Source organism: Electrona antarctica, assembly GCF_951216825.1.
Source record: "Electrona antarctica genome assembly, chromosome: 14".
NCBI classification, from domain to species: domain Eukaryota; kingdom Metazoa; phylum Chordata; class Actinopteri; order Myctophiformes; family Myctophidae; genus Electrona; species Electrona antarctica.
The window spans coordinates 29,182,144-29,326,322 of record NC_136795.1 but is presented as its reverse complement, the minus strand read 5'-3'; the positions used below and the strand labels follow the sequence as shown (position 1 = coordinate 29,326,322).

The window sequence follows — 144,179 nt, the reverse complement described above, 5'->3', positions numbered from 1 at the left end:
AAGCAAACACAGCATATCGCCTACGCTTCCGCCCGGCCTCCAGATAACCCAGAAGCCACTGATAGTGCTGTGCAGTGGGCAGACACAGCTGTGCCTCTGAGGATGCCACATCTGGGCGGCTGGACTTGAATGGTTTATTGCGCGATTTTTTTTGCAGAGATCTTTAACTTTGATGATTAGTTTATTTACTCGCACACCGATAGCAGATCTGCGAGTGAACTTGTAGATTGGCTATTTTTGGTGCATGCCGGCGTGCAATCAGGCATTATAGCACCTATTACATAGGCCTACTTCAGATCTTTCTCGTTTTTTGGTCAGCCTAAATGTTGACACCACAGACACACACTAACGTGTTAAGTGTATAGGCTGTATGCAGAGATACAGTGTCTGGTTATATGGAATCAGCTGTTGTCATGATCTCATCCTTGTTATCCACAAACAAAGTCCCTGCTGGCTAGGTCTGATGCCTGAACGCCTGAGAGGGGGAGAGAGAGACAGAGAGAGAGAGAGAGAGAGAGAAAGGCCCTGAGGTCAAGAACGTCAACCTCCTCCTCCATGAACAGCTCAGTGCAGGCTGACATCAGTTCACATGTTGTTTCACAGAGCAGAAGGTAGAACTCCTCACCCTCATCTCCTTTGCACACGCTTAGAGAAGAGGGCGCTTCATTTTGGGTGCTAATTAGAGTTAATTGAACTTGCAATGCTCATAATACTGACCATGTTACTGACATGATGCTGACATGATACCGACTATGATACTGACCATGGTACTGACATGATACTGACTATGATACTGACCATGGTACTGACATGATACTGACATGATGCTGACATGATACTGAACATGATACTGATCATGATGCCTATTTTCATTTTTTTTTCTCGACACAGTTATGGAACAAGGTATAGAATAACGCCCAAAAAAACAATTCATCGAAGAGAGTCGTAATGGCTAAGAAAACGAATAGTTGCACAACCCTCATTTCAGCCACAGCCTGCCTGGCCTGCTCGCACAGAGGAGGGATGCGTCCTTTCTATTTCACGTCCACATGCGCTCCATCATAGCACGCGCACGCACGCACGTACGCACGCGTGCACACGCACCTCTCCCCCAAAGTGTTCTGGTCCAATGGCTGATGGGCCCAGCTGCTTCTGGGCTATAATTCAACCATTAGTGCTTCGTTGGCAAGGGTCCCACATCGCCGGCTGTGCCGTCAGCCCAGCCAACTATCTGATGGCTGTGGAATACTGATGCTCAGCTGTGGGGCTCTCTCTCTACCCCTCAGCTGTGTGGGGCTCTCTCGCCCACAGAGAGAAGTCCTTTCCTTCCCTTCCAAAGATCTTTAAAAAAAAACACACACAGAGAAAAAAATAAAAAATAAGCTCTACTATTAAAATTGTTTATACCAATCCCATTCATTGTTTTCATGTTTCGTTTCCTCTTTTTGATGTTTTTTTGGAAAAGGAGGCTTTGGGGAAAATAATCAATAAATTAGAGCAGAATGGGTCTGGGCAGGGAAATTGTGCAGACTAGTCAAAGGCTTTGTTCAAAAGCTGGATTCTGAACCGCATCGTTACGCCCGATTTGTACTCCGTCAGCAGAAAATAGCAGATCTACAGGCTCACAACACGTTGCGGATGTGCCGTGTTGTGAGCCTGTAGATCTGGTATCTTTGGCGCGAGACACCGCGTGCGACGGAGCATAAGTTACTGTAGGCTTCGTGGCCAGGGCTGATGAAGACGCAGAGTTGAACCACGGGAGATTGGCCACGGGAACTGGCAGCGACAGGCCTATTAGTCTGCAGGAAAACCGTCACTGACGTCTGTATTCAAAGATAAATGTTGAATGGGAATATTCACAAAAAATCTAACTGATTAGAGGTGTATTTCCAACAAATATGAGCTAGACAATATGTCATGCCTGTTGGCCTACACTCAAGCAGTACAAAGGAAAATAATTTTTTGGGGATTTCACTGATGTGACCGAACCGCTTGTGAAATCTCATCTCAGGAAATTCATTCTTGCACAGTGGTGTAAAGTAACAAAGTACAGTTACTCAAGTACTGTACCTAGGTACAATTTTGGGGTATTTTTACTGGAGTATTTCCAAATTCCAGTACTTTCTACTTTCTACTCCAATACATGATCTCATAGAAAAATATTGTACTCTCTCCACCCCCCCCCCCCCCCCCCCTAGTTACTTTGTAGATTTGGATTATTATTACACAAACATAAATCAACCACTTCAGCACTATTTAAACTTTGCCTACCAGAATTTGAAATTAGCAGATCTACTGTTGCCTGTAGATCTGCTAATTTCAAAAGATTATTATATATTTTTTTCATTTGAGACCTGTGAAATGGGACCTTCTGCATAATGAGTATTTTTACTTTTGGTACTTCAAGTACAATTTGATGCCTATACTTTTGTAGTTTTATTCAAGTACAGTACATTTTGATTACCGGACTTTTACTACGTTTCTATACATTGCAGTATTGATATTTTTACTTGAGTACAATATTTGAGTATTTTTTCCACCACTGGCCTACACTCCGCAGTACAAAGGAAGATCATTTTGGATTTCACTGATTTCCGTCTGTATACCGAACTCTCATAGGACATTCATTCTTGCATAATGTATCCTTGTAACACACAAGGCCACATTCACGGTCTTCTCAGAACTGCAGAATATTATGTGAGCAGACAGTGGCCCCATCAGGCCAGTGACTGCTATATAAATATTATTTGGGACTTAGGTCAGATTTGGGTAAATCATGGGCCCCTGGGCTGCGCTCATCGCAGAGGGCATCTCAACCCCTCCCACATGCAACGTTTTTTAACCACTATACTGTAAGCCCTATATTTCATAGATTCTCTGTTGAATCTTTTAAAGCCAGGCTCAAAAGTCTGTTCTGCTCACAAGCATTTGAATCCCCCTGATATGTTAAGTGTGTACAGTCTCTACAGTGGTCTGCACATTTCTAACGTTACAATTGAATTACTTTTAAGACCTTTTAATACCAAATTGGCCAAATTGTCAAATATGTTGTTAATATATATATATATATGACGTTGCTTGCTGTTTCTACATTAACGTATAGTAATGACATTGCTCATGTTTTCTTCTTATAAGAACAGCATCAAGTATAAATATCGGTAGCATGCTTGCTGCAATCGCGAGAGACAATTGGACTGCCACTGATTCTGTAGACTGATAGCAAAATAATGATCATGGCATGGTAGCATTAGCCTTCAGTTTTGTGAGAGTTGAGACAGATGGAGAGTAATACTCAGTTTATTAACATTGTGTCCGAACTCCGGGACCACCAAGGGCAAAATGGACCCTCACAGATCATCCATTTGGTTCCGTTTGATAAACACTGATGCTTTTACATTTTAAATATGTTCTGTGAGGTTTGTTGTAAATAACCCTGTACATGATTTAAGACCGATTTAAGACCAAAACAAACTATTCATAATATTATTCATAATATGCATAGGGGCTAAATGGAAACAAGACTGCAAGAGCTTTTTTTGGTGTTATCCCTTTTGGACTAAATGTTTGACTGTACTCTGTTGCTGTTATTTACATTTCTGTAAAAGTAGGCCTATTCAATCAATCAGTCAATCAATTCATATTCATATTCAGTGTAGATTGGAGTACCAGAGATGAAAACAACAACAAATAATTAAATCAAACAATGGTCCGTGGCCTAATGCAAATCGGGGCCCTTGGAATTGAAAAGGTTGAGAATCCCTGGTATTAGTTAGTGACCCAGAGGAATACACAGTAAGAGGTGTTACCACCCAGTTAGTTAGTTAGTTAGTTAGTGACCTAGAGGAATACACACAGTAAGAGGTGTTACCACCCAGTCAATCATCCCTGGTATTAGTTAGTGACCCAGAGGAATACACACAGTAAGAGGTGTTACCACCCAGTCAATCATCCCTGGTATTAGTTAGTGACCCAGAGGAATACACACAGTAAGAGGTGTTACCACCCAGTCAATCATCCCTGGTATTAGTTAGTGACCCAGAGGAATACACAGGTGTTACCACCCAGTCAATCATGTGAACCAATACAACAGCCATCATGTCACAACCAAAACCCTTCATCATGCAGCCACAACTCACAAGACATACAGTGGATTCACATCACCCTTCAATTCCATAGCCAGAAACACTCACTGGATATGATTCAATGCCACCCAGCCTTTGGGCCGCAATACAACAACAATAGAGCAACTAGCCTGAAGAAAATTACTTTATACGACATACTGTAGCACAGCAGAAAATATGAAAATGGCATTTGACTGTACGTTATTGTAGCCGTCTTCTGTAAGGTAACGTCATTGATCAGGTCTGTAAAATTCACTTTCCACAGTAAGTTACTCTTCATTTCATTTTGTTTTCTACCAGACTTAGAGGCCCTTAAGACAAGGCTCCAGACTTCCCAAAACAAACTGGTCAGGTTACTACTTGGCCTCACTCCTCGAACCCACCTCACCCCTGCCCATTTTTACAGACTGGAATGGCTTAGGGTACAGCATAAATCACCAAGATACCCATGTACCTGTCTAAATACTTCCTAAATGTCAACGAAGTCCATCCACACCCATAACACCAGAGGGAGCTCAACAAACCATGTGCAACCCAGATTCGGCACAAACAAGGGACTAAATTATTTTCGCTCCTATGCCACCAAAATGTGGAACGCTCTACTTTGTATTGAGTTGTGCTTGAAATGTACTGTAATTCTTATTGTAAAACTTTGTTTGGCTTCCTTACAGACAATGCAGCAGCATATAGATAGCATGACATTCAAACAACAAAACACAGCAAACTAGAAAAAGTGCCCTTCTGGGCACAAGTCTCCACCAGGAGGATAGGAGTGTGTGTGTGATGCTTGGCCTGTTGTAGCGCCACCATGAGGCTGATTTGAAAACTGTCAAGTCGCATTTCTTCCAAAGCCTAGTGGGAATATGCATGCACAGTTTCACCACAATCGGACGCTGCGGTGAGTAGTTGTGGCAATTTGTACAAAACGGGTACAAAGCGGGCTACTCCTGAAAAGTTTAGAAGCCAATCGTAGCCAATGAGGGTGGATTATGAGAAATCAAACAAACCAGTATTGATCTCATGACTATGGAGAGCATGTGTACCGATTTGCGTGAAATTTGGATAAAATCTGAAGGAGTAATATTAGAAAATGTGTTTTACATATGTCGGCCTCCTGGTGGCGCTATAAAGAGCAGATGTGAAAAATTCCAGGCAAAGGTTTTTCCTTGGCCTCAAGGGAGTTGGCATACAAAGTTATCGACAGATCGTGCAGTTGGAGGTAAAAACACTTTTCGGCCAGTTATAGTGCCACCATGAGGCTGAGTTGAAAATGTTCATGTGGCATTTCTTCCTCGGCCTAGTGGGAATGTGCGTGCACAATTTCACGGAAATCACACGATGTGTTCATGATTTGCAGTATTTTGTTTGAAACTGAGCACTCCTGCGAACTTTGGAAGCCAATCTTAGCCAATCAGGATGGAGTCTGAGAAATCTGAAAGACCCGTTTCGTTGAATGGCTCTAGAGAGACTGTGTACCAATTTGCGTGATGTTTGGACAATATCTGTAGGTGTACTTTCCAAAAACTTGGTTTGCACAAAGCGGCCTCCTGGTGGCGCTATAACAGGCCGTTCTGGAAGTTTTGGGGCAGAGGTTCATCGTTGGCATCCAGGGAGTGTGTGTGCAAAATTTCGACCGGGGTTTTGAGGGATGTGAAATTATAGGATTTGGGATCACTCATTTTAGGTATAATCTCTCCGTATGCCACGCACGCACGCACGCACGCACGCACGCACATATTGCTATTTTAATGGAATTAGGTGCATGTAGCCTATGGGGGAGCGTATAGGCTCTAATATTCACTACACAGTATAATTCTATAACTATCTTTGAAAAAATAGAGGTACAGGTAGATATGGCAATTGTAATGGAATTAGAGACGGGGAGGCGGGGGGTGCACTGCCCGGGATGATGTAGAAACGAGTGCTTCGCCACAAAAAGCCCCGACAGGCTTCTTTGCATTGTGGTCCTTTGCATTCAATTCAGCAAGACGCATACAATTCATTGCATATCAGCAACAACACTAAAAGCAAGATCTAGATATATTTACAGAAAAAGATGGGGTGGGGCGCGGTGCAGAGGATGACACTCCCATGGGGCTCCTTCTGTGGAGCTTGCTGCATTGTTTGACTCTCTGGGGGCAAGAAGATAGTTGGGAATGCCCGGATAAGATTAACTAAGTCCAATTATAATTTGAGGACAACCATGTTTTTAGGTCTGTTTTAAAAGTGGATGGTGAATCTTGGGGGAATTGTTGGTAAGGCATTCCATTGGTGGTAGAGTGCATTTTCCCCATGTTTGAGTCAAATGTAGGGGGAACTAGGTCAGAGAAGCTCCCTCTGGTGTTGTGCCCATGGGTGTCTCACACTAGAGAGAAGTAGTTTGACAGGTACAGTACATGGGTACTGCATGCTCCTCTGACTATTGAACACATTTTTTGCCTTGGACGTGTATACACGTCTTTTATATCAAAACCAAGGAGTGTTAAGGACGTGTATAGGCATCTTTAGGTCTTTTTTATTGATTGGAACTCTCCATGGTTTTGAACAGATGGGCAATGTTCTGTCGTCATTTCTGACTTCAGCGTGCCTCTCTTTGGAATATTAACGTTTCTAACTTTCTAGAGAGACTTTAGCGTGACCAGCGTGAGGTAAGAATGGAAGATTATGCCTCCCGGTTTTTGGGGGGAACGGAAAGGCGGGGCTTTTCAGAGTAAAATCTGCCATATCTGCTGGCACTCTAGCGCCTATATTTTAAAAGATGCTGGCGGCTACAGAAGTGTTAAAAGACCAGGCCCATTGCAGGCCGTTGCTGTACACTGTCCTCTACATGGAGACATCCCAGCCTAGCAAAGTGCGCTGGAATTAGGTGACTCCTGGATTTGAGGTTTAGTAGCAGCCTTATGCGTTTGGAGGACTGTCGTTTATATTTTACTGACTTGGGGGTGTTGGGAGAACCATGAGGTGCATGCATTGTCAAAATGACACTGGATGAGGGCTCCAGCTAGCTAGATCCCTCGCAAAAAATTGTTTTTGGTTGACCTTGATGATCACCTTCATGACCTTCATGCTGTCGCACAAAATTAACGCTGTGATTTCAACATTTCTATGTTCTCATTCGGCTGCAACTGCACAAATAAGCGCATGGACTGTCTTATATTACAAAGCAATTTAGTCAGAATCGAATTACAAAATGTTGTGACCGTTAAGATAAAAAAAAAACAAGAAACATTTATGAGCATTCGACCAGCATCCATTTGACTCAGCCCGCTCATTAATAACATCTAATTACATGTGACCTTCCTGTTATCGCTCTGAGCAAAAGCAGCTAAATATCATGTAATTCAAGATACCCTGCAATTAGTCTGTATTGTTGGTACAGGCCTTATATATACAGTTTGGAAATCCATCATACAGGGCATTACAAGGTAGAGTAAATATGCTATTTTTCAAAGCCAAAGGTACTTCTCGAGCATATTTATAAATGGCCTGATTCAGACATTTCATACAGTTCATTATAAACTGAAAAATCTCGAGACCCAGACTCCCCAAAAAACTTTTTTTTTTTTTTTTTGGACCGCAATCCTTGATTTGCCTGGAAATATCGCCGCTGTCGACAAAAGAAAAATATACATGTTTCATTTTGGGAATCAGAGACAGAACATACGTGGTCTGCCAGCGAGCAGGCAGTAATAACCAAATGATTGCCTCTGGCAGGAAATGACACGCATGTCGTGGCTGGGCATCACGGGGTAGTGCTGACTTGCCCAAAACAGGCCCTGCCAGTAACAACAGCTTTGCACACAAATCTCTTTAGAGTGGGCGGAGTGTAACCGAGTACATCTACTCAAGTACTGGCTGTCCTTGGGCACATTGTTTGAGATACTTGATTACTTTACTTGAGTATATGGCGAGTATTTCCAATTTTTCCAATACTTTGTACTTACACTACACTACATCTCAGAGGCAAATATAGTGCTATTAGTACAATTATTTGAAAACTATTTACACATTACTTGTAGATTTATTATTACAAAACGTAATTAAGGCATATTTTATATTTTACGACTATTTGAAACTAGCTGATCTACAAAAACCTTTGAAATAGGACATTCTGCACAATGCCAACGTTTACTTCCGGTACTTTAAGTATATTCTGATGCCAATACTTTTGCATCTTTTACTCGAGTAAAAATGTTGAATGCAGGCCTCTTACTTTTCCTACTTTTACTTAAGTATACAAAAAGAGGAGTACTTCTCCCACCACTTGCCCAAAAACCAGCCCCTGCCAGTAACAACAGTTTTGCACACAAATCTCTTTATGCGTGTTACAGGTTAAAGAAGCAGGGGCTGGCGGCCGCTCCTTCCCCTCATTATTTCCTAGCTACAGTACTTCCCCTTGCTAGAAAATCCTCAATAATTCTCCGATGCCATCTCTAATAGCCAAGGCAACCAACAAATCACTGGCTGATCCTCAATAAGGGGCTCTGGGCTTACACAGGATACCGGTAGGTAGGCCAGCCCAGAGCCCAAATGAGACGGATGATGATGTAAGGACATCCATGCGGGAGGGAGTGCCACAGTTTGAGAGGTATAAAGAGCCACCGGTAATGGGACACTCGTACACTGTGCTGTACGTATAGTGATGATCCAAGTTAAATATGACTCCTTGTGTACGGCGGAGATTGGATTCGCCTCTCATCATAACAAAATATCGCTGATGTCGGGTGGAAACCTTGTATGTATAAAACCGTTACTTTTCAGGAAATGGGGGAAAAGAATCCGCTGATCCAATCCAGTGTAGTTAATAGTTATTATTTATAGTTCCAAGCTCTTGATAATACAGTTCATCGGTTAATGCTTTGAAAACCCACAGACAGAAATTCAACCTGCAGCGTCCCTACTTTGGGCATCATGTATAGAGAAGCAAAGATTTTCAAAGTTTGAAGATCGGCTATTTTTGCTACTTTTGCATTGCAAAGTATAAAGCCAAACCCCACCAATGCAACTCCTTGCAACATGCAACTACATGCAACTACTCGCAACCATTATCCCTAATGGCAGTTGCAAGGAGTTGCATTGGTGTAACATGACTTAAAACTGTCTAGCTTAAAATAGGACAATAATTTAAAATCATACTGAAAAGATGAAATAATGTTTTCTGTACACTACAATACATTGTAGTGGGCTATAGCACTACAGTGGGCTATAGCTGCTGGTCAATTAGACCATAAATATTTGGCAGAGTGTCAAGTCACCAGTTCAAACCAAGGGGGCAGGCAGACTTTCCAACGTTGAAGCTCTGGGTCCTAGTGGTAGGAGGAGGGACTACAGGCGGACCCGTGGATTCATGACCGGGAAACCCCGTGCAGCTGGGCTTTAACGTTGAGCGCTCGGTTGCCCTACGTCACTCAGGACCTCAAAGTTGAGGTCCTGGGAGGGACTTCCGGCAGTCTTCCGGGTGCTTCAAAACGCCACTGAGCAACTTCCACTGACATGAATAGCTGGGGGGGCGGCGCTTCGCGCCAGTTCAGTCTCTATTATATATATACTCTATGGTTCAAACTAATACAAAGGTTATGACCTTTAGCCCTACATGCTAGCAGTCAATGTTAATAGGATGTACACTTGGAGGACCAGGGGCAGATAGTCTACAGATCATGGCACTTTCGTGTGATCCCTTCCACACCCTAATAATGCCCTCTCCTCAGCTTACCCAGGAGCAGCACAGTGTGATCCCTTCCACACCCTAATAAAGCCATCTCCTCAGCTTACCCAGGAGCAGCACAGTGTGATCCCTTCCACACCCTAATAATGCCCTCTCCTCAGCTTACCCAGGAGCAGCACAGTGTGATCCCTTCCACACCCTAATAAAGCCCTCTCCTCAGCTTACCCAGGAGCAGCACAGTGTGATCCCTTCCACACCCTAATAATGCCCTCTCCTCAGCTTACCCAGGAGCAGCACAGTGTGATCCCTTCCACACCCTAATAAAGCCATCTCCTCAGCTTACCCAGGAGCAGCACAGTGTGATCCCTTCCACACCCTAATAATGCCCTCTCCTCAGCTTACCCAGGAGCAGCACAGTCACAGTGTGATCCCTTCCACACCCTAATAAAGCCCTCTCCTCAGCTTACCCAGGAGCAGCACAGTGTGATCCCTTCCACACCCTAATAATGCCCTCTCCTCAGCTTACCCAGGAGCTGCACAGTGTGATCCCTTCCACACCCTAATAATGCCCTCTCCTCAGCTTACCCAGGAGCAGCACAGTGTGATCCCTTCCACACCCTAATAATGCCCTCTCCTCAGCTTACCCAGGAGCAGCACAGGTTTTCCTGCTGCAGTGAAATGAAAAGTGGTGAAAGCTTGTTTTCCCAGCAGCGTGGATTGGAACTCAATTGAGATTCTTTTCTACACCCCCATCCAAACCCTTCAGACCAGTCTCTACACCCCCACACACCCCCATCCAAACCCTTCAGACCAGTCTCTACACCCCCACACACCCCCATCCAAACCCTTCAGACCAGTCTCTACACCCCCACACACCCCCATCCAAACCCTTCAGACCAGTACACCCCCACACACCCCCATCCAAACCCTTCAGACCAGTCTCTACACCCCCACACACCCCCATCCAAACCCTTCAGACCAACACCCCCACACACCCCCATCCAAACCCTTCAGACCAGTCTCTACACCCCCACACACCCCCATCCAAACCCTTCAGACCAGTCTCTACACCCCCACACACCCCCATCCAAACCCTTCAGACCAGTCTCTACACCCCCACACACCCCCATCCAAACCCTTCAGACCAGTCTCTACACCCCCACACACCCCCATCCAAACCCTTCAGACCAGTCTCTACACCCCCACACACCCCCATCCAAACCCTTCAGACCAGTCTCTACACCCCCACACACCCCCATCCAAACCCTTCAGACCAGTCTCTACACCCCCACAGACCCCCATCCAAACCCTTCAGACCAGTCTCTACACCCCCACACACCCCCATCCAAACCCTTCAGACCAGTCTCTACACCCCCATCCAAACCCTTCAGACCAGTCTCTACACCCCCACACACCCCCATCCAAACCCTTCAGACCAGTCTCTACACCCCCACACACCCCCATCCAAACCCTTCAGACCAGTCTCTACACCCCCACACACCCCCATCCAAACCCTTCAGACCAGTCTCTACACCCCCACACACCCCCATCCAAACCCTTCAGACCAGTCTCTACACCCCCACACACCCCCATCCAAACCCTTCAGACCAGTCTCTACACCCCCATCCAAACCCTTCAGACCAGTCATCTGCACACAAAACCGACAATCTGACAGCGTTGTTTCCGCACCGGCTATTATTCATTGTTATTATGGTTGAATCTGAGGTGAGGGGCTCTCTCCATTCAGAGATGAGGTGAGGGGCTCTCTCCATTCAGAGAGCAGCAGAGCCAGGGGAGCCTTTTACCAAGGTCTAGCGGCTGGAACGCCCCACCATCCCTCATACCTGCGGACGTGTGTTTGACCGATTTATGGCTTCACGGTTTATGGCATTGTGTTGGGGCTGAAGTCATTAATACACTTATCTCTGACACCGGCTTGGTTATTGAGGTGAACACAGTCATGGGCTTACTTGGCTCAGGCTCGCGCTTATAGGAGCCGGGCTTAATTTATTTGAACTGCGACCACCGCACATGCAACACCTTTTAGTGTGTATTTGAGCTCGGTTTCCCATTTCACAGTCACAACAAAACATGCACTCCACGGCAAGGACAAATATACAGCCCAGTGTTCCTACATTGCATCGGAGATCTTAATGGCTACGTTGCTTATTTTAACCCCACATGCTGGAGAGTGTAGCTCGTCAATTGTCCAGGGACTACGCAAAGGAGACCCCTGACTGAGATGTGTGCTCAGTCAGGGCGGGGGGCTCTCTCAAGGCCGTTCCACTTTGCCCTCCCCTCTGCCACTGTACTCTACTCAGGAATCCATATCTGTGGAATTATAATTGAGGATAAATATTATGGGATGCAATCGGAGAGGGCGTTGTGTATTTGTGCTGGGGCCAAGGAGAGAGGTGCTGCTGTGAAATTGAACACCGGCCCGGGCCGTGACCACGGCGGAGCTAAACGAGAGGGACCATCTCCTACCATCAACCTCCTCTGGTATCAGCCATGCAAAAGGTCAAGGTAAATATACTGACGTCATTCCGGCACCTCAAATGCGGGCCACCACAGTCAGTGTGCTAGTTGGTTCTCAACTCCAACCTCCCAGCGGTTCCAGGGAGTCCCCAGACTGGACCCGTGCAGGTCTGTAAGGTCCATGGCTTAAACTTAACGGACTACTTCACCCAATGTTCAACCTATCTTCATATATATGTTTGGTCCTCACTAATGCTCATTATAAGATTGAAGACATTTTTGTCTACTCACTGACTCTGTGTTTCAGAGGAGGGCTGCGGACACTTCAGAAACCCGCCTACCAGTGACGACATCAATGATGAATGAAAATAAAAATACACACACACACACACACACACACACACACACACACACACACACACACACACACACACACACACACACACACACACACACACACACACACACACACACACACACACACACACACACACACACACACACACACACACACACACACACACACACACAGACGTTCATCCTTTTCTTCCAAATTAGTCTCTCATCACCCAGGTAAAAGGGAAAACACAGCCCCATAATCCAAGCTCTCTAATCTCTAACAGGGATGGCTGTCAGCACCTCCATACACTGTGTCTGACCGCCTGACTCCTCTGGTCTTGTTGCAGCGCTGGCACCAGCAGTAATCACCACCCATAATCCTCTGCTATCCACGGTAAACACTACTTTCTCGCGCAGTCATCGTCTATTCATACGCCCGTCAGATAACAAAGGATATGTCAGGGACATTATGGGAATGGGTGGAGAAAGAAAGGAGACTGCAGTGGCAATTCTGAGGTAGAAAAACTAGACGCCAAGACAAAAGGTGGAGAGTATTATTTTTCAGAAACTGAAAAAAAAAGACGGCAACACACTTTATTTGGGCGTAGCTGCATTGGGAACTGGCCGGCCGGCCAGTCCTCCCTTAAAAAACTATTTGAATAGGATAGCAGATCGCATACAAGCTCGCAGCGTGGTATACGAAATGACGCAAGCCAACATCTAAATGGATAAAGTGGTTAAAAATATTGTGATACTATATGTTAACTACCCCATGGATGATGGACCCCCCCCCCCCCAAAACAAACCCTGGGGGTCCCCACTTTGAGAAGCAATGATCAATTCACAGCCAGTAGGCCTGTCACATGACATAAGATATCAGGAACATGGCAATGGATGGAGAAAGAAAGAAAGAAAGAAAGAAAGAAAGAAAGAAAGAAAGAAAGAAAGAAGGAAGACTTAATGGCAAATCAGAGATAGAAAATTACAGATGGAAATTACAAAGGCGGAGAGAAAAGCAGAGCAGACTTTTATTGTATTATATAACTCTTCTCTGCGTGCCAGCATCTGTGTTTCTTTATTTAATGGAGAGTTTTCTCTTGTGAAAGTGCCAGTCGTGTGCACCACGCAGATTTTTTCCCCCCCTCTGATGAAAACTGATACTAATATTTCTCTATAGTTTGATTTATGTGACAAGGTCATTATAAAAATAAAAATAACTGGAAACTCTGTGCTGCGTTAAATTTGAGAAGTCGTGAATGGTGATTCAGCGACATTTTATGACAAAACGTGGTCTAAAAACATAATTTCCTTACTGATGACTGACTGGCTATTTCAGTTCTGGTCCAAGAAGAAATATACAGTGTCAGGGCTTAGAAGGCAGTCGCATTCACACGGCACCAATGTAACGCCTGGGAAAGCCAACATCTAAACCACTAGCCTAATGGGGGAATTCCCCCTTGGTCCGGACAAGATAATAGGCCTTTGGGCATCAGGCAGAGGCTCCAAGACACTAGTGCTACACGATAAGCCATGCCTCATAGAAACAGGAGATGGGTTCCATGGAGTCCTGCCCTATGGTCAACATGGCTTAGGAACCCTTTGGTTCCCAAGGAGGCTACTTAAAGTCTCAGAGCACTTATTGCACCGTCGGTACAGGTCATGTTCTACTTGCCCAAAGGTCATGTTCTACTTGCCCAAAGGTCATGCCCACTTGCCCGAAAAGTAAAGTGTCATGAATAAGACAAACATAAAAAGTCCATAGACTTGGCTGCCACGTGATGTCACACATGAAAGCCAGACTTTGGATAGATACAGTAGGTGGATAGATACAGTAGGTCTTTGGATAGATACAGTAGGTGGATAGATACAGTAGGTCTTTGGATAGATACAGTAGGTGTTTGTGTGTCTTTGGATAGATATAGTAGGTGTTTGTGTGTCTTTGGATAGATACAGTAGGTGGATAGATACAGTAGGTCTTTGGATAGATACAGTAGGTGTTTGTGTGTCTTTGGATAGATACAGTAGGTGTTTGTGTGTCTTTGGATAGATACAGTAGGTGGATAGATACAGTAGGTCTTTGGATAGATACAGTAGGTGGATAGATACAGTAGGTCTTTGGATAGATACAGTAGGTGGATAGATACAGTAGGTCTTTGGATAGATACAGTAGGTGGATAGATACAGTAGGTCTTTGGATAGATACAGTAGGTGGATAGATACAGTAGGTCTTTGGATAGATACAGTAGGTGGATAGATACAGTAGGTCTTTGGATAGATACAGTAGGTGGATAGATACAGTAGGTCTTTGGATAGATACAGTAGGTGTTTGTGTGTCTTTGGATAGATACAGTAGGTGTTTGTGTGTCTTTGGATAGATACAGTAGGTGTTTGTGTGTGTGTGAGAGAGGGAGAGAAAGTGCTCTGGCCACTTGCCCGCTGGGCAACCTGAAAGCAAACTCCACCTGCCCAAACGTTTTATTTACTTGCCATGGGCATTCAGGCAACGTATCAAGAGATAAATGCCATTTCCCATAGAAATTAGGTGCTGCCATTTTTCCTTTTGTACATAGGCCTACTACATAATGGTGTTTTGTATTAGCTGATGACATGTATTGTGTTATTTTTTATGTTGACGAATTGAATACATAATAGGACCACAATGGAAACAAGTCCCCAGGACTTTTCTGTCATTATTTTAGCCTTAATGTCTGACAGTGGCGACTGTGGCTCAGGATGTAGAGCAGGTCGTCCAATGATCCATGGGTCGGCGGTTTGAATCCTTGGGCAAGACACTGAACCCCAAATTGCTCCCGATGTGCTGGTTGGTACCTTGCATGGCTTCCGCCACAATCGGTGTATGAATGTGTGTGTGAATGGGTGAATGTAATGCACAATCTATGTAAAGCGCCTTGGATAAAGGCGCTATATAAATGCACCATTTACCATTTACCATTTTACATTGTGCCGTTTACATTTCTGACTAAAAAAGTATTCAATCAATCAAATGTCTCCTCGCTCCTCTTCAGCCGACGACAGCGTCCAAGTTCACAAAATGTAGACCTGCTTTAAAAACAATGTTGGTGGTGGTGGCTCTGAGCAGTCTGACTCCGTTTTAACCCGTTCCCCCATCTCTCTCTCTCTCTCTGCTCTGCTCTGTGTGGCCTCCCTGTGCTTACAGAGACTCATTCACAGAGTCCAGAAGAACCAAAGTGCTAATCCCTCACACCGGAAAACTCCTGGGAAAAGTGGGAACAGCTGAGGATCTGCTGGAGAGCGGTGTGCAGGGGAATGAAGAGCAGCTGCTCTTGGGGCCAGCGCTGAACACCCACACCGTGGGGGGTAGCAGGGATCTCCAGATGGGATCTAGAAGAGGCAGTGGTTCCCCAACCTGGGAGACGGTCGCCATATTCATTTTGAGGGATCCACAGATGATTAGCTTAATGTGCAACATTGATTTCTCACTCAACAGTAAACAAACCAACATACAGTATAAGTGTATGCATGGTATCTGCACAATTTCCCCACCCATCTGACCACTTTAACACGGCAGCCAAAATAGTGGTCAGATATGGGTGGGCCGCGAACACTTTCAAGATTTTCAAGTGGCTCCTGATCCAGAAAAGGTTGAAAAACATTGATGTGGAGGCAGGAGCACATGCAGAGAGGGCTTGAGGAACAGAATACAGAGCCGTGGGTAGAGGGTGGATATCAAAAGAAGAACAGAATACAGAGCCATGGGTAGAGGGTGGATATCAAAAGCACATACAGTTCCTTAAGGAACAGAATACAGAGCCATGGGTATAGGGTGGATATCAAAAGCACAGAATACAGAGCCGTGGGTAGAGGGTGGATATCAAAAGCACATACAGTTCCTTAAGGAACAAGGATAGTGATTAATATACTGTATTGTTGACCGGGGTCCCCCAGGGGTCTATACTTGCTCCCCTCCTTTTTTCCCCTCTACACCAAATATCTTTGCCGAAAATAGCGGATCTACAGTCTTGTAGATTAGGGATGCTAGGTTTCATGTGGTTAAAGTTAGCGGAAAGAGATGCTAGAATAGATAACTATAATTAGGGACCAAGAAGTCACGCAGTGACTTTGGTCACTTATTGTTTTTGTGTTTATTTTTCTTCTTCTCCTTCTCCTTCCGACAAAAATAGCTGTTCTGACTGAATGGTGCAGTCGGTTTTCGCGAAACGCGGTAATCTGGTAGAGCGCCATGCCAAATGGTGAATATGCGAAGCCCAAGACGATTGGCCAAATGGTGGCGCTATAGCGCTCAATTGAAAATGCTAACTTTGAACGTGCATAGCTCATGAACCGTTTGACCGTTGGCAATGACACTTTGATACCCATATGCGTCTCCTCATGCTGAACAACTTTCGTGTTCTGACTTTTGACCTCTGACCTTAGATCACCCGCCATTTTTAATTATATGATCAGTACTTATTCTCCTTCCGCCAAAAATAGCTGTTCTGACTGAACCGTGCAGTCGGTTTTCGCAAAACTTGTCAACATGATAGAGGACCATGCCAAACGGTGACTATGCGAAGCCCATCATGATTGGCCAAATGGTGGCGCTATAGCACTCAATTGATGCAAAACTTGCAAACTTGCAAACTTTGAACGTGCATATCTCATGAACCGTTTGACCGTTGGCAATGACACTTTGATATACATATGTGTCTCCTCATGCCGAACAACTTTCGTGTTCTGACTTTTGACCTCTGACCTTTAGATCACCCGCCATTTTGAATTATATGAAAAACAGTTCAAATGTATCTGCTCCCAGGATCTTTGATCAAAATGCACGAAAACTTGTACACGTGAACTTTGGACCTATACGGACAAATAATCGTAGCACATTTTTGTTAAGTGAAAAAATGACGTTTTTATGAGCCAATGCAAATTGCTGGTTTGTGAAAATTATTCTTCTGCCTCTAATACACACATGCTTATGTAACTTTACAGTATAGTAGAGGGTCATGCCAAATAGCACTGAAAGCGTACAAAGAGGCACACACACACACATTGTACTGTTTACAATATAGTCACTGATTGTCTCTGTGTAGGTCAGTCAGTAGAGCTCCCGCCTTCGGTCCACAAGGTTGTGAGTTCAAATCCCGGTACCGACAACTCAGCTCGTCAGTCTCATTTGTGCATGTTGTTCTTATTGCGCATTGTTCTTCTTCTATCTTGGTCCCGCTTTATCGCTGCTTGCAGCTATATTTTGAATTTGAAATAGAATAGAATACTTGTCTCTGTCGAGGCGAAACCTCATTCTGTCCAAAACTGTTACTTTTCAGGATTCAATTTAAAACATAGTAGATCTAGATCTCTAAGTTCGAACTTTCAGATCAGCTACTTTTGATACTTTTGCGTGACGCTGCAGTATGATCAAGTAGGGCGTTCATTTACGAATAAAACACAAACCGTTTAAATATGGAGACGAGAGGTTTCTGCCCGACAGCAGCGATGAGCAAAATGCTAATGATTTGTGGCCTGTGTTGCCATTAAAGCTATCATCCCAGTCATGGACCATATCAAGTTGCAGAGCTCTGTTACCCGGCCATCAGAGCACAGCAAGAAGGCATTTCTGTTTCAGCACCTTATAAAAATACGTATCCCTCGCTGGCCTTGAGACGCGCTGTTCCAAACTGTTTCCCTTCAAGCAAAATACAATCCTGACAAACGTGCAATGAGGGGGTAAGATTCTTGGCCCCAATAATTGTATCCAGTGTCTACAGTTTTTCTTTTTCTGTTATTTTTTTTTTCCCAAAACAAAGAGTCGGCGAGAGCGGCAGGGGCTTCTCACTTTGTAAATGTAACACGGCACCTGACACCGCAACCCCGTCCTGCCCCGCTTCTTGTTGTTATTTGGGAAATGCTAGACATATTTCTGGGCTTCTCAAACACCATCTCGTCTTACCATAACAATCCAATTCAATATGCGGTTATTATCGCAGTGTAGTGGAGTTGCAAGGGCAAAAAAGCGGCCTGCCTTGTTGCAGAGCTTTTTTTTTTCCTTTGGTACTGAAATTCAAGCTGTCATAATGAAACTGGTAAAGCCAGGTTAAGATTTCTTTGGGCCCAGGCTGAGGCTTGAGTGGCTCCACCTGGACTGTTAAGTATTAAGCAAAAAAATAGCCATTTTAGATTGAATGGAGGAAAGTCCCTAGTGTTCAGTGTGTTCTTTAATCCAGTGCTTTTCAACCTGTGTGAGGAGATTGCAAGTGGGCCACCCAAGTAATTATTAAAGACACTAAAGTTGTAATGATAACATATATTATAAAAAAAAAGAAAGAAAAAAAAAACTTATTTCATTGTGATACTAATAAATAGGAACTTAAAAGTATACTATGTCAGTTCCATTGATCCAAGACAGATTAGCCTCTGTGTCATTTTAGGTTTTAGCATTGGCTATTCAAAAATAGCACAAGCTTGCAGCACAGCACAATGTGACTCACCTTTTGGTACTTAAAATAAACATGATCTAAAAATGCAATCGGCCCACCCATCTGACCACACATAACACGGGAAAATGTGTTCCACCACTGCTGGGGGAGACTGGAGATGCATGCCTGCTGTGTGGTATCCTCCTCACTTGATCACTTCATCTTCCAGCCACTGGCCTAAATGTGGGTTGCCCAAAACACTGCTGCAACACGACCTTTAGAGAGCTGCACAGCTCATCGTGGACCAATGGAGGTCGAAGGTAGCGTTCATGCAGGTTACAGTACATTGTGTCATTATTTCTTCTTTTTAGTATTTGTTTTAGCCTTTGTTTTTTATCCACACCGTCAGGAGTAAACGTGTACTGTTTGTGGCAAAAGCACTCAAACTCTTTTTTTTCCTGCCTTGATCTCCCCCCTCCCCCCTTTTCTTCCCTTTCTTTGTTTTCTTGTACAAATGACATGATGGGAGGAACTAACTAGGCACAAAAACAAATTTGACCCACTTTTTTTACTTTTACTGTTATGTGACAATAAAGCTGTTTCTTATTCTGATACCTCTGTCTGGAGGTCCATCGATATGCGTAGCACTCTCCCCTCCAGTGCAATATTATGAATATATTCAGTGGATAATTGATCATGCACTTTTTCCCTTCCTAGAAATATAGTGGAGTCAAAAGTACATTTGTAAAAAAAACAAAAAGTACAGATACTCAAAAAACCCTACTTGTACAGTACTCAAGTAAATGTACTTTGTTACTGTTCACCACTGATGGTGACCTCCATTTCCATGTTTGTTTTGTGGTAGCTAGGCCTACCCCTTATATCTGTTCATCATTAGGCCTTTCTTTTGGAGATAGCCTGGCTCCTGCACTCCAATAAAAACATAGTTCAAGTTCACATTTTGAATTGTCACCGTTCCCTCTTCTGTAGCGAGGAGGATTCCACTTAACCCTTTGAAAACAACCTCAGATATTCATCAGGTTTGCACCTTGGGGGATCCAATATCATTCGCCACGTCTGACGCCGGCCAGACGCTCCCAGCCAAAAGGCAGCTAAGATTTTAATGATTGTGGTATGAAATCAGTACCTCGGAACACCCCAGAGACCTCAGGAAACACATCAACACAGGCTACTGTATTTTCTATGGGGAATTACATGCGCTTTACTGGCAGTCTGGGTAAATGTTTTCTTTAAATTAGCCCTTCAGGGGTGCTGCTGTTATTGCATTATTATCAAATTAGTGTATTTTAATTACTACGTCATCGGAAATGTATGTGCCAATAGGTCAGGGCGGGGTGAGGCAGAGACTTTGTCCAGATTCTCAGGTTGCCCTGGTCGGTCCACCTCGCTTTGGGCAAGGAGAGAGCAAAGCTCCAACCACGAGAACGCAGCACATCTGTGAATTATATTAGCTAATTGTGTGCACTTCTCCGTGCACTCAACACTTGGGTTGCCCTCCAAGCACAAGGAAGAAATTAAGAAGCGCGGCTGCCATGTTGTTCTATTAGATATGTGAAGAGAAAATACAATTACTTGTTAAGTGGGAACATACCACATGGGATTAAGTGGAGGCATGGCATTTTTAGGTTTTCAGAGTCAGTTATTTCTTTTCTCTCTTTTTTTTTTACCAGGGAGGAAAAAAACATGATGAAGTGTTGGTATTGGCTGGAAGAGTGTTATTAATTTTTCTTTGTAATTTCACTCGCTTTCAGATTAGATTTTCTGACAGAGGAAGTCCACCTTTTCCTTGAATAATTAACGACTGTATGAAAACTCATACATGTTTTTATCCATAGGCTACATGTGCTTTAACACACACACACACACACACACACACACCATGTGATTTAACACACACACACACACACACACACACACACACACACACACACACACACACACACACACACACACACACACACACACACACACACACACACACACACACACACATGCACGCAGGCACGCACGCACATGTGCTTTTTAAAGTAGAAGTAGGCCAATTTAACCCATTCAAACAGGGAAAGCATCTGTGTCCGTTTTTTCATAAATTAAAGCCCTACTTCATCATAAAACTTAAGTTAAAAGACTCACAAAAAAGTTGTGAAAATAGCAGATCTACAATCATGTGTGCTACAAGCATGTGTGCTTGTAGATCTGCATAGTTTTTAAAATAGTAATTAAAAGGAACGGTTTTGGACATACAGTACTGTACAATGTTTCCACCCGATAGCAATGATTAATTATATATAGAGTAGCAACATGATTTAAAAAATAATAATAATTTTAAGTTTCTCAGAAAACATTAGGTGTTTTGTCTTATGGGTGAAAGGACGACTTCACCCATTGTCAAGACAACCCATCTTCATATAATTATTAGTCCTAGTAATGCTCATTATAATATGGTGCCATTTTTGTCTACTCACTCTGTGTCTCAGAGGAGGGCTGGGGACAGTTCAGAAACCTGCCTACCAGTGACAATAGAAACTACAGGCTTTCTATTCCTGGAAAGTTAGCATGCTATAATGGACTCCATTGTTCTTGCGTTAATACAAATCTAAATGAAAAATGTGAAATCTTGTTTCTTGACACTTTTATGTGACGCTTATGTAGGTAAGGGGTAAGAGGTTTACTGCCATTGGATTTTTTTGAATTTTCGTTTTTTCATGTCATGTGAAAGCAGGGAATCATAGCTTCAAATTGACATATTGGTTGTTCAGTTTGACCCTCCAGTTTTGGAGATATGGCTTATAGAGTAATGTCTTGCAGAAAACAGGCTTGAAAGGATCACTTCTGTGGACTCTAACATTACACCTAGCTACATGTTTAAGCATCTATTTCATATTTACATGTCGATTTCAGCTCTGACACTTATTTCAGACATGCTCTAGTATGTGAAGAGTCTGCCTGTGCTATAAACTCATTTTGAAAAAAAAGGGGAAAAAAAGTTTGTCTCCTCTGGTGAAAAGCTGGAATTTGCACGATGGCAGTCTCTCAGTCAAATCTGGTCACATATTGTTACAAGCATAAGTCCTGCAGCCCTCCTTCCGGCTACCATGCAGAGGAGTGGAACATGTGGCACATCCCTCTCTCAAGCATTCCAGGCTGAGGGAGGTTCCCAGTGCGCCTCAGGGATGTTCCCACGTTATTGTTCTTATTATTGTGCTTATTGTTTCGTTATTATGTGTGAGGGAATGTGTTTATTGGGGTCATTGTGTTTATGTGCACCGTGTTTTTTATGTTGTGTGTAGTTTGGCACTTGGGTTGGGTGTTTTGTGAGCTGTAATTGCAGTAGTAATCATTATGCAGAATGTCAGCTGTTTTTTAATAGACAAAGTATGAATGATTGTATGTTAAATGTATGTTTTATAATAATAATCTAAATCTTAAATGGAACTAAAGCCATCAAATAATTGTACTAGTGTGGATTAAAGTGCAATATTTGTCTCTTCAGGAAAGGAGTAACCTGACTCCGCCAGCTGGTGGCAGCAGTGAGTTCCTCCTCCAGAAGGAGGGAACTTGTGAACTCAATACTGCCGCAATCTGGCGGAGTCAGGTTAGGAAAGGAGTAGAAATTTTCTTGAGTAAATGTACTTCACAACAAAATAAAAGAGTATTCCTATAAAAAGTTGTGGTCATGGTTATTCCTGCGATTAACTGTGATTTTACGTTTTCAAAAGTTAATGCTATGTTAATACTATGCCACAGTCACATAATTAACACTTAAAGGCTGGAAATAAAAAATAATTACACTCGCTCATCCCACTGCCAGATATCCATATCCTTTCCACGAAGCTAGCTTTGCATTCTCACATCCAATTTCTGCTCATCAAGATGACCACACATTGCCACACAATCAGAACACTAATATAATTTGGCCTCTTGGTAATCTTTGTGTCGTCCAATTAATCACATTCCCACTCAACACCTCGGCGATAGGTGAAGAACACCACACACACACACACACGCACGCGCGTTAATCTTTTCCCTCCTGCTCTTGCTCTCTGTCCACTCTGTTCTCACGGAAACTACAAAATGAAGGAGCAAGCATGTGAAAAAATACTTCTTTACTCCACTTATTTTACTCCCGTAAACCTGTGATATGACAATTCAGTTGATTCTGATTGTGACGTACGTGTAATACAGTTCTCAACCTTTCCAGGCCACGACCGACCAAAATAATCATATTTTAACTGTGGACCCCCTACCATTTGGAATGTAGGAGTTGAGGCATTACATTTAGTTTGACTCGGTTCCACTGATAAATATTGTGAAATATAAGTAAGCTCACAACGCCTTGCACTGTGAGGTGTTGTGAGCTTGTAGTTCAGCTATTTGGTCTTAAATGTCCTTAAATTATAACTTTAGAAATTGTATGTTGGTTTGTTTCCTGTTGTGTGAGAAAACAAGGTTCCCACATCACATTAAGCTAATTGTCTGTGGAACCAGCAAAAACTAATTGGGGACACCCCTGGGTCCCGACTCACAGGTTGAGAACCACTGACATAATGCACTGGCCTCCAAGTGGTAAATAAATGGTAAATGGTGCATTTATATAGCGCCTTTATCCAAGGCGCTTTACATAGATTGTGCATTACATTCACACATTCATACACCGATTGCGGCGGAAGCCATGCAAGGTACCAACCAGCACATCGGGAGCAATTTGGGGTTCAGTGTCTTGCCCAAGGACACTTCGACATGTAGACAGGAGGAGCCGGGATTCGAACCGCCGACCCATGGATCATTGGACGACCTGCTCTACCTCTTGAGCCACAGTCGCCCCGCTATGATGCTATGATAATGGGTAGATTGGTTCTCTGACAACAGGTACAAGGGTAACCGAGGGGCCCGTTTTCCCAATGGACATCGCCCCGTTTCTTTTTTTATCAAAGAAAAACAAAAAACGTCGCCAGATATCTTCCAAAACACGTTTATGTATAACAATTTTACGTTATCTTTTCCACTGCCATGGGGACATTTCCCTAAGCCACATACCAATTTGTGGTTCATGAACAACAAGCAATTATACGCTCTGTGCGCACGATACACGTCTATGAATTTGATCTCTTTGTGTAAGACAGGGGGGTTGCAGGCCCAGAATCCAAGATTTAGGGTCAAGAGGTACATTCTTGGATAAAATCTGATCTACTGTATCATATTAAATACATCTGTTCTTTCCAAAACAACTTTACCTTTGCGCAATCCCAAATACTACTACATAATCCTGTTACTATGTAACAATGTTCCATTTGAATCGTCACCTTCACTGGATGTTATCATTGAACCCATGCCATCTAACGGAGGTCAGGCGTTATGCACATCCAAAATGTACAGTACAGTATATCTGGGGGGGTTTAGTTCCCCCTTCATCCTTATGCCAGCACTATATACTCTCCGTACAAACAAAAGTGAAAGAAGCAGATCTATAAGCTTCTGCTTGTAGTGGATGTAAGCAGGTTATGATGTTTGTGCAAAAGGTTGAAAATGTACTACTTCCCAACAGACAACTTACAAATCCCCTTATGAGGGTGCGTGCGTGCGTGCGTGCGTGCGTGCGTGCGTGCGTGCGTGTGTGTGTGTGTGTTACCAGTGAGTAATTTAAACAAATCTAGGACAGTGGTTCTCAAAGTGGGGTCCAGGCAGGGACCGTCTGGATTCCAGTTCCAAATGGATCCTTGAGTGTACAAATGGAACCAAATGGACCCTAACAGATCTGTAACTTTGAGTGTGTACAAATGAAACCAAATGCACCTCACAGGTTGATTTGGTTCCATTTGTACACTCAGAGTTATGGGGGTCCTTGAAATTGAACGGTTTGAGAACCACTAATCTAGGAATAAATTTAAAAAAATCCATTAAATTAATCATTGTTAATGCAGCTAGCTAGTTAGTAAAATAATAATGTAAATAGTACAGTATCATTATAAAACGTCATGTGGTAAATTACCAGAATCGGAATGGCATAGATTAGAGACTGACATATACGATAACGATACCAGCATTTTAGGCAGCTTTCCTGATACTGCGGTATCGGTATCGGAACAACTCTACTCATTGCTCGTCTCCCTCCTCCAAAGATACTGTACTACTATTATGTCCTCATCTACAGCAGCGATTCTCAACCTGTGGGCTGTGAGGAATAGGCCTACATAGACATAGGTTTTGCAGCCAGCCATAAACCACCAATACAGCCGCTATCTTGTCATAACTCACAACATTCAACAGCACTACAGCAGCCACAACACAACAGACACTCTGTAGATCCACGTCAGTCTTAAAATTCCAAATGAACGTTTGGAATTGATGCATGGCTGGTTACGGCAAAGCTCAAAAACCTCTACCATGAACTTAAAAGCAAATTCATGCAGTACACAGTGACTGAACATGTTTAATTGGGTCCCAAAACGAGAGCAATAGTACAACAGCAAAATCACATTAGTATAGGCACAGCAGGCACAGGCACAGGCACACACACACACACACACACACACACACACACACACACACACACACACACACACACACACACACACACACACACACACACACACACACACACACACACACACACACACAGTATACAACACAAGCAGCAGCAGCAGCAGCAAAAGAGGAGAAGAAAAAGGTTCCTACTTCCTACCTTGAGCCGTCTTCTACTTGACTTTGGAACCCATGGAGCTTCATCCATCCATCTTCAACCGCTTATCCGTAGTCGGGTCGCGGGGGCAACAGCTCCACCAGAGAGCTCCAGACTTCCCTCTCCAGAGCAACATTAGTGACTTCCTCCTGGGGGATCCTGAGACGTTCCAAGGCCAGTGAGTCGATGTAATCCCTCCATCTGCACCTTGGTTTCTCCCTGGGGAGCTTGCCAGTTCTTTCCTCTCCTGCTGTCAATGGCACCAAGGCCAGCCTCATTCTCCCAGACTGCCATCTTCTCACTCATCCTCAGTTGGTACTGGTAGCCCCCCATACAGATGCTTGTTGGATAACATGTTCATCATCCAGGCTGGATCCACAGCTGGATAGGAGAACAGACTCTACAGTGTTGGTTCTAAAAGTGTGGTCCAGGGACCCCCAGGGCTCCTTGGGGGGGTTCCAGGGGTCCCCAGCAAAAGTTGTTAATTTAGCATTGCAATCATTTTAACCACTTTTATGCATTTATATTTTGGGTTAGCTGTTGTGTGGCAGGTGCTGTGAGCGAGCTTGTAGATCTGCTATATTTTGAAAAGCAAAAATAATAATAAATGATTTCCCCCCCCCCCCTCCCAATTCTCTTCGCAGACGAGTAAGCTTGGGACCGAGGCTACCTCCCAACACAAATATTCTGGGGCCCTGGGGGTCCCATAACATAATTTTAGATGGGGGTCTGCGCAGGCTCAGCCAGATACATATCAATGTGGGGGTCCTTGACACAAAAACATTTAAGAACCAGTGCAGAACAGGACGAGGTTTGACCTGTACAGAATAGATTTAACCACAACTATACATATATGTGCTTCAGGCTATTAGCCTAGCTATATGCCTGCATGTTAATTGAACACTGAAACACTCGACATATTCACCTCGGTTAGCCTCAGTACCCAGGCTTTTATTTTCGACTTCAGAGTAGGCTAGAGACATGAGACAGACAGTGCTACATAACTAGTTTTTGTAGCCCCCTAGGCCTATTACTCCTACAAAGTAAAATAATAAAAGTGACACGTGTGGCATCTCCTGGCTGGAGAACATTAGAATTTTGGACAGAAGCAGCGCAGTTTGTCCCGTGTCAACTGTCACGTCTTTTTAGTAGTGCTGTTCACTCCCTGACAACTACACGGACAACTCTCAACATCCATGAGGTGTAACGTTACATTATAAGTGGTTTATTATTTAATATGTTTTACTTTATGGAGGAGGAGGATGTAAACAGTCTTTCTCAGCTGTCTCGCGCAGGTGGAAACCGCCCGGACGATTTAAGGAGCCCGCCTGGGTCAGTGTTGCCATGTTTGCTTATTGTAAGCGTCTTTGGGCTTGTTTTTCTGTTGTTTGAAAATAATAAGTAGTTGCGCAAAGCGGGTTGTTGGGCTTGTATGTAGGCGGCAGGCCTATGTATATATCTGTCTGCGGTCCCCTATCCGAATATATTTTATGCCAGGGACCCCCATACAACATAAAAAAATGTTTCACATTAAAAATAGCAATGTATTTTGTGCTTGTTTTCATAGACCTGGGTGTTTATTTCTCTCGCAAAACCTGGCAACACTGCCTGCTGAAGCAAGAGTATATCACTAGCGATTATGTTACAGTCTGGTTACCGTTACAGTATAAGAAAGCTGTAACAAGATGTGCTGTGTTCCATAATAATTTGTTATCAATTAATTATTAAGCTTCTTCCAGGGAAAAATGATATCCATGGTATGACCAGACTTCAACCTCTGGTTGTGGCAGCGGTGACCGAACGGATCGCGGAGCGGTCTTGATACCGGAAGGTCGCCAGTTCGAATCAGCGGTCCGACACGTTACAATTACCACCACTGAAGTGCCCTTGAACAAGGCATTGAACCACTACGATGAAATGTGTTCTATGAGCAGGGCCTGGCTGGAAACAAGTTCTTGAGCTTAGCCCAGATACCCTGGGTAAATATAGTAATCATTTCATTTAATTTAATTTCATCATAGTCATAACAAGGCAAAGCAAAGAGAAAGTAGACTGACTCTGCTATACATGATCCTCCAAAAATATATAATACAAATAATACAATAATCCTAGTGGAGACAGGTAGGCCTGACACTAGTAAAGTGTAATGCATTGTTTTAAATGATTCTCAAACATGTCTTTTTTTATTATACATTTGTTTCAATTTGAGGACTGAATCTTTACACTCATTGACCGTTTATTTATGAACTAAAATAAGCAATTCTGGGTCATTCACTTGTTTAATCCAGTCTTCATTTTTCAATCAAAGGACCCCCTAGCTGAGTGATGAAGCAGGGACCCCCATAAACATATTATGTAGTATTGCAGATTAAGCTCTTCCATAGATTTCATAGGCTTCTGATGGCACTATCATGTGTGTTGTTTTGTTATCCACAATACTTAGTAAACTTGACCTTTCACTTACTTGGTCTGCTCATTTTGTCAGTCTACACCAAACCTATTTTGCCGAAAATAGCCGATCTACAAACTTCACACCGCGTTTCGGGCTATCTGCTACCTTTGATACTTTTGTGTGACGCTCTATGATCATGTGGGGCATTAGTATTTTGCAACACTACAGGCCACTGGTGGCCGACAACAAAGCCAGGGGGTGGTCAGGCAGTCACTGCACTGGCTTGGTTTTACTTCTGAAGAGCCTGAGCCTGTGTGTGTGTGTGTGTGTGTGTGTGTGTGTGTGTGTGTGTGTGTGTGTGTGTGTGTGTGTGTGTGTGTGTGTGTGTGTGTGTGTGTGTGTGCGTGCGTGCGTGTGCACCCATTTGACATTGTTATGCTAAACACTGCTTTGGTAAGAGAGGAAATTGAATCAAGGAAGCTGTCCCATGCAGCAGCTCGGCGGCTCCATGTTCTTATCATGTCCATCAGCCACTGATCAGAAACACATTGAGCTCCCACCGACAGAGAGGGTCACAGAGTCACCCGACCTGAGGCAGACAGGCATTTCCTGAGCCTTCCATCATGGATGCGTCTTCCCTTCCCTGGCCTGCAGGCAGGCAGGCAGTCGGTCGGTGGAGGTGATGTGATGTAACAAGCTGTTGAAGAAGAGGAATTCCAACTGACCCAGAAGCTGCCGTTGCTGACAGACTGTGAAACGTGTATTTATTATGCTTCACATTAGGGGCTGGGCGACGTGACCTATGATCATTAGACACGTTGTGAGCTTGTAGATAGGGTATTTTTGAAAAAAACATTTTGTATGCCACTATTGTACAACAGTATAATGAAGCTAATCAGACCCATCAATCAATTTAGTTGATAATACACATTTAAATGTCAAGTGAATCCCCATAAAATATGCTTTGGTAGCCAGGTTTATGAACTGCCCACCAATGAGCTGCAAAGTGAATAGACGGATGGTTCAATTTTCTAATTAGCATTAGTGAAGACCAATTACTGTATATCAGATTATCAGATAAAGTTGAAAATGGATAGTTTTGGTTGAAGCCCAGCCCTGCATCACTGGTATGTTTTGTCCATAATTAGTTTAAAATGCACAGCTTGAATCAATAAGACAAACTGAATAAATAATTGTGGGATATACTACAATTGCAGTGGTTTAATGATCATAAAGGTAATGGATACAGAAAAAGAAAACATTTGGTCCAATCAGGAATGTGGAAAAAAAGCAGCTTTACAGTTGATCGAACTGTTCAATACTTATTGATTGCCAAATGGTTCATTTGATTTGACCTTTAGTTCCCAGAGTTATGACCCCACCTGTGGAGTTGTGCACCTGAGTCAAAGAACAAAATTGTCTAAATGTGGATGGCAGATACATTTACATTCAGGTAGAGAAAGCAAAAAAAGTCCTTCAGCATTCAGGCAAACAGTGAGCAGTGTTAACTGCCTTGGAAAATACAAAATGTCTAACTACAACAGAACATACATCCGTTCAGCTCAATACAGAGAAGATACACCGTTAAGTAGGAGTCAAAATTCACTTTGGTCGTTCTAAATGTGTATTGCACTTGTGCAAATGAGCTGGCGGCGCTCTCAAACTTGCAGCCACTGCTCTTTAAAAAGGCACATTCATTAATACGTGTGAAAACGTGTGACATCTGTTTTCATTTATTGATACGAATGTAAACATTAGCTGTGGCGTTTTGATACGAAGTAAAAAGGGCCACAAAAACGTCAGCTTCACTGACTTGCATTAACTAATGCTTGATACATATTCCGTCGTAGGCCGTCGCGTGTCCCGAAATAACGGTCACGGCGTGTCGCATCACAACACGTTGTGAGCACGTGCACATCAATTACCGTCTCTGTTGGGAGGAATACCTATTGGTAAACTGTTACTCCAAAATATCAAAAGTAGCAGATCTACAAGCTTAGTTGAAACGTGGCGCAAAGCGACGCGTTTTGAACTTGAAGATCTGCTACCTTGATACTACTTTTGACGCTGTACTAGTCTATGATCATGTGTAGGGCATTAGTTCCAATGTAGGAGAAAAGGAGGTTTCTGCCCGACAGCAACGATATGTTTGGGACGCGAAACCGGCATACAGCGGAGCATAAATCAGGCTTCACAGGTCATCGTCGCACTCATCTGTGGGTGCGTTCCAGTTCCAAAGCCACAGTAGACCTGCACGCTTCACAGGTCATACAGTAGGCTCACTCATCTCTGGGTGCGTTCCAGTTCCAAAGCCACAGTAGACCTGCACGCTTCACAGGTCATACAGTAGGCTCACTCATCTCTGGGTGCGTTCCAGTTTGAAAGCCACCGTAAACCTCCACGCTTCGACGGACTGCGACAAGCAGATCGGCTCTGGGAAGAACTCCTCCACGTCGGGCGGGACGTCCAGGTCTTTGCGCTCCATGTAGGACACCAGCGTGTCTTTCAGGCTGTTCAACACAAATACATCACACACACAGTCAGTCAGCAATGTTAGCGTGGTCTAAAAAACAACAATAGCTTATATTATAAAAAAAAAAAATTACATTTAAAATAGATTCTTTTTTTCTTTTGCATTCCAGCCAACAATTTGATGACCGGGTAGAGTCTCCTACCGGAGACATTAGCATCTTTCCGGCGCCAATTAAACTATTGGCTTAGGAATGCGACAAAAACAAAGAAATCTCCATGAATTCAAGGCTTCGCGGGGTGTGTAATTGATATAAAATAGGTCCTTTTCTGGGTGAACTATTACTCTAATGTCATTGTTCAGAGAAGAAGATCAGTGTGGACGCTCGCATAATTATCGTTATTGTGCTTGGCGCAAACAGGCCCTAAATCCCATATACTTCACACTGTAAACCCTATATTACCCACTAGGGGGCAGCCCGGACACCAGGTTGGGAAATGCTGCTAGTAGGTTTCTGATCCATTGTCTTACCCCCAGTTGGGCCTGTAGGTATCCGGGGCGCGGGGGTTCTTGAGCACCAGCAGGAGGAACTCGTGCATCTCCAGAAGGAAGGCGTCCGCACTGCTCTTGGCAAAGAAGGCCATCAGCAGCCTGCGCTCTTCCTCACCCAGGGGCTGCCGATACTCCTCAGAGATCCCTACGAACGGGTCCTGAGGGCCACAGTCAACAGGAGGTAGAAAAACAGGGCTTAAAGTTGAAAAGAAATCTCACAACCGAAAACATTAGTTAGGTCGATCCCAGTCCGATATATATTTACACTTGGATTTAATTAATTCACGGGGAGTACGTTCACTCCGTTCCACAAATCACACTTATCTGTGACCATTTTGTATTTATTGATATGCTCAACCAGGGGACTCCAGGGAGCACCAAGGGGTTCCAAAATTGAATCTTTACAGATCTGAAACTTGAGTGTGTCCAAGAGTGTACAAATAGAACCAAATGGACCCATATGGGGGGCCATTTGGTTCTATTTGTACACCCTTGACAAACAATATGGGTACAGTCATACAGAGTAAAATTAACACTGAGGATTTTAAAGTGATACTTATTCTTGTTTCAAATTAGATCTGCTCGTCACATTGTGACGCATTGCATTGTGAGCTTGTAGATGAGCTATTTACGAATAGCTGATGTATTAAAGCAGGGGTCCACAAAAAAAAAGTTTACATAGTACACATAGCGCATGCATAAACTTTCCTTAATGATTATATCTGGCGCATGCATAAACTTTCCATAATGATTATATCTGGTTTCAGTATGTATGTATGATGTATTTTCGCTATTACAGTAATTGTAATGTATTTTCGCTATTACAGTAATTGTAGCGGTCAATTTGTATTGGGTGTGGGGAGGGGGGTGGTGAGGGGGCAGGGGTCATGGCCAAAGCATTTCCGCCAAAAACGTTGAGAACCCCTGAATTAAAGAACCCTTCAAGGGCCCCTGGGGGTCCCTGGACCCCACCTTGAGGAAGCATTGTTCCAGCATGTTGTCTTACCCTCTTGAGGCGAAGCATCTTCTCTGATTTGAGCGATGTCAGGAGTTGCCACAGCGCCACACAGTGGTTCAAACTGCACATGCTCAATGCCTGTGTGCATATACAGCAAAACAATACAACAGTTTACCAAGTTGTGTCACATGCAGTCAAAGACCAACTTGTTGTTCATTTTGAACTAAGCTAATTACAGAGAGTAAATGCAACACCCATCGTTGCGGTCAGGCAGAAAAACCTTGCATCTTCAGATTTCAACTTTGTTTCTTTTTCATAAATTAATGCCGTACTTTTTCATACAAGGGTGTCGCACAAAAGTAGAAAAATAGCCAATATACAGATACAAGTGTATCAAGACAAAAGAAGCAAAATAGCCAATCTACAAGCCCAAAATAAATTGTGTTCTTGTAGATAAGCTATTTTATGAATATTGAACCTATGCAAAGTATTAACAAAGAGCGTGTGACTGGCCCAGGCGGTGGCGTAACCGTCTGGGCACCCGACTGGTAATCCAGTCGCAGTGTGCCGCGGGTTCGACTCCCGAGCCCGACACGGCCTTTACTGCATGTCTTCCCCCATCTCTCTCCCGTTTCCTGTCAGCCTACTGTCTGTCCCTTCAAAAAACCAATAAAAGGCGTAAGCCGCAAAAAAATATCTTAAAAAAAGAAAAAAAAAGAGCGTGTGACTAAATCACAACATTTGTCCTTTCCATTTGTCCTTTCCTCCCCCCACATTTCCTGGAAAGTAACAATTTTGGCCATACAAGGTTTTTACGCAACAACGATAAGCAGTATGGGAGGATTCGGGTGAAGAAAACGTCTTGACGACAGACAAACAGTGGCCCTAAATCGAGAGGTTGAGTGCACAAGGCTGAGATAAAGCCTGGCGTCTCGTCTGGCTCTCAGACCTTGAGGATGTGCGGAGGTGTCTGGTCTCCCATCTGCAGCACCTCCTCCAGGTAGCTGGACAGCTGCATGCAGGGCTCTCCGCCGGTCATGGCCAAGAAGCCCAGGGCCACCTCCACCGTAGACAGGGCCTCGCACGCCTCGCTGTACGACTGCAGCTCCCCACACAGGGCGGACAAGGTCAGGGTTGCCAGTGGCTCCTGTTTTTGGGGGGGGGATGCCAGACAGACACACACGTTGACATATCTTGCTCACTTGTTTTTTGTTTTATTTCTTTCGATTTGTTTTTCAGAGACCACAAATGTTTAGATAGCATGTCATTTAGATGCCAGGTTCACTGATTTCCTCGTGTCCTAGTCTCATTGAGGCACTATACGGTTCTCACTGCCCTCTATTAGTTTTCCAAAAAACACATCCAGTCTGCAAGGACCTTTACTCCGCTTATTCTGATCTCACACTATGGATAACAGCGTGTGCACATTCCTAAATTGCACGGACCAATGGTCAAAAATGGGGACAATACCACTTCACCGCACAATGGTGTCGCGTGTTGACAAGCACATATCTATTTTGGGCAAGCAACATAGTTGTACTCCAGAGTATAAATGAGGCTTAACACAAAGGTAAGAGGAAATAGAACAAACGTACTTGTTTAACTTTGTCTTTCACGTCCTTCAGGATAGTCTCATAGTTGCGGTCGTGTCTGTTGACCAGCGTTGGAATGCCCTGCCGTGGAGAAAAAGGGGGGACATGACATGACAGACTCATCAACATGAGCGCAACTATGGCAAGGCAGTACTCAAATAAGCCTCATTTCAAAAATCGCTAAAAGAGCTGTAAAGGTTATAAGGCATCGCAATGCAACACATTGTGACCTTGTAGTTTATTTATAACTGGTACTTTTTTTCTTCAGAAAACTGAACAAAAACGCATTTACTGGCGACCGATAAAAACTGGGCCCTGACCCATTGTTTGGAATGCCCTGATCTTATAAATGGTTATCCAATAAGCACTCACGTTGAGGGAGATGAGAGGTTTGCCCTGCAGGAAGCGTGTGAGGATCTGTCTCTGGATCTTGGGCAGGTCGTACTCGTGTACCGTCTCCTGGCCTCGCTCCATGCTGTACTGGCTGTTGGACAGGACCAGCGGCAGCAGGTCTCTCTCTTGCTCGTAGCGGATCACGTGCAGCTCCGTCAGGTCCGCGGGGCTCACCGTGTAGCTGGGGACGGGTGCAGGAGGACACAGCAATCAGTCACATGGATTAAAAGCAAAATAAAATCTCGGTTTGACCAGACCACTACAAATGCTTAAAATAATAACCGAACTGTCGTTGAACAAACACTATATCGATGGTCAATGAATATTACAGCTTTGGCTTTTTAACAATAAACTCTTCTTTTTCATCAAAAGCCCATCATTTACAGCAACTTTTAGTTACCTCTGAGAGTGTAACCAAATACTCTTACATTTGACCTCTCAAACGATGGATAAAATAACACCAAAGACATTACTTTGCATACTACAGGACGTAATCCTGTGGCATAATTTGATTATTTCATCCCAACCTAAGAATACTAAACAAAGGTTCATTACAAGTGCGGCTACTGCACATGCCATGCAATGCAGTGAGTGAGTGAGTAGTAAGCATGCATGAGGCAACAGCACCCTCACCTGGTGGTCTCTCCGGTGTGTTTGTCCACACAGTAGACCAGCTCGTTGTGCACAGAGATGAGGTAGCTGACCAGAGCTGTGGAGCACAGGCCGGGGCCCTGACGCCGAGGTAACAGCACCCTGAAGTCACTGCCGACGTCCAGGTCCCTCTGGCAGAACTCCTCTGGAAGCTTGATCTCACCTGAAAGAAAGAAGGCATCACATGGGCATCAAAGTAAAGGACGAGGAGATTAGTATTTAAAACAGCTTATGATACCATACACTTCTACACATCAACTTAGACATTGCTCACAGATTTACTTTAATATACCCACATCAGTTGGCAAAAAATCATTCATGTTCAAAGCTCCTTGTGACTGGAACAATCTACCTGTCCATATACGTTCAATAACATCTTTTAATTTGTTTAAAACTATGCTGTCCTCTCATCTTGAGACTACCTGTTCATGTTTTCACTAATCATCACTGTAACAGATCCATGATGCAATGATCCATGTGTTATGTCTACGTTATGTCCATGTTATGTGAAATTTTTTGTTTTTGTTTTTCCTGTTTGTTTTTTGTTTATCTATGAATTGTATTGTTTTGTCTTGTCTTGTCTTTGTCTGGTTGAAGTTTCTGTAAAAAGTGTCTTTATGTATGAAGTGTACTTTGTGAATCGCGGACCCCCTTGAAAACGAGATGGTTCATCTCAAGGGATTGTTCCTAATAAAGAAATTTCAGACAATTAGCACGGCTTGTGGGGATTATCATATTGTCATACCGTTTTAAATGGTTGCTTAAAACTCTTTTATAGATCAACTTTGAATGCTCATTCCTCCAAATGTATTTTTGCTTGCCATGTAAAGCACTTTGTAACACAGTTCTGAAAGGTGCAATACAAATAAAGTTTCTTGTTGGTATTATTATTAGTAATATTAATTAAGATATTTACCGTTGTTGGCCAAGGACACCCTGAGCTGGTTCCAGGTGGTCAGGAAGATGTTGATGCGTTTCTCGTACCAGGCTTTCAGTGACGCTGGGTGCAGATGGAGACGAAACATTGCATTAAAACAAACGGTACATGATAATTCATAGGTCTTCGCTTTAGAACCCTAAAAGCGTGAACCCTGAGGAAGGCCTTTGGCTGAAACGTGTGTGTGTGTGTGTGTGTGTGTGTGTGTGATGATCTGCTGCTGGGGCTACACAATAAATAAGAGATCCTAATAAAAAAGGACCACAGGAGTGCTGGTGATCATATCAAACATATACCATGAGTATGACCTGCCCAGATTAGGGATGCTAGGGTTCATGTGGTTAAATATGTTGCTAAAGTGAAAGGGTTGAGAAGCACTGGTGAAAGTTTAGAGCAGTATGGGTCTCACACTATTCTTTTTTATTTCAAGGACCGCATAATTCTGTGTCATTGTATTTGTACAATCTCAAAGAGTTTCTAAATGACCATTTAAGGATTTTTAAGACCTTTTTAATACCTCTAAAATAAAATAAAATGGTTAAACATTGGCCAATTTGTCATAGATTGTGAAAATGTACAAACTTACCACGGCTCGCAACACAAGGCGTTGTGCACATGTAGACGTGCAATTTTCGCAATGGAACCAAGTCAAACGTAATGCCTCAACTTCTACAATTCAATTCAATACAAAGTGCTTGTCAGGTTGGGGAGGTCCCAAGTTCAAATCTATTTTTTTGTTGGGTCACAGCCTGAAAAGGCTGAGAACCACTGGTGCAGAGCAGACTGTGGCTCCACTACCTGCTCTGTGACTGTCGAGGAAGTCGGCCATGGAGCCATGGGTCACGTCAGTGACGTTCTGGAACTACCTGATCTGTGACTGTCGAGGAAGTCTGCCATGGAGCCATGGGTCACGTCAGTGACGTTCTACCTGATCTGTGACTGTCGAGGAAGTCTGCCATGGAGCCATGGGTCACTACCTGATCTGTGACTGTCGAGGAAGTCGGGCCATGGAGCCATGGGTCACTACCTGATCTGTGACTGTCGAGGAAGTCGGCCATGGAGCCATGGGTCACGTCAGTGACGTTCTGGAACTACCTGATCTGTGACTGTCGAGGAAGTCGGCCATGGAGCCATGGGTCACTACCTGATCTGTGACTGTCGAGGAAGTCGGCCATGGAGCCATGGGTCACGTCAGTGACGTTCTGGAACTACCTGATCTGTGACTGTCGAGGAAGTCGGCCATGGAGCCATGGGTCACGTCAGTGACGTTCTGGAACTACCTGATCTGTGACTGTCGAGGAAGTCGGCCATGGAGCCATGGGTCACTACCTGATCTGTGACTGTCGAGGAAGTCGGCCATGGAGCCATGGGTCACGTCAGTGACGTTCTGGAACTACCTGATCTGTGACTGTCGAGGAAGTCGGCCATGGAGCCATGGGTCACGTCAGTGACGTTCTGGAACTTCTTCACCAAGTCTTTCTGCAGCGTGAGGATGTCAGGAAGGAACTTCACCAAGCGCAGCTCCGCTTCCTGCATGGTACAAAATGACAACAACCAGTACTGGGATTGGTCATAACGTTTCGAGCCTGGGCTTGAAGTGGGTTCTTATTTTTCACGCTATTGTAATAACTGTCTTTGTGACAGAACCTATACTCTCTTTAATGTGGTGGAAAGTAACTAAGTAAATTTACTTAAGTATAATTTTGAGGTATTTGTACTTTACTGTTATTTCCAATACTTTTACTTCTACTAACTACATCTCAGAGGCAAATATTGTACTTTTACTCCACTACATTTATTTGAAAACCTTAGTTACTAGTTACTTTGATTATAATTACGAAAACATACATTCTTCAGCCATTTGAAAATAGCCGATCCACAAGCTCTCAATGCGTCGCGATACCATGCATTGTGAGTATACATTTAAAAACTTGAAATGGCACATTCTGCATAACGAGTACTTTTACTTTTGGTACTTTAAGTACATTTTGATGCCAATAACTTTGTACTTTTACTCAAGCACTGTTTGAATTCCGGACTTTTACTTGTAACAGAGTAGTTCTAAAGTGCAGTATCGATACTTTTACTTGAGCAAAACATACGAGTACTTTTTCTTACCCTCTGCAGGAACCTCCAGAGGACGGGCAGGGTGTCCCTGCCGTCGTTCTGCTCCACCATGTGGGCGAGGCTCAGCAGGGACACCTTCTCCCTGCAGCTCCACACGGCCGTGCCGTGGATCAGAGAGTCGGCGGGCAGGGAGGCCAGGAAGAGCCGGGGATCCCCGAACATCAGCTTGACCACCGGGTTGGCAGAGACACGGGTGTCTGCTCGCACAAACGCGTTCACTTCCCTCAGCCGTCGGTCCAAGTGCTGGGAAGGAGAGAAGAGGGAAATACGTTCACGTTTCACCTTACGAGGGAGAAAAACACGTTTTTTCCCCCTTAGATGAGCAGTTATCAAGTCCAAGTACAACGGTGTCCGTGTAAGGCGTATATTACAGTACACACAGTACAACGGTGTCCGTGTGTAAGGCGTATATTACAGTATACACACAGTACAACGGTGTCCGTGTGTAAGGCGTATATTACAGTACACACAGTAAAACGGTGTCCGTGTGTAAGGCGTATATTACAGTACACACAGTAAAACGGTGTCCGTGTGTAAGGCGTATATTACAGTACACACAGTAAAACGGTGTCCGTGTGTAAGGCGTATATTACAGTATACACAGTAAAACGGTGTCCGTGTGTAAGGCGTATATTACAGTATACACAGTAAAACGGTGTCCGTGTGTAAGGCGTATATTACAGTACACACAGTAAAACGGTGTCCGTGTGTAAGGCGTATATTACAGTACACACAGTAAAACGGTGTCCGTGTGTAAGGCGTATATTACAGTACACACAGTAAAACGGTGTCCGTGTGTAAGGCGTATATTACAGTACACACAGTAAAACGGTGTCCGTGTGTAAGGCGTATATTACAGTATACACAGTAAAACGGTGTCCGTGTGTAAGGCGTATATTACAGTATACACAGTAAAACGGTGTCCGTGTGTAAGGCGTATATTACAGTATACACAGTAAAACGGTGTCCGTGTAAGGCGTATATTACAGTACACACAGTAAAACGGTGTCCGTGTAAGGCGTATATTACAGTACACACAGTAAAACGGTGTCCATGTGTAAGGCGTATATTACAGTACAGTGAGTACACACAGTAAAACGGTGTCCGTGTGTAAGGCGTATATTACAGTATACACAGTAAAACGGTGTCCGTGTGTAAGGCGTATATTACAGTATACACAGTAAAACGGTGTCCGTGTAAGGCGTATATTACAGTATACACAGTAAAACGGTGTCCATGTGTAAGGCGTATATTACAGTACAGTGAGTACACACAGTAAAACGGTGTCCGTGTGTAAGGCGTATATTACAGTACACACAGTAAAACGGTGTCCGTGTGTAAGGCGTATATTACAGTATACACAGTAAAATCCTTGTGTTCATTTAACTCAGCAATTGCACTCTAGGCATGTCGCGGTGCTAGAATTTCCCCACCCTTTCGACCATGCTTCTCACCACTAGGTGTCCTCATAGACCTGCCTGGCAATGATCCAGAAACAGAAAAAAAATACAACTAGAAGATAAACAATTCAGCAGAACTTTAACATTTTATTTTCCTCACCGAGACCAACGGACGTGTTTCAGCTCAAATAGCCTTCATCAGCGCTGATCAAGACGCTAACAGGAAATCATTATTCCTTACAAGATGAATTGAGAGCGCATCGTACCGTATATCCAGCTAAGACCTGTCACCAAACTAAAGCGAAAGTGAAATCTGACACCATGTTGCGTGTGTGCTCAGCTCCGCTCTGGCTGATGCCTGCCTGCAGCCCCGTTGAATTGCAGCACTCACTTCTCTTCATAATAATAATAATAGTACCACCTGTTATCTGACTAAAGTATTGATAACTTGCTTATAAGCACATGGGTGCTAGACTAAAATGAACTGAAGTGGTTTAATAAGGTACACAAGAAAATAAATAGTCTAGTATTAAAAATAATAATAAAACTACCAATGCTATCGGTGTGCAAGTAATGTACTCTGTGGTGTGGCCGCCCACCGGTAACAACGGACACCGTGACAATTGCACTCTGAGTTACAATATGGATATATGTAGTATATGAGATATACTACATAGTAGGAAATGAGTAGGAAATGAGATATTCATTTTTACCTTGAGCTGGGGTGTGATGACGGAGTTGCTTACACTGATCTCCCAGCCATTTCTGAACTCTTTGGTGGAGAGCAGGTTGTCATACGGAACAGGCCCTAAGAGACATGAAAAGACAATATTTCAATAAAACTCTAGAATAAATTGTCCATTTTACTTTTATGACATGCAGGGTTGGCCCTTGTGTACTGTATGTAGGGTGAGTGTTTGAGACCGTCTAAAGAGCAATGAAAAGATTGATCAAGCAAAAGATTGAATGATTGCGAACTATTTGTGCGTTTTCTTTTCAATGATTTGCGGAGATAAGCAAGACCTTGTCTACCAACACCAAGGCTTCCCTGTTATGTGCCAGCTGCATTGTACATGTTTAGCGTGTGCAGGTTGTGCACTAATGTGGCAACGTGAGCTTAGTGGTGTGAGTTGAGTGACAACGTGAGCTTAGTGGCGTGAGTTGATCAGTCATCAGAGTAGCAGCATCAGCAAAATGAGTCACTTTGTGTATTTTTGGAACCCAGTTCTTAAACACGTCTATGGGAATTCAGAATGGGCAAACAAAGCCACGCATGCCAGGTTGGAGTCGTAAATCACGTCAGACTTCGGTACTCTTACTCTACTGTTTCTTACATTGGGTGGTCTGGATGGGTTCCAGGAGGCTGCTGATGAGCAGGTGGACAGCGATGACCATGTCGTCGGTCCCCTTGCCCAGGGATCTGCTCAGATGCTCCATGTCCTTCTGCAGGTGACCCAGGAGGAAGGCTCCTGGGTCAGGGACAGGAGGCCTGATGATGGCAGAGATGGCCTAGAAACACAGGACGCATGAGTAGGTGGATATACCAAGAAATCAACGGCATGAAGTGACGTGCTATGAGCTTGTAGATCCATTCGTGTAAATCTTTGAATATAAATTATATACATTTTTAAACATTTGTAACTCAAATCTTTGCTTCTAGACTAGAGTTCCCTGGCACAAAACATTTTCAGGTGTGGGGGGGTCTGGACTCCACAGGCAAATATTTGGCAGTCCTTAGCAGGACAAAGTTTGAAAACTAGTGCTGTAGTCAGTGAACCCTACCTGTGTGTCTGTCATGGCACCCAGCAGCATGGCCATGTGGGTCAGCAAGCGGATCAGGTTGAAGGGCACAGGGGACATGTCTTTGGTGTCCAACATGTCTGGATTGTCCCTGCGTCTGGGCTCACCTAAGATGTGGCCTGGCTGGGTGCGGTCACCTCTGTGTGTTAGAAAATGTATTAATTAAATTAGCCTGTTAGTAATTAGTTCATTTAAACTAGTTGTACATGTAGTGATGCACGGGTTGATCTGGTTTGGGCTGATGGTGATAAATGGTCAATTAATGATTGCCTAAATATTTGACAATCAATATTTAACTTTGCAGGTAACACAGGACAAGATGCACAGTATTGCAATTCTGTAACAGATTTTACTCTACTTACTGAAACTGAACAGGACGGAATCCTTCGACAGGTCTGTGGTCAATTCCTCCGATTTCTGCACCACAGTCCATGCAACGACCTCTCTCCATGGGCTGGCCACACTATACACAACATCAACATTATAACATGTTTAAAAAGAATAAATACTGTCAAAGACAATACACTATTACAAATAGAACCCCCAAATTAAGATAAATACTAGATAAATGTACATACCTCGCCAATGGTACACGGGTGACCATTTGGACATGCTGTGGAAAGTAAAAAAAGTAATAGTGCTTTAAAAAGAAGCTTGATTATTTAATTAAGTATTTGGCAGCATCTAACACTTGGAAAAACTAACCTGGAAGTCCAGGTTGCAAATTGGAGTAATTGGAAGACCAAAAGACTTATGTGGAAGATAAAAATTACCGGTAAGCGGATATCTTTGGTCTGTGTAGCTAGAAAACCCTTCCATTCAGAAACTATTACCATGTGGAGCTAAACCAGGCAGTTAAAGTTGTTGATTGGCTTAAAAATAACGATTGGCATAACTAGGCTTCTTTAGGCTTCAGCAGATACTAGACCAGAAGAATATATTAGACATTTAATACCCACAGCTGCTTAATAATGTTTATGCGTTACTGCTCCAAACCATAACAACCTACAGCTACTAAAAAATAAAATGTCAATTACAAGACAGATCTTTGCTGTCAGGTGAAACCTGACTAATGAAAGCTCATGAAATGTAGACAACCTAGTCATAGTAACCACCTAGTCATATGCCTAGTCCTGATTGGCTGCCACACACGCTGCCTAAGCCAATGGGAGTGTAGAATGATTGCCTGCCTCCTAAACTATGCCACACGCAGGCATAGGGCCGATTTCCGCACCACAGCGAGCCAGCTTTAACACCGCAGCCTCGAAGCGACAACAGCTGTTAATGTTATGAGCTGGACAGCAGGAAAGCCACAACAAAACACAGTCATTGAACCACGCACCGAATGTCGGAAACGGACGCAAACAGCGGCCGCAAGGCGCGAGGTTGTGACACACAAACATACACGTTACTAAGGTCATATTCACACTAATACTGCGATTAAAACAAATCCTGCTGCACATTGTCGGAAAGTGTGTTTCTTTTGGCAGGTGTGAAGCCTCATTCGAATCCTAATGCGCATCAAAGATCCACATTCTACTTTGCCAAAAAAACGTTTCGCTTCGCTTCCAATCGCACCTGACTTCGATTCACTGCAGGTGTGAATGCAATCGCATCAAATAAAGGAAATGAAGCAAACAATGTGGCGGATGAATGAAGAGTAAACACAGTTGGAGACGGAGAGGGCATAATTTACGCAGCGCAAATTATGTCCTGTTACGTGGATAGACGTAAGTACTCAATTGCTTAAAGGGATAGTTCAGATTTTTTGAACTTAAGTTGTATGAAATACTTGCCATTAATATAGTGGTTGCAACTGTATTAATTGATTGCCCGAGTCCTGTGGTGGGAGTTCTGCTCTGATTTTGGAGAAATATCAAGTAGTTCCGGTCATTTTGTGGGGGGCACTGGGGGCCACGCAGTAAAAGTAAATGAATCCACAAAACGAACGTCATTTGTATTGTTGACCTATTTCTAAAATATTAGTGCAACTTCCGTTCTTTTTTTACCCCTCTATCACACAGAACTATGTTTTTTGTGTCCATATCACTACGCCCAAAAAATAGTTCCATGTGATAGAGGGGTCAAAGTTGAACGAAAGTCGCGCTAATATTTTAGAAATGGGTCAACAATACAAATTACGTTCGTTTTGTGGATTCATTTACTTTTACTGCGTGGCCCCAGTGCCCCCCACAAAATGACCGGAACTACTTAATATTGACCAAAACCAGAGCAGAACTCCCACCATGGGACTCGGGCAATCAATTAATACAGTTGCAACCACTATATTAATGGCAAGTATTTCATACAACTTAAGTTCAAAAAATCTGAACTATCCCTTTAAGGAAACACATAAAAACACTGCAGTTTACAGAATATGGAGTGCTGTCACTGTGTGGGGAGTGTCTGTCTGTAAACATGGAGTGCTGTCACTGCTGTCACTGTGTGGGGAGTGCAGCCTTTCTTCATCTCGATAAACTTGTAAACGTCTGAGGTCGGATTATTTTGTGTTGCTCGCCGTCTGCGCTCAGTGCGCTGTGCCTCCACGTGCCCAAAAGAGAGCGCGCACACACACACTCGAAGTATAATTTTAACTGTGTAGTTTAAACACATTCCAATTTCTGCGGATGACAGGCAAACGCAGCAAATTAAATATGCAGGAATGATGAAACTTCTCCGCCCATTCACATCGAGTCTACCGAATTAGAGGTGAGAATGCGACCTAAAATAATAATCATACTAATATGGGGGGGGGGGGGGGGGGGGAGAACACAATGGAGACAAGAACACAACGGAGACAGCGCTTCTTTCACCTGACAAATATCACTATGTGATCATTTCTTGTTTTAAGCCAGTTATTTTAGATGAGATTTAACATGTTTAAAAATACTGCACCCCAACACCCGTCGGCAAGTTGTTCCACATCCCATGCAGCAGCTGAACTGAACTTTGTGTGGACTACTGACATTTACCACAACAGTGACCTCTAGTGGAGGCTCTAAATAGCTTGGCATGAACATGAATCTTTGAAGTTCATCTTTCTGATACTCACAGTACCACAGTAAGTTACCCATGGCTTGGTGAGCCACTGCCAACATGTCCTCAGGCATGGTGGGCAAGAAGGCCCTCTGTAAAATAATAATATATATTTTTTAAAACACAAATATATTCAGTCCTCTTAACACAGATAAATATATTCAGTCCTCTTAAAAACAGACTGTGGGGGGCTGTTGGCATCGTACAGTCAAAGGCAGAGCACGTTACCTGCATGTTGGTTGGTGACAGAGCCAGCTGTTGAAGGGGAACCAGGACGCCCTGGTTCCAACAGAGCAGGACGGCTGCCAGGTGAACGGTCAGCTCCACCAGCACACAGTTGGGATGAGCGCTCAGCGGCCCCAGCTGGTTGCTCACCAGGGCCTGGGCAAAGGCCTTGACCTGGAGGCTGGCCAGGACAGGAGAGTCCTGGACGTACGCCAGCAGGATTTGGCATTGCTGTGGGTACGGGAAAAAGAAAAGAAAAACAATATAAAAATGGGTCTTGAAAGACAATTAGATGTTATCGAAATATCCTTATGTTGCGTTTTACCTCAGGTTTGGGGTGTGAGATTGCATGGGTGTCTCTATACAGAGAAGTGACTTCTCTGTACAGGGCTAAAAGCAGGTAAACGGCCTTCCGCTGTGGTGAGCATTTACACCCCTACAGGAATAGAACCATAATTGAGTCAGACTCATTATGCAGATGGAAAACAGGCATCTCTCTCTAGTAGCATCGCTCCCCTGTCTCTCTCTGCACTCACTCTCTCTATCACCATAATGAAATTGATTTGCATTAAATGTAATTAACGCATCTAGTACAAGACTACAGTACCTGGCAGATCTTGTCCAGTTTGTCTGCTTTTCCTTTGATCACCACCTGGGCAACAGCATCTCTGATTGTCTTGTAGTCCTCTCCACACACCAGGAACTGGTCTATGGCTGTGTCTTCTTGATTCTAGGAAGTTAAGTGATGAACATCCAATACGACCATATATATCAGCAGCCTGTTCGTCAAACTGCTCGACAGGAGCAATAATGTAGAACGGGGGTCTTTAACAGGGGGTCCGGGATCCGTACGGGATCCCCAGAGTTACTACAAGGGGGCCACCAAATATTTGTGTGACACAGGATTTTTTTTTATATTAACCATTTGAACCCTAGCATTCCTATTCTGAGGAGAACGTTAGCCAAAAGTAGCAGATCTACAAGCTCACAATGCCGTTGTGAGCTTGTAGATCGGCTATTTTTGGCCAAGTACAGAACCAAAGGTCAAGTTTACTAAGTATTGACGGTTCAATGGTTAAATCTCTGAAAATACACATGAATCCACATACGTATGACAGTGCGGTCAAACAAGTCCGACGCCATCTATGAAAAGGTTTAATCTGCAACGCAATTTTATACAATATGTAACAGAGGGGTCCCTGCTTCATCTCTCTCAGCTAAGGGGGTCCTTGGCTTAAAGAATGTTGAAGACCCCTGATGTAGAACATACCTGCTGCAGGACTTCATCAGGGAACAGCCAGTGCACATGGTCCACTTTGAGGAGTTTCTGCACAAACTCCACTCCGCGCTGGCTGCAGATCTTTCGGATCAGGTAGATTCGGTACCAGTCGTTCCCGCTACGCGTGCACAGGTCCACCACACTGGACAGGAAGCTCGTCTCTGCATCCTGACGCTCCTCCTGGACTCCTGTTGGAGGACAAGAACAAGAACCATTATTCTATTACCTTTTCCATTAATTGAATAATCGAGTAGCGTGTTTTGAAATATTTTTTAATATATCAACGAATCGATGAACCACTTAGGCCGTATTTTATACTTTGTTGCACAACAATTTTGTAGTGCACAAATGGTGAAATAAGATTATCTAAAAGATCACATTGCATAGGTTTGACATTTTTATTAAGTTTTAACATATAATGACATGTCCAATTTAGGGATCGTTTACAATTACAATTACATTATTAACTTTTCAATTAAATTGATTAACTCTGTTAACTATTGCAGCGATACAATAGTGAGATGACAGAGGTTTCTAGCCGACAGACGATTTGCAGAACCAGGTTTAAACAAAAATTGTATCGGGTTTTTACACACCTATAGCGGTTAGTTTGGGCACGAGCAGGCTGGCAGCCATGTCCAGACACATGCGCACCCTGGCCACCTGCTGCAGGTACTCCACAGTGGCTGCGGGAGCAGAGCCTCGCTCAGAGAGCAGGTAGTCCATCAGGAAGTTCCTCTCAGGCTGCAAGCTGGCCTGCTGCTCGGCTACGGTGTGGGACTGCAGCCTCTCGCACATGGAGTCCTAGATCAGGGAAGAAAGAAAGTGAATTCATACTCGAGACTATTTTGTATCTTCATAGAGCTGAAACTATAATTTATTTTCGTAATGATTATTCCATCGATTACTTTTACGATGAATCAAAACATTCGAGACGTTTATTTCTTTGGACACAAAGGTGTACATCAACGAATCAACGCAAAAAATATATACATACTGATTTACCTAGAGCTAAAGCCCAATTTCATACCGATCTGCTGCAAGCTAATAATGTGTCACAAATGTTATGTATTGTGAGCTTGTGGAGCTGCTATTTTGGGTATGTTACAATTACAATGATTACAATTATTTTTTAAATAATCGATTAAATCAATTTATTCAATTAACACAGCCGACGCGAATCGCGTATCAATACGTTATCAATTAATCAAACGTCGGGTGCGAATCACGTATCAATACGTTTCAATCACTTTTTTATAGCATACTTTCATTCATCTTTTTACCCACCCGGACAATGAAGAACCATCACCCTATCATTGCTGCTTAGTCCCGCTCACGGACTGAGGCAGAAAGTCATGTAAACCTTTTATTTACAGTTTGGTCTGTAAACTTCTACTGTAATAATAAAAATCACACCCCTGTGAAGTGAGCGGTGCAACTGTTCTCTACCATTGCACCGCGCAACTGTAGAGAACAGTTGCACCGCTCACTTCACAGGGGTGTGATTTTTATTATTACAGTAGAAGTTTACAGACCAAACTGTAAATAAAAGGTTTACATGACTTTCTGTCTCAGTCCGTATATAGCGAGCTGTAGTGAATAAGTACAGAACAGTTGCAACGCTCACTTCACAGGGGTGTGATTTTTATTATTACAGTAGAAGTTTACAGACCAAACTGTAAATAAAAGGTTTACATGACTTTCTGCCTCAGTCCGTATATAGCGAGCTGTATTGAATAAGCAGAGAACAGAATATGGGACAGAGTTGCACCACTCACTTCACATGGGTGTGATTTTTATTATTACTACAGTAGAAGTTTTTTTCTTATGAAAGCAGAGAGTCTTCTGTTTCATACGGTATATAGTATTTATATGTCGCTATAGGCCTTATTTTGTGAATATTGAGGAGTTCACGTCCATGTCTTCTCTGAAGTTATCTGGTGGGCACAAGCTGCATTCAATAACCAATTGCTGTCTAACTGTACATGGGATCAATGTTTACTCTTTTCCTCGTAAAAGTACACATTCAGGGCTTTCATTCGGTGTATAGGATGTATAGGATATTTATTGGGTTCAATTTTATATCTGCCTGTCAATGTCTCTGACTTTAAACCATCCATAACTCTGCTCGCTGTTCAAGATAACCACTTCCAGGCAAATGCAGGTGTTGCAAAAAGGTCAATATCTCCAGAATGGAACATGGTAAAATCAAAATGTATTTTTTAAATTGAAGTGGACAAGTTCAGCTTTCTTTTGATGTATGCGTGTGATTCTCGCTATAAGAGAACATTTTGCTGTGGGCCCCCGAACAAGGCCTTTGTGCAATGTTAAACGGTAGCAACATCCAAATAGGCCTGTTGAGATCTTGTAGCAATCAAAGTGTTAACTGCTGCACTGCTATCCCTATATTGTGTACGTACCTCCAAGCAGTTGATGTACAAGGAGTACAGCTCTGTTTTGTCAGACTCCTCCAAGATGTTGCTCTGCTCGACTGCCGTCAGATGTAGCTGCAGGTAGCCTTTCACCTCGTCAAAGCTGGGGAAACACAAAGTTGAACGTTTAAATTGGGTTAAGCCCTGGGCATAAACTAAACATCACCAACACGCACAACACATTCCATCACCGTACCTGTACTTCAGCAGCAGTTTGAGGACGACCGATCGAACCACGGGATTCTTATCATACGAGTCATTGAAGGGAGACAGTGCTTTCGTCAGAATCTGGCGATTACCTTTAAAAACAAAAACGAGAATAGAACACGTATGAGAATAGAACACGTATGCATTGTGTGTATTGTATAACCTTTGACTGTGATATCCGTACCGCTAACAAACGTGTGAATAAAGTATTCAATCAATCAAGTAAAATACAAAATTATCCATTCATAACTCAGAGAGTATTAACGAGTAGTTCAACCAAAAAGTGACTTAGTTTAAACACCACATGAAGGCTTGAATTCAAGGAGAATTTTGTTTTTTGTCACATTAATAAGCCAATAATTTGACCGTCGGAGACTGCTAAAAGAGTCTGCTACTGAGCAGCTACCCGGTCATCAAATTATTGGCTTGACAAAAACACAAAACTCTCCGTGAATTCAAGGCTTCATGGCATGTGTTAATCGATAGAAAATATGTCATTTGTTTGGGAGCAGAATGCGTGGCCTACCTTTGGCAACGCAGACATGAGGAGCTTCCGCCATGACGAAGGTCAGGAGGTGGTTGATGATGGCTGGACAGGGAGGACAGTTGTCCTTGAAGCACACGGTAGACACCAGGTCTATGAAGAACGCATGGCACTGCTTCCTAAACTGAGCATGCTTGCTGATGAGAATCCTGCAGATGACAATGGGGACAAAGTAGTTAAATAATGCAAAAATGCTCTGGTCAGATTATATAAGTTCCTATTAAATCTAAATACTGGGGAGAGTTTATTATGGCGTGTGCCATTCCAGTCTTTGACAGAATGCCATTCCAACAGTGTCCGTTTTTGTAACCATACTCTGAGGGTTGGAAAGGTTGCGTTATTTAACATACTCTGCCATACAGATTGGTCCAAATAAAAAAGTATTCACTAAGAAACATTCCAGATTCAGTTTACGTCTATATTAAAATAGATATCTTGTTAAATGCAAAGATATACAAACCAAGGAAACATTTCATGGGGACTTGAAGTAGGTTTAGAATTGTGCTTCAAATCTGTGCTTTGACGAATTTATTTTACGTTTCATGTATTAAGAAAGTGAAAAGCAGGCTTATGGGTCTTAATATGTTTTCCATAAAAATGTTTACTGTACCTCAGATCTTCCGAGGGTGTCATGGGATAGTCATCTGCAACTTGCTGCATGCAGAGGGGACAGTACATCTGACCGGGGGTCAGCCACTGTTTGATACAGGCCATGCAGTAGATGTGTCCACAGGAGAGGCTCAGGGGGTCCTGGGGGTCCCCCATACACACTGGGCACAGCTCAAACCCAAACCTGGACGAGACAGGCACACAACACACATGCAGTGTAGAATTACAGTCCACGAGCACATCGCAGCATGGCAAGAAAAGATATCGATACAAGTTTAATAGGTAAAGATCGAACCATACCTGAAGATGTGTTCCACTGCACCGTCTTTACAGTCTTTGAGAATAGTGATCACCGCCTCAAATGCCTGCTGCGTTTTGAGGTCCGAGTTCTTCTCCAGCACCTGGATGACAAGTCCATGGATTAAAAGCAAAATGCGACAAGTCCTACAGTAACATGCAATTTGTGAGGGAACATGCTTCCATAGAAGAAGGCTTCTATGGAATCCAAAGGACTAAATGGTGACTGAGAACTTTAATCCATGCAAGTCAGAGGTAACAATGTCAGTATGAATGCACAAGCACAATGTAGGGTTGTTACCTGTCTGACATGGACAACCAGGCACACTAAAATCAATTGTGTTTTGGGTTAGATGAATTTAATTACACCATTACAAAAATAATGACAACATTTATGATCAGAGCACACCAACCTGGCCAAGTCCTCGCGTGTGCTTTAGAACCACCGGTGTCAGCTGCCTCTCCACCTCCTCGATGCCCAGCAACAGGTGCTCCACAAACAGAGACAAGGAGAAGATCCGGCTCCATCCGCTCCTGAACGGAACCGCAAGAGAATGTCTTTATTGGAAAACAGTTCACTTCAAGGAAAAAGGCCCGCTCTACTCAGACAGTTTTATATAGTTTCAGGCGTGTGCTGGGTGCAGATTCAAAATGAACATATAGAGAATGAATAAAATCCGCACTTCCAGTCGAGTAAGAGTCTTTGTTTAATCATTAAACAAAGACTCTTACTCGACTGGAAGTGCGGATTTTATTCATTCTCGATTGGAAAACAACCATCAAACACAATGCTACTTCTAAACCCATCAACTACATCACAAATTGCCTCAGTTGAAAAATCTTTCTAGGGCTGCAACAGTCAACTTTAATTGAAGCATATATAATTATCCTAAATAATCAATTCATAATCAATCCCTATTTTGGGCATGTCATTATAGACAAAGTTTTAAAAATGTTCAAAGATAGCTAAAATACCAGACCTACAAGCTCACAACACATCGCTGTGATCTTGTAGATCTAACATTTTCATTATTTCTTGCATGACAACCTTGTCTGATGAAGTATAAAGTTACACTTCAGTAGTTAATAGAATTGTTGACACACACGTGCACACACACACACACACACACACACACACACACACACACACACACACACACACACAGGATTAATCAAATACGCAATTAAAAGATTATTGGCAAGAAAGAAATACATGGATGGTTGCAGCCCCAAATGACTGACGTTGCACTCACTGGACCCTGCAGACCATGTCCCTGCTCCTGGCTCCATAGTGTCTCATGCTGTCTTCAGAGCAGATCAGTTCGATGGGGACTTGGAGCTTCTTGACCTGCCTGAGCCAGGCCTGCCTCTGGGCATCAGTGTTCAGCTCCTGAGGCTCCAGGAATTCCAGGCAGGCCACAGCGGCGTACACATCGAGAATCTGCCAGGAGGCAGAGGGAACACAGTGGAGAAAAAAAAGGACACCTCAGACCACAGACAAATACTGCAACAAAAACATTCATATTTGGGAGGGACTGTACACAAATGGTTTCAGAATATCTCTAACACCACCCCATCAAAATACAAATACACTGAGATTTCAAGCAGCAAAAAAAAAAACAGCTATTTTGAGACTTACAAGCTCCATCCCCTCTCTGGCATGGGTGTTTCTCAGGAGGGCCTGTGCCATGATGGGTTCAATGGTGAGCATTCTGGAGAGGTTCTGCAGTCGGTTCTTGAACTCATGGTAGGCGGCATGGACCCATGGGAGAGAGATCAGCTCTTTATCTGTTGCATTGAGGCGCAGTCGCAGCTCATTGACACTGCAGTTTAATGCACCGCACAGGAGCTGCAATGGGAGAAAAAAAGTATGAAATAATATTTTCACTATCCTGGAATTATTATTAGATGCCTTATTAATGACCCTAATGAACTTCTGATTGAAGGAGCAGTGTTGTCATCAGCAGAAATTTGAATGGAAAAACGTGATTACCAGAACATCTTCCTTGCCAGTCACATTCATGGTCATGGAGACGAAATCCTGCAGGTATCGGTGGAAAAACTCCATCTGCGTTTCGGCATCTGCTTTTGCAATGTATCTGCCAAGTGGAGTCTTCCCAAAGAACTCTTCAAACTGAGTTTGGGTTTGGCCTAAAAAGAAAAAGTACGTACAATATTTGTTTTTGAGATGTATTGGAGTAGATGTAAAACGTAAGTATTGAAGAAAATGGAAATAATCAAGTAAATTATTAAATTCATTATTAAAACGCTTTGTTGAATACTCGATTCTGATTGATCAATGAATTTAGCTCTGTTATTGAGCAACAGTCTGCTAATAAGGAAATAACAGACTGGTCGTCTGCCTCTGCTCAATGTGCCAATGGAAGCAGGAGCTTGTAAGCTAATAATGATCCTTAATCAATATTTTGTGTCAAATGATTGACTTTGTTTGAAAGTAGTCTTAAGTGTGATTTGTGACATTTTGATGAAATACCTTCATGTTGAAGGGAATGAACCCAGAGCTCATCGAGGTAGTCCTTGATCCTCCAGCTGAAAGGCATGCTGCAGCCCACGTTCTGGTCCAGGCCTATGTGCCTCTGTACCAGGATGGTCCTGGTCTCTGAGCTGGGATGATACAGTACATGTACAGAGACAGAAGGATGGAGATGAGTGATTATGAGGGGATGGGGGGAAAAAGGATATAGCATACAAAAAAATGCATAAATAGGCGATCATATGTATAGACACAGATAAGAAAACTGGTAAATGGTCCGGGAACCTTCTGATTCTCAAGTGACCTCTCAACCTCCTCCTGAGCCTGTAGAAGCCTGAAGAGATCTGCTTGTCTGCAAGTGCAGGCTTTAGATCAAGGGTTCCCAAACTTTTCAGGCTGTGACCGCCCCAAAATAATCATATTTGAACTGGGGACCACCCATTGTAAAATAGGTAACTTATAGATAGTCTATTTTCACAAAGTTTATTCTTACCTAATATATGACAATTTGGCCAATTTCGTATTAAAAGTCCTTAAATTGTTAGAAATGTGCAGATACCCTGTATACACTTACTATACTACTACTACTGTATGTTGGTTTCTTTACTGTCGAGTGAGAAAACAATGTTGGATATTAAGCTTATGATCTGGGGATCCCCCAAAATAATTTTGGGACCCCCAGTTTAGGAAGCACTGCTTAAGACCACTAACCTGCGGTCCAGCGTCATGGATGAGACCTCCAACAGTCACTAACCTGTGGTCCAGCGTCATGGATGAGACCTGCAACAGTCACTAACCTGCGGTCCAGCGTCATGGATGAGACCTCCAACAGTCACTAACCTGTGGTCCAGCGTCATGGATGAGACCTCCAACAGTCTCTAACCTGTGGTCCAGCGTCATGGATGAGACCTCCAACAGTCACTAACCTGTGGTCCAGCGTCATGGATGAGACCTCCAACAGTCACTGACCTGTGGTCCAGCGTCATGGATGAGACCTCCAACAGTCACTAACCTGTGGTCCAGCGTCATGGATGAGACCTCCAACAGTCACTAACCTGTGGTCCAGCGTCATGGATGAGACCTCCAACAGTCACTAACCTGTGGTCCAGCGTCATGGATGAGACCTCCAACAGTCTCTAACCTGTGGTCCAGCGTCATGGATGAGACTTCCAACAGTCACTAACCTGTGGTCCAGCGTCATGGATGAGACTTCCAACAGTCACTAACCTGCGGTCCAGTGTCATGGACGGGACCTCCAACAGTCTCTCGTTGCCAAAGATGTCCAACCACAGCTTCTTCAGGGGGTCACCAGAGTTGGTGTCCAGCAGGAGATCCAGGTTGTGATCGTGGTCGATGATGGAGACCAGCTGGGCCAGGAAAGGAACGACGGCAGCTTGGACACGCTTCCACAGGGTGTGTCTATCAAGAGTCCAAACAGTGTTGCACGTGAATATTTGCAAGCTTTAGATGAAGAAACCGTTCAATGTTTCTGATCCTCTGTATGCTGTATTAACCCGTTAAGACCTAGGGCCAATTCAAAAAATGTCTTCAAAATCAGTTTGCTGAAAAACCTGTTGCTACTGTATAGCAGTGCTGCTCAAACCTTTTCATGTCAAGCACCCCCCAAAATTCTATGTATTTGGCCACCGACCCCCATCTCAAAGTATTTTGTTCCAGGGACCCCCAGAAGCAAAGATTTGAGTTAAAAATGTTCGCTTTAAAATTATATATATATATATATTCAAATATATGCACAAAATTGATGATTTGATGAAATGATTTTTGAATAGCCACAGATTTAATGGGTTAAACACTAATTTCTTATTTCCCTCTTCCTTGTGTATTATGTGACAATACCTGAACGTCCCGCCTTCCTGCAGTGCATCGATGTTGGAGGCCTCCTTAATGACCCAGTTACTTTTGATGCTTGACAAAGTGTTGCCGTCCTGAGTCACCAATGACGAGTGAAGGCGCTTCTTCACCAGTCTCAGAAACTCCGCTGATGAGAATAATGAATCACAAAATAAATAACGATAAGATTGGTTGCTGTGAGGTCCTGGACAAGAGGAGGAGATTTAAAAAACCCTGCCAAACAAAGAGACTCTATTACCGTTGATTTCCTCGTGGTCGTTAAGGAGAGCGAGCAGGATCTCTACTCTTCTTGTGCTGCGGAAACCACTGTCCACCTGGTCCCTCAGCATTCCCACGGCGTTCTGCACACAGCTCCGCACTAGTCCTGTGGTGTCCAGGATATTCCCACAGCCCTGCTAGCAGAAGGTACCACACGTTTTCAAGAGAAACGAGCAACACTTCAGACTTCACATAGAAACATGTAGCTACTGTAGTCAGAGGTTCTTAACCTTAACAGGCCAAAATAATTTGCACTGGAGACTCGGTTCTACAGATACATTTTTATATTATTTGACAAGTTGGCCAATGTTTGACCTGTTTTTATAGGTTGAGAACCACTGCTGTATTTGAGGTGTTTTACTTACAGGATGGCCTGCAGGCTCCTCTTCGCATTGCTCCGTCTCAGAGTACAAGTCATCGACCTCCATAGCTGTATGAAATATCACATTTGTGATTTTAGGCCACATTTTTACATTAGAAGAGTACTGTAGTTCACCCAAACGATTACTAATTTTCTATCACACACCCCATGAAGCCGGTCATCAAATTATTGGCTTAGGAATGCGATAAAAACAAACAAAAAAATATCTACTCCTTAAAGTTACTTCAACCAACAACAGAGATGTTTTAATCAATATTTTCTACCTTCAGGCTGATTCCTTTCCTCAAACAGTTGACTGATTGTCAGATTTTGCAAGGCTTTGATATCAGACACGATATCCTTTGATCTTCTGAGGTCGTCAATATGCACTGAACTCCAGGGCCCTGTAATGGTTAAAGTAGTTCATAGAATCAATCACTCATTTTGGAAGCTTGGATGACAGGGAATGGAGTTAAGTCGTGTTGCCCTCACCTCCATGAAAGCCAACATAGGGAGTTCCTCCTTCCATCCTGGGCAGTTTGGTGATGAAGTAGACAAACACCTTGCTTTGAGTGTTCTCTTGTCTTGACTTGTTGATTTCATTGATGGCTGAATACCTGTCAAACAATCAAACACAACATGACAAAAGAAGCATCAATGTAATTTGCACATTGCATTTCTTGAACAAAAAAAAATGATGTGATTGATATTGTGTTGATGTACTGTTATTTGTACTTTTTATGTTCAAGATAAATAAAGATCAAATCAAATCAATAATAACAGATACAAGCTCACATCATGTCACTTGCAAGTTTGTACATCTCCTATTTTAGAATATTTTTGGGGAAAAAAACAAATCTTCTCTTCAGGGGGTCCCTGGCATAAAACATTTTCAGATCGACTATTGATTTGGAAGGCATTTGTAGAATGCCTCGGGTCTTAATGGGTTGATAAATATTTTGCAAACAACCTACTTTGCAGATGCGATCAGATTGGCACTCTGAGAATCTTCATCATAATCACACTGTATGATGAGGAGCCTGTTGCCAGGTGCAGGCATGCGGCCGTGTCCAGTTGTGAGGAAATGCCTACAGTAGGAAGACAGGAGATTTTTACATTAACATAATGTCAGATTCTGAGTGCAGAACCGCAAACAATATGGATGAGACCGATTAGTAGACCTGATCTTCTTGAGGAATGAGTGTTCTGTGTCGAACTGCTGGAGCGAGAGAAGCTCCACGCCATGACACCCCTGATCCAGTGGCTCCAAATCAGATACTGTCAGAAGTCTGGAGAATGTTGTCACCTGTGGATTAGAGTTACAAGCATCAGCAAAGACAAGTTGGATACGTTCAGGGTATTATAGAGACTACAAAAGCAAATCTAAGCATATACAGTATATGACAAATGTAATATTACCTCCGTGAAGAAGGCCAGGCCATAGGAATCCTGATTCATGTGAGCCAGGATGAAGTCAGTTAAGCAACTGTTTTTCTGCTCGTCAAAGTAGACCCTCGCCAGATAGTCGCTCTCGACTTTGGGGAGACCCATGCAGTCTAAACGCACCACCGAGTCAGGCGTTGCACATTTGAGCAGTACGAGTTTGGCCTCATCCAGGAACCTTCGGTCATGGTCCGATGCTTCCATGTCACTTTGCTTCTCTATCACTTGGAGGACCACGGAAGCGCACGTGTCTGAATGGTAGCCGATGAAGACATCCGCCGGCAGGTACTTGTGTGTCTGAGGCACCGCTGCGTGTTGAGTGTTGGGGGAGATAAACTGTGCGACCCAGGTTTCCAACTCTTTCACGACTCTCTTCTGCTCAGCAAGGAGGACGGTGTGGATGTCCAAGTAATGCTTCTCCAGTCGGTTGATGAGAGGGATCGGGAACTGCTTGTAGACCACCTCTTTTTCCTCGATGACAATCAGCCTGAAGTCCTTATGCACTCTGCATTTGACACGATGGGTTCCCAGTCCGAGGTCTACGTATTTCTGTCCTCCGAGACAGACGTAGTACTGGTTGAGGGCGTCGTACAGACTTTCGTAAAGGTTCTGCAGGTTCAGGAGCACAACGGTTTGACCCGTTTCCATGCAGATTTTCACTCTGTTGATGTTGCGACATATCTGGGTGTACTCTTGGTCCCTGGGGAAGCTCGAGCCAAAGATGATTTCGGGCTGGCTGCCTTCCGAGAAGAAGGCTTGCTGCAGGATCTGGAGGGCTGCGTAGTTTTTCGTTAGAACCAGCAAGTACCTGCAATCTTCCTCCTGTCCGATTGCTGCAATGTTTTGTCTCACCAGCTCAATGGTGCTGATGCTCTCTAGGTTGGGTGTCATGTTTAACTTTTTGGTGAAGACGGTGACTGCGTCCACATTATCTTTGCCACTGAAATTTCTCAACACTGCCTCCACAATCTGCTCTGCACTGGGTTTCTGTTGAGAGGCCTTTGTCATGGCGAAAATCATCTTTATCAAGCTGTAATAGTCACGCAGACCAAAGAAGCCTTTTCCCTGTTTGCGGCAGATATTCAAGTAGGCCCTGGCGAATGGCTGGAAGAAATCCCTAACCTTGTCTAGAATCATGGCATCGGATGAGCATATGCCTTTGGCACTATCAATGAGTTCCTTTTCGTCAGGGTCACCGCGGGAGACAAAGATGCCTCTGTTCATCTTTGCAGGGTCCAAGGCCCAGTTAGAAATGCCAATGAATCCAACCTTCTTGTGTGGCAGAGGCTCGTCGTCAATGCAACCTTCCTCCAGCAGGGGATGGAGAGTTTTCAGGGGCATCTTAGGGGAGTCCTCCGCCAAGCCGATCTCGTCGAGGACCACGACGGAAATGTACTCGGTCAGGTTCTTTCCCTCCTGGAAGCGAGCACACTGTTTGAAAGTGTTGATGATGCCCTCTGGTGTTGAGTGAGGGCTGCACTGGAAGGACACCAAGTGGATCTGTTTGAACCTCTTGAAGAGCTCAGAGTGGGCGGCCTGGCCCTGCATTGCATCTGCCACCAGCGTTTTAGACAGAGACTTTGAACTTCCGGGTTTTCCGACCAAAAAGAGGGGGATTCGTAGTTCAATGCAGAGCACCATCATGAAGACGTTTTCTTTCAGCGCTTTGTTTCTTGCGATTGTTTGCAACTGTTGTTTTGGCACACCACTCAAAAGTAGATCCTGCATACGTGAGATTTCTTGCATGACTCTCATTGGACTGTACATTTCTGGAAGCTTCCTGCAGAGTTGCTGTCTGTATTTCTCCTTGTCTTCTAGGCAAGCGTGGTAGCACACTCCCGCAGCCATAATCAGGGACCACAGCACAGGGTCTCCGGCCTGGTGTGCTCTCTGTGGTCTTTCTGGCCTGTTAGCATTTAGACTTTTCTCAAACACTTCAAGCTCCGCAAAAAGCATGTCATGGTTCTTGTAGAACCACACAAATGCTTGCATGCAGCGTTCCACATCTCTCAGGCTCACAAAGCTGCATTCATCCTTCCTCGTCCGCATGTACCTCTGTGAGGTTGACAGAACATCCGTGATGCCTTTGATGTAGACCACATCCATTTCATTGACCTCGACCACTCGCTGTACAATCTGTTGGATGTACATCTTCTCGGTGTGATCGTTCAACTGTCCAAAGTCCCACACTAGAGGGATCATGCTTGGTGGCAATGCCTGAACTCTGTAAACCAACTGGCGCAGTGGAATGGATCCGAGCTTCTCATCAGTCTCTTCAGCTCGAACTCGGTACCCAAGACCAGCAGACTCTAGCCTTTGAATCATCTCATCCGTGTGCTTTCGATATGGGTTGCACGCCGCTATAATTTGCAATCCACAGTGGGGCGTCAAGCCCTCCCCCTCAACCGTCTGGTCACAGAGGACTTCCTTAATGCTGCCGATTGCCTCCGTTGTGTTGGCCTCATCAAAGAAGAGAACGGAGTCAAAGCCGTAATCTTGTTTGTTGGTTAAAGCGATCGCTTCCGCCTCTCTGACTTTGGTGTAGATCATATCAGAACTTGTTCCTCCATGCACCTTGACCAGTTTCATATTCTTCGTGGCCACTCCACTCTTCCGCAGCTCACAAATGAATTTAACGAGCCTAGTCTTCCCGCACCCAGTCTCCCCCATTATGATCACAGGGATGCCACACCTGAAGCGCATGTGGATGGCCAACATCTTCAAGATGTTGTCGGTGGTGAGCTCGTAAGTTTCGTCCGGATCAAGAGGCCACTGGATTCCAAGTACGTTGCATAGTCTCTCTATCTTCTCCCCCCTGGATAGACCATCAAAGTCAATGTTGAAAGGGACTCTCTGTAGCTGCAGACCTGCATACAACTCCAGCGTCATGATGTTTCGTTTTATCACCCTTCCTGAGGTGGCATCAATAGCATCTACGTGGTTATCTGCATTAGGCCGAAGATGGAAGCCAATGAAGGTCATGGACACGTGGTCATCGTTAAAGAATATGTACGGATGTGGCTCCGACTCCCATCGCTTCCTGATCAGAAATGGGGCCAAGTCTTCCTCGGACCTAGCGGGAAGGTATGTCTGCAGTCTCCCGGGACTCTGGTCAGAGATGCTGAGTGACGGTGTGGCAAAGTCCTTGGCCATCAGGATCATGAAGTCCACCACAAAGGTCTTGAATCCTTTCAGAGTGTCACCAGTGCACTCGATGTCGCAGAACACAGATGTCTCACAGTCTTGCAGCTGGAGGTTCAAGAACCATACAAAATTTCTCAATTCTGCCCAGGAGGGGTCCATAATGCCGCAGTACATGAGAAGCATCTGTAGGCATTCTACGTGAGACCCTTCGACGCCCTGGTACATGAAGGTGTCGAGATCGACACCGTTATGGAATCGACTGAGATATTGGTATGGTCTCTGGAAGGCTTGACTCCTGAATTCTCCATCATCCATTAGTGGGTCCAGAGGATTCACAATTGTTGGATGTTCTTCCTTCATCTCTATCATCAGCACCTCTTTTGGTGATTGGCAGACAACTTTAGGGAACACGTCTATGAAAGACGTTTTCACATCCCGGGTCTATGACCAAAACAAAAGAGGATAAAGGAGAAATTGAAAATCAATGCTAGACAAAAAAATGCTAAAAGAATGTTATATATTGTGAGGGGAAAACGTACCTGACGTGAAGCATTGCGTGGAAGATTTGTCGTTGATTCTAAGCTCTCGATAACATACAGCTGCTTGTTGCTGCACTTCCACATCTTTCCCTCCGAGTCCATCAGATAACGAAGAATCAGCAATTTGAAAAGGAATTCTTGGAGGCCTTTCCGCACCTTTACATTAGGATAAACAAGACAGATGTTTAATTAATTAGGATAAACAAGACAGTTTTAATCCATTAAGCACAGGGAGAAGGACAGGTACCCAAAACTCATCAGAAACACACCATTAACCCATTTTGGACTGAGGCCGATTCTAAAAACGCTTCTAAATCCTAAGTTTTCTGAAAAACTCAAACATCAAACATTTTTGAATACTGTACATACTGTACAGAACCCCAAGAGGGGTTCCCGTCCAGAATGGTTAGAACACCAAAAGGGGTTCCCGCCCAGAATGGGTTAACCCATTAAAAATGGTAAAGCATCTTTTTAGATTTTAACCACCAACTATATTGTATATTTCAAAAATCTTGAGAAATTGTGCAAATCTTTGAATATATTATAAATATTTCTGAGGGGGTTCTTGGAACAAAATATTTTTGAAGGGAGGGTTGGTGGCTAAAACATCTAAAAGGTTGGAGAACCACCGATAAAGCTTTTTTTTTTTTACTGTTACTCAATTACGTTTTTCTTTTTTGAATCGGCCTCAGGTCTTAATGGGTTAAAAATGCCTTTGCATTACAATCATTACCGATGATGTGACATCAAAATGGAAGATTGTCAGCTCATCCTTCTTGGAGGTGTTGAGAAGAGACTGAAGAATGACATTCTCGTCGACCTTTGGCTCAATCAAGCGAATGCACTTCATCGCTGATGACTTGTTGGTTGAGCGTTTCAGTTTTTCACGAAGCCTCTTGGTGTAGAGAGACTTGCCTGAAATGTTTCAAGAGCAAGTCATTAATATGCCATGCGTCAACATGCTTAGAAATGAAATAGTAACCGTCTCTGCACACAATTGTAATAAGTATCTTTAGATGTGTACTCACCAACACCAGCTCTTTTGGACGACACCACTCGCACGCACATTCTGTCTCTGAACACAGCCGCAGCGCTGCTTTGATCTGCTGGGACAGTGTAGTGTCGACAGAGGTACTTCTGGATGCGGACCAATGGCTCCTGGGGAACCATGTGCAATCTGTACTGGCTGAAGGCAGAGGGAAGGTAGGCGTGCTCTCTGTCCGAGCTGCAGACGATGATCAGTTTGTAGTCCTTCCTGCTCTGCATTTCCATTCGACGGAAGAACCTCTCGACTTTGGAGCTCACTTCGTAGTTCAGCTGATCCCCGTACAGGAGAGTGTGTATCTTCTGTCCCCTGTAGCCCGCCGTGAGACAACGTCTGAAGAACAGCTCCACGTGCTCATAAGGCGTGGACGAATTGCACAGGAGGACTTCGTCGCATGTGGGCAGCACCTCGTCCTCGCTGCTCATGTAGATGGAGATGCACGAGGTCAAGACCTCGTCGTGTGGACAGACTATAAGATTTGGCTTCCCGGTGGACAAACCTTTGGGCATCTTTCTTTTCACACAAGTGTCGTTGTTCTCTTCAGAAAGGCCCTCTGCATGCTCATCTTCCACACTGGCCAGTAACTCCAGCAGTCTTCCAAGGCTTCTAGTGTCGAGCATGTCTGGAAGGAAGTTCTTCATGTCGTTCATGTAGGCGTTCCATATCAAGTCAAACTTCTGGCAACCACTCGCTGCTTCCACAAGACTTGGTAGAGGATCAAAATCACCCATTGCATCTGGGTCTGCCTGCGCATTGACTGGAACGTCTCGAAATGTCTGATATTCGATGTCCTCGTTTATCTCTCGTGGTTTGGTGAGGATTTCATACTGGAGGTTGTGCCAAACCTCCCTCAAATCTAAGGCTGTGCAGTTTGGTTTGACGAAAGAGAGCATCATGAGAAGTTGGTCCTCCAACTGAGTGGCGTGTTCCTGTGTCAGCTTACTGCACAGGTATACAATCTGCTCTGCTGTGTAGTAGTTCAGGTAGTAATGCTGCGACCTCTGTTTGTTTACGAAGTCCATCCAGTAGTCGAAGCACTTCTCCATTTTCTTGCAAAGTTCAGGGAGCTGCTCCTCCACAATGCCATCCACAAAGATAACACTGACTACAGAGCCTAGGTTGAAATCCATGACGATGCTGGGCTCTGTGCCACTCGAGTTGCATTTGATGTGGGCCTCCCATTGCCTGAAGAGAGGATTCCCAGCTGTGTACAGGGCAATGAATGCCTCAGCTAGTCGTTGAATACTGGAAAAAACCTGAGTGGGTGCAAAGAGATGTCTCCGTCACAACTGCGAACATTATGCATGTCATGGCATGTTACCGCTTCTAAGACGACGGAATATAATTATTTTTCTGTTCAATGACAAAGCTAATTGTTTTTCTATCAGATCAATAAAATTCAAAATAAAGAAATCTGCCGTTAAGAATACTACATATATTAAATAACAGCACACTACTAAACATCTGGGTTGGTGGTCGCTAGCAGGTGTGGTCTTACCTCTGCAAAGCGGTCCACCTCACACTGCCCCTGCTCTCCTTTCCCAGACATGAGCATGAGTTTGTTCTGTAGCTCCCTCAGATCCTCCAGAGAGTAGCAGCGCATGTTCCGACCCTCATCGTGTTCTTCTGGAATCTGCAGCTTCAAGGCTGTGTCAAGACTCAACTGAGAAGAAAGGCATAGTCTTAAACTTACTTCTGGAAAGATAATTTTGTGAGAAATGATACCATTGCTTTCCAACTGAAAGCAGAGCAATAGGCTTAGAATGTGCATTACATTCACACACCAAAGGCAGAGGAAACCATTCACAGCAGTGACAGCACCGCCCTGCTCATCAGGAGCAGTTAGGGGTTCAGTGTCTCGCTCAAGTACACTTTGACACTAGCAGAGGGGGAGCCGGGGATTGAACCAGGAACGTTTCCCAAGCAACCACTCTACTTCCTGATCCACTGCCAGACCTTGCTAAACAAACATATGCTAAACCAACGCCATTCTTTTCCCCCAGTCTTGACAGGGAGGAAGTTCCAAAATGGAACTCGGGTTTCAAGTAGGGCTGCAAAGTATTGATTATTTTGTTTACTATTTTTTTATTACAAAAAAAGAATAAGTGGCTTAAGTGATGTTACCTTGAGCAATACACTGAATGCCTAACTGCTCCAGTGGAGCTGCTCAGTGGCAAACAGTATAGGGCTGTGGTTGTACTGGTCAGGTCACAGGTTTTAATGTGTGCTGTCTGTGTGCTGTCTGTGTGCAGGGTGTACTGTGTGCAGGGTGTACTGTGTGCAGGGTGTACTGTGTGCAGGGTGTACTGTGTGCAGGGTGTACTGTGTGCAGGGTGTTGCTGAAAACGAGCTACTAACCTGGCTAAATAAAAAATAAATGTACCTTCTTAACATTCTGTGCACTGATCATGTAGATGCCGTTGTTGTTGATGGCCGTTGCTAAGGAGAGAGAGGAGAGTTCTACTGAACCATGGCAGTCCTTCACATTCTTCAGCCATTCCAGATGGCGTGCAGTGTCACGCTGGAACACAAAACAACATTACAATCAATGGTGCCAGCCAGTCATAATTAGATACATATTAGTGGTTCTCAAGATTTTAAATTTTAAGGTCTGCATAACTCTGAGACAGTAAAAAAAATAATAATTTGCTAGACATTCTTACACTCCCAGCGTTAGTAGCAGAGTGAGAACCACTCTGCTACTAGACTGGCATTGGCCAGACTCATAACGCAGATTCACTCACAAGTTCCTCCCCATATAGGGGAATCCGTGTTATGAACCTGGCTAATGCCAGGCTACACCTAGCAGCATCCCTATTCAGGGCAGGTCATAATAGACAAATATTCGGCAAAAATGGATGAACATTCCATGAAAACATTCGGGCTATGTTTGCTATGTGTCATATTACATATTACAAAGTACAAGTTTATACTGTTAAGAAAAATAACTATTCTTAGTATTGAACATTTATTCTCACCAGCTTCTTGGGCAGGTTGCCGTCGTTCTCCAAAGCTCTCCAGAGCTTCTTCAGTACCTCCCTGAGGGCCTGAAAACCAGCGTCTGCTTTGACGTCATAAAGCATGGACGAGTAGCCAAGTACAGCATCATGGAAGCAGGCCACACGGTCCACATCCAGGTCATTCTCTCCAGCAGAGATGGAGGCCAGATCAACAAACACCTTCAGCTCGTTGATATCTGAAATGAAATGGATCACATTTCCACTGTTCACTTGCCTGAATGACCATTAAAATAATAATTAGCGTTAATATTAGCTATTGATCCTTCTCACCTTCAAGGGCTTCCTTCACCCAGTTGACAAACTGTCTTCTTTGGCTCAGCTCGTGTAAACACAGTCTGCGAGGCTCGGTGATGTCCACCAGAACCATCTTGGCCAGCATCAAGTCATTGTCAATCCGACTGAGGTGCTCTTGCTGAAAGTCTGCGTGAGTCTGAGGAGATGCCAACATTATTGTCAACACTTTGCCCAAATATATTACATGCACGGATAACAGCAACACAATAAGATTCATATTATTTATGTTAATTAAAGACCAAAGCAAGAATCAGTTCTCCAAAACGTTGTTATGCCTAATGCCTCTTTAACATCTTAAAGATGGAGTGCCGTGATTTTTCCCCCGCCTAAAACATGATCATCAGGTACTATGATTATACTAGGAAGGTTTCTTCCAAAAAAGTATACAGAAAGTGTTACAATTATGTTTTATGTGGCCACACCCACCAGTTCATTAAGTATGCCTGGTTTTCACCATAGCACCACCCACCTGAAGTTAAAGCCCCCCCCACAGCTGTTGTATGATAATGTGAGAGGGGTTAGGGTTATGATGTCACTAAAATGATGTTATTTCGATTGGGCCTTTTGACTCAAAGGCTTTCAGGAAGAAACCAAAAATACACAGGGAAGACATATTTGAATATTATAACCACACCTGTGGGTCTATTAGAGTAATGTTAATGTTTAGTAACTCCATAGACGCATGCAGAACAGAAAAAGTACAAAAATCATGGCACTCCATCTTTAAAGAAATGTACACATCTCCAATGACAGGGGTCTCAATTATTTTATAGAATGCATTTAAAACATGCACTAGCAATGATATACAGTACATGAAAACAAGGCTACTTACAACTTCAAGCAGAGTCTCTAGAACCCTGAAGTCACCCTGAAGACAAAGGGTCTCCTTAACCATCATGATGACTTTGGCAGATTCCACAGCCAGATGAAGCTGGTGATACTGCTCAATCTGTTTGACCCTTCCCTGGATCCACCGCTTGTCGTCAAATGGATCAATGCGACACATGATGGCCAAGTCTTGGGCGAGGTCTGCGTACTTGTCCCTGAACGCTTTGAAGACTAAGTCGATCTCACCAAGCATGATGTTACCGTTCTTCAGCTCGTCATAGATCACTTTGTACTCATCGTAGCACGCTTGGAATATGTCATCGTGAATTACGTCCGGTGTCGCCTGCATATCAGCAACCCCAGATTCATCGGGGTCCTCGGCTTCCCTTTCTCTGCGGGAGACGAGCGAGGCTTGCTTTTCCCAGCACTCTTTGAATATGTAACTGTCCTTGAAGGTGTGCAGAATCTCAGCCATTTCTCTGATGTCTTCATCGAGATTGAAGTAGGTGACCACAACGGCCGTTGGGGAGTCCGGTTGGTCAAATGGACGAACCTCCATGAACTGGTCCAAGATCATGGTGTCGATGTTGATCTGCTGTCTTTGCTCCAAGTCGGATACATCAACTGTCATACAGATTAAATCAATTTAACATTTTTATAAAAACAAAACACTGACATACTCGATATAACGACAAGGAAATACCATTTCTGTTCACTTGGAGTGGTCAAGGTTAGCTGGTTAACTTGTGTACACAATAATCAGATTAAATTATTTATAAAAAGTAACATTGCAAATTTAACATTGTAAAGCACATCACTAGCCTTAACCCAGCAAATGTTTCATACAGTATATGCAGCACAAGTGACATCAGTATTGAATGCAGCGAATAAAGCCAACCATCCCATTATGGACTACAAGCTGAACTGTGTGCAAACAAAGTTAAACAGTCATCTGTATTTCTGGAAACTCCCTAGTTATCTCTTCATCAGCTACGGTTTCAGAGCACAGCCTTTCGTTTACTTTAAAAGCCAAGCCATTAAAATGAAAGCGAAACATAACTGGGGTATAGTTGATTAGATTACAACAAAGCTGTATTTCCCCCTAAATGTCCTGTTGGTTTTGAAGTTAATATTCATATATTTTGTGGTGGAAATAATACTGAATAGCACCGTCTTGTATGAATTAGAACTACAGTATCCCAAGTAATTGAATAATTTATATTATTTATACAAGTTATTTTAATTGTTAGTTAATTAGTCCTATACAGATAGTGAATAATTGTTGTGTAGATGGATGGTGTCCCCATCCCAAATACCAACATACCCGTTATATGCTCCTCAAGCTTGCGAGTCATTGTTATCATGACGTCCACCAGCTCCCTCTCATGGTACACAGCTGTCACTTCATCCTGTCTCCACTGCAACAGCCTCCTCATTTTGTCGTTGTCCTGACATTGCTTGTTCTCAGAGAGACAGTCTGCAAATGTCAAAAGTCACATTTTAATCTATAAATAATGAATAATTAGGCTCTCGTACAATCCTTTTAAAAACGTTAACTAATAATCACTTTCCTTGTCTTTCATGCACATGAAAATTAGGCTTCTATTACCTATTCTTAGCAGTTCTACGAAGGCATCCCTCCGGTCTAAAATTAGCGAGAGGAGCCGGATCTGGATGTTTCCGTGGAGCAGCTTATTGGTGATGGCAGAAAAGGATGATATCGCTACAGCAATTCTGCCCATGGCATCCTGCGAAAGCTGCTCGATAAGCTTCTCCTCAGCACCTGTAAATACAAAAACAGTCAAGGACGATTGCACACCACCAATGATAAAGCCGGAGAACAAATTTACATGGCAATCCAAAGATGTAGCACTGAGTAGCTATGGCAGTAGTGGTGCTTGAACCTGATATACTTCATTGGAACCCCTCCTATTTTCCCACTACAACAAACCTCTATGCCAAAAATAGTCAATCTACAAGCTCACAGCTTTCACAGTAGAATTATGTAGAATGTTTCCCTATTTGCCATATATTTAAATAACTAAGAGAAAAGTGAACTATATACTTGAATGCAGATAGTGTTGAACTACGACGCAAGTTAAAGTAGCGTTAACTCCCACTGCCTATGCTGGCAATTCATGTAAATGTCTTACACAGCAATGTACTAGTATTCTAAACACTATATTTGACATCAGTCTAGTTTTGTGCCTTGTAATCATTCAAGATTTGGGTTGTGTGTTTGACAGATTCTGAGTAGATACCATGCAGCTGGAATATGTCTTTGGCTGCTGTCCAGGAAAGGAGATGCTTGAGGATGGCACCCTCTTCGTCCTGATAATGTCCACCACTGTCCTTTGGCCAGGATTTCTGGATAATGGCCGAAATGAGGTTTCCGAACTTCCAATTTATCTTAATCCTCTCAAAAACTTTACCCTCAGACTTGTTCTGCAAAAGGGAAATAAAACATTGTATGAATGAGCACACTGCATCTTTCAAATACATAAAATAAAACATTGCCACCATGTATCGGGTAAACCATAGAACTGAATAAATGTAACATTTTAGTTTTCTGCCATTCTACATGATGTATAGAGGTCTTCATACCTGACACAGGGCTGTGACGGACTCAAGAGCACATTTCTCAACAATAGAGCCAACGTGTGAATGGGACGTCATGAGTTCCTCAATTTTTGAGCAGTAGAATTCAATTTGATCCAAAGCACTTTCCTAAAAGAGATCATTAAATAAAACTAATAAATACAAGAAAATGCACCTCTTATTGTTTGGACAAAATATGTATTTTTATGACATACTTTTTTAAGCTTGCCCTCAAAATCCATTGTGAAGGTTTTTCTCCATCGCTCAGTGAAATCTGCATTATTGAATTTGAGGGATATTGTGTTGTTCCACATCTAGACCAAACAGTAGATACCAAACAAGGGTTAGTTTAATTTAAAATGATCCATATCGATCACATGGTATTTAGGTACCCGTCACAATATTATCATTTCGGTCCTGAGGCCATTTTTCTTTATCAACTCACTTCAGTCTCTTCTGTGGAGATATTAGCTCGCAGGTACAAGGAAGACAGACCGCTATTCAGCAGCCTCTCCTTGAAGGACTGACTGACCCATCGTCTCATTGTCGTCATTGCCTGGGACATCAACAGCATTGAGACTTTTGCACGTTCCTGGTCCTTTCCAACATCCTAAAACCAGGATGAGAATTAACAGAATAAAAAAATAATTATTATTAATCACACACACACACACACACACACACACACACACACACACACACACACACACACACACACACACACACACACACACACACACACACACACACACACACACACACACACACACACACACACACACACACACACACACACACACACACACACACACACACACACACACACACACACACACACACACCAATGAATTAGAATATTGTGTAAAAGTTCATTTTCTTCCGTAATGTAATTCAAAAAGCGAAACTTTCATATATTCTCAATTCATTGTGCATAAAGTGAATGATATTATAGGCCCTGTTATCTGCTGGTGTTGATCCACTGACAGTGAAAACTTAAAAATGGTTTCAACACAGCCATCTTTTTAAAGTACACTGTGCTTCAATATGTTGACAAGCTTCATGGAGATGCTAATTTTCCTTTCCAGCTCGATTTGGCACCTGCCCAGTGCTAAAACTACTAGTAACTGGTGTACTGACCATGGTATTACTGTGCTTAACTGACCAGCCAACTGGCCTGACCTGAACCCCACAGAGAATATAGGTTGTATTGTCAAGAGGAAGGTGTGAGACATAAGACTGAACAATACAAATTAATTTACGGCTGTTATCCAAGCAAACCGTGGCTTCCATAACACCTCCACAACAGTGCCACAAGCTGATCACCTCCATGCCACGCCCCATTGATGAAAAAAATTGTTCAAAAGTAGCCCAGACAAGTATTAACTGCATAAATTAATACTTTTCAGATGGTCAACATTTCTCGTGTAAAATAAATCGTTTTTTTAGTGGTCTCGTTAAAATATTCGAATTCATTGAGATAGGATTTTTTGATTTTTTTTCATGAGCTGTACGCCATAATCATCAAGATTAAAACAAAAAAAGGTTTTAAATACTACACAATTAATTGAGAATTTATGAAAGTTTAACTTTTTGAATTATATCACGGAAGAAAATGAACTTTTACACAATATTCTAATTCATTGAGATGGACCTGTATATATATATATATATATATATATATATATATATATATATATATAAATAATACAGATCTGAGAAAATGTCTTTCGTTTCACATACAGTACCTGTGGCTCATAAGCTTCAACAAAGTCTGAGACCTTGGCAACCAGACACATCCATGCAACAGGGATTTCTGTGAAGTTCTTGGTGAAGGCAGGTCTGACTGCTTTACATATCTTCTCTAGCAGCATCACTGCTGTCTCCAAACATTCGCTTCCATAAGCCCCACTGAAGGACCTATCATAGCAAACAGAAACAAGTGGATGATTAAGGTATTGACCACTCAATCAAGTATATCACGTTAACACCCCCATCGCCCAGGACGAAGTTCTTTGTCCTTTCTATTAGTAATGCCCGACGCCCAAGACGAAGTTTGATCCAAAAGACGAAGTTTATTGATATGAAAACTGATCACATCGCTCCACAGCCTGGGAGCACCTGTTGTACAATCCTCGATGTTGCGCAACAGTGAGACGTCATCGAAAATCTCCCTCCCCCGTTTAGCCGACGACAACGAAAATCTTAAAACGTTAATAACTCGCGATCTAAATCATCCCGTCTAATTATAAAAAAACATCCTGTGTTAGACGGCCCTCCGCTGTCCAGTCGCTAGTCGCAATAGATTTATTCTTACCTCCCGTTGTTGATGGTGTGGCTATTGTTAGCTGCTACACACACACATTCACAACAACATCCGGTCCGTCAGTAAAAGTGGTCCGTGTTTATAAATCGAGTGGGCGCTATAATGTAATGGATTATATAACCCCGGGCAATTAACCGTCTGCCTGCCGCCATTCATTAATCCCTCGATTGCGTATTGCCAAGGTTTTATCGCGCGTAACACTTACTTTGAAGATCCAAATATCCGTAATCGCATTGTTCCTGTGAAAAGCTGCTGTGTGTGGTATCATGACCGGTTGTTGTTGTCTCGGTCGGCGGTGGAAAAAGCTGACCGCGAGTATCACAGCGCCTGCTACAGGCCGTTGAAAACGCTTGTCTGGGACAAAGCGTCCTCTGCAATGTCGCTTCTGTGAGATAAAGCCGTCTGAAACCAGAGCCGGCAATGTAAGTGGATGCGCGCGCATTTTCAAAATGGCCGCGCCCATTGTGTCAGAAGCATAACAAAGCTAACTGACGGTAGATTTCGATACGATCGTATTAAAACATGCATTAATTAATACATCGCTGTTAAAACGGCTTTTCCGTTTGTGGCAGGCCACAAGATTCTACGTTTTAAAATTCCTATGTTCCCGGCAGGCCTCGTGTTAAAGTGTTAATGCGCCAAGAAAATAAATCACCTGTATTTTTGCTCAATGAGGTTCCCTTGGATGTGCGAGATAATGTCAGTAACATCCTGTAAAATAGAAAGCAAAGTACACAGACTTTTATGAGTGCAATGATAACCATAGAACGTGTTTAACTGGTGGCATAGCTGGTGGCATACTGTAGTTTCACCTGTAAAGAGGAGTAGCTGATTTCCTGTGGAGACTTCATACTAAAGATGTGGAGCATGTCCAACAGCTCAGTCTTAAGAATGTTGCTACATTCAACAAGTTCCTCAATTGTCATCAGACTCATCCAGGACCGGACTGTCAGTCTGTCCACCTCCACCAAATGGCTGTTGCTTTTCATCAGATTCAACATTGCCCTGAAATGGTAGTTGATAAAAAGCTGAAACAATTTATCATTTACAAAGTACAACAGAAAACCTATTGGACCTTTTCAACTTTCTTCTGACAGGGACAGACATTTGTTTGCCATAGGCGTAGACAATACATGGGCTACAGCTCCGCTTATTTACAATAAACATGGTGATTACTTATTTTATATTATATAAATACAGCCTAAATTTGTTATATTCATATTTTGGTACAGGTAGTTGGTGAATGTTGCAATGAAGGGCATACTTCTTATCGTGGCTGCTCAATGATGCTATGTAATCCACTTTAAGGCCTTGCAATCCAGTCCAAGATGGGTCATAAGATGGGTTGGATGACTTTGGCAATGGTTGGAAGGGCTTAGTGCCTCTCAAGAGGTGGAGAAGGGGAAGTACCAAAATCCACCGTGGCATTCCCACTCCTCTCACGGATTTAATCAGAAGCACCAATGCTTCTGGAAGACTATATAAAGAGAAAATCATTAGCTCCTTGACAGAAAATGTAATGTATCAAAGTAAAATCAAAGAACAATATATTATATGTAATATATAGAAAAGTGTATAAATCAGATTGTATTGGTTGATTAGTTGTAATCCGGTCATCTTGTCACTCTCTCTAAAAACTGTGTACGATTGTACCGGAAAGGTACGCAAGGACATACTTTTTGAGACTTGAGATGGTATTTGAAAGATCTGTCCAAAACGTCAGGAAGTCATCTTTGGCCAGATTGGGCAGGCACAGGGCACTGCAGAGATGATGGAGCTCACTGGGTGAGAGTTTGAGTTCATGTTTTCTCCACACATAGAGCATGATCACAGCTGCTTTCAATGGATTCTGGATGAAATTACTCTCTCTATCCATCTTCAGCAACTGAGGAGTCACGCATTCTAGCATGAATTCCTTGATCAACTTCCTGACCTAGGAAATAAAAACACGGGGGGAAAAAAAAAACAGTATTTATACAAATTAAAACCAATGTTTTTAAATACAATTTAAAGCCAAACCGAACCAATGCAACTAGTCGCAACTCCTTGCAACAAAACAGTTGCAACCATTATCCCCAATGGCAGTTGCATGGAGTTGCATTGGTGCGGTTTGACCTTAAGGCAATATATTACCCAGCCATACCTACAACACAACTGTACATGCATGTCATCATAGACATGTAAACGTAGTCTGGAGCGTATGTGCTCAAGGGAGGGCAAAACTTTACCGAGATTTCTTGCGAAGCACCGCGGAAGCATGAGCGTGCGCCACAGAGCGCATGTCCGGGTCTGTAAGTCCCGGAAAATATGCGCTGTGATTGGCCAGTAATCACTTGAGTGGCAGCGTGACGTAACGTGCATTTCCACACTTCCGGCGTACTTCCTCTCCCGGTGTAAATTCTTCCGCCCCTCCTTCAACACACATCGCTCCAACAAACTGCAGCGGCCAATGAGGCATCTATTTTTTAATATCTATGCATGTCATTTACTTACTTCCTCCGCGCCATAGTCCAAGGAGTACCATCTCTGCGTCCCTCTTCCCCCGTCCTCATACACAAAGGGGTTCGCATAAATCTGAAAGAACTGATCCAGTTGGATCTGGAAGCTCTTCAGATTGACATCAGTCCAGTTCCTGAGGAGATCAAATATACTTTCCAGCATGACTTTCCCTGCAAAGTCTTTGCCTTCGATTAGGCTCTTCTTCTGTTTAGGCCAAAAGGTGTCTTTCAACTGCTTGAGCATGCCCTGTGATGGCTTGGCACAGATCATGTCGTCATACTGATGCCAGTCCCCTTTCACAAAAGAGACAAGGTCATGTAAATCAAAACATATATTTCACATTTTCTATATATAAATGCCATGAAATTAAGCATTGTGACCTTACCTTCCGTGGTGAGAAGATGGGACTTCACAAACAAACACCTGTTGATAATATTTGAAGAATCCAGCTTGTATATGTACTCGTAGTCATATTTGTCTTTTTTGTTTTTGTTTTTCCAGACAATATACTTGTATGGTATAGACACATTGATGGCTTCATCTTTTGTTGTAATGAGCCTGCCCTCAACTAAAAATCCACCTTCTCCGAGATCCCTGTGTGAAACAGAAAAGAATAAAACACATTTCTATTTACACATTTATAACATTTTCCATTGCCGTTATATATAACCAGGTTAATCAATTAACATAGTTGATTGATTAACTGCCAAAGGCACTATGAAAATAGCAAAGTGAGAAGAATGAGAGAGGGAGGGGAAGAACTATTCTGGAAGCCAGAGAACAAACCATTAACTACCACTGACTTCGCAAAAGCCTTGAGCTGATACGATAATTAATGCTATTGTGAAAGTTACTGTCCATCTTGTGTATTGCCTCCCTCTCTCTCCAACACTGACGTGGCTACCCGCACACAGAGCCCAGTTCTGCTTGGTTTCGTAATCGTCGCATTAAGGGGAGTTTTTCCATGCCCAAGCTGTCACCAAATGGTTTTTTTTCTGGATAAAAGAGTAGTAAGCTATATAGGGTAGGAGGAGGAGGAGGTTCTCCTACTCCTATTCTTCTAATGAGAAATGTAGACCCTGATGTTGGATAGAGGACACCGACTGCTTGACAAGTATGAACTGCCTGAAGAAGCTCATGGCACAATATCTACACTTCCTAACGCTACTAGGGTTGGGTGACGATACGAATCTATCGTCAATCGCGAATTTACGAGTCCAATCGCCAAATATTTGTATTAGGGACGATTTTTTCTTTTGCAAAATATTAGCCCAATTAACCTGTAAAGTGTGAATCAATTTGGGCCAGCAAAGTAGTAACAGCGGCCGGGTGGAAATCCCCTCCTCCCGTAATAATGGTATGGTCCCAGAGTCATATGAAAAAGAGAGGGAACCCGCACACTCATATGCTCCAAAAGATAAATTTATTGACGACGTTTCGAGCCAAGGCTCTTCATCTGGTCAAACTCCGAGTCCCCACACTCCGCAGCATCGGGGAACGGGCAACGGCCGTGATGCTCACTCACTCTGGCAGCCAGAGTAAAGGCTTGGACCGAGCCGAGGGAGGCTACTGTACTGTAGCCTACATGTTGTTTACGCTCCGGAGTCCAGACCCATGCAGTTTAATAATATACAGTCACAACAGAATGCACACTGCTGTCTCGTGTCTCATCACAATCCCAATGCGCCACCCGTGAAGTCGGGGGAAAAAAAACTAAAACAGGCTGCTAGTGTTAGTGTAGGCTCAGGGATCGTTAGCTTAGCGTGTAGCTACTGATTCAACCCACTGATTGAACTTCATCTCCGCCTGTAATCTAAATTAGTTTTTTATTGACAACGTGAACGAACCCCGACACCAGCGCTGCAAAAATAGACAGATCTACAAGCTCTCAACGCGTAGCGAACGGCGCTGCAAAAAGAGGCAGGACGCGATGCCTTGAGAGCCTGTGGATCAGCTGCAGCCCGGCCGCAGCAGCATGGGGGGCGGCGCTCCGAGCCTCCGACAGTGCGGGGAGGCAAGACTTCTCCGGGGAGGAGGAGAAGTTACTAGGGCAGGCTACATGTTGCTGCGGCTAACAACACTGTCACCAGCCAGTGGTTGTGATGTTAGCTTGGCTTGCAGCTGCTTGTCCGTTCCAACTTCACTTCATCTCCACCTGTAACATATTTCTTATTGGGTGTTCGGAAATGCACCCAATAAGACACGAATATATCGTCCATCGGCGATTTTTGGACAGACGATGGGCGAAAGAAACAGAATTTTGTACAACTCCTGAACAACAGTGCTTTGTGGGATGTTTGTTTGGGGAAAAACTCACTTAGTAATGTTGAGCTCAACTGCATTGTCGTCCCATGTTCCGATACTTGATCCCGCCCTTATAAAGATACGGTCTTCATTTGGATCAAATTTGAAATCCTTTGAGAGAACTGCATGGAAGTAGATCGTGAGTCTGGCATTTGCTGCAATTTGCCTGTTTGCCCTGGTTATTCTGAAAATTGGTAAAGAAAAGCAAATTAGATTTCAATTCTGAAACAGGTCAAGATCATCTAAATGTATGCATTTATTTATTTAACCCGTTCAAACAGGGAAAGCATCCGTGTCATTTTAGATTTTAACTAGGGATGTTGAAAAAAGTTGAAAATCGACTCGATTGTCGACTCATGCCTTCCGCGATTCAAAAACGTATGAGTCGAAAAATCGTTTTTATTTTTTTTTGTCTGTGTGACACTGCTGTGCTGCGCCTGTCAGTCAGCGCCGCTCCTCACGTGCATGCCCTGGCTGCTAGAGCCTGCGGCTAGACCCCATCGTCCAAGGGTGTGGGGTGAAGGGGGAGGGTATCTTAGCAACACTGAATGCTCTGTCCCATTGGTCGTGTGCTCGTATCATGAGCCAATGGCTGCAGCTCTGAGCCTCCCAGACCCCAGGTTCGCATTCTCATTGCTGTTCTGAGCTGTGAGCGCTCTTCTCTTCTTGTGAAGAAAGCAGGACAGCGTTGTCAAATAAATCCCGCCGTCATTCATACTGTATTTATTCCCCGACCCGACATTAAAATACGGAACAACGTGCGTCCCGTATCAGTTCATTACGGGACTTGTGACAGGCTGCTGCATACAATTGAGAGTTGTGACTAGCTGATAGCATAGCAGCCGATAGCGCCGCTGCTCCTTCAGTGTCGTTGTTTACAAAATAAAGTTTATTTTTTATTATTGGGCTTTGATCATTGATGCAAATTCTAAACATATGGATGCAGCTGCAGACGTTGTTGCTTAAATGAATGCATAGTTGCGTTCTCCTCAACTGCTGCGCAGCAACAACAAAAATAAAAAAATAAAAAATAATGAAAAAAAAAAAATAGGAAAAAGTCGATCGACTCGTCGATTTGCGGCCTCGATTTATCGATTTGCCAAATATGAGTCGTTTGACATCCCTAATTTTAACGTTGGTCAATTCAAAAATACAAGGTCACAGAACGTCACTTTGTGCCACGCTGCAAGCTTGTATATCTGCCATCTTTAAAAAGTGTGAGAACTACTGATTTAGAAGGCATTTGCAGAATCAGCCTCATTTCTTAATGGCTTAATCAATGTCAAAGAATGTGATGACTGTACCTTGTGGGTGGTGGGACAGCCTGGACCTCGGGCTCCGTGTTATCATCATTGGCCGTCTTTTCTGAGTCACCTCCTCCTCCCCCGTGGGCGGACTGCTGCACCTCCATGTGTTCTACTACTTGTACCTCTGGGTCTACACTGGAGGACTTGCTTTGAGCCTGCCATTACATTTAAATGTTGCTTTACATAGATTGTGCATTAAATTCACCCATTCACACACACATTTGTACACAGATGGCGGAGGAAACCATGCAAGGCAGGCACCAACCTGCACATCAGGAGCAATTAGTTCTCATTGCAAATCGTCACATTACCTTTAAAGCATCCAGAGAGCCAAAAACCATCCCTGCCTCAGCAGCAGATGTCTGCTTCACTTGTTGACCTGGTTCCTTCTTGTCTTTCTGCTTTGCCTGCTCATTCTGATTAGCCTTTTGATTCACATTGGCATTCTGGTCCAGTTCACTGAGTTTGGTGTTGGTCATGTCTTTCTTGGACTTTACAGCTTTCTGGTTAGAGACCTTTGTCCCTATAGGATAGGACAGGACTTTATTAATCCCCCCCAAAAGGGAAATTCAGGGCTAAGTGCTTAGTAGACACAATAAACAGAGTAGGCCTAAGTAGGCAATAAATATAGTTCTAAAGCAAACAATAATGCACAGATACTAAGGATTTTAATGATTAACCATTAGGGATGACAATTATCGATACATTCATTAACTGATAACCTTATCGGTCGATTAACCAGTTAGTTAATAAGCAGCGTTTTTGTTGTCGTTTTGAAATCTGAGTATCTTAATTTCCCTCAATGTCCAACATAAAAATCTACATTTTGCTGATATACAGAAAGAATACAAAAGGCATATTATATTCCTTAATCAAATATTAATTTGAGATACTGGGCCAAGCAATGGCATCTTTTTTGTATGATGATTTCCCGTTTTTGGTTATATAGAAGTGTATATTTGTACGTCTCTACATGTTCTGATGAATTAGAAAAGGGTAGACCCTATTGTAAACAAGTGTAATGCTTTATGGTGTCGTCCACGGTTAACAGTTTTTGTATTGAGTTGTGCTTGAAATGTACTGTAATTCTGCAAACTGTTAATAAATACTTCAATCAATCAATTGTATGAGGAATAAAATGAAATGAAAAGTGCACCGTCTTGTCTGACACATCACATGCAAAAGCAGAGATGTTTCTGTGGCTACCAAGGTGGTGGGGGAATTCTTTCTAATCTGCCCACATGTGCGTTCCTCGGCCACGCACATGTGCAGACAGCATTACATTCACAGAAAACCGTCCAATGATATAATTTGATTAAATTGTTAACTGTAAAGTTCAATTGAAGAATGCTGAACGATTGATTAACCGATTAACATCCCTATTGACCATTTAACCGTAAATTGATAAGAGTTGTAATCAATCAATATTATCGGTTAAACAATCACAATCACATTCATTTGCTCGCAAGCAAACCGACACATTGGTTGGTTTATCAGTATGCTTTACCTGAACCTTGAGGGGTTGTACTTGTTTTGGCTTCCGAGAGGTTAGCTGCGGTCTGCTTAGATGCCTGAGATGATATTCCTTTATCACTCTTTACCACTGGCTTGCTACTTGCCCTTGTTATCCTGAAGTGTGGAAAAAGACAAATCTAAATAAAGTACTAATACTGGTCAAAATGACTTAAATGCACATTTCTAAAAAGACACTATCATTGATGTTGGGTGGAAATCTTGTATGTCCAAAACAGTTCCTTTTTCCTTCTTTTAAAAAACGTTTTTAAAATAGTGAAAACAACGCCTTGCATCATGACAGTGTTGTGTGCTCGTAGATCTGCAATTTGCACTACTGTTGTGCGACAGTCTTGTATGATGAAGGGCTAATTTACAAAAACAAACGTACAAATCTGAAACTTGGGAGATACAAGGTTTCTGCCGACAGTGACGATATATAGTAACAGGTCTAAATGGGTTAACAAGGGCTTTAATTTACAAAAACAAACATACAAATCTGAAAATTGGGAGATACGTTTCTGCCGACAGTGACGATATATAGTAACAGGTTAACAATGTCAATGTAAGAATGTGATTATTGTACCTTTTTGTTGGTGTGTCACCCTGAACCTCAGACTCTGTGTTATCATCATCGTTGTCTGTCTTTTCTCCGCTATTATCAGAGGTTGTTGGTGCAGATAGATAGATAGATGAGTCACCCCCTCCCCCATGGGCAGACTGCTGCTCCTCCATGTGTTCTACCTGCACCTCTGGGTCTACACTGGATCCCCTGCTTTCAGCCTGTGGACGTTACATTCAAATAAGTTAGGGACGCACCTCACAATTATATCCTCCTAACAAGCATAGAAATGTCACTCGTTTTCCCCCCTTTGTTTTTGAGTGGTGCAACCACTCCAAGGAACAGCAATGTCTGTGTTAACATATGTGACTATGTATGTGACTATGAGTACCAGTAGGGGCAAAGGTGGCGCTGTTGTGCCAGAAACAGAGAGAGAGAGATAGTGCTGCACTGTTGCCTGCTAATGAGAGAGAGAGGGGGGGTGGGCAGGGGGAGAGGGGAGTTGCACCACTCAGTTCACACGGGTGTGCTTTTTTTTTTTTTAATAAATTATACAAAGGTTCCAATTGCAAATCTTCATATTACCTTTAAAGCATCGGGAGAGCTTTGCTCAATGGAAGACGTCTGCTTCAGTTGTTGACCTGGTGCCTTGGTCTTCTCTTTCTTCTTTGCCTGCACAGCCTGATTAGCCTTATCGAAAGTGGACAAAAGGCAAGGCTCGTGAACTGTACAGTGCATGTCTTTCTTTCGTGGTTGACCTTTCTGGATAACTACCTTTGATCCCTGGGTTGATATTTTTTCATTGTTCTCTCCCAGTGGCTTGCTACTCTGAGCTGCAACATTGGGACCCTCTGCACTGGGTGCTGGTGTGGTTACTAAAGATCTTGGCTGGCTCTCAAGTGAAGAAGGACTTTGAGCAACTAAAGATCTAGGCTGGCTCTCAAGTGAGGAACCACCATCATGGGGCAAGTTTGCCTTTTCATCCATCAATGGAGGAGCATCCATGGATGAGCAGTCACTGTCAGAAGACTCTCCTCCATCTTCTGTTGTCTTCACCCCTCTGTCTGCCAGGGATATGTTGGATAGTTCAGAGGTTACATTTTCCGGATCGAAAGATATAAGGCCATCATTCTTCTTTTTGGTTTTCTTCTTTCTTTTTTTCTGTGAAGACCAAGTCAAAACACCAATGTAGTTAATAAGTGCCATTTATCTTTAATGTGTAACCTGGTGTTACTATAATAAGTGCTGGAAATGGCCATATTTGACTGTGGGAGATCCTAGACAGATATCTGGCCAAGCATCAGTACCCATACCATTGAAAACCAATATGATAATGTATACTGTGACTGAGAAATATAGCCATAGTGGTGACCATTCACACATATAAGTGCTAAATGTGTGAGAATCATTTAAATGATGCACACTGAACAATACTCAGCAATCCTGCACCCCAATTCTGGCCCTGAATATGAGATGACACTTTACACAAACCTTTTTCTTGGGGTTGGGTAAGATATCGTTCTCATCATTTGGCCGTTTAGGGGATCGATTAGATTCATGGTTGTCCACAGACGAGGGGGAATTCTGCAATTCCGGATTTTCAGTTCCAACCAAATCTGGTTCTGAAGTTTTTGAAACAGGCACGCTTGCTGCATCTGGATTAGGAAAACAAGGTCCACAGATATTTTCACAAAATTGGAAATCATTTTTGATTGAGTAACTACAGTATATAAACCGTTGTTTAACTTGTTTGTGTGCGTCTTTTTGTCTGACTGTTGAAAAATCAATTAAAAAAATCACACCTGTGTGAACTGAGCGGTGCAACTAATACTATACATGTATTGTTGTAGTTACTGTACTGTACTGTGCTCTGTACTGAATTGTAGTGTACTGTACTGTACTGTGATTATTTTTGGTAAAGATCTTTGAGAAATGACAGTTACCACGTGGGGGTCCCCGGAACATCCAGAACCCCAGGAAGACGCCCAGGGGGCTGGCCCTGGCTGTTCCGGCGAGCCTTTCCGCATCGAGAAATGATAGTTACCGTGTTGAGTTTTCCGTGCTCGGACAGACACGTACAGGGACACATATATACAATACAGGGACACACATAGCTACGTAATGGAGTGGAGGCACCGTTCAAAAACAGAATCAGCTGCCACAAGATGAATTGTTTTAGTAACATTACATGTGAAAGCCCTGGGGTCAAATTAAATGACCTGGCACTAGGGCTGCAACTAACGATTCTTTTCATAATTGATTCATTGGCTGATTATTTAAACGATTAAACAATTAATCAGATTATGGCTCTTATTTATCCATCACCTTATAAATTTGATTTTAGGTTATTTTAGACACGTTCTAATTAACAAAAGAAAATAAAGATGAATAATTCATTCAAAAATACATCATACTGTATTTTTAAGCTGATTAAGCTGCTATTTAAATAAAAAACAAATAAAATAAAAATAAATGAAAGCCACCCATGGTCACCCATTCTGACTGCATAGTTGGTTAAAGAATAGTAATTAGTTACACATTTGTCAGTCTAAAATGTAACAGTACAGATTTAAACTCAAATAGGTAATTTAAAAATAAATATTAAAGCCATATTTTATGTTCTTAATCCTATAATGCTGCATGCAGGTACAGACGTAGTTGTATTGACTAAAATGTACAATAGAAACTCCATCTTACAAATCTTACAAATCCTTTTCTTTAAGATGTTGAGGGTAAAATGGCCTCAGACTTGGATTTTACTGATTTGTCTCATTACCGCAACACCTTTCATAATTTACAACTCTACAACCCTTTTACATATTTTATTGAAACCTGATGTGTTTTCAAAATGATATGGCAATCCTGAAAGAACTTAATATATGGATTCTACAGTTTGAAAATACATCAAAGATGCGATAATAATAAAAAAATGTAATGGATAAACGGGTGCCATTTCTTCTTACGCCTTGGATGGCATGAAATATCGGACAGATCCGGCTTGAACACATGACTTTATAGATACTAGATAGTGTGTAACGATTTGCGGAATTTTTGGACAGAATCTGGAGTAGTAATATCAAAAATCACACCCGTGTGAACTGAGGGGCACTCTTATCATCTTACATGATGATGTAAAACAAACATTGAGATCAAAACAAACATAAAATTATCTTTGTCAATGGCGTTTTTAAAACAAACATTGAACTAAAAACAAACATTAAACCTAGGAGGGCCTAGCGCCCCTCAAAAAAATGTGTTTTTCAAAAGTCGTGTGTGCAAAATTTGGCATCGACCGGGTTAACGGTGCTGGAGATGAGCTGTACACAGACGGACGGACACACACGGACGGACGGACACACACACAGACGGAGAGCAAAACATACGCTCTACCCATGCCTTTGGCCTGGTGGAGACAATAAGTATACTATGTCGAGGAATGGTTAAAACGTAAAATATGATTTCTGATTTGTCAATATATTCATTATGAATAATAATACCATGCTAACAATATTTTTAACTGCTCAAAATCGAGAACGTGCACAACATTTAAAGTAATAGGGGGACGACAGAAAAGCCCAACTCGTCCATTAAGTTCAATGGAGAAGTGGCACTCTGTTATATTGGGATTGAAAATAGCAGATGTACCAACACTCAACATATTTACAACTTGAGTCACAATGTGTTGCAAAGGGCAGCAGCCACGGCCGTGACAGAGGCAAAGCAGTGGGTGTGGGAGGAGTTTTGAGAATCCATGGAGGACTTTCGGGCAGCAACAAAATGTTTCTGGAAAACCATCTAAAACCTCAGGAGGGGAAAGCAGGGAACCATCCAAGCTGTGTACAGCAAGGATGGGACTTTGCTGACCTCGAATGAGGAAGTCTTCGGCGATGGAAGAAACACTTTGAGGAACTCCTGAACCCATTGAGATCAGACCCATCCTCTCAGACAGGAGCAGAGCCTGAGGATTATGGGGGACCGGCATCAGTGTCAAAGCCCAAAGGTTGATGAGATCCTCCCATAAATGCTGAAGGCTCTGGGTGTTGAGGGGCTGTCTTGGTTGAGACGTCTTTTCAACATTGCGTGGAAGTCTGGGACAGTACCGAAGGAGTGACAGACAGATGTAGTGGGCCATTCTTTAAGAAAGTGTGTGACAATTATAGAGACATCACACTGCTCAGTCTTCCTGGGAAAGTTAGCATCAAAGATATTATCCAATCTCTGTATGTCCAAAGCGAGAGCTGTGTTCAAGCGCTGGGCAGTAAGTTGGATTTGTTTCCTGTGGGGGTTGGCCTCCGCCATGACTGCACTGTGTGTGTGTGTGTGTGTGTGTGTGTGTGTGTGCGCTGATAAGGGGGTGATAATGATTACATCGGTTTTGTACAGTATAATGATACTAACCAGGTGTGGTGTTCAAAGGCTGGGTGGACAGACGGAAACCACACTGACTGCAGAACTTTGCAGTCTGTTCCACAATAGTATGGTCACAACTGGGGCACTTCATCTTCAGCTTTCAATGGCGTACGTCTTCTGCATCATAAACATATTCTCAGTAGATTATAGTGGTTCTCAAGGGGGGGGTCCCCAGATGTCACTGAGTGAAGGGTCAATTTTAAGACATTTTTAATTCCTCAAAAAATAAAATGAAAGAAACAAAGAAAAAAAACATTACTGTATCAAAGGTAATCAACATATGCTCTAAAAACTGGTCAAATATTGGCCAAATAATATAAGAGGCAAAAATTGTGAAAATAGCATATCTACAAGCGCACTATGCCTCACAATACGATCTACAAGCAGGTGTTGTGAGCTATCACAATATTTATCTGTGGAAGTTGAACAGTTATTATTATTAAATTATTTGGGGGGGGACGGTCCCATTTGAAATATGGAGTTTTGGGGGGGGGGGGGGGGGGGGTCGGACCTGAAAACCACTGGATTAGAAAGTCACTAGAACATTTTCACTTTCATTTCTGCTAAACCACCACAACAGCGTATCTGTTTCATGTGAACTTTAACATGTATGCTTTATTGTTGCCTAATGAACTGAGACATTATGTAGATATGGATATCAAATAATTGTGTGGACTTTACCAAATAATACACAGCTTGGTTATCTCAGTAGCCAACAGGCAAGTGCAGGCTTGGATCTGTTAAACTACTTTCTAAACAGTTTGGAAATTCTGTCAATTTCTTTCTCCGCATAATGGGATGCCAGGGTTAAATGAATAGTTAATTAATAAGACTCAATCGAGCGAGGGTGTCGTTCACCAAAAATAACGTAAAAGGTACCAGTTTCTTTTTTTTTTATCATCCCGACATTCCGTAAAAAAGGGCTTTTCGTATTTACTGCTACAGATCCGGTCTAGAGCCCGCCTACCTACTGCATCCGGACAATCTCAACGCACACATAATATAACATGCAAGCAAACATACGTAGTTAGGTATCCGCTCCAGACCGGATCTTCACACTACAATGCAAACTGCAAACTAGTTGTTTTGACAAGCGAAGCGACAGACACACCTCCCACATACATCCTCAACGCCCAATAATAAGCGACCGCTTCAGTCTTTTAGCCAATCGCATGCGCGGGCAATATGCTGAAGTCCACTTCCTTGTTTGCACACTAGTCATATATTGATGCAATATGCTAGGTTAATAAACACGACTTTTCGGTCACACACTTGATATCACGTGACAGACGGTTCCCTTATAACCTACAATCAAACAGCGAAATCGCTCGGTCGTTATTTAGCTACATAGCTCCATTGGTTGAGCTAAATAAGCTACCTCTGCAGTCAAGAGATGAAATCATGCATGCATCACCACCACCATCATCACATCAGTGATAAAGACAGTATGTCAGTGATAAACACTAAGGCGACTGTTGTTGTCGACTTTGTATGTAGTCGATTTCAAACAGTAATGCGACCCGACCGAGGCCTCGCGAGCATCTCTCTCTCATCAACTCCTGCCGTCCTGGCTGCCCTCCGTCCGTCACAACAAGCCATGCAGCACAGCGTGCTAACATTCAATCACAAACAATGATGGTTCAAACAGTCACACTATGAATGCCTTCCTACCTGTACAAAGTAATGTTGAAGCAGTACCATCAGAATGGGATCATAATGTTATCCCCACAAGTGTCTGTCACTGACGTGCAACTGGAATGCTCCTGCTAACGACACTGATGAAGACTTGAAGAGAGTGTGGGTGACTGTCCGTGGAGCTTAAAGTTTCGTTTTGTCAGAAGTGGGCGTCAACGAACACGTTCGCCATAATAATATTGACTGGTGGTCCTTTTGACATGAAAAAGTTTATTATGGTTCTCAAACTTTTTCATGTCAAAAGGACCACCACCACCACACATCCAAATTGAATCTAAAATAAAACATTTCAAATATTATAAAAAACATAATGAATTATGAATCAACACAATTATTTAAAATAATCATTACACGAAGTGTCTGTGTCCACATGCATGCAGCCCGTTTATATATAACTATGATACAGATGCAGCCCTGTTACCCTGTTTTTTAGCATGGTTAGAAGAAGAAAACAGTCATGTGACACACTGTAAGTGACATCATCAAACAGCATGGGTAGAAAGGTATGTCCTCTCCTCTCTAATATTTCCAGTCTTGTTTCAATGTCTCACGGTCACACCCTGCCTCATGCAACCACAAACCTGTTCTGTATAGTATCAGGGTAAGACAAATGTACTTTGAAAAATGCATTACTTATTTACTTGAGTAAGTTACAGCTATCAACAGCTTCTATTCCTAAGAGAAAGCTAACATTAGCATGATAGCATTGCAACCCTGTTACTTGCTAGTTGCAACCCTGGCTGTTATTGATTGATTGATTGATTGATTGATTGATTGATTGATTGCAATTTGTGTTCACACTTAGTAGAATGGGTACAGTCAAAGTTTCAAACGAAAGTACAGGTCAATACAAAAACTGCTACTGAGGATATAACCAGGAAAAGCAGAAAGCACTAAGACTTGTTTACATCAGGGTCCTCCATTTTCAATTCATCAGAACATTAAAGACGTACAAATATGCACTTCTATGAAAAAAAGGAAATCATCACAGCTATATATGGGGGAAAAACAGTACAGTATGGAAAAATAGGGGGGGGGGGACTTTAACAGGGGCCAGTTATGAATTGAAGCCGTCCGTAAGTGCTCTTTGAGAGCGGTTTTGAAGGAGTCTAGGGATTGTGATTAGAGTAACAGGGTTTCGTCTCCTCCAATTTACTCAGAATTGACAAACTATATTATGGGGACTGGGGAGGGTTTGTGTGTATGTGAAAGTGAATGTTTGTACAGTATGTCTTGTCTTTAAACCTGAAAATGTATAAATAAAATTGTAAAAAACTATTATTATTTATTTTTAAATTAAATAATTTACATCATCTGGGATTGTGATTAGAGTAACAGGGTTGCGTCTCCTCTAATATACTGACAAACTATTATTATTGTCTCCACCAGGCCAAAGGTTGCCTGGCTCCAGCCCTGAATCACTAGCCACGCCCATTCAAAATATATGTTCTGGCGAAATGTAAATTCAGACCGAGTGTCAGGCTAGGCCAAAGGCATGGGGAGAGTATGTTTTGTGTCCGTCTGTGGACAGCTAATCTCTGGCACTTGATCGCAGCCAAACTCTGCACAATTACAATTTAGGCATTTAGCAGGTGCTCTTAATCCAGAGCGATTTACATTAAGCAATAACAAAAAAGCATGGCATACATCACATATATAAAAAGTAGTTATCATGAAACATGCGTAAGCTAAGAACGTAACAGTGGAGTATCTATGTAAACTATACATACTATACTATATTATATTATATATTAGTACTACCTGGATAGGAATATTATATGAACTCAACATGAATTTAACTGTATTTCAATAATGAGTTGTAACGCGTGATTTTTAATGATTCATAATATGGACACAAAATTAAGTTGAATAGTGTTTTCCTTTTCTTACAGTGTGGCCCACCAATGAGCACGGCTGAAAGGCAGAGAATCTACCGTGCCAGGCGTGATGCTGATGTACAGAGGAGACAGCAGTACTTGGAAACAGAGAGAGACAGATGGAGGAAAGACGTAGAAGCAGGGAAGAAGATGCTTCAAAGAGACCGCAGTGAAAGTAGACAGTGTGCCCAGCGGAAAAAGTGGAGAGAGGTGCATGAGAGGAGGAAAGCCAGGAAAACTTTACTTGAAGACAGGGACGGCTCCAGGGGAGGGCTAGTGTGGGCTTTAGCCCCCTCTGGTGGAGGCTTACCCCTCCCTAAACCCCCCTCCCCACAAACCCCATTGACTGACTTCTATGTAAACCAAAATTCATTAGCCCCTGTGGTAAATAGCCAGCCCCCCCATAGTCCCCCCAGTCACTATTTTCTGGAGCCGTCGCTGCTTGAAGAAGAATTTAACATCTCTCCAACCAGCCCCGAAACTCCAGTCACTCCAGAAATCAAACTTGAGGCAGAAATTTCAGAATCTAGCTCCAGCTCTCAACCTGGGACATCAAGGTCAGTATACAATGAGGTTATTGAGGAAAGAGGAATGCTAGTTAGTATAAAGCGCAGAATGCTAATGGCTATGATTGTCCATTTGGCTGCATTTGAAATGGTTAACGAACAAAAATATATGCTTCTGTTTCTTTTAGGCAACATGATATTGGGAGAAAGGTATGTCCTCTCTTCTGTTTCATATTTTTATAACATTTTTAGCCTTTTCTTGAATGTCTCATTCTGCCTCACGCAACCCTGTTATGTATATTATCAGGGTGAGACAAAATAAATACATTTAGAAAGAAATCTTTACTTACCAGTATTTTATTTACTTGAGTAAGTTTGTCCTCTTGGTCAACAATAATGACTAGATAAACAGCTAGCTTCATTCTATTCCTGGGAGAAAGATAACGGCATGGATTTGCAACCCTGTTGATTAGAGTAACATGGTTGCGTCTCCAATTTACTCAGAATTGAGAAACGTATTATTTGTGGTTCAATTAAATAATTAACATAATCTAAAGGAAAATTTTTATTGAATCTATATATTTTAGAGCAATTACTGAATTGTACGTCCTATATTGTTTCCTTTTATTTTCACTACCTGGATAGGATTCGACATAAATGTAACTGTATTTAAATCATGAGTTACAAATCGTCACCTTATTAAACTAATTGCCTAAGTCATTTTTTCAAGGTTTTCAGGAAACACAAAAAACTGTGCCAAATGTAGAATATATTATATTTCTTAATTATTTCAATTCCAAAAAATATGAAAAAATATGTCTATTGACATACAAATAAAGTTGTATGTCAATCATGTAACATGTAAGGATAAAATGACTTAGGCCAATATCTGAACATGCCATTTTATCTTAGGCAAGTATAAACCTTATTTAGGCCAAATTACTTACTGCAGTAAGTGACTTAGGCAAAATGTTTTTATTCCAATTATTTTTAATAGACCATGGTTTAGGGTCAGCCACAGAGTGTTTAAAATAATATCAGAGCACAAAGACATTTGATACTGAAGGGGAGTGAATGGGACTGAATGGGACTGAATGAAAGGTACTGTTACTATGGGAGTGAATGGGACTGAATGGGAGGTAGTTACTATGGGAGTGAATGGGAGTGAATGGGAGGTACTGTTACTATGGGACTGATACTATGGGAGTGAATGGGACTGAATGAGAGGTACTGTTACTATGGGACTGATACTATGGGAGTGAATGGGACTGAATGGGAGGTAGTTACTATGGGAGTGAATGGGAGGTACTGTTACTATGGGACTGATACTATGTGAGTGAATGGGACTGAATGGGAGTGAATGGGAGGTAATGTTACTATGGGACTGAATGGGACTGAATGGGAGTGAATGGGAGTGAATGGGACTGAATGGGACTGAATGGGACTGAATGGGAGGTAATGTTACTATGGGACTGAATGGGACTGAACGGGAGTGAACGGGAGTGAATGGGAGTGAATGGGAGTGAACGGGAGTGAACGGGAGTGAATGGGATGAATGGGAGTGAACGGGAGTGAATGGGAGTGAATGGGAGGTACTGTTACTATGGGACTGATACTATGGGAGTGAATGGGAGTGAATGGGAGTGAACGGGAGTGAATGGGACTGAATGGGAGGTAATGTTACTATGGGACTGAATGGGACTGAATGGGAGTGAATGGGAGTGAACGGGAGTGAACGGGATGAATGGGAGTGAATGGGAGTGAACGGGAGTAAATGGGAGTGAATGGGAGGTACTGTTACTATGGGACTGATACTATGGGAGTGAACGGGAGTGAATGGGAGTGAACGGGAGTGAATGGGATGAATGGGAGTGAATGGGAGCGAATGGGAGTGAACGGGAGTGAATGGGAGTGAATGGGAGCGAATGGGAGCGAATGGGAGCGAATGGGAGTGAATGGGATGAATGGGAGTGACAGTCCCATAGTAACAGTACCTCCCATGCACTCCCACTCACTCCCATTCACTCCTCATACACTCCTATTCAGTCCCATTCACTCCCATTCACTCCCTTTCACTCTGAATGGGAGTGAATGGGATGAATGGGAGTGACAGTCCCATAGTAACAGTACCTCCCATTCACTCCCATTCACTCCCATTCACTCCCATTCAGTCCCATTCACTCCCATTCACTCCCATTCAGTCCAGTTCACTCCCATTCACTCCCATTCACTCCCATAGTAACAGTACCTCCAATTCACTCCCATTCAGTCCCATAGTAACAGTACCTCCCATTCACTCCCATTCACTCCCATAGTATCAGTCCCATAGTAACAGTACCTCCCATTCACTCCCATTCACTCCCATTTTGAAAGGTGTGTTAAAATGGCCTAAGTCACATTTTATTATGACTTAGGCAAAATAAAATGGCCTAAGTCTCACTCTTGACATAGGCCATTTTTTTAATAGGGTGTAACAGGGAGGCCTTTTACGTTAGGGCTTAGGCGATTTTACCAGAGGTGGCCAGCATCACCAGGAGTTGATTTAGGCCAAAAACTCATTTTCGGCAAAAAATGACTTAGGCCATTAGTTTAATAAGGTGACGAAATACAATTCATAATGGGGACATAATGTTTTCCTTTTCTTACAGTGTGGCCCACCAATGAGTGCGGCTTTAGCCCCCTCTGGTGGAGGCTTATCGCCCCCTAAGCCCCCGTCCTCACAAGCTCAATTGACTGACTTCTATGTAAACCAAAATTCATTAGCCCCTGTGGTAAATAGCCAGCCCCCCCATAGTCCCCCCAGTCACTATTTTCTGGAGCCGTCGCTGCTTGAAGAAGGATTTAACATCTCTCCAACCAGCCCCGAAACTCCAGTCACTCCAGAAATCAAAGTTGAGGCAGAAATTTCAGAATCTAACTCCAGCTCTCAACCTGGGACTTCAAGGTCAGTATACAATGAGGTTATTGAGGAAAGAGGAATGCTAGTTAGTATAAAGCACAGAATGCTAATGGCTATGATTGTCCATTTGGCTGCATTTGAAATGGTTAACGAACAAAAATATATGCTTCTATGTTTCTTTTAGGCAACATGATATTGGGAGAAAGGTATGTCCTCTCTTCTGTTTCATATTTTTATAACATTTTAGCCTTTTCTTGAATGTCTCATTCTGCCTCACGCAACCCTGTTATGTATATTATCAGGGTGAGACAAAATAAATACATTTAGAAAAAAATCTTTACTTACAGGTATTTTATTTACTTGCTTCATTATATTCCTGGAAGAAAGCTAACGGCATGGATTTGCAACCCTGTTACTGTTATTTGAGTAACATGGTTGTATCTCCTCCAATTTACTCAGTATTGACAAACTAGTATTATTTATGGTTCAATTAAATAACATAATCTAAAGGATAATTTTGTTTAATTACATATTTTAGAGCAATTACTGAATTTTACATCCTATATTGTTTCCTTTTATTTTCCTGGATAGGATTATGAACTTAATGGAGACACAAAATGAAGTTGAATAGTGTTTTGTTTTCCTTTTTTTACAGCGTGGCCCACCAATGAGCGCGGCTGAAAGGCAGAGAATCTACCGTGCCAGGCGTGATGCTGATGTACAGAGGAGACAGCAGTACTTGGAAACAGAGAGAGACAGATGGAGGAAAGACGTAGAAGCAGGGAAGAAGATGCTTCAAAGAGACCGCAGTGAAAGTAGACAGTGTGCCCAGCGGAAAAAGTGGAGAGAGGTGCATGAGAGGAGGAAAGCCAGGAAAACTTTACTTGAAGACACGGACGGCTCCAGGGGAGGGCTAGTGTGGGCTTTAGCCCCCTCTGGTGGAGGCTTACCCCTCCCTAAACCCCCCTCCCCACAAACCCCATTGACTGACTTCTATGTAAACCAAAATTCATTAGCCCCTGTGGTAAATAGCCAGCCCCCCCATAGTCCCCCCAGTCACTATTTTCTGGAGCCGTCACTGCTTGAAGAAGAATTTAACATCTCTCCAACCAGCCCCGAAACTCCAGTCACTCCAGAAATCAAACTTGAGGCAGACATTTCAGAATCTAACTCCAGCTCTCAACCTGGGACTTCAAGGTCAGTATACAATGAGGTTATTGAGGAAAGAGGAATGCTAGTTAGTATAAAGCACAGAATGCTAATGGCTATGATTGTCCATTTGGCTGCATTTGAAATGGTTAACGAACAAAAATATATGCTTCTATGTTTCTTTTAGGCAACATGATATTGGGAGAAAGGTATGTCCTCTCTTCTGTTTCATATTTTTATAACATTTTTAGCCTTTTCTTGAATGTCTCATTCTGCCTCATGCAACCCTGTTATCAGGGTGAGACAAAATAAATACATTTAGAAAGAAATCTTTACTTACCAGTATTTTATTTACTTGAGTAAGTTTGTCCTCTTGGTCAACAATAATGACTAGATAAACAGCTAGCTTCATTCTATTCCTGGGAGAAAGCTAACGGCATGGATTTGCAACCCTGTTGATTACAGTAACATGGTTGCGTCTCCAATTTACTCAGAATTGAGAAACTTATTATTTGTGGTTCAATTAAAGGTATATTCAGTGATTTCACTTAATTCAAATATCACTTATTTTTTCTTATTTTTTGGATAATCCTCCCTACTATAAAGTGTGCTGACCATATAAGGAGTTCCTCCCTGTCCCCAGTGAGCCCCTGGAGTCAAAAAACCCTAGTTTCGGTTTGGGCTTTGGGTGGCAAAGCCTTCATCCAATCAGGATGAGAGGGGCCTTCCTCCAATCATGATCGAGTGGGGCTGGCCTTGGTGCACGTGCTGTTGGTCTATTGTACTTCCCCCACTGTAGAGCGTGTGCATGTGCACATTTTGTTACCGGGTGGACCGGGTTTTTTTTCCAAGTCACTGAATGCTCCTTTAAATAATTAACATAATCTAAAGGATAATTTTTATTTAATCTATATATTTTAGAGCAATTACTGAATTGTACGTCCTATATTGTTTCCTTTTATTTTCACTACCTGGATAGGATTCGACATAAATGTAACTGTATTTAAATCATGAGTTACAAATACAATTCATAATGGGGACATAATGTTTTCCTTTTCTTACAGTGTGGCCCACCAATGAGTGCGGCTTTAGCCCCCTCTGGTGGAGGCTTATCGCCCCCTAAGCCCCCGTCCTCACAAGCTCAATTGACTGACTTCTATGTAAACCAAAATTCATTCGCCCCTGTACTAAATAGCCAGCCCCCCCATAGTCCCCCCACTGCCCCCAGTCACAATTTTCTGGAGCCGTCACTGCTTGAAGAAGGATTTAACATCTCTCCAACCAGCCCCGAAACTCCAGTCACTCCAGAAATCAAAGTTGAGGCAGAAATTTCAGAATCTAACTCCAGCTCTCAACCTGGGACTTCAAGGTCAGTATACAATGAGGTCATTGAGGAAAGAGGAATGCTAGTTAGTATAAAGCACAGAATGCTAATGGCTATGATTGTCCATTTGGCTGCATTTGAAATGGTTAACGAACAAAAATATATGCTTCTATGTTTCTTTTAGGCAACATGATATTGGGAGAAAGGTATGTCCTCTCTTCTGTTTCATATTTTTATAACATTTTAGCCTTTTCTTGAATGTCTCATTCTGCCTCACGCAACCCTGTTATGTATATTATCAGGGTGAGACAAAATAAATACATTTAGAAAAAAATCTTTACTTACAGGTATTTTATTTACTTGCTTCATTATATTCCTGGAAGAAAGCTAACGGGATGGATTTGCAACCCTGTTACTGTTATTTGAGTAACATGGTTGTATCTCCTCCAATTTACTCAGTATTGACAAACTAGTATTATTTATGGTTCAATTAAATAACATAATCTAAAGGATAATTTTGTTTAATTACATATTTTAGAGCAATTACTGAATTTTACATCCTATATTGTTTCCTTTTATTTTCCTGGATAGGATTATGAACTTAATGGAGACACAAAATGAAGTTGAATAGTGTTTTGTTTTCCTTTTTTTACAGCGTGGCCCACAAATGAGCTCGGCTGAAAGGCAGAGAATCTACCGTGCCAGGCGTGATGCTGATGTACAGAGGAGACAGCAGTACTTGGAAACAGAGAGAGACAGATGGAGGAAAGACGTAGAAGCAGGGAAGAAGATGCTTCAAAGAGACCGCAGTGAAAGTAGACAGTGTGCCCAGCGGAAAAAGTGGAGAGAGGTGCATGAGAGGAGGAAAGCCAGGAAAACTTTACTTGAAGACAGGGACGGCTCCAGGGGAGGGCTAGTGTGGGCTTTAGCCCCCTCTGGTGGAGGCTTACCCCTCCTTAAACCCCCCTCCCCACAAACCCCATTGACTGACTTCTATGTAAACCAAAATTCATTAGCCCCTGTGGTAAATAGCCAGCCCCCCCATAGTCCCCCCAGTCACTATTTTCTGGAGCCGTCGCTGCTTGAAGAAGGATTTAACATCTCTCCAACCAGCCCCGAAACTCCAGTCACTCCAGAAATCAAACTTGAGGCAGAAATTTCAGAATCTAGCTCCAGCTCTCAACCTGGGACATCAAGGTCAGTATACAATGAGGTTATTGAGGAAAGAGGAATGCTAGTTAGTATAAAGCGCAGAATGCTAATGGCTATGATTGTCCATTTGGCTGCATTTGAAATGGTTAACGAACAAAAATATATGCTTCTATGTTTCTTTTAGGCAACATGATATTGTGAGAAAGGTATGTCCTCTCTTCTGTTTCATATTTTTATAACATTTTTAGCCTTTTCTTGAATGTCTCATTCTGCCTCACGCAACCCTGTTATGTATATTATCAGGGTGAGACAAAATAAATACATTTAGAAAGAAATCTTTACTTACCAGTATTTTATTTACTTGAGTAAGTTTGTCCTCTTGGTCAACAATAATGACTAGATAAACGGCTAGCTTCATTCTATTCCTGGGAGAAAGCTAACGGCATGGATTTGCAACCCTGTTGATTAGAGTAACATGGTTGCGTCTCCAATTTACTCAGAATTGAGAAACGTATTATTTGTGGTTCAATTAAATAATTAACATAATCTAAAGGATAATTTTTATTGAATCTATATATTTTAGAGCAATTACTGAATTGTACGTCCTATATTGTTTCCTTTTATTTTCACTACCTGGATAGGATTCGACATAAATGTAACTGTATTTAAATCATGAGTTACAAATACAATTCATAATGGGGACATAATGTTTTCCTTTTCTTACAGTGTGGCCCACCAATGAGTGCGGCTGAAAGGCAGAGAATCTACCGTGCCAGGCGTGATGCTGATGTACAGAGGAGACAGCAGTACTTGGAAACAGAGAGAGACAGATGGAGGAAAGACGTAGAAGCAGGGAAGAAGATGCTTCAAAAAGACCGCAGTGAGAGTGGACAGTGTGCCCAGCGGAAAAAGTGGAGAGATGCATGTGCATGAGAGGAGGAAAGCCAGGAAAACGTTACTTGAAGGATTTAGCTCCAGCTCTCAACCTGGAACTTCAAGGTCAGTATACAATAAGATTGAGGAAAGAGGAATACAAGTTAGTATAAGCACAGAATGTTAATGGCTGCCAGTGTTCATTCAATGGTTGAACAAAAAGGTATATGCTTCCGTTTCTTTTAGGCAACATGATGTTGGGAGTAGAAGAAGATGGGCTGGCCAAAACAAATCAAAGAGGAAGCAGCAGGATAATCAAGATCAAATCTACTTCCTTTACAACCTTGATAAAGGAAACCAAGAAAGCGCAGCATACATGACTTTGACTCTATTATAATAGACGTAGACAATGTTGATAAACTGTAATATACACAAAAGGTACCTGTATTTACATATCCTAAACCGTGCACAATGATGCTTTGGTGCTTCTGTACTTCCTGAAGATTAAAAACATCACTTGCATGGGGATTATCAGAGTGTCTGGCAATGGTGTTAATGTTGTTCATGGGGCTGGTCAATGGGTGGGGGGGGGGGGGGGGGGGGGTCTGTATGACCAGGTTGACTTACAATGTGGAGCCCTTCCTTCACATTATTGATTGAAATTCATGATATGAGCATCACATGACAAATCTACTCAAGCCAGCCCAGCATTGTCACCATAACACCATACTGATATAGTGTACCTTCCATGTACAAACTCTGCTCAGGATATCGTTGCTGTTGGGCAGAAAGCTCATATGTCCATATTTCAACTTTTGACGTTATTTTATTTTCAAAAAAGAATTCCCTACTTTGTCATACACAGTGTCACATAGAAGTTGCCAAATTCTGTGGATTTTAGCAGATCTACACGTAGAAGCAACATTTTGCCAATGAAAAGTATTAAGAGCTTGTGACTAAATAAAATCTGAAATCATTTGCTGAGATTGTGTAACCATAACTGAGAATTCATTTGTCGAGCCTGTTGTGTAAGTTTTTATGACGAGTGCAGTCTTTCTACTGTTATAGAAACTAACCATGAAATGAAACTTATGGTGTTATGAAGGATGGAATGCAACTTGCAGACCTCCTGAAATATACTTTCACTTTCCGTTCCATTTCTCAGAAAAGCCTATGAAGGAGTTCTCCTCCAACACTATGGTTCAAGGTTAGCTGTATTGTCCCTTGCGGGGAATTGGTTTGCAGCCAGATCATAGTAAAAAAAAATACACACAAACAACATTCAATACATGACTAAGATCTAATAAGAACAGGGCACTAGAGAATTCATGACATTCAAATGGGCCAGAGCTAAGAAAATCCCAACAGTTATTTTATTATTGTCTTCCATAAAGTTTATTTTATCAAATGTACTACTTTTTGTGTCAGGTATACCCTCTGAAAAGTAGGCCTACTGTACACTCTTCCTATCTTGATTTCTAATGACGCATGCTACACTTTTTAATCAGTGCTTTTAATAATATAATAAAACTTCAGTTTTATGAGTGCAGATAGTCATAGAGTGCTGTGCAGTTAGCCATTTTAAAATGCCATTGTACTGTCAAGATTAAGAACAATGGGATTGGGAGAATGAATTACCACAGTTCCTCTACATTACTATTTTAGATAGAAAACCCTCCATGTATCCTAGTATAGGCTAAGGCTGGCTATATACCAGTCTTGGAAAGCCTGGACACGGTCCTGGTTAGCCACTCCAGACAGTGCTCATCATAGTCAGAAGGCATTCCAATGAATATATAAGTGATCTGCGTCGTGCACTTTAGAGGCTATGGTCGTGCACAAGAGGCATAGCCTACGATCACGGGGTCTTTATAAGTAGAGAATACATTCGAAACAAGATACCTAGTAGTGAGAGAGGAGACGAGCGACCGCAGTTGCTTAAAGTTGTATTGAGGAACAAGCCACCGCAGTCAGTGACCGCACCGCCGATCAACTTCAGTTTCTTTATGGAGATGACAGTTAAACTCACTTTCTGTATCGCTGTTATCTCCATGCTGCTGCTGCTGCGGTGCAGTCCAACGGAAGCATGGTACAAGCAGGTGACCGCCGGTCCGAGCTACTATTCCGTGGGCAGAGCGTCTGGCTTGCTGTCCGGGTCTGGCTTCCGCAGATTCCCGTTCGCCAGGAGAGCCGAGCGGGATTCATCTGACAACAGCAGAGAACCAACAGGAAACAACATACAAGACTTTATTGGTTCTCTGAATTTCTTCTTTAACACTGTAAGTAAAGCAGGATCAAACAGAAACTAGACTTTTTTTTAAACACTTTTTATAAACTGTTGTATTGTTTTGATCGTTATTGTATATTGTATTTTTTATTGTTATTGTGAAGCACTTTGTAAAATTGATTTTGAAAAGGTGCTATATAAAGTTATTATAAAGAAGAGAAACAATAGGAATAGGCTATAGCTTTTCAAATTCCACCGTATTTCGAATGGGGGAGCTGTCCGTTCAGCACCGGGAGCTGGAACACAGCAGTCACTTTACAGCCGTAGGTTACACTGCAGGCATTCTTTACAGCCATAGCATAGGGCAGGCATTATTTTAGACTGTGACATTTTCATATCAAGGACCCCCCAATTACATGCATCTATAGGCTATTTTTGGATGCGGAATGTTTAAAATGTTTTGTGCCAGGAACCCACAAATGTGTAAAATGTTCCAAAGAATTCAAAATCGTTTAATTTTCTTTTTCCCCCTCTTTTCTTCAAACAGTTTAAAACCAAATACCAGATCTACATCATGCTCACATATTGTGTTGCACACACGCTGTGAGCTTGTAGATCGGCTATATTTTTGAGAATATAGTCCAAGTATAGTTTTTAGTTCCACAGATTAATGTTGTGAAAATAGCAGATCTACAAGCTTGTAGATGTGCTATTTTCACAATGTTTTGCCTCTACCTTAAGTAATATTTCACAATTTGGCAAATTTGGTATTAAGTCTTTAAATTGTAACTTTAGGAATGAGCAGATACCCTGCATAAACTTATACTGTGTCTGTATATTTATTTGTTAGTGAGAAAACAATGTTGCACATTAAAGGACCACTTCACCACTTTTCAACCTATCTTCATATAATTGGGCCTCACTAATGATCATGATAAAATAGCACAACTATTTTCTATACTCAGTCTGTGTCTCATAGGGCGGCTGTGGGCAGTTAAGAAACCCGTCCACCAGTGACATCAGTAATGGGCAATCCAAGCTAATAGAAACTGCAGGCTTTCTATTCCTGAAAAGTTGCAATGCGTAAATGGAAGCCATCATTCTCACAATAATAAAAATCGAAATATATATTTTTAATCTCGTTTAAAAAAAATCTGCCCAACAATGATGTCACTGGTGGACGGGTTTCTGAACTAGTGCCCACAGCCCTCCTATGAGACACGGACAGTAAAAACAATAGTGTGTACCATATGAACATAAGATTACAAAGTGGTGAAGTGGTCCTTTAAGCTAATCATCTTGGGACCCCCCAAAATCATTTGGTGTATTGGAGACACTTGGGTAACCGACTACACTGCAAGGATGTATGGAATCCCTCAATAATACATCCCTGTGTTTTTTTTCTCCAACAGCCCATATGCATCAAAGACATCACACCCAACCTGCAGAGCTGTGAACTCGACCGAAGCATCAAGGGGTTATTCAAGTGTAAAGCCGATGTCTTCCTGTCATTGGACGCCACAGACTGTGCAGAATATTGATCAGATATCATGGGATAAGCCTTGGTTTGCGGTGAAAACTGAAGATCTATCTTTGTTCCACCAAATGAAAGAACTTATTTTCCATTCCGCCAATGCCTCTACAACATTCTTTGTGGCTGATGTGTATTCACAATATTTTACATAATGCACTGTAATAACAAGGTACATTCATCCAAGTTGTCATTAATTGTCCATCTCCATGTTTACATATCTTCATGCAATAAAGACAGGATGATCAAAGATACTCTGATCATCCTCAAGACAGCAACTGTTTGATATTAAATTAAATCGCAACAGATAAAAGGAAATCATTTAGATTGTACGTATCAGTTTTGACATGTTAGCAGGTCCATATTTTAGATAATTTAAATTGTGATGTTTCCAAAACAGTCCTCTGAATGTGCCTCCATCTCTACCCTCAACCTGCACTGTCATTTACACTCTCGTCTTTTCACTTTACAGATTGAGTTCCTTTTTTTTGTGGCTTTTCTGCCTTTGATAGTATTAAGTGAAGATGGACAGGGGAGAGGGAGGGAGAGGGAGAGGGAGATTTGTATTTAAATTTAATCCCTTTTTAAAAATACAAAATTTGACACCTGCCAACTGCCAAGTAACACATTTGTGTCTTTTGGGTTAAATTTCATTATACCCCAGCAACACAACCCTATCCCCATAAGAGGAATGAATAAGAATGAGTGAAAAACTAGGTAGAGCTTTATCAATAAAATATTTATTAAAAACAAAAAAAGCTTTAAAATTGAATTTTAAAATCAGTAAAAACCTATTACAACTTCTAGTACAGCAACACAAATCGATGTACTTCCCATAGATTTGTGTTTACTATGACCTTTTGCAATCTATGACTGACTCAAGAATGTGTGTTGTGGTAAAGGGTGTTGTTGAAGCCAAATTCTTATATTGTGTGAGAAAAGCCATGGCTCTACTAGATTCTATTGGAGCCATGATTCATGGCTTTGCTCACACAGTAGGAATTAGGCTTATGTTATGGGTGACTTGGTCGTGCACAGTGTCATGTCACGCCCCAAAAATAGCAGATCTACAAGGGGATTGCCCTGGGTGACAGGGCTACCTGGAGACAGGAGCATGCCCATCTTCAACATCAAATGGCTGAACTAGTGTGGTAAAACTGGGCACTTGATTTTCCTTGATTTGCTCCATCAGCACCTCGAACGCCACCCGTATGTTGGAGGTGTCTGTGGCGATGGTAAAGTGGTGGTAGATGGGCTTGTTGGGGTTGTTGTTACACTCCAGAAACATGGTAGTGATGTGGTATGCTGCAGCATCCACGTCACCATCAGCTCCTACAGGGAGACAAATGGCAGTATTAAATCATTTATATCAGTGGTTCCCAGCCCGGATGGTTAGCTCAACCGTCTGGGCACCTAGGCTGCTGAGCCAGCCTGACGGCATGCCGCGGGTTCGACTCTAGATCCAGACGGCCTTTACCGCGTGTCTCCCCCCCCCCTCCCCCATCTCTCTCCCCATTTCCTGTCAGTCTACTTTTATCCTATCAATAAAGGCAGAAAAAGCAACAACAAAAAAAGATCAGTGGTTTCCGTGGGGGGGTGTGTGTGTGTGTGAGTGTGTGTGTGTGTGTGTGTGTGTGTGTGTGTGTGTCAAGTAGTTGCTCTAAATTGCTCCGTTTCTCACAAGGAATCAGGATGACCAGAGAAGGTAGAACAACATTTGTTTCCACCAAGAAATTCAATACACAAAAGCAGTTATGGAGGCATACCTTTATAAGATGGGAGGTACAATCTTAAGTGTCTTCCTGAGTATAGGATCTTCTCCCGGAATAGATCAGTTTTGTTCATGAACAGAATCTATAGAAGAGAAATAATTTACAATCAATTTAGATAAGTGGTTATAATTGGCACTGAAGTGGTACATTTTCAACAGGATGCAAACATAATGGACATGCTGAAATAATTCGATGAGCACTAGACGCAATACTATTTTTTCCTTTGGTATAAACTGCTTCAAGACTCATGTGACATTACACTAACATTTTCTTAAGTTAGTAAACAACAAGGATGATACTATATATATGCACTTATCAATCCTTCATTATCAATGACATCCAAAGTTTTGAGACTGTGATGCAAAATGAGAGGGAAATCAAACTGGCAACAATGATATGATAAGATGGAAGTTACTCCAACGATTGTGGTTCAATTCCTCTGTACTCAAGAACTCCCCAACACCCTTCTCCACCTTCTGGCGTCATCCATTCCAAAACAGCAAGCTACAGCAAGTCACTGTCTCAGCTGAGAGTCACCAACCATGGCCCGTCTACACCAGGAACACTCCATTCATCCAGAGCCAAGAGACAGATTGAACACCACTAATGACCTTCTTCATTGCATGCCCATCAAAGGCTAGCCCCTGGCAAATGCTTCCAAAGTCCATTCAAAGAAAGACACTCGGCAATAAGTGTGCACCATCGCTACAGTCAGTCAACCATGGTTGAGTGAAATTCTATTCTACAGTACAACTCTTGCGGAAACTGCACCAGAGACCTGCTACTCAAACATCGGACAGGTCAGCCACAGCAGATGTGATCCCTTGCACATAATACATACGATTTATATAGACCTTTTCAAGGTACTCAAAGTCACGTTACAGGACAAAAAGAATAAAAAACTTTATTAGGAAAAGATACTAGTTAAGAATACTCCAAGAATACCCTGTTGTCTTGTGAAGGAAGGCCAACAGTAGTACATCTGCAATGGTTGGAGGTAGTTTCCCCACTCTTCCATTGAGAAAGAGAAATGTAGACCCTGGTGTCAGGTAGGACACCAAATTTGTTTTAGGGACATACACATACAGTATCTAATTGGTTTGATTCAATTAGTGAATACACTGAATACCAGGGCAGAACTGCCAGAACACTGGAGAATGTCTTCTTATTCAAGGCATTGTAGATTTTATTACAACTAAGTCAGGTTAAGGCCTTGAAAATGTCTCCATCTTGTCGTGTCTGGAGTTGTACAGTTAGGGTTGAAGTGTGTGGCTTTCCCCCCCCTTTAATTATGATAGAATGATAGAAATCCAACATGATATCAAATTAATAATTACCCATAATTTATGCTGTAAAAAGAACATGTGGTAATTGACTTTTCTGTACTGTATTGTGATGACTAGCCTACATGGTTTAGAACCCAAACCACCCCCTTGACATTATGAGCGAGTGACGTATGAAAACATTTATATTGGCCCCGCTGCTGCTGTGTATAGGAAATGGGTGGAATTAACTGCCCAGGGGGGCAATCACGCAAGAGCAAAAATAAAAACAAACCTGCACCCAGCTGCTTAAAAATATCACTGTGACCAACATCCAGTGACTCCCACTGTACTGTACATGGCTCTTTAAATATCACCACAATTTAAATCAAACAAACACTTTACACTGCAGGGTTTTAAAAACAGCCCTTCCAGCTGACATGACAAACACAAATCACCTGCCTTGAGACCGTCACGTCCAGGCAGTTGCACTAATTATCCGTGTCAGAGGCAATCACTGCCAGGATGTGAGTGACCCGTCTGCTTGGCAAGGTGATTATAATACCAACCGCTCAGTATTCCTCTCACACCCACAGAGTTAACTGGGTGTATAATATATATACAGACATCCCAATACACACAGAGTCCGTGTCCCAACATACTGGTAAACAATAAACAAAGCTTTAGTGTCCCCATTCTGGGCATGGTATAACAGGCTAACATTCAGTGAAAATGTCATTACTTCTGCAATGTGAGCTTGTAGATTGATTACTTTTGGGAAAGAGATTTGGTGTAGAGTGTAAAAAGGAGGGCCCCATATAGCGTTTAAGTGCTTAATGTGTAACGATTGTATTAGGCCTTTTAAAACTTACCCACGGAGTGTCCTTAAAAACGGTGTTTGTGTAGATGGATGTAAACAGATCAAGGCTTGCCTGCAGCCGGCTCTGAAGCAGCAAAGATATGTTGAAAAAGACAGAAGAGGACTTAATACCAGACAGTCCTCAATTCAATTAGCTATCTATCTGCATATTAAGATTAGTAAATAATCACTTCTTAATAATTAAAACCATAAAAACCGGGAAAGAATCTGTGTCATTTTAGTAGTTAATATTGTCACAACCATTTTTACCATATTTTATACTTTTCTATTAAAAAATAGCAGATATACAAGTCATATTGTGCAGCGATATGATCTTGTAGATCTGCCATTTTAGAAAAATTATGAACATTTGTGAAAATCTTTGAATATATACATTTTTTTAAACTTGTGTCTCACACAGGTCACTGATTTAGCAACCCAAGTTTCTATATCAGAAAACATTTGTAGAATCGTCAACCCATTAAGTAAGTCATTAAGTCAACATTTAGAGAGAGAGAGAACGAACACTGCATTACTCTGTGTGTCCCAGGTGAGGGGTCATCCATCATGTTCACATCATAGCCGCTCAGATCCACCACAAACAACACGGCCTGGACGCAGTCGAAGCAGCCCAGCCACTTCTTCCTCTTCAGGCTCTGCTGGGATCCCACATCATACAAGCTGTCAACACAGCAAGACAATAAGGTCAATGGGCCAGTGGTGATGTGTATGAAGCATAGTCTGGAAACGCCAGTGTCCAAAACCGTTTACCTTTCAGGAAATGTAATAAAGAACCTCACCTGTCTTACAATAGATCCAATGTAGTCATTTTTTGTCAGAAGATTTTATTTACCAATATCACAGACCAACTTTCAACCTGGCATCCCCATTTTGGGAATGTCATTAGCACATTTTTGTGTTTTTGTTTTTTTCAAAAAGGGTGAAAATAGGATGAAACACGTTGCGAGTTTGTAGACTGGACATTTTCACCTGTTCTCATACATAGTAGTTACACATTTGTCACCAGGTGTCGCCAATTACAGAAAAGATTACTTCCATGAATTAGAAGTAGCCTACATTGTGCACTTGTACAGTATCATGTGCATTTACATATTTTGGCTGTGAAAACATTCTCTGTGTATGTTCACAACACATTGTGACGCAAGGCATTGAGCTGAGAGCTTGTAGATTGGCTATTTTTGACAAAGAGGTTTGTTGTAGAGGGGGGAAAAAAAGAGTACAGAGTGAAAGTACAGAGTGAAAGGTCAAGTTTACCAAGTTACTTTATGGATCCCCATTAGCACTTGTCTAAGCATGGCGATTCTTCCTGTGGTCCGTCACACCCCAAAACACATCATACACAACAACATGCTACAGATACAATATGTCAAAAAATAAAATAAATAAACATTAACATGACTCCAACACTGATGACAGTTCTGTCAAACAAGTCTATGAAGCTATCTATGAAATCTATGAAAATGTTTAATCTGCAACACAATTTTATACAATGTAGTGGAGGTACCTGCTTCATCTCCCTCTCAGCTAGGGGGTCCTTGGCCTGAACACTCCTGACCTAAGTGTTATAACTGCCCAACTCCTAGTATACACAGTGAGTGAGTGAGTGAGTGAGTGAGTGAGTGAGTGAGTGAGTGACTGTTCATTTCTGGGGATAATCTCACAAACCGTTGGACCGATCAGTGCCAAATGTCTTGTGCACACTGTCGCTGCCAGTAGCCCAAGGAGTTGTTTTTTCAGTACCGTGACCAATTTCTAAACTAAAGAAGTATCCAACAGACCATTTACTTACAATGTCAAAGATTGAACGTCATGCATCAAGTGCAGCTGTGGGTCTAGGTGACACGGGCAATAGAGCAGACACAGTCAACCAGGTGCATGATTGCTATACTCATGTCTACGGAAATCAAACATTTATCCACTCAAGAGTAAAAAGTCATCTTTCAAAAGCTGGAGGACAGTAACCCAGAGCTGTGGTGTTTGAAGTAGCACTAGCCTGGAAAAAGCATTACCTGGGTCTGGGGACCGGGGCGACTCATGCAAAGTGCAAATCTACAAAATTATACAAATATATTTAAGTCTAATTTGGGTTGGGGGGAAACAACATTCAGTGTTCATCATAACATCCCGGACATATTTTGTGCTGAAATCACCCTAAATGTTTAATATGTTTTGAACATTTCTGCCTAGAATAAACCCCCAAATTGTAATAATTGACAGCCAAGTGATTAAGCTCAGTTCCCAGAAGCTCTCACATAAAAACGGGAGAAGTGTTCTGGTCTTGCCCCAAATTGTTACCATTCTGGAAATCTTTCTTTGATGTCATTTCTGAGGTGCTGGAGACAACCATTTTGCCTTGCCCCCAAATTGCAATTTTTGGAATCCCGGAGGAGGATGTAGTTTTACCCAAAAAGCAACTTAATGTTATTGCCTTCGCCTCATTAATCGCCCGCAGGAGTATACTTTTACAGTGGAAGGCAGAGTCCCCTCCCTCGGCTAAATCATGGTTGAGGTTGATTGACGTTATGCCCTTTCTGAAACTTGAAAAAATCTAATTCACGATTCGAGGGTCCTCTGATAAATTTTATAACCATTGGCAACCTTTAATGACATACGTTTAATGACGTATGTAAGCAGTTTAGAATCACTTTCACCTGACTGAAGACACATGGTGTTGGTGTGCGGATCTCTACTTGGTGCAAGATATATAGCCTAATATATCAGAAATCATTACACATGAGGGTCAAGAAATGAGCCAATTAAGCTCTTACAAGCTTTATCTCTTTATATATAAGTCTTATTATTATTATTATTTTAATTATTATTGTTTTTATTATTATTTGTATTTATTACTGTTTTTTTTTTAATTTTTTGTATTATTATTATTTGTATGTCTCTTATTTTACCCCCTTTTAAGTTGTTTATTAATTTCTGTGAACATAACCATGTGATCCCTTTCTTTGTATCTTAGTTATGTACTCAACCTATTGGTTTTATACCTGTATATATGTTGTGTGTATCTTAGTTATGTACTCAACTTATTGGTTTTATACCTGTATATAATTTATGTTGTTGTATGTCTGGCCTCGTGGGGAAAGATGGTGGGTGGGTGGGTGGGTGGGTGGGGAGGATTGGGAAAGGAGTTGTGGGAGAAAATATAAAAAAAGAGTTGTATTTTCTTTCTGTGAAACTTGCATAATATGTCATACTCTTTGAATAAAATGTATTAAAAAAAAAACAAAAAAGACGGGAGAAGTGAGAGGTGACTAATCCAAGTATGAACTGTTTGAAGAAGCTACAGTACAAACGGTACAGTGGAGCTGTTGTTCTGTAGAAGGATATCATTCATTTTGACACAAGATCTAGGCTCTGTGTTAGCATATCACAGTACCAGGCAACGGTATTATCCTATAGTCAAATATGGCCAATGGGAGGTCGGGCAGGCATGCAGACCACTAACGTCACTCAGACACAGCCATAACCATATAAGGAGCTCCCAATGCAGCTATGCTCAAATATGGAGTGTGTTGTCTAACCTCAATGTGTTGTCATGGCATCAGCCGCAAACAAATCAATCATCTCCCTATACTGTAGGGGCACATATATGGGCAAAAAGGGACATGGGCAAACTGATAACTAAGTTAAAAAAAATCACAATCATGAAGTGAGGGGTGCTCTTATCATCTTACCGACTTACATCAATTACAACATAATGTTTGTTTAAGCAACGGGTGCTAATGTTTGTTTTAGTCCTCAAAAACAAACAAAAACAAAAACTCTTCATTGTCTATGGCGTTTTCTTAAACAAGCATCGTTGAAAGACAAACATTAAAGCTGTATATAGGAATAGGAGGTGCTAGCGCCCCTCAAAAACAATGTGTTGCTGGCCATCAGTTCCTGGGATAGAGAGAGAGAGAGAGCGAGAGAGAGAGAGAGAGACACAGAGAGACAGACAGAGAGGCTCCTTACAAGTTCTTACCGAAAGATCGTTTCGTTAACTTCAAACTGGGTCTCGATGATTCCACAGGTCCTCACTCTCGCTCTCAATACATCCATCTCTGAAGGAATGAAGTTTGGGGCAATGATCCGACTGATGTTCTCGAAGAAGCTAGAAAAGAAGGAGACCTTAGTAGGAACATTAAAACATCAAGATGAAAACACCAGTGTTTGTTGACATGATGGGCCAGCTGCTAAAGAGTGTTAGTGGTATTCCATCCTTTACAAAAGATAGCAAAGAAGCAACAGCGTTCCTTCATCTTATGCCATCAGCAGCATTCACCTATAAAAGGAGTTTCATTAATACCAGGGATTCCTGCAGACCTTTTTTGCCTGGGGGGGGGGGGGGGGACCAATGTTCACTTGGAGACACACAGCTGGCACAATACCACAGGTTGTAATCAGTTGTGTAAAGTAACAAAAAAAGTACATACAAGTACTAAAATGTTGAGGTATTTTTGAGTATTTACAATGTTCAGTATTTTTACTTCTACTCCACTACATCTCAGAGGCAACACTACAATTATATGAAAACTTTAGTTCTAGTTACTTTGTAGATTTTGATTATTATTTCAAGCCCTATATATTATATTATATTATATAGATACTTTATTTCAGACGCAGTGGGTACAATACAAAACAAAGAAACAACAGACAATAAAATCAGAGATAGCCTATGTAAAAACATCCAGCTTCCAGTGTTTCTAGAAGCAAGAGGAAAAGATTGTATCACTCCGTGTGATCCCTGTTAAGGCCATAATTAATACATTCTTTGACTCCTTCAGTCTACACATGATTCTAAACATTTCACATTTCATTTTTGCACTGCTATGGTGACCAGGGACTTTAACACTGCGCCACCCAAGCGCAGAGTATTTAAAACATGCGAGTAATTCTTCCATCACTGGTCCAACACGCATACAGCTACAGGGTGCAGTCAGCCCTACCACCAGCATTGCCCACCCAGTCCCATCATCACATCCAGCCAGGACCTCACCAGACAGGCCCACTCCCATCATCACATCAAGCGAGGACCTCACCTGACAGGCCCACTCCCATCATCACATCCAGCCAGGACCTCACCCGACAGGAAACATTCCAGTCAGGTCCATTCTCATCACGTCACACCCAAGGGTGCATGTCCACCTCCCTCAAAGACTCTCTGCCCCAAATCCAATACATACAGGAAATCCAGAGCAAGTCAGGGTGTCGGCCTTGCAATTGTAATTCAGCGGGCTCAGATGACAGACTAATAGGACTGGGGACATTGGGCAGTCTCAAAGGCACTTGAGGGGCAGGGGGTGATATGATCTAGCATACAGGTACTGTATGCCATTTTACTGCCTTACAAAGCCAAAGTCTATGACTACACAATAAAACAGGCCAAATTGTTAAGAATCAGTGTTATCATCACAACACAGGTCACAGTGTAATCAGTGGGTGAAATCTGTTTGTACATATTCATGAAGTCAAAATCATGAAGGCTAACACAATACCCACATCCCTGCAATTCACCACAGAGTTACAAGACAGGTGTCTAGCAAGCACAGGATCACTGATGTCTGGGGAGCACATTTCCATTTCTCCAAGAGCGGCAGGAACTAAATTTAGTAGACTGTCACATAATACATCCATAATGCAGTGTGCCTTATTAATGTAACATTTTCTGGAATGACATTTAAATGATGTTAGAAAAGTTGGGAGACAGATTATTATAATAAAAGTCTGCTCGTCGTAGCCTAAGGTGATGCCTGTCCTTAAAATTGCACAAAAAAGCCCCAAAAGTATGTCACGACAGCAAAATGGTCAGAGGACGAGAGATTTAAGGTCTATCGGAGAGAGTGGAGAACAGGAAGAGAGAGTTAGTAAAGTGATTACCTTCCAGTTCCCAACCACTCACTTATTGAATTCCGATGAAGCCGTCATGTTCCCATCTTAACTTGGCAGTGTTCAGCCCGTTGCCTCACAGCGGCATACAGTCCCGAGTCCCAGAGTGGTGAAAAATGTTTGTGACATTTACTGAACTTCATTCACACTCTCCAGTCAATGATGCCACCATTCAAGTCTGGCATGTCTTCAATACCCATAAGATGTAGGCTACAGAAATTAATCAATCTGGATTTGGTGTCACTTTACACCGAGTGCGTTTGCCATGATCGTGTAAAAGGTGAATAATTGAAAAAGCTCTTTAGCCCACATGAGGATGATTACATGTATTTGTACACATGTCAGATTCTTCTGTCAAATACGAGCTTTAGCTTTAGTTTTTTTGGTGTATTCAGATCAAATATAAATCTGCAAAGTAACTAAAGCTGTCAATTGTGTTGATGTGAAAAGAAGGACGAGGAGAAGTGGAGAAGAAGTTTAATCTATCAAAAAAAATCAGACCCATCTGAAGTGAGTGGTACTGTACTGTACTGTACTGTACTGTACTGTACTGTACTGTACTGTACTGTACTGTACTGTACTGTACTGTACTGTACTGTACTGTACTGTACTGTACTGTACAAGCCCTCCTCCCTGGCCTGTGTGTTAGGCTGTGCAATAGTGACACCTGGGGGTGAACAAACGCTATATATTTTCGTGCTTGGACACAGGGTCACAGGCATAGACATATAAACGGCTCCGGCTCTGGAGCGTATGTGCTCAAGGGAGCACATAATAATCAAAACTTTCCCGAGATTCTTTTCGAAGCCCCGCGGAAGCATGAGCGTGCGTCACAGAGCGCATGTTCGGGTCTGTAAGTCCCGGAAAAGATGCGCTGTGATTGGCCAGTAATCACTTGAGTGGCAGCGTGACGTAACGTGCCTTCCACACTTCCGCCGTACTTCCTCTCCCAGTGTAAATTCATCCGCTCCTCCTTCCTCCGTGTTCCTGGGGGTCTGGATGTTCCGGGGACCCCCGGGGACCCCCACACGGTAACTCTGTCATTTCTCAATCGTTTCGGACGCGGGGCGCCACCCTGGGCGCATTGCTGCGGGTCTGCGACGGAGTTGCACCACTTACTTGATTTTTTTTTATCTATGTGTGTGTGCCAGGTACACAGGCACACACACATAGCTGTATATAGGAGTGGTTGCAGTATATAGGAGTGGTTGCACCACTCAACAAAAATGGAAATACTCAAGTAGGTAAAAAGTACAGTACTTCAGTAAATGTACTTAGTTACTTTCCATCACTGCATTTGTGCTCATCTTTACTACAACAAAAAAATAAAACATCTGCATTCTCCAACCCAATCACCGTCTTCCTGGAAACAGTGCCATTATGATGTGACTGCAATTATGCCTCCACAGCCACACACACACAACATTTTGTAAATGTCAAGACTCCGAGCACCGATTTCCTGGAGCCAATTTAACTTACTTAGTTACGTCATATACATAATTTTACGTCAATAACATCAGTGGTGATGACAAGCGATGCCGTGTCTGTGAATTCTATAGTGAAGACGAGTAGTTGAATGTAAACCACTGGTTCTCAAGGTGTGGTTCAGCACCCCCAGGGGTCCTTGAAGGCCCTTGAAGGATGCTGAACACCATAAAAGAGTTGGTACAGTATATACTCACTAGAGAGCAGAGTCGTTGAGCTCAAACTCGGCGCCTCTGGCTGCGGCGGTCCTCACGCCCTGGTCCGTCCACAGAGCATAGAAAGCATGAGCTACGAAAGGGAGCAACTCCTGGTCCTCCCCATAACACTGGACACAAGAGAGGATGGCACGGGCATGGACCTGGAGGGCAACACAGTAGATACAGAAGGTAGAGTGTTTTGGCTTTGTTCATTGCGACAGTAGGTCGCATTTACTATGAAAACCTCCCATCAGTTAGTCACCCACGCCTCCATATATGGTCACACCTCGTGACATCACGCCTCCATATATGGTCACGCCTCGTGACATAACGCCTCCATTATATCTCCATAAATGAAGATCACGACACTGACCTCATCTAACCTAACCATACATGAAGACTGAATCATCACCTAGATAGGCCAGCAACTCTACATCTGACCTCAAAACTCAAACCCTTAGATCTCCATATATGGAGCTGACCGGTTCTGACATTCCATATGTTGATCTGACCACATCAAACCCTGTACACTCAAGACACACTCCATATATGGCCAGTACAGTACAGAATTCATTCCATGTGTTGATCTGACCCCCCATGCCAAAGCGCTAGCGCTCGCCCAGCAGTCTGCCGTCACCTAGGCAGATGCGTGCACGCGACCTCGCTTCTCGGTCTTACTGGTGATATTATTATTTTATGCCATGATGAATTGAATATACCACAATGGAAACACGTCCCCAGGACTTTTTTGTAATGTCCTTAGCCTTAATGTCTGACTGTACCTTGTGCAGTTTACATGTATTCAATAAAAAAAACTGATTCACACACACTTTTTAAACAGTTAAGTCATCTTTTTAGATTAGGAATATATAGCTTATAATACACAGATTTTCTTGTTCACTTTGAACTGCAATGAGAAAATGCATTCCAGTGCTTGAGAATTTAGTGAATTAATTTATTGTAAAATGGCGTAATGCTACTAATGTAGGAATTGTTTCATCCTTTTTACGACACCAAATGAAAGACACAGTCTTCAGTTGTTCAGAGCCTTAATTTCCTCACACACATGCAGTGCATAGATACAGACACCTAGAGTGACAATGAGGTACTGCATGTACAAAGACTGGTGCACTTGGTGAATTTTCCTCTTCATCTCAAACAAACATCTTGCGTCTGAATGTCTAAGTGTGTGATGGCCTCACCTTGTTTTTCTTGTTGGCGAGGTTGATCCTGAACTTTCCCATACCCTGCAACACAAACTTCATGGAGGTCAGGAGGTTGTTGAGCACCGCAAGCTGTGGAAGGATAACAACCGCTGTCAACACTAGTGGTGCCTTATGTGCCCAGGGGTGGATTATCGTGCGGGACTGGCTGGCCCAGGGCCCCCCCCCCCCCCAAGAGCTGAGGGGACCCCCAGGCAGAGCCTTTGCGTGCATTGTCGCCATCATCATTAACTTTGCATTTCCTGTCAAACTAGCTCATTCATGTCAATAACGGAGCCCCAAAAGTCCTACTGAAAAGTAGTTAGCCGAACATTCACGTTGTTACAAGAAAGAAACCATCATAATGCCTTTTAAGTGCAGTAGTAATTATAATAATAATAAAGAGAACAATGGCACAGCAAAATATACATGCAGCAATGAATACAAGTTAAATACGCACAGCGGAAAACAGTGAGGTGAAATCTTAGCCGCAATTTGCAACTCTAGATTTTTTTTATAATGGGATGAATCTAGAGTTGCAATACCCTCCATTGACTCCCTACTCATCCAATTTTCATCTGCGATCTGCTTGTATTAAACAACGTTAAACTCACCAACATTGCAGCTCTAGGCCAAGCTTGAATTATCCTCTTTCAATCTGCTGAGCTTTTGTGTCATAAAAATCCACTGTAGACATGTTATGAGCTATTTTCTGTCAAGAAATTCGGTGCAGGTGATATTTTTTCTAAGTGCTGGAGTTTGGAAGCACTCGTCGTAAGTCACTGAACGGCCCTGCGTACATGTTTCGCATTTGCACATAATGCAGGAGGCAGCAGCACGATCCGTTAATAAAAACGAGTGCTTCCAAACTCCAACACCTGCACAGAAAATCACCTGCACAGAATTTCTTGACAGAAAGTAGCTCATAACATGTCTACGGTGGATTTTTATGACACAAAAGCTCGGCAGATTGAAAGAGGATAATTCAAGCTTGGCCTAGAGCTGCAATGTTGGTGATTTTAACGTAGTTTAATACAAGCAGATCGCAAATGAACATTGGATGAGTAGGGAGTCAGTGGAGGGTATTGCAACTCTAGATTCATCCCATTATAAAAAAATCTAGAGTTGCAAATTGCGGCTACATAAGGGAGTGGTTACACCACTCAAAAAAATCTTGAGTTGCAAATTGCGGCTAGTGAAATCTATTCACTATTCTATTCTGGTGTGCCAGATTTAGTTATGCTCAAAAGCCAGAGAAGAAATATGAGAAAAGAAATATGTCTTCAGTAAGGATTTAAAAATGTCTATGGACCCTACCTTAAAGCTAATGAGCTCCTGCTTGGAGAAGCCATGACTGTGGATGATCTTGATCTGTTTCACTAAGGTGCTCTTCCCACTCTCTGCAGCACCTGATGCAAACCAACCACACAGAACAAGTCATTTCACTTATAGACAGACACTTGGCAGACATGTCTCATTGTTTTGCAGCAGAAATATTTGAAGAACACATTTAAAACTCACCCAGCATCAGGACCTTTGTCACGTTGAGCTCACTCTTGGCATGTTCACATATGTCGTGTTCTATTATAGAGTTTTGCAGTTTTGCCTTCTTACCCTCCTCAGTCACATCTTGGTTGCAAAGGCCCATGCACATCTATGCATGTATACAGGCAGGTGAGGCGGTGGGACAACTTTAGACAGAAAAGGCTTCTTTTCCACAATTTTATTTCATGCATTCATTTCATTATGCCATCCCAATAAGTAAAGGATTGTTTATCTTAAACTACACAACCTTAGAATAGCACGCATTCAATTTGGTAGTGATGAGCAGCACATTAAAATGAATGGGGAAAACTTGGTTCTTTAAAGAGGTTTCCAAATTGACCCTTTACCGGTCTGTAACTCAAGAGTAAAATTGTAGGCCTACAGGTCCTTGTAATCAAAACGTTGCAGAAGCAGAACCATGAAATCTATGCAGAACTGCATAGATAATTAGCCTACCTGCAAAGGGGATGGCAGATAAGTGAGACAGCAAAACATCACAACTTTTAGCTTGCTTGTTTGTTTTAAACAGTAGTCCTTGAAGCTCACAGCAACCTGTAGACTTTTCTGATATGAATGCAAAACCCAGAGGAAGAAGGGGTGGGGTTATTTTTCTTTTGTTTTGGCAGAGGCAATGATGTCACTAATTGGAGAATGTAGCTCACCTGTGTAGGCCTATAGTGGCTCAGAGTCAGAGCATATGTGCCTAATGATTAGCCTGATTATCAGACTGTCAGTCCACTCAGAGAGTGGGCGGGGTCTTTGGGCTGGATCCAGGCTACCTAATGACTAGAAGCCTAATATCTCTCCCAGCCATGGATAATTCCCCTTTAGGCTAGTGGTTAAGATGTTGGCTTTCAATGCAGGAGACCTGGTTTTGAACCCTGGGCGTTACAGTACATGTGCAAATTCAGTCTGCTGATAATGGTGGGCTTGAGCAATAGACCTTATATTAACATAAGCATTTTCATTGTCATACATTAAATTTGATGAATATATTCACACAGAACACCATCCATACGTCTCCTGCATGAGAGAGAGAGAGAAAAGGAGGGGACCAAGAACAGGCCCCTAGCTGGCACAAAGTATTCCGTTGCTGTTGGGCAGAAACCTCTTATCTCCATATTTTATTTTTTTGAGTTTTTTCATAAATGAATGATGCCCTATATTACAGCGTTACACAAAAGCATCAAAAGTAGTATCTGCTACTTTAGAATTTGAATCCTGAAAAGTAACCGTTTCAGACATACAGTATATGTTTTCCACCCGACCGAGACAATATACAGTAGGCCTATAGGGTTTAAGTTGTTAAGTCATGCCTAATATGTTGCAGCAGCCAGGTTTGCTCTGCATAAATGCCCTGATAATGGACACTGCATGCAGTCATTGACCTTCAAGTTCAAATTAACTGTGTTTACTGATGATGAATAGGATTATGTCCAACTAGGCCATACCCTTGGAAATGTTACTAACATAACCTTCACAATTACCTCATTTATTATTATGACTCATATGAGGGCCTACAGTAAAATAGGCCTCCTGACCTAGGAGGGCATAGTGGTGCCAGCCATTTTGTGGTGCCACATACAGAAAACCCATTCATGTTTCCCATAGAGAATTCCGGAAATATTTACAGGTATTTAAATTAATTATATTAAGCCATCCAGTCTCCTTGTGATATAATAAATACTTTTTTTTGCGGTTTCCAATTATTATACATTTTTTTAACGCAGAATCAAATGTTTTATGGTCTTGATTGACCAGGAGCCGGATGGCATGGTTCTAGGCTTAAAATTATTTATATAAATATTTTGGGAAATCTCCATGGGAAAAGTGAATGGGTTTTCTATATGTGCCAACACAAAATGGCCACCACTGCTATGACCTACAGGCGTAGAGTTACAGTAAGTTCATAAACACAAGACGACACAGCTTTTCAGATCAATGTTGTTATTATTGTCAGTGATGATAACATACTGTAGTAGGCCAACCGATATCTACAGTGCTTGTCAATTAGGAGTTGTGATTAACATACAGATTTTACAGCCTACACTCAATACCTTCCAACATGACATATAGACATACTATGGTTTTTAAACAATATGAAACCAACCAGAGTTAATGTAGAGGTGGTCAGCAAAATATACATCTACAAAAAATATAATATTTAAATCCCATTTCATATTTGGGATAGAGGTTAACGTCATCAGGGCTTCGACAATATGACAGTAAGAGGTCTATAATCAAGGCGACGACACCGAGCATCTTTCATAAATCCTCTACTTGTTAAGATAATTTAACATTAAAAGCATTCTTGTTAAAACTCTATAGGTGCTTCTATGCTAGAATAAGAATAAGGAGTGTGTCTTTAAAAAAAAGAAGAAACAATTGCACTCAGAAAGGCCAGATGTGCATATCTTGATAGTGTGCATTTTGAGTTAAAAAACTGTTCTATCTATAAAACGGAACAGTTCTGATGGTTCTGAACAGCGTACAGTCAGTGCATTCTGGAGTTAAGCCCGGTTTATACGTAGCTGTGAGCCAGTGTCGTGCACCCAAAAATAAATATCTGACATACAAACTCTCAACGTGTTGTCGTGTTCTGACACGGCTGTGAGCTTTAGCCCATTAAAACTGGGAACGCATCCGTGTCATTTTAGATTTTTGCATTGGCTATTCAAAAACAGCAGATATAGTTTCTGCCACGCTGCAAGCTTGTACATCTATTTGTGAGCGGTGCTAACCACTCCAACGTGTGGCTTTGTGTGGATGTCTATGCCATATTAGCAACCCCCTCAATTCCCAATTCCCATTCAAGTCAATGGCAAAACAAATGTTTAAACTACAGATTTAGAAGGCATTTGTAGAATGGGCCTCAGGTCTTTAACCCCTTTTGGTGTTTTAAACATTATGTTATAATTTAGCTATTGAAAAATAGCAGATCTACAAGCTCGTAGCGCGCCACTCGGTGGCGCGCTATGAGCTTGTAGATCTACTATTTTTGAAAAATCGTGAAAATATTTATTTCAGAAAACTGGAGGATTTAGAAGATTTTTTTTTTAATTTCGAGGTCAGGCCAAAATGGGTTAAAGGGTTAGATCAGCTATTTTCGGTGCGTGACACCATCGCGCATCTATGTATGAATCAGGCTTTAGGTTCTGGTATGTACAGTACATGAGGTCCCATAAAGTTAGCCCACCAAAATATCCAATACTTTCTTTCCGTTTGTCTTCCACTTCCAAAGGCTGAGGTTCACCATTTTAAATGCAGAGGGCAGTAACCGAGGCAGCAGGGTGTCGTCCATGCACTCTCGGGGTCAAGCACACCTCGGAAATAACACCGGCTCTTATATAATCAAGACACGACCATGTGTATCAAAAAATTATATATCGGATTATCGGATTAAAATGCAATTAATGCCCACTGCTTCTCCTAAAGCAAATCAGCCGATTGGAACGCTTCCACGGGGAGGAAGGAGAGCGTCTCACTCCCGGTTCTCCGTTGGCTTCAGCATCTTCCACAGAGCCTGTTATTCATGTAATAATAGATACAAACTACATACACTATATACAAAGGTCAGAAGGTCAGATTGACAGTGAGTATTGAGGGGGACTGAGCCCAGTGTCGGGCATAAAAGCAGCAACAGCCCCCTGGAAAAGGTTTGTTGATGGTCAGCTATCATCCCATGACAGCCAGTCGTATTTCATATTCCACTTATATTTTAAACAATCCACCCGCCATTCATTCACAAATGGAACAATAACCAAGCGCTGACCAACATCACAGGTGATCTGCTCGCCCGCATCCTATCTGACCAACATCACAGGTGATCTGCTCGCCCGCATCCTATCCCAAATTCCATAATAGGAATAATAATAATAATAAAAAATAAATGCCCATAAAATTAATTCCATCATTTTGAAGGCAGAAAAGAAGTTAAGTTACTGACATGATGATGATTCCATCTGTTCTTGGCTTTCTATGGCCTCGACCGTAACCTAGCAGTGAGGGATGTACAGTACGTATGTGTATGCATGGGTGATCTGTTGAATAAAAAGAATGAACCCGCACACTCATCTGCTCCAATAATTTAATGACACCGTTTTGAGCCAAGGCTCTTCATCGGTTCAAAGGTTTTTCACTCAAAAAGAGCCTTGGCTCATTAAATTACATTGGAGCAGATGTTCATTCTTTTTATTCATGATACTTTCCAACCCAGTATTCCATTAGTTTTTGATCTGTCGAATGACTCCTCGTTGAAATGAAAGGTAAATTGCATAATGTGGCATGTACTGGAGATAAAATAAATAAAACAGAATATCCCCGCCAAATCTTGTGATCATTCTCCGGCAGAGTGTCCCACAAGTGTAGCGGTTTAAGGACTGCTGTGGGTATCGAGTAGAGAGAGAGTGTGGAAGTAGTGTTTGTTCATCTGGGCTGCATGTACACGGGGGGGCTGGTCAGTGGTTCTGGGCTGCATGTACACGGGGGGCTGGTCAGTGGTTCTGGGCTGCATGTACCAGGGGGGGGCTGGTCAGTGGTTCTGGGGGCTGGTCAGTGGTTCATTCATGGTGCGTGCGGAACGGAGCCTATCTTTCTCCTACAGCACGGCCTGGGCTCGTTCTTTCATCTTCTCCTCCTCTCGTCTCTTCATAGCCTGGATCACAGCCATCTCTTTGGCCTCCTTCTTCTGATTCCTTTCTTCAAACAGCAACCTGAGTCATCCAGAAATATACAATGTAAGCAAGCAGTCATCTAAATTAGGACGCAGGCAAAAACAGGGAATGTAATGTCATTTGGTCCACTGCTGCCCCCTACTGTAGGTCTCTATGTTGACTACTAGAACAGTGGTTCTCATTCTCAATCATGTGAGGACACTGAGACCCCCTTTCCACTGGTTGGTTCCCAATGGGAACCGGTTCAGTTCTTTTTGGTTCTTAGTCCATGAGCCAGACCGAGCTCCAAAATTGGAACATTAATTATGATTTGAGTGTGCAAAACCATACCTATATTAGATTGTTATCACCATGAAACTTCCCCAGTTGATTACTTACACGAAGACAATGATTTATTGTATTACAACATTTAAAATGTGTAATATGCAAATGAGGCATTATATAGGAAAATATGCAAAACATTTAAAATATGAAAAAGCTACTACTGTGGAAGGGTTATCATATATTTATTTACTTATATTGATCCTATAAACAATATAATGTAGGTACAGTTTTGTCCACTCAATTCAACCAACCGGTAGAAAAGGGGTCTCAGGTCCCTTTTCCACCGGGGTTGAACCGGTTCAGTTCAATTCAGTTCCATTGAACCAGTTGAGAATGTTTCCACTAAAAATGAATTGGTACAGAACCCAAACAGTTGGTTTGGAACTGGAACCAAATAAAATGGCCGCCGGCTCCGTGAAAGCACCAAGGTTCCAAGAATCTAGAACGGAAGCAGTTCTAGGAACCAAAGTTATTTTGGTGGAAAATTGAGAATTTGAGAACCGGTGGACTAGATGGTTCCTTCCTCCTGGTACCTGTTTTTGATGATCCTCTGGACGATGGCGTCCGTAGTGAGACTGTTGCTACTTTCCACAGTACGCAGAATCCCTCTCCTCCTGGGCTCCTGGTTAGGAAGAAATCAAAGAAATCAACCTCGTCTCGCACTTGTGACGACACTTGTGAAAATGCTCAATGGAAAGGTTAAAGGTGAAATAATAGATCTTACAGCATATGGATCAGAGCCATCCTTGTCAGGATATATCTCCGTCTTCCCATGGCACACTAGATCCACCTGTAAATTGAAAGCCGCGCGTACGTAGGCAGTTTTTATTTGAGTGAAATTTGTTTTGAAATGAGATTGTTCTGTTGTTCTCGTGTTTAAGGTGGAAACTGTAGCCGTGGTATTTACCTTACCTTGAAATGGTCCAGCAAATCTTTTGTGACTGCAAAGGGTGCCCCGATAACCACTTCAGAAACATACTGAGAAAGAAACACATAAGAAAGAACTGTTTGTTATTGTTGTTTTGATTTTTTACTTACAAAAGAAAACTGCAGTGCTAAACATTTACATGTTTAGCGAATTTCGCTCTTTATTGTTTCCTTTCTTCATCTTTTCATAATTCTTTTCATATATGGCAGCTATGGCCCTACATAGGAAAGAACTCACCCGACAAGCCAGCACACTGAGCGTCCTCTCATGGACATTCATGATGGGGTAATTCTTCCCTTTGTAGCGATTCACCTCCTGAAATAAAGTAACGTCAAATCACAGTCAACGAAATGTACAGTATACATGTAGCTATATCTCATACATTTGTAACCATACAAAAAGAGAGTAGAACTGTACCTGATCAAAGTGCAACCCCACAATAATATATGGCTTATCTGACAGCTTATACACTGCCTCCAGGAAATCCACATGGCCAATGTCTGCGGGGAGACTGGTCAAGGATCACTACAGTTTCAGATACTCAGCTCTCAGCGGACTCAGGTCCATATAGAAATAGGTACAAAAAAGAAAGAAGAAACACGACAGGCACTAAAACCATTAAAGATGTAAAATATAACCCACAGGCAGGACACACAGGCATTTTAGCCAGTGCAGCCTTTTAGTCTGTACGCAGTGGTGTGGTTCTACTGTGTTACGCTACAGTATATACGTAGTATGCCGCACAGAGATTTTCAGGGGAAAGCGTAGTATCTGCTAACCATTTCATCCATTGACCACACGCCAAGCGTACAGCCTATTTAGCCTATACGTGTGCATGTCGTGCAGGGAATGAATGTCGTATGCCCTCCAATAAAAAACAGAACACACAACTGTCTGCATGTATAGAGGGTATAAATCGAGTGGCAAAGTGAGTTTAACGTTGTTTAACGTCGTTTAATGCAATCATATAGGAGTTTTCTGTTTGGATGTATGGACTGTCAAGGCCAGAAAGTAGTTTTATTTTTTTATTTTTTACGGGTATGATGATGTCACGCGCATACCCTCTATAGTAAACAGTTCATTACAGGGCTTGAGAGCACTACAATGATGCAATTTGCAGGTACATCCAGTCATGAACTTGAACATTTTATTCCTAGAATTGGTTTAAAAGTCCTCACTCCTGCAGGGCAAACATTTGACTAGCACTTAGATAGCCACTTAGATATGAACTTAGGGCAAAGGTATATCGGCCTGGTCGATATATCAGATATTTATTTGACTTTTTTGACAACATCTGTATCTGAACTTATGCAGACGATTTTTAACCATTTCAACCTTTTGGGCATGTCAATATAGACAAAAATGTACTGTCTCTGTCAGGTGGAAACCTCATGTCCAAATAATATAGTACTTTTAGTCAGGAAGCCTATAGGTCATAGTTATTTCAGTCAAGAAGCCTATAGGTTATTTTAGTCAGGTCATAATCATTTCAGTCAGGAAGCATACTGTACAGTATGGTCATATAGTAATTTTAGTCAGGAAGGTCATATACAGTATGCTCATCAGGATACGGAAGAGGTCAAAGGCTCCCCCCACGTAGATGATGGTGTCTCCAGGCTGAGGCTCCTGACCCGAGGCGAACTGGATGATCTTCTGGGAGGTCTGCAGGAACTGGGACACCCCTGTCCACGGACTGTGTCCTTTCTGGATTCACAGACACAAGTAAATGAGAAGATGCAGTCAAGACAAGATGTGCTCTCAAATACTGTGTAGTGCATTGAACAGAGGATGCCATAGATATAATTATACACGTACGGTAGATACAGCATTGGCTGCTGCCGTTCATTGGAGCCATGCCTCAATGCGGAGGTAGGTCTATCCACATTACATTCAAATCATCATAACTTGCTGTCTGTATTCGCAATGGATTCTAAAGTGGGTTTGGGTTGTTAGTTGTTACACATGCCAGACATGAAGTAACAGACTTTTGAATACAGACATTTTTAACCTTTACCTATACAACTCAGGCATATTTCTTGCAGTGGAGTTGTTGTCCCCTACTAATATGGCACCGATGTTAACATATTATGATCCAGTGGATCCATGTGTTGCACAGTTTAATGTCTATGGAACACTGAATTCTCATGCTGCACCAGCGCCCTCGAGTGGCATGAGAAGCACATTGAACAAATGTCAAGACACAGAAACATCACTGGCCCATTCATCCAAAGATGTGCATTTCTGCTGTGCCTTCTACATTCACATCATTACCCTTCCAGTCGGAAGAGTGAAGGACAACCTAAAAACAGTGCTCTTTTCTTTTGCCACCGTAAGGACTCACGGCGTGTTAAGTTTCCCCATCCGGGAACGGGGTTGGCATTCATTGTTTCCTCGCCAGTCCCGCAGCATGATTCTGCACTAGGCCCACAGTAAAGGCCTTTGTTTGGAAACGGTGGCATCTGGCCCAGAGGACAACTTAGGAAACTTTGGGTAACAGACTGGCTAAAGAGGCAAGGATTTGGTCCTAAATAAATAGACCCTGGTTTAGAGTTTGGGAGTAAATCAAGTGGGCAGAATTATAATGACTTTGACATGAACCCTAGAGTCCGTCCTTAGTCTGGGTGGGCAAAAAAAAAGCAAAAACATCCGGCGGAAATAAAATCTGCAAGCTCACAATGTATCGTGTTGCGAGGCGTTGCGAGATTTTAAATCGTCTATTTTTATCCAAGAGATTTGGTGTAGAGGAGGAAAAGGATGGGACAAGATACTACCTTAGTCCTGATGTCACTCCCACTATACCGCTGGGTCATGACTCATGGTGTTATTTTTTCGCTTGAAAATCCCAAATCTTAGATTGCGTCATATAACTGTGTTCCCAAAAAAAAAAGAACACCCTGGCGATTTTGTTAGGTATGTGTGTTGTTTATGATATTGAGTTACATTTCATAACGTCTGTGTTTGGAGAGAAAAACATTTGTACTTTTTCACCATCAGTTGATGCTTCATATCCTTATGATTAAAATCACCCTGCTGATTTGTTTATTTCTGGATCACAGCTCTAATATGACACGATCTAAGATTCCCCTATGGGATTTTCAAGAGAAAACCCAGGGGGATAGCGCCCTCTAGCGGCAGAGATGTCAGACTTCGGTGCTCTATAGACGAATTCAGAAAGGGTTTCATGGTCGCTGCTTATGTATTTCCTGTAGGCGGACTCGACATAGCTGCGGGGTTTAAACCCTCACCAGGCACACCTCTTCTACTACAGTGAACGGTCTTTTACCTGCTTAACTGTTAACACTAACATTACAAAGATGCCCAGAACATCGAGATGAACCTGTTTAGTTTATGGCTGCTCAAACAGTAGTGGCAACATAAAAAAAAGAAAAACGGAATGTCAAAATATCCACCGCGGGGTCTGAGACCAGAGCCATTGAGTAATGGTTGAGACGAAGCAGTGAAAGGTCCTGAAAGATACATAACGTCAGTCTTACCCAATACCCAATCTTTCTGTTTTATGAACACATGGCTGCTGTACTTTATACCTCATACTAAGCATTTAAAGTATGAGGTATGAGGTATTTTGACATTCAGTTTTTTTTTTTTTTTTAATGTTGCCACTACTGTTGGAGCAGCCATAAACTAAAGAGGTTCATCTCGATGTTCTGGGCATCTTTGTAATGTAAAACTGTAGTAGAAGAGGTGCGCCTGGTGAGGGTTTAAACCCTGCAGCTATGTCGAGTCCGCCTACAGGAAATATGTAAGCTGCGACCATGAGACCCGTTTCTGAATTCGTCTCTATTGATGATATGCACACGGCTGCCATCTTGCCAGCAAGGTGCTACCTAGGTGCAACTTCCCATAGACCATTCATCATGGTTAAAGTGTAATAGGAAGAATGATTTGACAGACAAGATGCTTACCTTTCCAAAGTTGTCCGTGTGCTGCTGGTAGTCTGGGCTACCCTGAAGAGGTGAGATGAGAGTGTAAGGTTAGGACATTGGTTCTCAAAGTGTGGTTTGGGGACCCCCAGGGTTCCAGGGGGTCCTCAGCAAACGTAATGAATATAACATTATAACATCATAATCATTTTAACCACTTTGTATGATCTACAAGCTTGTACAGCTGCTATTTTTGAAAATATATAATTTGTCGAAGTTTGTTTGGTAAATTTTATAAAACATAAATGTTCTGGGATGGGGGTCCCTGGCACAAAACATTTTCAGACAGGGATTTGGGGGCCAAATAGAATAATTCAATTTGGGGGTCCTTTTGAGAAACACTGGGTTAGCAGACAGAATGCTCTTACAGGGGTGAGTGGTGACAATAAAGACACTGTTCTACTCACTATGTTGCTGTGGTGACAATAAAGACGGTTCTACTCACTATGTTGCTGTGGTGAGAATAAAGACTGTTCTACTCGCTATGTTGCTGTGGTGAGAATAGATACTGTTCTACTCACTATGTTGCTGTGGTGAGAATAGAGACTGTTCTACTCGCTATGTTGCTGTGGTGAGAATAAAGACTGTTCTACTCGCTATGTTGCTGTGGTGAGAATAGATACTGTTCTACTCACTATGTTGCTGTGGTGAGAATAGATACTGTTCTACTCACTATGTTGCTGTGGTGAGAATAGAGACTGTTCTACTCACTATGTTGCTGTGGTGAGGATAGAGACTGTTCTACTCACTATGTTGCTGTGGTGAGAATAGAGACTTTTCTACTCACTATGTTGCTGTGGTGAGAATAGAGACTGTTCTACTCACTATGTTGCTGTGGTGAGCTTTGGTCATGAGCAGCATCCTGCCCACCAGGTCTGTGGTCGACACCCCCTGTGTTCTCTTACACTCCCTGGAAGAACAGAACATTAGGTGTGCAACAATTAATTAAAGAAATCTAATCGGTTCGATCGATCTACAAAGAGATCTTTTTTCGAGGGTCGCTAGCCCCTCCTATGCACAGCTTTGTGTGTAGGTGTGTTTGTAGCACAGAATGTGATGATTTGTGGCTGATGTATGATGATAATTATCGCGCCCCACTTCACACTTTTTTTGAGTGGTGCAACCACTCCAAGGAACAGCAATGTCCTTCCGTCCCTTAGAGTATGTCCTCACCTATGTGACTATGAGTAGCAGTAGGGGCAAAAGTGGCGCTGTTGTGCCAGAAACAGAGAGAGCGAGATAGTGTTGCACTGTTGCCTGCTAATTACACAGAGAGAGAGAGAGAGAGAGAGAGAGAGGGGGGGGGGGGGGGGGGCAGGGGGAGGGAGTTGCACCACTCAGTTCACATGGGTGTGATTTTTTTTGTTCAAATTGATTATTATTATCTTTAATTAATTTGATTAAACCCATTAAAAGCGGGAAAGCATCTGTGTAATTTTAGATTTTAGCTACATGTATGTATGGATAAAAAATTAAACTCTTTAGATTTAGAGATTTAGAACAGTGGTTCTCAGAAATAGCTAGAAGCTCTCTCTGTGAGCTTGTACATTTAACATTTAACTTTAAAGTCTTTGAGAAATCTTCTCTTCTGGGGATCCCTGGCACAAAACCTGTTCAGATGGGGGGGTCAAATATATATCAATGTGGGGGTCCTTGAGAACCACTGTGCAATGACATCATCATATTCATCACCTCTGTGTACTTTACTTTGTAGTGACTACTCACCTGTATCGTCCCGCTTTCTTAACCTCTTCATACGTGTCCTTTCCATCCACAGTTAGCGTTATATCATCTGAAATGACATCACATGATGACATCATACTGTATCCTGAGCTCTGCCACATTCTAACCACATGACCCAGAATGCGTGATTTGTCTTTACGTGTTAAGATATATATATTATTATTATTTTCGATAAATATCTGGCTGGAATGAGCAGCTCTACCTCCGTGCACACAGAAGTCACTGTTGTACTTGTCCAGGGTCCCCAGGGTGGTGACGTAGGGAGCTCCTTCCACGATCTCGTCCACCCACTTGATGGCGCGCACCATCTTGTACCGCTCTTCCTGAGTGAAGACCGGCGGGCCCTTGTGCTCTGCGATTTCACCTACGGGAGCAAGCACAGGGATTAAAGCCTCAACCTGCAGTTTCGGAACAGCAAACACATAGGTTACACAAATGCTAAACATCATAATTCTACATATTGTGCTAATCTTTTAGGAAACAGAACACTAGGGTTCCTTTCAAGCTGTTTCACAAATCACAGATTGGGACTTGGCCTAACAAACAAACAAGCCATTTGTAGAATCGGCCTCAGGTCGTAATGGGTTAACAAGGAAGAAGGTTAGCGAGTGCTAGCAGTTTGCATATCTGCAACAATGCCTAGGAACTCGTGCCTGTTTAATAATGTGTGGCTCCTGGAATAGCAGCCAAATTTAGATGTGTGGAAACAAAGTGCATACCTCTCCACCACAATTCGGAATTGTGCCCTACTTCAAATGGCTTGTTATGAAAGGTGACCATGCAGGCTGGCTGGTTATGGAATGATGTTCAATGAAGGCCTGAACAAAGCTCTCCAACTCAAACAAATGGCTGTGTGTGTCTGAATTTTGGATGTGGGGCTGGTGAAAACCTGCTATGTAAGCTCTGATGTCCATGAGGCACACAATTACGCAGGACATCATACAGCACAGACAGAATATAAGAACCTTGTGCAGTTAATGGGCGGGCCTAATGTAAATTGTACAGTGTTTACATTTTCTTCATTCCAAACTTGTCCAAGTCAACATCTCTGCTGCGCGTACTGTACTAGGCACTCTCCATTGACGTACAGTTGGAGGCCATCGATATTGTCCTTTTCTTTTTGCTGAGTTTTGCGTGATCTGCGCAAAAGGACAGTTAACCCATTTTGGGCGGGAACCCCTTTTGGTGTTTTAAACATTGTTATAATTTAGCTATTGAAAAATAGCAGATCTACAAGCTCATAGCGCGCCACAGAGTGGCGCGCTACGAGCTTGTAGGTCTGCTATTTTTGAAAAATCGTGAAAATATTTATTTCAGAAAACTGGAGGATTTAGAAGGATTTTTTTAAATTTTGAGGTCAGGCCTAAATGGGTCAAATGATAAGGGACAATATCGGTGGCACCCAACTGTATTCCGGGATGGATAGAGGGCAAGCGAATGGAAGGTGGACCATACTCTCTCCCTACTCATACAGTAGGGCCTACTGTATTGGCATTTTAAAAACAGCCCTGAACACTGAGAAGACCTTATGAAGCATGCAACACATGCATCCATGCTTAGACTCTGCCAGCACCGATGGGTTCAACATTTTAACGTTTGTGAGATAGGACTGATTCTGTGGTCAACCATGAGATCAACCATGTCACACAGTCTCAAGAGGAGCATTACCAGAGCCAAAGATCACATATTTTACAGGAGGTCAAGAAAGCCGGAGCAGATCTACTTTTCCAGTGAGACCATCAACATTCCCTTTTCTCGTCCAATACCAAACTGATAAGCCAAAGCTATACCATTCACAAGAATAAATACATAGGCCTACTGTAGTTTCATTCTTTCCAATTCACTAATTGAAACAGAATCGGCTGTCAAACAATTATGTTCGCTGTAGAACTGATGAATGTAATATCCTTTTACTGTCATTAATCCAGAAATATGAACTTATAAATATTAACCTTAACCTTTATACAATGCACATTGTTTAAACTATCAATATGTTGAATGTATTTTATCTGATGAAAGTGTAATAAACAAATATTTGTGGTTGACTTAAAACAGTCACCAAATTAGCCAGTAAACTGAAACTGAAAGATTAAGGAATAAGGATTGTTAATTTTTATTTTTCTCATGGGAACAAATGAAGTAATAACGTGAGTGGAATAATATGATGATGACCTAGGCAGACAGTTAATACATTTTGTCTTTATTCCGCTTTATTCTGTCTGCAGAGCCCATGGATTGTTTGATCAAAGAGAGGACATTGAAAGAAACGTCCTCTAATAGTGACTTGCCTCTAAAGGGTAGCCTATGTTATACTTAGCTGCTCTCCGGTGTTTGTACACTGAAAATAGAAGTTGTCGTAGAGTTAGTAGAGTAGAGTTTTTAGAAATGTATTTTTGGTGCATAACTATTATAAACCAGGCCTACGGTGGATAATGGATATTGGTTTTGCAGCAGAGGCAGCAGCACCCAGCAAACTGGGAAAAGGTCAGAAGATGATCTAAAAAAAGGGCAGGTGCTTGAGATAAAAATGGATTGTAAAACCTTACTCATCTCACTCCTGCTCAAGACACCTGTGCAATAACCTTTTCTTAGAAGCATGCGATGCCAGAGACAAAGAGCCGCGTGTGCAGAAAATGAAGAAAGGAGTACAGTGTGATGATGTCTTCTTGAGAGAGAGAGTACAGGGCGTTGTGCTCCCAAGGTCACTCCAGGGCAAACCAAACCAAACGGTGTGGCTTGCCAAGGCTGTGACAACCATACATCATTTTGGCAATATATACCTACCATTGACCACTACCACTATACAAAAGGTTATGAATTATCTTTTAATTTACTATAAGCAGGGCTAGACATTAAGGCTTGTCCTGTTGTCCGGGACAAATACAAAATCTTTCCGCACAAGTGTATTCAAATTTGTGCAAGTGACTCTTGGTTTCATATTTTCTGAGATGCTCCTAACAGCCAACAATATTGTCTGGCATTATTGTCTGGCTTTCCTAATAATCACCTTTCCAATATTGGTGATAGCCGTAGAATGTCTGTGATCTTACATACATTTCATGTATTCTAAATACAGCCATAAATCCATCCTATCCCCAAATACACAGCCATAAATACATCCTATCCCCAAATACACAGCCATAAATTCATCCTATCCCCAAATACACAGCCATAAATCCATCCTATCCCCAAATACACAGCCATAAATCCATCCTATCCGCACACGTATTTATTTTGGAATACATGTATGTAAGATGTTTGTAAGATCACAGACATTCTAGGGCTATTAACTTGTAAAATGAGAATATTCATCTAATATTCCAACATGTATTCACCAAACCATTGATTGATTTAAAACGATTTAAAATGTATTTGTGTGTGCTCGTGCTCCAGACAAGTGACTTTTGTGCCTGGATAATTGAATGGGAAATGTACTTGTCCGAAGGAGTAGAATGTACTTGACATCCGAAGGAGTACCTCAAAAGGTTAACTCATTGTGAGCTTGTAAATTGGCTATTTCCGCTATGAATACAGGTGTGCCTTCAGATTTGGACTTGCCCATTTGTGTGCCTTGCCCTGTTTGAAACCCACAGCTCTAGGGTTCACCTCAGAACAGAAGGAGTGGATAGTGTAGTCACTGTAGTGTTTCATAAGAACGGCACTGTGGGAAGAGGTGAATGTGATCCTCGTCCTGATTGTCTGCGAATACATTGAAGATCGTGAATGATTTGAATCTGAAGAATGTGGCACAGAGATTGACCACACCAGGGCACACTTGGAGGAGTGTGCAAGCAAGGTTCAATTCACAAAGTGCTCGTATTGTGCCTATACGTTGATGAGCAACAGAGAGACAGAAGTAGACCGGTGAGGTCAGAAGTAGACATGCGATTAACTACTTAAACCAGTAGCATCCGTAATGCTGGGAAAGCTTTTGCTGAAGACAGCAGATTGACAAGCTCGCTATAGGCCTTCCTATTTTAAACTACTTAAATAAAGTGATGGAAATGGGGTACAACAAATGTTGTTAAAGTTGGGTAAAAGTTTATAAAATGTGTGGGAACCCTGTCTTTACCTCAAAAGGTCCTTCGATTGACCTTTGGATCCCCTAGCCACTATCCCAGATTCCTCTGAACTCACCCACTCGTGTTCCAACCTTAAACTCCCCATCACACCAGCCCTTGTTTGTTCTGTTTCGGTCCAATAATCAGCAGCCAGGCACCAGCTGTGTGCTCTGAGCTCCAGAGGGTTGCTCTCGTGACGGTAGCACAGGGAGGGACCCAGGGATGCTGGCCCACCAATCTGTCCCACTCTATCATGGCACACTGGGGTATTCGGACACTGTGACACAAACACGGTGTACCAAAGTGGACAAAAAGAATAAAGCCCCGGAGCATCACGGATGTCAAAATGCCCTTTTATTCTCAAAGGTCCTCCGTAAACAAGTGACTGACGTCAAGTGCATCTTCACCAGCATCATGAATGGAGATGCACTTGGCATTGTAAGGTCTCTTCTTTACTTTAACATAAATAAGAAAGTAATGTATTCATCCATGCTCCAGTCTGCTGATGTGTCTCGGTTCTGTGATGCTGTGATCCACTGGACCTGCCTCTTAACTGTTTAATGTGCTGTTGGATTCCCTTTCTTCATGGTACAACAAAGTAGGCTGACCTATACTTAGTTGCTTGCGGGTGTCTGTCGCGCACCGAAAATACCTGATCTACAAGCCCTCAATGTGGCGCAGCAAAACGCTCTTGCATATCGTCTATTTTCAGTGTACAACACTGGCGCACAACTAAGTATGAATCAGGCTTAACGTTAACGAAGAGCAACTGTTGCTGTGGCTTACAACAAACAATGGGATCCTCACATATAATTGAACAAAGAACAACAGCAACCTTTCCTTCACTGACATGATAATGGGCCAGTCTCTACGAAAAAGACTACTATACCCTTTTTTGTGCATTGTGTTATCTTATCCCTGTATTCTGTGTGATATCATGAACAGCAAAGCTTGTTGTTGTCCTGTAATCTAGCTTTTCACAGATTTAAGTTATAATTCGCCACAACTGAGTTCAGTCATTTTGATAAGACGAAAGAGTATTAGAATGGGTCAAACTAGCATACATGATGATGAGAAGCATCTTGCATAAAACCTTAATGGTCTTCTTGGATATTTCAAAAAAGCAAAGGTTAAACCACTGCCAACAAGCTGCATACCAATGTTTATCACATGATGCTAGAGAAGTGTCAATGATCACCCAGTACTAAGAACAAAACAAATATTTAGCATGTTTTGGGCTTTTTATGAAGAAAACCAAAAAGTCTGGAAAGAGGTGCAGTTTGGCTGACAACTTAGAGCCTAGCAACGAGCGTGCTGTTGCAGCGACCCTACAATAAAGTTCCTATCACACAAAGATCCTCCCCCCGCATTATCTCAGAGCACCCCTAGGGGTCACGGACCCCCTGTTAAAGACCCCTTCTCCATTCATTGGCTCAGTGGTCAAAATGTCAACACTGTTGAAGCGGTGGAACCTTACTGTCTGTGTGTACTCCAACGATGAGGTAATCTCCCATAGCCTTGGCCTGTCGCAGCTGGTTGGAGTGGCCATAATGGACCATGTCATAGCTGAGGAAGAGACAAGGAGAAGATACACGCTTAACTTAACTCTGGTTTTTCCTGTGATACAACGCAAGCTCTCTTACCCTCTAGTACAGTGGTTTTCAACCAGTGGTTCGGGTACCACCAGTAGTCCTTGAGGGGGTTCCAGGTGGTCTCTTATAGATCTTTAACTCTTGAGAGCGTAAAATGAAACTAAATGGACGCTCTCAAGAGTTAAATGATTGTTATACCTCTGCATTACTACACAATTAGAGAAGGTGTTATTTTGATCAACATGTGCTTGTTGTCTCTCCTATGGTACCACAATACAGCATGGAGTTGTGGACAAAATCTTGAAAAGGGTTGAAAACCACTGCTCTAGTAAAGTAGCCCTAATACTGTACTCCAAACAGGTGCAGGCACAACAATAGAACAAATCCATTTAAATCATTATTAAAATAATAATTACGACCTTGTAGATCCGCATTTTTTTTCTATTTCCGTGCAACACTAAAATGGTAAATGGTAAATGGTGCATTTATATAGCGCCTTTATCCAAGGCGCTTTACATAGATTGTGCATTACATTCACCCATTCACACACACATTCATACACCGATTGCTGCGGAAGCCATGCAAGGTACCAACCAGCACATCGGGAGCAATTTGGGGTTCAGTGTCTTGCCCAAGGACACTTCGACATGTAGCCAGGAGGAGCCGGGATTCGAACCGCCGACCCATGGATCATTGGACGACCTGCTCTACCTCTTGAGCCACAGTCGCCCCCTGTTGTAAGACAATGTATAAAATAGGCACAAGGTTATATCATACTACTCGATTCAGTCGATAAAAAAATATGTTAAATGAAAATAATGCTCTTCCCAGTTATTTCATTATTTTAAAAAGTAATCGACAGAATAAGAAATAAAGTATGTTGAATAAAATATGAATTTGATCACAACCTCGACAGACAAATGTGTTTTCACTGTCCCCTATATTATGTAGCATAGGGATAGCAGACAGATGGTCATTAGCCCCCTCTATGGTCACAGGCTGCAGGATACTCACCTGGTAATTGTTGGGTCTACACTCTGCACACAGTGATGTCTAATGTACAGGCAAGATAGCACCAAGATCAGGATGCACACCATAAGTGTAGTAGTGGCTTTGTCAACATCAATAAAACTCCAAAAATCCACTGAGGTACCAGCCTCAGGTAGTGAATCTTACGCAGCCCATTACCCAAGAATTTCTTGCAGGTTGGTGGCATTTTATTCCATTTCAAAGATAAATGATGGCAATAATCTGCTTCGCTTGGACCCTGTCACCCTGGGGTGCATACAGTATCTTTGGTAAATAAATGCATTTAGCTGGAGCACAAAATTAACTGAAATAATACAGCTGTAAGCTAAATAATTTGTACCAAATACAGCTTCCAAGTTTCCGATATACTATTGGTCCGACTGTCATTAGACCGACACCCTACCCAAAACCCTAACCTAACCAGGGTTCATCAAAGTTGCCCACCCCTGCCCTATCCAATGTTTTGTTTTGTAGCCTACTGCTGATGTTGGCAAATGGCAATAATAGCACAGTAAAGATGATAATAATCTAATATGATGTGTGTAGTTCTTTATAGATCTAGCCTCTTCATTTTTTATCTCAAAGTGCACCAGATTGAAGCATTTTCATCGCAAATTTAAAAACAAATTCTAATCTTGCATAGGACCACCTGAGTCATAGAACTGACACTGCCTGCTTGATTTAACAACGCAATATGATTATTTTTTTACCCCCTCAAAAATCTCAATTGACCCCTCAGTCATTTCATCCTGCAGCCCTGAGTAACGTCATCAGACAGCATACTGTACATCATATATTTCAAGTATGAGCTTGTAGGTCGGCTAATTTTGAATGCCTGCAAGTGTTTTAAACTGTTGCCCGTTTTGCAGGGGATCACCTGGAACCCTCTCAAGGACCCCTTGGTGTCCCCCAGGCGGGCCCCACTTTGAGAAGCCCTGTTACATAAGACTTGTTGGGAGGAGGCAGGCAGCCAGTCAGCAGCATCTGCCCTTGAGTAACCCAGGAACGCTGAGAGGGTGAAGTGATTGTATTTCTGTTGTCTTTTTTTCTTTCTTTTTTTTGTGCAGGGATGGATTTTCATCACACCCGGATCACAGGTGACTAATAAAAAATTAACTAGTTTGTTAACAGACACCCAAACAGAGCCAGGGCTCCGTGACAATAATACCTGCAAGAGGACTGCGGTTCGTTGACAGCCAGAGTGTACAGCACGGAGACTCACACATTCTACCAGTAATGGCTTAAGTAATAATGTATGGATCCACTAAAATGAAGTAAAGAACCGTTTACAATTATTCGACATTTGAACAGGAACAATTTCAATGTCTGTCTACTAGTGCTGCTATGACGTTACACACTTAAATCAACACCATGTCGGACAATAAATATTTAAATATATAATTATTTAATTGTGTTTGTATCTGATATCGAGTGGTTGAACTCACAGTATGTGTTTGCATCGTCTCAGGTGACCCTAGAATGAGTCAATAAAGAACAGGACAAGTGCATGTCTGCACCGTTACATGAACTGGAAGTGGACTTTACTCGAGGCCCGGATGATGATGGCAGATGAACTTTAACCTCGTTAGCCCAGCTGTGTCACAGGAGTAAAAACAACATGAGCAGAGTACATGCCTCGTTGGGGACAGGGAGACAACATGAGCAGAGTACATGCCTCGTTGGGGACAGGGATGACTACACAAACAACTAGGGGTGTACATATTGATTATTATTCTATTGATAACTTTTTTCATTTAATTGAGTAATATTTATATATAGACTATATATAGTACTGTATATCAACAAATAAACACAACAAAATTGATTTCTTATAATTTAAATTGATATATGTGATTAACCACTTCGCCTGGAAAGGTGCCAGCTTAGGTGGTTCGGGCATCTGGTTAGGATGCCTCTCGAGCGTCTCCCTAGAGAGGTCCTCGATGCACGTCCCACTGGGAGGAGACCCCGGGGCAGACCAAGGCGCAGATGGCGAGATTACTCACTGGCCTTGAAACGCCTCGGGATCCCCCAGGAGGAAGTCACTAATGTTGCTATGGAGAGGAATGTCTGGAGCTCTCTGGTGGAGCTGTTGCCCCCGCGACCCGACTACGGATAAGCGGTTGAAGATGGATGGATGATTAACCACTTAAAGGTGTAGTTCACCCCATGAAGCTTTGAATTCGTGGAGATTTAGTTTTTGTCGCATTCATTGGCCAATAATTTGATGTCCGGGTCATTGGTCAATAGGAATCGGAGACTCATTTCAGTCTCCTACCAGAAACTCTACCAGTCATCAAATGATTGGCCTAGTGACGTAAATCGTCGTTCTAGCTTCTAGATCTGCCTCCCGAGTCCCCACCCCCTGCACAAAATTGACTATTTGTATTAAAATCGATTAACAATATAATTATATATATATTTTATATATCGATTACTTGGATTAACTGTCCCCACCCATACAAACAACGTGACGTTACCGCCGGGCGAGAAAGACGAGGGCTGCCTCCTCCTTGGAACAATTAGGCCTTTATTATCATTGTGCTGACACTGCAGAATGTCAATAAGTACATGGTGAGCATGGTCCAGCGCAATGTGTTCACTATGGAAAGTAACTAAGTACATGTACTCACTACTCAGGTACTGTACTTAAGTACAATTTTGAGGTATTTATTTTTACTTTACTTGAGTATTTCCAATACATTTACTTGTACTCGATTACATCCCAGAGGCAAATATAGTACTTTTACTCCATTGGACAATTTTAGTTACTAGTTACTTTGTAGATTTTAAATAATATTACAAAACTTAACCACTTCAGCCCTATATAGACGTCACGTTGTCTAGGCTATTTGAAAATAGCAGATCTACTCACAAGCTTGTAGATCTGCTATATTCAAATGATTTTATACATTTTTAAAACATGAAATGTAAGATTTCTGCATAATAAGTACTTTTTACTTTCGTTACTTTAAGCACATTTTGATGCCAATACTTTTGTACTTTTACTCAAGTACATTTTGAATTGAAGAGAAACAAGAGTATTTCTGCATTGGCAGTATTGATACTTTTACTTGAGTAAAAACTGAATGTGCGTACTTTTTCCACCACTGCTGGCAGGTGTGGCCCACAGGGGTTAGATGGGGTTAATGACATGAGCTGTGTTGACACTGGGGCTCTTTGCGAGCTAGCCCACCGGTTAATATCGTGGCATCCCAAATATTCCGCAAACATTCCATTAAACCACAGCGAGGCCGGGCCGCACCTAAACGGCTGGAATTCTCCCAGAGAAAGCCCCCGTTAATCCTGGTCTTCGAGCAACGCAGATTCAGAGAATTCCTCTTCTCTCTCTCGCTCTCTCTCTCTCTCTCTCTTTGTGATGAGCCCAGTTTCTGCCCAGGAGAAAAGTTTGCCGTTAAGTAAAATCCTCACTGCTGATGAAGTTGCTGCTGACTCTTGATGAAGGTCCAGAGGGACAGAAACGTCATGTTGATTTGAATTTTAAAAAAACGGTGCTGCTGAGCAAGAGCAGTGTGGGATTTTTGTTTGTTCATGGTTGATTCATTTGTCACTGTAGTGTCCAACACACCTGCGTCTGGTGCCCTATTCTGGGCTCGCCATAATAGGCAAACATTCAGCAAAATAGCAGATCTACATGTGCACGACACATTACAATGTGACACGTTATATGAGCTTGTAGATCTGCTATTTTCGGCAAAAAGATTTGGCATAGAAGGAAAAAAGGAGGGCGACTAATATGGGGGGGTTCTGTGAATACTGTAAATATCCTCATTTATTTTATATGTGAAGAAAATGCACTGTTTTTCTAAGAAAATAAATCAAAATGTGAGGAAGTTTAAATCAAGATTTAAGAGGTAAAAGTTTCCTTATTACTTCCATTCTGATGGAGTAGGCTCATTGCATATTAAATGGATAAATGAACACTTGAGTATTTGACTGTGTGAAAGACGGTCTATGCCGTTATAATTTGTTCTGGTTACATTACATCTCGTGCCCACACACAGTGCATCTTCATGTGCAACAACTACACAGCATGAGTCATGTGCATCCAAAGTGGATGTTCCAATTTAACATGGTTTCTGGGATGACTGAGATGAGTCATCATAGTCCAAGATGTGACAACAATGGACTATCCATGCCTTCATATCCTCTTGGCTTAATTATTGCAACTCTCGCCATACAGGAGGTATTGAGCAGTCCGCACTCAGGCAATTACAGCTGGTGATAAATGTGAGAGGTCCTCTTATTAGTTTTTAAAATCATCACATGGGCTGAACTTGTGGAACCTTATACCCCAGTCAGGGCTCTGATGTTTGCTGACAAGTCCTGGAGGTAAAAAAAAACCCAACAGGGGTGACGGTGCCTTTTCTGCTGCTGCCCCTATAGGCTCTGGAACAGCCTACCCATTAGAAGTGCTCAGACTATTGGGGTTTTTAAATCTATCCTCAAAAAACATTTATTTACTCTAGCTTTTAATATGGTTTGAATCAATAGTCTTCTAGCTTGTTTCATTATCTTTTTATTTGTGCAAGTCCTGTGACTATGTTGTTGCACAGGCCTTGTTCTTTTCATGCCTTCTAGCACTTTGGTCAATTTTGATTGTTGTAAATGTTGTGCTATAAATAAAGCTTGATTTGATGATTTGATTCTCCTCAAATAACCTTGACAATGGAAAGCATCACCTCTGAAAAAATAAACAAAATAAACAAACAAACAAACAACAACAACAACAACAATTGCCCAACAATTTCCCAAAATGAAGGTGTAAACTAAGTGACATTTATTTTAAAGAATACATTGTGTTAAACAGTTCTACATTCCAATAGAACTCATTGCTAGTGAGTGTTCAGTAACAGGTCTCCCCATCTCTCCACTCCTTTAGTAAACAAACTCATAGGCTACAAATGATGAAGAGGGGCGTCCGCTGACCTAAAGGTCCAGGCGCATGCTACATATAGGATCTGGCCTGACTGCGCGCCGCATGTTCAGTACCTACTACCGTTCATGACGACCTTTGCTGCTATCAATGAAGGCACAAAAGCCAAAAACTAATCTTTTAAAAAAAAAGAAATGAAGAAAAACTAAAATGTATAACAATCAGAACCATAAACTGTATGTCTGAGTTATATTAAAGAATTAAAATAAATAAAGGTCCTGTACCTGCGTCAGTAATTATTTATACTGTATCCAAACTGTATTGATGAAAACAAAACACAAAACTTGTTGCTTTTTAAATTAAGTTATCTACAACCCATCATATTTATCTGAAATAAAAAAAATAAGAATTCAATTCAAATGAAAACTCAATTTAAAATGACAAATGTTAATGTTCAAATTCAGATTTTTTAAGTCCCGCAATGCAAAGTTCCTTTAAATATCTCCAAAGAGTATAAAAAAAGGTTCCCAAAAGTAATCCAAAAGTAATCGAACCAAAAATTGTAGATCTTCTATTTTCCAAAATCAAGTAATCCATAAAGTCCTCAAATAAAAAGGCAATGCATTGCTCAAAAAGGGAATGAGGAATATTCCTCACCCAACCTTCACGTCAGGAGGCCACAGCAGGTTCCCCTCTGAAGGGATTCAGAGCTAAACCCTCAGAAATCTTCTTTGACCAAACTTTTCTTCTTCCAGAAGGTTTCCCGGCCCCACTACGTGGTTATGTGGTTTATCAATTTCTGATTATGGTTTAGCATTGGCCCCAAAGAGTCTCTTTTACAAACTACCACCAAACACTTTTTGATACCTAAAATGGAACCCACTGCTGCCTCACTTCCTGTACTTTTATAACTGTTCCTGGTACCTCACTTCCTCGAACTATTGCTAACATGCTTTTTCCCCACAGCTGAATGAATGACCATGGTTTAACTACACTAAACAAAATGTATTTTCCATACACTACGTAATTTCTCAACCGTTTCAGGCGCTGGTAGGCTCGCCGGAACCTGGGGTCTGGATGTTGTGGGGACTCCCCAGGGAGCCCCACACGGTATCTCTGTCATGTTCTGGTCTGGATGTTGCGGGGACCCCTACACGGTACAGTTGCACCGCTCACTTCACACAGGTGTGATTTTAAATAATAGCTGATATCATGACAACATCGATATCGAGGTATTTGGTCAAAAATGTTTTAATATTTGATTGTGTCCATATCGCCCAGCCCTAGTTCACATTAACAATCTACAGGTTCATTCCACCCAACAACAGATACATTATGGCATGCAAGTGTAAACAGAACTCCACCATAAACCTGGCCTTCATCAATGTATAACCTGTGTTATCCACCACTACACCAATAAATCATTAGGAGGATTCTATGTAAATAAATACAGCCAGAAGAACCTAAAGGAAGATTTCAGAATTCAAAATGAGCTTTTTTGTGCATAGCAGTTGCTTACTAATGTCAGAATTGGCCTTACAGCAGACGACGTTTCACCTTACAGCTCCTGGTTGATTTAAAATAGATGACCCACCACAATATTTATTTTCTGTTTATTGAAGAGTTGGAGAGATGAGTAGACCCCTCTTACTGAACTAACACTATAGCAATGATTACTTTCAGAGCTTTTACTTTTCAACAAAAATAACTAGGTATAAATGTACATCTCCCCATGTGTGTTTGAATAACATAATCTATGAACCTACTCGACTCCAGAACCTGCACAGTATATAATCATATAATCTATATAGTTATAAATGAATCAAATGTGATTACCATTTCCATGACTTGCCATTACTTGTGTCATTTCAATTTGCAATGCAATGCTGACTGCAACTAATTCTGTAATCCTGTCTCTATGTAGTGAGCTGAAAGGCTTGACCTGAGTTTTTACTTTTTACTATTTGAACATTAAAAATGATGTTAGTAGTACCTACAGCCTACGCATGTCCTCAGTTTGTAGGAATAGTTAGTACAGTATGTGTTCTCACTCATTCTGACTTTGTTGTTGCTGCTGCTGCTGCTGCTGTTGTTATTGTTATTGAGTGAGTTGGCAGAGTGACACAAAGCCACTCACATAGTTCAGTGTAGCCTTTCCACATGGACAATCCATCACCTGCGGGTTACTGGGCAAGCTACATTATTACATTATATTAGTCACATATTACACGCACGCACGCAGTGCAAAAGTCGCTGGAGTAGTGTAGTAGATTTGTCACATTTATTTTATTGATGGTATCCTCCATATGGATTTATATATTCAGTATAATTAATGATCACATTCATTACTGTTCTTTACTGTCCATATTCTAACAGGAAGTTCAGTTGCTTCACATAGCTATGCAGTTTGATTTTTTAAATATATACAAATATCTTGATTTTAATAGGCCTATATGAATATACCTAGGCCTATTTCATTAATTTTATTTTCCTTACATTACTTGAATGGAATAGTGCTTTTAAAATGCCAGTGGTTCTCAAAGTGGACCCTCAGGGTTCCTTGAGTTGGTTCCAAATGGACCATTACAGGTCCATAACTGAGAGTGTACAAATGGAAACAAATCAATTGTTTTACACTGACAGCTATGGGGATTCTTGAAATTAAAACATTTGAGAACCAATGAAATGTTCAAATGACGTTCAGCAACAAATGAACTTGCCTGACCCATGTGTGCAATGGACTGTAGGATGTGTGAGTGCTGGAACATATTGTTATAGAAACATCATCACGATCCCAGGCAGTGCACGTACTGCGTCTCAGGACCAAAGGAATGTTGGCGCACATGTTTCATTCTGTGCCTTGAATAACCATTACTGGCTCCACAGGCACTGAGAGTACCGTTTATGCAGTGTCAGTGAAAATGTCTTCTCCATCAGCTTGCTGTTACATCATGTTGGCATATGTTGCATGTTATATCATGTCGGCATGTAATACCGTATGTTTATCGTTAGAAGGATTAGTGTGTTGTCATCAATTTATCACCAGTGCTTCATGGAGATCGGTGCAGGATTTGTACTGTACATGATGACGTATTCACAGCCCTCCCGCCACATCGGGGCTGGGCAACATACAGTAGATATGATATCAAGATTGTGATATGCGACTAGATACCATCTGGGATTTGATGGCATTATGTCTGTTGTCTTGTCCTGGTTTTAATCACTTAAGATTTATTTTATACTTTCGGAAATCGTCAAAAAGAAAAATATTATATCGAGGTATTTGAGGTATTTGGTCTCGAGGTATTTGGTCAAAAATGTCTTAATATTTGATCTTGTCCATATCGCCCAGCCCTAGTTCACATGAACAATCTAAAGGTTAATCTTGTCCATATCGCCCAGCCCTAGTTCACATGAACAATCTAAAGGTTCATTTGATCTTGTCCATATCGCCCAGCCCTAGTTCACATGAACAATCTAAAGGTTCATTTGATCTTGTCCATATCGCCCAGCCCTAGTTCACATTAACAATCTAAAGGTTCATCTTGTCCATATCGCCCAGCCCTAGTTCACATTAACAATGTAAAGGTTCATCTTGTCCATATCGCCCAGCCCTAGTTCACATGAACAATCTAAAGGTTCATATCGCCCAGCCCTAGTTCACATGAACAATCTAAAGGTTAATTTGATCTTGTCCATATCGCCCAGCCCTAGTTCACATTAACAATCTAAAGGTTCATCTTGTCCATATCGCCCAGCCCTAGTTCACATTAACAATCTAAAGGTTCATATCGCCCAGCCCTAGTTCACATGAACAATCTAAAGGTTCATCTTGTCCATATCGCCCAGCCCTAGTTCACATTAACAATCTAAAGGTTCATATCGCCCAGCCCTAGTTCACATGAACAATCTAAAGGTTCATCTTGTCCATATCGCCCAGCCCTAGTTCACATTAACAATCTAAAGGTTCATCTTGTCCATATCGCCCAGCCCTAGTTCACATGAACAATCTAAAGGTTCATTCCACCCAACAGATAGGCTATAGATACATGGCATGATGAAGTGTAAACAGAACTCCACCATAAACCTGGCCTCCATCAATGTGGAACCTGCGTGTTATCCACTATAGGCCTATACATCATTTGCAGGATTTTATGTAAATAAATACAGCCAGAAGAACCTAAATGACAAAGATGTCATATTCAAATGAACCTTTTTTTTAATTGTGCATACTGCATAGCAGCCAGTTGCTTACTAATGTCAGAAATTTGGCATTTTGATAATTTGACCAAATACATATCTTCTGCCTTAACGTATTGCCTTTAACCACTTAAACCCCAGTATCCGTATTGAGGGAAAGCTTTCACAGACAATAGGAGATCAACAAAGCTCACAACGCGTCTTGTAGATCTGCTATTTTCTACAATAGCTTTCTTCTTTCTTACTTCAGTAGGGTCAACCATATGGGGGTTAAGTGGTTAAGTGACAGTCACGTGGTGCTGTGTGCGCAAGGTAACCTGATGAAATTGAGCCCCATTGACACAGGTGTCTAGACTAGACTCCATAAGGTGGCACTGCAGGCAGTGAATCATATTGAAAAGGACTCCTTGTGCAGATTCGTGCGATTAGTGTGTGACTTTGTGTGTGTGTGTGCGTGTGCGTGTGCGTGTGTGTGTGTGTGTGTGTGTGTGTGTGTGTGTGTGTGTGTGTGTGTGTGTGTGTGTGTGTGTGTCTGTCACGATTCCATTTACTTGTTCCCATGGAAGAGAACAAGTTGTCATGTCTACACTCACTGTAGGCTGTGAGTCCTAGGAGCCCATTGAAACTTTCTGGCTGCCGCTGCATGCCGTGCTGGTGGTGATGTTATATAAAATAATGCCTGTAGCCTATTCGGTGTCCCTCTCTAGTCTCTCTCTGCACGCGCGCGCGTATGCAAGTAATGCAACGTATACATATTGCAATAATGTAATGCATACATGATACAACATGCACACGAAACCAGCTAGGCTGTCATCATTTATGTCAGTCAGCTCTCAAATAGACTAGGCTACAGTGTTCAGTATTAGGCCTATGGATGTGGGCTTGCCTTGAGTCATTGAATCAAACATGCTCGCTAATATGATGCTGAGGTAAATACATCGCTTAATGTTGCAGCAGCAGCAGCATCATCATCATATTACCGTTATTAGAATAGAATGCCACCAACTTGAACTCACCAGCCATCGCACCACACCCGGATGCTTCTCCGTCTCTTCTCCGGGCTGCAGGCTGCAGCGCTGGGGACAGTCCCTGCGTCTTTCCCCCCGGCCGGTGGTGCTGTGTTACCGTTCCCTTGGTGTTGGTGGTGTCCGTTTTTGATCATTTTTGTGCGTGCAAGGCAAACAACGGCAAAAGAAAAATAGCCAAAAAATATTCTATCTATGCGGTACAACCCTATTACAGAAAAACAAAACAACAAACAAAAAACAACAGCAGTGGGATGGGATTGCTCGCGTTTTTGGATGGAAAGGCTATATGTGTCAAGCCTGGTATATGTACTGAATGTATGCCCCCCCCTGTCCGTGCGTCGATCCGTCCGTCCGTGCGTGCGTGCGTGCAGGGCAGCCGGTTAGTTTGTGTGCAATAAAAAGTGACGCCTCGCAGCAGAGAAGCACCGTTTGGGCCAACCGGGGCCAACGCCTCCTCCGCCGGTACACGCAGCGTCACACCACGGCGTGGAATCGTACGATGAGATGACTGCTATAGGAGTGCACTGACTGCTGCCGACATGTTGTTACATAATAGTGCCATTTTCCACTGTCATGTGACACCGTACGTCTTAAATCCCACAGGGAATTAAAACAAGAAAACCATATGGATATTTATTTTCCTTCTGAATGTGAGGCATATCCTCACTGTATAACACAAATAATATTAAGAACACTATAATTACACAGTATGTACCCCCCCCCCCCCTGTGTGTGTGTGTGCGTGTGTGTGTGTGTGTGTGTGTGTGTGTGTGTGTGTGTGTGTGTGTGTGTGTGTGTGGGGGGGGGGGGGGCTATATATTATTTTTTCCACATATATATTTATATTTAATTTGATTTGATATTTATATAATATATATTGCATATTTGCTTTGGTCTTTATTCTCATTGGTAGAATTCTTGACTTTTTGTAGCCTATTTATATAAATTATAATATAATATATATTATATTATATAATAATATAAATAATATTTAAAGCAATCAAAAGTGCTGTATAACAACATCAACATAGAAACATGCATGTGCAACAACATAGTCACGAGACATGAATAGAAACATGAAATAAAATAGAGACTCAAACATGGTTAAAAACTATAATTAATTATATAGGCCTATAGCCTATAGTGTAGTCTTTAGCCAAAGTACCCATCCCCCATTCACACACTGACAATGGAGGAAACCATGCAAGGCACCAACCTGCTCATCAGGAGCAGTCAGTGTCCTGCTCAAGGACACTTTGAACACTGGATTGAACCTGGAATAGGCCAGTCAATCAAACTAAAAAGGGCCATGACGCAAAATAAATTGCAATAGTAATCGTTCAAGGTAACAGGTAACATCTATAAATGCACCAAGTCTCTGTCTGTGTGTATGTTGTAATCCATGTAACTCGAGAACCGTTCGCCCCACCGACCTCAAATTCGACACGTGTATTGCCGCATTCCACACCCCCACAGGGAGTGCAGTGCCCGGTGTCGAGTCGGTCGGACCAATGGTTGTCCGCCCTAAAAGGCCTCTGCCCGGGCCCTGGACATGGCCCCTGCCCAGTGTCCATATATGGAGCTGGCCTGTTCTGACATCATTCTGACGTCTACATAGACTCCATATTTGGGCATGCCTGACAAAGAACTCCATATATGTGCATAAAAGGGACACAGACACATCTGGGTGGGCCATGCATTTCCAACTTGCATCGTTCCAAGTAGGCCAGTGACCAACGGGCACCGCTGTAGAGGCTCCAGCGGGCACCGCTCTAGTATAGTAAATTCAGGGGTGAAAGTTGGGGTACCATTAACAACCCATAAGGCCCAAAAATTATAAAAAAAACACTCGCTAAATTCGGCCAAATTCGGCCACTTTCCCAAATGTGCCCAAAAGTGATGGCATCATCACATTTGTCATAACGGCTATGCCCGTTTTTATTTTTATTTTTTCGTGCAAAACTAATGCTTCGATTTAGAATCATGAAACCTGTCTAGTTGTCACATGCTACTTAATGCATAATGATATTTTGAATTTTCTGCCTTATATAGGTTGTTAATGGTACCCCAACTTTCAACCCCTGAATTTACCATGATCCACTAAGTATTTCATTCACAATCTTTAATGTTATTTGGATGACCCTAAGGATCATAAAAAACCTTGAACGATTACTATTCCAATTTATTTTGTGTCAAGTCATAGATTGACTGGCCATTCACACAGAACAGTGCACAAAGGTTTAGTGCACTGTTCCGTGGAAGAAAATACTAAATCATTACATTACTAAATGCATGGTCAAGGACCACATGCAATACTGTCACGGACCACCAGTGGTGCACAGACCACCAAGTCCCTGTCTTAGTGGGTTAATTATCTTATTCTATTCAGATCATGTGTGATATTTGCTATATTATAACAACCGTTGAACAAATTACGGTAAGTACTATTTCCTCTCCAGCAAAAATAACATATATCTACAATATGAGTGTGTATGTATGAGTTTGTATACAATATGAGGATAAATGAGTTGGTAGGATATGTGTTGCATGTATCATACAGTTGACATTTCTTATTTTGTTTCTAAAGTTTTACAGTCAAACATTATAAACAAAGAATGAATACAAATTTGACAAACCTCTTGATGAACTTATGAAACGTAACTTAAAGGAGCCCTTAAAGTATTTTGAACCTTAATTTCATATAATTGGTCAACTCTGATGCTCTTAAAAATGGCACAACATCTGGTTCACTCTGCAACTCTGGTGGTGGGCTATGTTCAGACAGCTGAGCTGCATACAGTATATACCAATGACATTGATTGATTGATTTTGATTGATTGAAAAATGTATTAACAGTTTGCAGAATACATTTCAAGCACAAACTCAATACAAAGGCTGTTAACTGTGAGTGGACGACCCAATTAAGCATTACACTTGTTTCCAATAGGGTCCACCATGTTCAATTCATCAAAAAACATTTAGAGACGTACAAATAGACACTTCTATATAGACAAAGGACAGAACAGGAATTCATCATAAAGGAGGTAAAAAGGGAAAAGAAACATATACAGTGAGGGAAAAAGGGGGGGGGGGGGGGTTCAGATTTTACGGGGGCCAGTTTCGAATTGCAGCCGTCCGTAGGTGCCCTTTGAGAGTGGTTTTGAAGGAGTCAAGGGATTCGCATGTCTTAATGACTGTTGGTAGGGCGTTCCACATTTTGGTGGCATAGGAGCGAAAAGAATTTAGTCCCTTGTTTGTGCCGAATCTGGGTTGTACATGGTTCGTTGCACTCCCTCTGGTGTTGTGGGTGTGGACTTCGTTAACATTAAGGAAGTATCTAGACAGGTACATGGGTATCTTGGTGGTGTATTGAATCTTGTGGACCAGACCCATTGCAAGATGCTGTACTCTGTCGTCGACCCTAAGCCATTCCAGCCTGTCGAAGTGGGCAGGGGTGAGGTGGGTTCGGGGGGCGAGGTCAAGTAGGAGCCTGACCAGTTTGTTTTGGGAAGTCTGGAGCCTGGTTTTAAGGGCCTTTGAGGTGCTGTGGTACCAGGAGGTGCATGCATAGTCAAAGAAACCTTGTACGAGGGCTCCTGTTAAGGTCTTCAAGGTGTTTTTGTTGACCAGTGAGGAGATCCTGTAAAGGAATCTTGTTCTATGGTTGACCTTTTTGATTACGTTGGTGGCCATTTTATCACCGGAAAGATTAGCCTCCAGGATGGAACCTAGGTAGGTAATTTCATCTTTACGTGTGATAACATTGTCACCCACTCTAACCAAGAAGCCATTTGCCTTGCTGAGATTACTATTAGAGCCAAAGAGAATGGATTCAGTTTTTCCCAGGTGTAAAGATAGTTTGTTATCAGCGAGCCAGGTGCAGATTCTACCG

At 42.3% G+C, this 144,179-nt stretch overlaps 5 protein-coding genes across 8 annotated transcripts; 2 read left to right on the top strand and 3 right to left on the bottom strand.

Moving 5' to 3' along the window:
* Window positions 1-29,299: 29,299 nt before the first annotated feature.
* Window positions 29,300-84,248, bottom strand: LOC306937645 (E3 ubiquitin-protein ligase rnf213-alpha-like). Of its 3 annotated transcripts, XM_079521530.1 has the most exons (71): window positions 84,087-84,248; window positions 82,404-82,532; window positions 79,497-79,660; window positions 78,780-79,166; window positions 78,591-78,695; window positions 78,030-78,226; window positions 77,439-77,560; window positions 76,243-76,454; window positions 75,929-76,086; window positions 74,638-74,808; window positions 72,706-72,914; window positions 72,315-72,613; window positions 71,498-71,754; window positions 71,086-71,298; window positions 70,634-70,826; window positions 70,477-70,532; window positions 69,244-69,415; window positions 67,944-68,108; window positions 67,714-67,812; window positions 67,505-67,627; window positions 67,162-67,345; window positions 66,510-66,683; window positions 66,225-66,377; window positions 64,905-65,524; window positions 64,049-64,208; window positions 63,737-63,954; window positions 63,142-63,279; window positions 62,257-62,421; window positions 60,742-62,014; window positions 60,447-60,628; window positions 59,714-59,869; window positions 56,007-59,615; window positions 55,769-55,893; window positions 55,562-55,675; window positions 55,080-55,204; window positions 54,872-54,991; window positions 54,592-54,656; window positions 54,207-54,363; window positions 53,954-54,095; window positions 53,324-53,515; window positions 52,097-52,227; window positions 51,596-51,753; window positions 51,242-51,451; window positions 50,856-51,043; window positions 50,016-50,136; window positions 49,606-49,706; window positions 49,307-49,489; window positions 48,679-48,845; window positions 48,142-48,244; window positions 47,934-48,048; window positions 46,110-46,317; window positions 45,505-45,701; window positions 44,842-44,964; window positions 44,560-44,670; window positions 44,238-44,465; window positions 44,026-44,101; window positions 41,552-41,586; window positions 41,336-41,436; window positions 40,956-41,112; window positions 40,508-40,682; window positions 39,887-39,981; window positions 37,765-38,016; window positions 37,044-37,176; window positions 35,626-35,709; window positions 34,692-34,872; window positions 34,038-34,239; window positions 33,669-33,746; window positions 33,023-33,220; window positions 32,122-32,211; window positions 31,095-31,273; window positions 29,300-30,603 (listed from the first exon to the last, which is right to left on the bottom strand). In XM_079521530.1, the coding sequence occupies exons 2-71, from the start codon at window positions 82,504-82,506 to the stop codon at window positions 30,450-30,452; spliced, it is 16,011 nt and encodes a 5,336-aa protein (XP_079377656.1). In that variant the 5' UTR covers window positions 82,507-82,532; window positions 84,087-84,248; the 3' UTR covers window positions 29,300-30,449. The 3 variants fall into 3 exon arrangements, with proteins under 3 accessions (XP_079377656.1, XP_079377655.1, XP_079377654.1); XM_079521529.1 differs by having other exon boundaries at window positions 54,207-54,360; window positions 78,591-79,166; XM_079521528.1 differs by having other exon boundaries at window positions 78,591-79,166; window positions 82,404-82,529.
* Window positions 84,249-84,608: 360 nt separating this feature from the next.
* Window positions 84,609-93,950, top strand: LOC306937142 (uncharacterized protein; the record flags this gene model as incomplete). Its single annotated transcript, XM_079520808.1, has 8 exons — window positions 84,609-84,613; window positions 85,984-86,544; window positions 89,577-89,598; window positions 90,048-90,589; window positions 90,729-90,750; window positions 91,606-91,701; window positions 92,521-92,781; window positions 93,744-93,950. Exons 2-8 carry the CDS (start codon window positions 86,015-86,017, stop codon window positions 93,948-93,950), a joined length of 1,680 nt encoding a protein of 559 aa, XP_079376934.1. The 5' UTR covers window positions 84,609-84,613; window positions 85,984-86,014.
* Window positions 93,951-95,902: 1,952 nt separating this feature from the next.
* LOC306937140 (neuropeptide B-like) lies at window positions 95,903-97,658 on the top strand (the record flags this gene model as incomplete). The annotated part of the gene is made up of 2 exons (XM_079520806.1): window positions 95,903-96,169; window positions 97,530-97,658. 2 exons carry the CDS (start codon window positions 95,903-95,905, stop codon window positions 97,656-97,658), a joined length of 396 nt encoding a protein of 131 aa, XP_079376932.1.
* Window positions 97,659-98,366: 708 nt separating this feature from the next.
* LOC306936799 (guanine nucleotide-binding protein G(o) subunit alpha-like) lies at window positions 98,367-112,487 on the bottom strand. The gene is made up of 10 exons (XM_079520422.1): window positions 112,328-112,487; window positions 111,848-111,980; window positions 111,644-111,735; window positions 110,327-110,419; window positions 109,125-109,285; window positions 105,539-105,667; window positions 102,078-102,222; window positions 101,555-101,626; window positions 99,415-99,502; window positions 98,367-98,980 (listed from the first exon to the last, which is right to left on the bottom strand). Exons 1-10 carry the CDS (start codon window positions 112,364-112,366, stop codon window positions 98,745-98,747), a joined length of 1,188 nt encoding a protein of 395 aa, XP_079376548.1. The 5' UTR covers window positions 112,367-112,487; the 3' UTR covers window positions 98,367-98,744.
* A 3,932-nt stretch (window positions 112,488-116,419) lies between these two features.
* On the bottom strand, window positions 116,420-140,421 carry LOC306936337 (ethanolamine-phosphate cytidylyltransferase-like; the record flags this gene model as incomplete). 2 transcript variants are annotated; one of them, XM_079519823.1, is made up of 13 exons in its annotated part: window positions 116,420-116,583; window positions 117,402-117,490; window positions 117,593-117,658; window positions 117,781-117,846; window positions 118,034-118,111; window positions 118,214-118,296; window positions 119,368-119,500; window positions 121,720-121,761; window positions 122,563-122,647; window positions 123,463-123,529; window positions 123,683-123,844; window positions 129,019-129,107; window positions 140,276-140,421. In XM_079519823.1, 13 exons carry the CDS (start codon window positions 140,419-140,421, stop codon window positions 116,469-116,471), a joined length of 1,221 nt encoding a protein of 406 aa, XP_079375949.1. In that variant the 3' UTR covers window positions 116,420-116,468. The 2 variants fall into 2 exon arrangements, with proteins under 2 accessions (XP_079375949.1, XP_079375950.1); XM_079519824.1 differs by lacking the exon at window positions 140,276-140,421 and adding an exon at window positions 131,608-131,720.
* Between the last annotated feature and the right edge of the window lie 3,758 nt (window positions 140,422-144,179).

What these genes read in the sequence shown, in the direction of transcription:
- LOC306937645 (XM_079521528.1), bottom strand. Translation starts at nt 82,506, where the DNA reads ATGAAGTGCCCCAGTTGTGACCATACTATTGTGGAACAGACTGCAAAG. An exon ending in CTGGCAAGGAAGATGTTCTG is followed by an intron (nt 51,452 to 51,595) that starts GTAATCACGTTT and finishes CTCCCATTGCAG; the next exon opens with CTCCTGTGCGGTGCATTAAA. An exon ending in ACACGCGAGGACTTGGCCAG is followed by an intron (nt 49,707 to 50,015) that starts GTTGGTGTGCTC and finishes CTTGTCATCCAG; the next exon opens with GTGCTGGAGAAGAACTCGGA.
- LOC306936799 (XM_079520422.1), bottom strand. Translation starts at nt 112,366, where the DNA reads ATGTTTTGCTGTCTCACTTATCTGCCATCCCCTTTGCAG. An exon ending in ATCTGCCATCCCCTTTGCAG is followed by an intron (nt 111,981 to 112,327) that starts GTAGGCTAATTA and finishes ATACATGCATAG; the next exon opens with ATGTGCATGGGCCTTTGCAA. An exon ending in TCGCCAACAAGAAAAACAAG is followed by an intron (nt 109,286 to 110,326) that starts GTGAGGCCATCA and finishes GTTGCCCTCCAG; the next exon opens with GTCCATGCCCGTGCCATCCT.